Source organism: Parambassis ranga, chromosome 6 (assembly GCF_900634625.1).
Source record: "Parambassis ranga chromosome 6, fParRan2.1, whole genome shotgun sequence".
NCBI classification, from domain to species: Eukaryota; Metazoa; Chordata; class Actinopteri; family Ambassidae; genus Parambassis; species Parambassis ranga.
In genome coordinates this window covers 7,054,150-7,167,759 of record NC_041027.1, presented here as the reverse complement: position 1 = coordinate 7,167,759, position 113,610 = coordinate 7,054,150, and the positions used below count along the sequence as shown (strand labels likewise).

At 41.9% G+C, this 113,610-nt stretch overlaps 9 protein-coding genes and 1 non-coding gene across 14 annotated transcripts; 9 read left to right on the top strand and 1 right to left on the bottom strand.

Moving 5' to 3' along the window:
* The first annotated feature begins 1,923 nt into the window (after nucleotides 1-1,923).
* On the top strand, nucleotides 1,924-20,036 carry LOC114437652 (USP6 N-terminal-like protein). The gene is made up of 14 exons (XM_028408471.1): nucleotides 1,924-2,181; nucleotides 10,570-10,643; nucleotides 11,079-11,164; nucleotides 11,293-11,332; nucleotides 11,422-11,502; nucleotides 11,734-11,841; nucleotides 11,916-12,025; nucleotides 13,789-13,837; nucleotides 15,339-15,459; nucleotides 15,570-15,664; nucleotides 15,873-15,938; nucleotides 16,028-16,127; nucleotides 16,560-16,712; nucleotides 17,098-20,036. Exons 2-14 carry the CDS (start codon nucleotides 10,578-10,580, stop codon nucleotides 18,486-18,488), a joined length of 2,466 nt encoding a protein of 821 aa, XP_028264272.1. The 5' UTR covers nucleotides 1,924-2,181; nucleotides 10,570-10,577; the 3' UTR covers nucleotides 18,489-20,036.
* Nucleotides 20,037-25,901: 5,865 nt separating this feature from the next.
* On the top strand, nucleotides 25,902-33,426 carry slc17a8 (solute carrier family 17 member 8). Its single transcript, XM_028408040.1, has 12 exons — nucleotides 25,902-25,999; nucleotides 27,166-27,421; nucleotides 28,081-28,199; nucleotides 29,220-29,334; nucleotides 29,625-29,712; nucleotides 30,345-30,431; nucleotides 31,179-31,321; nucleotides 31,417-31,566; nucleotides 31,646-31,778; nucleotides 32,323-32,433; nucleotides 32,748-32,875; nucleotides 33,097-33,426. Exons 1-12 carry the CDS (start codon nucleotides 25,902-25,904, stop codon nucleotides 33,424-33,426), a joined length of 1,758 nt encoding a protein of 585 aa, XP_028263841.1.
* A 2,786-nt stretch (nucleotides 33,427-36,212) lies between these two features.
* nr1h4 (nuclear receptor subfamily 1, group H, member 4) lies at nucleotides 36,213-45,337 on the top strand. Of its 4 annotated transcripts, XM_028408635.1 has the most exons (11): nucleotides 36,213-36,381; nucleotides 36,799-36,845; nucleotides 36,994-37,168; nucleotides 38,869-39,246; nucleotides 41,101-41,241; nucleotides 41,912-42,054; nucleotides 42,136-42,234; nucleotides 42,367-42,466; nucleotides 42,599-42,745; nucleotides 44,242-44,355; nucleotides 44,437-45,337. In XM_028408635.1, exons 3-11 carry the CDS (start codon nucleotides 37,072-37,074, stop codon nucleotides 44,673-44,675), a joined length of 1,458 nt encoding a protein of 485 aa, XP_028264436.1. In that variant the 5' UTR covers nucleotides 36,213-36,381; nucleotides 36,799-36,845; nucleotides 36,994-37,071; the 3' UTR covers nucleotides 44,676-45,337. The 4 variants fall into 4 exon arrangements, with proteins under 4 accessions (XP_028264436.1, XP_028264437.1, XP_028264440.1 ...); XM_028408636.1 differs by lacking the exon at nucleotides 36,799-36,845; XM_028408639.1 differs by lacking the exons at nucleotides 36,799-36,845; nucleotides 36,994-37,168.
* Nucleotides 45,338-45,841: 504 nt separating this feature from the next.
* On the bottom strand, nucleotides 45,842-48,459 carry c1qtnf13 (C1q and TNF related 13). The gene is made up of 2 exons (XM_028408757.1): nucleotides 48,447-48,459; nucleotides 45,842-46,908 (listed from the first exon to the last, which is right to left on the bottom strand). Exons 1-2 carry the CDS (start codon nucleotides 48,457-48,459, stop codon nucleotides 45,842-45,844), a joined length of 1,080 nt encoding a protein of 359 aa, XP_028264558.1.
* A 445-nt stretch (nucleotides 48,460-48,904) lies between these two features.
* On the top strand, nucleotides 48,905-53,139 carry ube2na (ubiquitin-conjugating enzyme E2Na). The gene is made up of 4 exons (XM_028408519.1): nucleotides 48,905-49,032; nucleotides 51,065-51,311; nucleotides 51,445-51,585; nucleotides 51,970-53,139. Exons 1-4 carry the CDS (start codon nucleotides 49,003-49,005, stop codon nucleotides 52,014-52,016), a joined length of 465 nt encoding a protein of 154 aa, XP_028264320.1. The 5' UTR covers nucleotides 48,905-49,002; the 3' UTR covers nucleotides 52,017-53,139.
* A 2,812-nt stretch (nucleotides 53,140-55,951) lies between these two features.
* Nucleotides 55,952-65,757, top strand: nudt4a (nudix (nucleoside diphosphate linked moiety X)-type motif 4a). Its single transcript, XM_028408449.1, has 6 exons — nucleotides 55,952-56,248; nucleotides 56,358-56,464; nucleotides 61,195-61,305; nucleotides 62,767-62,811; nucleotides 63,079-63,166; nucleotides 64,618-65,757. Exons 2-6 carry the CDS (start codon nucleotides 56,366-56,368, stop codon nucleotides 64,818-64,820), a joined length of 546 nt encoding a protein of 181 aa, XP_028264250.1. The 5' UTR covers nucleotides 55,952-56,248; nucleotides 56,358-56,365; the 3' UTR covers nucleotides 64,821-65,757.
* A 373-nt stretch (nucleotides 65,758-66,130) lies between these two features.
* eea1 (early endosome antigen 1) lies at nucleotides 66,131-81,360 on the top strand. Of its 2 annotated transcripts, XM_028407865.1 has the most exons (30): nucleotides 66,131-66,273; nucleotides 67,959-68,036; nucleotides 68,132-68,244; nucleotides 68,363-68,417; nucleotides 68,497-68,562; nucleotides 68,696-68,726; nucleotides 68,805-68,909; nucleotides 70,066-70,187; nucleotides 70,338-70,493; nucleotides 71,203-71,217; nucleotides 71,482-71,598; nucleotides 72,824-73,162; nucleotides 73,293-73,442; nucleotides 73,594-73,713; nucleotides 73,867-74,070; nucleotides 74,379-74,579; nucleotides 74,693-74,806; nucleotides 74,947-75,102; nucleotides 75,183-75,322; nucleotides 75,434-75,764; nucleotides 75,855-75,956; nucleotides 76,032-76,226; nucleotides 76,318-76,500; nucleotides 76,591-76,776; nucleotides 76,864-76,995; nucleotides 77,257-77,442; nucleotides 77,525-77,763; nucleotides 78,532-78,652; nucleotides 78,731-78,829; nucleotides 78,929-81,360. In XM_028407865.1, the coding sequence occupies exons 1-30, from the start codon at nucleotides 66,250-66,252 to the stop codon at nucleotides 79,049-79,051; spliced, it is 4,203 nt and encodes a 1,400-aa protein (XP_028263666.1). In that variant the 5' UTR covers nucleotides 66,131-66,249; the 3' UTR covers nucleotides 79,052-81,360. The 2 variants fall into 2 exon arrangements, with proteins under 2 accessions (XP_028263666.1, XP_028263667.1); XM_028407866.1 differs by lacking the exon at nucleotides 71,203-71,217.
* An 11,781-nt stretch (nucleotides 81,361-93,141) lies between these two features.
* On the top strand, nucleotides 93,142-93,213 carry trnaq-cug (transfer RNA glutamine (anticodon CUG)). The gene has a single exon. It is a non-coding gene; the product is annotated as a tRNA-Gln (tRNA).
* Nucleotides 93,214-95,638: 2,425 nt separating this feature from the next.
* On the top strand, nucleotides 95,639-102,942 carry LOC114437591 (CD209 antigen-like protein E). The gene is made up of 6 exons (XM_028408385.1): nucleotides 95,639-95,763; nucleotides 99,434-99,580; nucleotides 101,408-101,533; nucleotides 101,919-102,061; nucleotides 102,502-102,611; nucleotides 102,705-102,942. The coding sequence occupies exons 2-6, from the start codon at nucleotides 99,556-99,558 to the stop codon at nucleotides 102,865-102,867; spliced, it is 567 nt and encodes a 188-aa protein (XP_028264186.1). The 5' UTR covers nucleotides 95,639-95,763; nucleotides 99,434-99,555; the 3' UTR covers nucleotides 102,868-102,942.
* Nucleotides 102,943-105,342: 2,400 nt separating this feature from the next.
* On the top strand, nucleotides 105,343-107,146 carry LOC114437590 (C-type lectin domain family 4 member E-like). Its single transcript, XM_028408384.1, has 6 exons — nucleotides 105,343-105,484; nucleotides 105,562-105,663; nucleotides 105,787-105,951; nucleotides 106,137-106,279; nucleotides 106,518-106,621; nucleotides 106,817-107,146. The coding sequence occupies exons 1-6, from the start codon at nucleotides 105,424-105,426 to the stop codon at nucleotides 106,959-106,961; spliced, it is 720 nt and encodes a 239-aa protein (XP_028264185.1). The 5' UTR covers nucleotides 105,343-105,423; the 3' UTR covers nucleotides 106,962-107,146.
* The last annotated feature ends 6,464 nt before the right edge of the window (nucleotides 107,147-113,610 follow it).

Here is a 113,610-nt window from a genome sequence, read left to right as displayed (position 1 = left end):
TTGTTGGGGGGTCTTGTTTTTGTGGCTTTGATGAGTGCCCACTTCGGTTAGAAGAGTTTAAGAACACAGAGACAAGAACAATTTAATATACAATTTAATAAGTGACCATTTAAATAACACAGAACATAAAAATCACTGCTGTTCACCATCCTCTGTATGAGCTGAGGTCTGTCCGTTCTTTCTCTCTCTCTCTCCCTCCCTCCCTCTCTCCCTCCCTCCCCCTCTCTCTCTCTCTCTCTCTCTCCCTCCCTCCCCTTCTCTCTCTCTCCCCCTCTCTCTCTCTCTCTCTCTCTCCAGCCTCACATCCTCCGTTATCAATTGTCAGGTTTCTTCTGTTTCCTTCTGCTCCTCCTACAACAAAATGCCAACAGGCAGAATGACCGTTTGATATAATAACGACAATATTGCTCCTAACGTGAACTATACTTTATACTATACTACAGTAAACAGTCAAGAAACAACATTCAATCAAAACGTTTAGTTTACAGCGCCTCGTATCAACAGGACGTCATGTTTGTAAATATAAAACTAATTTTTTTTAATGCCACTGTCACTACTAGCATTTTAAAACTCTCGAACTACTGCTCTTTACTTACATTTAAATGTAAATTCGGCACTCCTGCCGCTGCCGCTCGCTTGGTCCGTACTATTGGACAAAAAGTAGGCCCGCAAAGCATTGTGGGATATTTAAGGCCACGAAGGATGGTAGCGATGCGTCCTCCAAATTCAGGCAAAAGGAGGACGCATTTGGAGGACGCATTTGAAGGACCCTTCGACTTTTGGCGAATTGGGACAGCCTTCGCGCAGCTTTGTGACGTAAGCGGCCTTAAAATGCGCACTCCGAAGGATGCAGACCCTGAATTGAGACACAGCTAAGGTAACAAGACACAGGTGAAAGACATTAGGGCGGGGTTAACATTTACAAAAGGCGGGAACACAGGGGAAGTAAAACACACGGACAAGCACAAGAGAGACAAGACTTTCAAAGTAAAACAGGAAACAAGACAAAACCAAAGGAAACATAACACAGACAGCCAGAAACAGGACGACGCAGCAACAACCAAAAAATCCAGAAACTCAAAAAATACATCCTTGTCTGTTTACATTTCTACACTAATGCACAGGTGTTAATCAGAACTTAACGACAGCTCCTACTAATAAATACATTATTTACACCTGTGAAGTTCTCTCTGTGACATATGGCAAAATCAATTTTAAAAAAAAGTTTTTGCAGTTTTGCTCACTGTTGACGTTTATTGTGACACTTCACCTGAGCTATATCATATAAATATACTATAGCATTACAAATAACTCAAACTGGACAATGTGTCTTCTTCTCTGCAGCTGCTAACTGCACTGTACAGTCTATGTAAAAATAACAATGCAAGTAGGATTGTACTGCTGATAGAAGCTGACCTGAGGTCCCTGCAGTGATATATTAGGCCTTTATTTTTGGTTAACAACATGGAAATAAAGTTATTACTAACAATGTTGAAAGTGTTGAAGTGAAAATGTTTTGGGGCAAGTATTTTTTTAATAGTTCTCTTTTATAGTGTGTTATAAATGAAGTGAAAAAAGTGAACCTGTTTGTCTCCGGCAGAGGGCGCAAGATAACTTCCTTGTAGGAAGACATTAAATTGTCCCATAACTATTTCCTCTAAAGGCGTCGTGTTATGAAAGATTTAAAATCCCAAATGTGTGTAAATCAAGCTAATGTTGTTGCAATAAAGTTGGTTTGCTGTCCTTGGAGATGATCCGCACAGGTTAACGCAAACACGCAAAATAAGGAGCAAATAGACACGTTAGATGATTTCATGCCGTGTGTCTGACAGCCATGTTCAAAGTTTGGCTGCACAGATGCGCGCCTCCGCCTTCTGCCTGCGCTGCTCATGCGCGGGCACGCTGCTGTCAGTGTCTGGCAGACAGCTGCGGCTCGCTCGCTCGCTCACTCGCGGCATGTGGACCTGGGCTGTGGGGGGCTGAGTCCGTTTGACCAGCATCGGTTTCACCACAGCCAGCCGACACGACAGCCGAGGAACCAAGCCTTCATCACAGTGACAGCTCCCCTTGGCAGCGAGGGAGAGAATGAGAATAGTGGATTTAGTTTCTACTGGCAGGTTCAGCAAAGAAGAAGAAGAAGAAGAAGTAGAAGAAGAAGAAGAAGAGAAGTCACTCCAAAAGGTAAGCTGCTACAACGGTGTGCTACTCAGCGTTAGCCGTTACTGCTACAATACTGATGAGTCCTCTCCTGTCTTTGCGGTGATTAACGCTGGAAAAGCTGCGTGGGTGGCTTAAAAAGCTTCTATCTGCTTCTTTTGTGTGTTTACAGCGTGTCTAATCCAAATATAAACCAATAAAAGAAACACTTTCCTCTAACCAGCCAGGCGCACGTGTACAGCAGTGATCAGCGGTAAATAGTGCTGCTATTGATTAATAGAAATGATGATGGAAGTTATTCATCAGGGAACAGATGGTGTTCTCTATGAGAGAGGGTGCGTAGTATAACTACTCCTCTGTGGTGAGGACAGTGAATGAGCACTTCTCGGGGGGGAATTTCAGATTGACATCACTGTTGATGGGCTTTCCAGTTAACTGACATGTTACCTCCGGCGTAAAATGGGTCTGTGATAACACATAAGTTAGCTATTCAAACATAAACCATTTGTTTGTCTCCTTTTTTTTCCCAAGTGTGCGTTTCAGTGTTGATGACACCCTCGATTTCCGCGTTTATGTTAATCAGTGCATAGTAGGTAGACTACAAGACACATGTCAAAATCAGGAAGCGTACTTTTGGTCCAGCGTCTGTCCATAGATTTAATATCAAAGGGTGAGACAGCAGCAGTGTTCATAGCCCACTACACCAACAGACATCAGATCCTCCAGCATCCAGAAGTAGGACAGTATCTAGTCTGTCATATCATGCCATGCGTGGTCCTCTCTGAAAGGTTAACAGGGCGTCTGGCTGGTTCATCTGTGAAGTGGGGGGGAGGTTACAGACAGTCTGAGTGAAAGATCTCCTGCAGGATCTAGCTCCAGATGTCTGGTACTCTTTTGTTCTACTGTCACTGATCCCTTCATTGTGTTACCCTTGTCAGTGTAATGTAGCAGATGTGCATGTTTCTGGAAATTGGAGAGCACACTTTGCCTCTATTTTTTACCTACAGTGTAAATATAATCCTGTTGTTAACCTACTGCACACCATTCAAAAACTATGAGAAAAGCACACATACAAGACTTGATTTTTCTTTTTATGATTATTGTTGCTATTTTTAGCTTCCGGGGTGTCACACTTGGGAACCACATTGGAAAGATGTTTTCTTAATACTTTTGTATTAGAATTATTCCTGTCTCTTTAATTGTTTTTCTCATTGTAAACCAATTTGAGTTCTAATTTTTGTTCAAACCATGAGTCCCTGACTTTAAGTGTCTCTTCTGACTCAGACAAATCAATAAACTTTTTGTTGGAAGATGCATCCGATGCTTATTAAATCAGTGTCACAGGAGTAAAACTACTTATTGTAAAAACTTTGAGAATCCAGCTACTTGCCTGAAACAAGTGGGTGTGATCTGTAATATGACTGCTCTTTCTGAGCAGGATATCAGCCACGTGTGTGGCAGAGCATGTGAGCTCTTATTCTGTTTTTATTCCATGTGAAAGGGCTTCTGTCAGCAGTTTTAGCCCCACTTAGAAGTCTCAGAATTGGTGATGAGGTTTCTCTGTTCTAAATGCCCACTTCAGAAGGCACTAATGCCAGCTTTATCTTAACATTTCAGATAATAAAGGGGAGGTAATAGTTAATAACTTTATTTAGATAATAAATGTATACAGTATTACTGTTAGAGATCAACTATAATGTTTATTTCTAGTTCTCTTATAACTCTCCAGTCAGCAGCCTTCATTGTATTCTCTTGTAATAATATTATTTCAGCACAGAAGCAACAATAGCCTTTTTTGTCTGCCTGAATGGCGGCTTTATGATGGATGTCAAAGGGCTACAAACGTACCAGTGTCACAAAATGCACCAAATAGCTGACCACAAAAAAGACAGAAGAGCTTTAGCCTTGCTGTGTGACTCATGAAATGTCTTTTCAGATGTCTGTAGCCTAAAGTAATTTGTTGAGGGTGACTAGGTCCTGGGGCTTGTGTGTTTTTACATACTTCTAGGCACTAAGAAGGGCAGCCGGTCGGGCTTTTACAGGAATACACTAGAGAGACAGTCACACTCACACCTTCATGCTAGTTTCCCCATCACCTGACCTGCATGTGTGAATCTTTGCAGGCATTGGGAGGACAGACTCTGCACAGAAAAAGCCAACTCAGGACTATAGTCACATCCCATCTCTTGATATTTGTGCTGCCATGATGATGATTATTACCACTTTTTAAAAGATTATACAGAGGCAAAGCATACATGTTATTTAGAATGTGATGATGATGCCAAGCATTTAGAAGCATGTTGCATCTAGATTTACCTCAATGCATGATACAGTACAGAAAATGTTTTATTTTTATTTATTTGAGGTTAGGGATATTTTAGAGCAGTCATCTTAAAAAAAAATGTCATTTTCACTAAATTACCTGATAAAATGTACTAATTCATAATGACAAAAACCTTAGTTTCTGCTTGATTCCGCCCCACATATACTGCCTTAATGTATTACTTTGTCACATTCATGATGCTGTAGAGTGAACCCATCCCAGGATCTTCTGTGACATTTGCATGAGCTGGTTTGTCTATAAATTACCCAAATCTATTCCCCACACTCTGTCATTAGTGAGTGAGGTGACATTGAGGTCACGTCACTGTTGAGATGGTAGATTGTCACAGAAAACTGCTTCACCGCTGAGGACACATGAATAATGGCTCCATGGGATAATACCCAAATAGTTTGTTTTTTTGGCATTTGTGTAGAAGCTAAATTGGGCAATCTTGGAATTTCCCCTCCATGATTGTCTCAAGTATGTGTCGTTTTTAGATGGCACTTTGAATTTGTTTTTACTCTCAATACTTGCCCTCCCTCCGCTGTTGAACCATGGAGGAGTTAGAGTTTCCCTCCAGTGTAAGACGGCTCCTTTTCCGTGACTTCCATGTACCATAATCCTGTGTTTCTGTCCTTGTAAACACAATTTGAACATGAACACCATGACAACCAAATCACCAGTGGAGTGTGCATCAGTGAACCAAGGATGATTTACGTTTAGCTTTGACTCAAGACCAGCTGATTTTAGGTCTGGTTGGGCCTTCCTCATTGGTTATCATCCTCTGTATTCACTTTCTTTCATTATTTAATATGTTTAGTGTTGCTAAATCTAATGCTGGACTACACACAAAGAGTGGAAGCTGTATTTGAGTTTACTTTGTACTCGTGTAAACGGCGTATATCAGGAATTCCGATAAATATTTTTGTCAACAGATAGATGTAAGAAGGAAATTTAAAAATAACATGTAGTTTAGCATGATGTTGCAACTTCCGTAAACTGTGTTTCTCTTGTGCATTTCTTCACCATGTCTTGTATTATAGTTCAACTTCGTTGGTGAATATGAGTTGACAAACTCTTATATCGAGTTATTTAAACACTGCTTGTACTATGACTGCATCTTTGTCAGTAAGAGGATCCATTTATGAGAATGTGGCTTTCTCAGCAGGGTCTTGTGGCTTTGTGTTTATGAATACCGTTCCCTTGACATTCTTGTCCTCCTCATACCACCCCTCAAAAAAGTGCTGCCACTGGGAAACAAGGCCTGACTGGAAGCACTGCTACTCCAGCATTTAAATCTTAAGTGTGGTCATTGTTATAATTAGACCCCCACCTCTCCCCTCCTTCCCAGGCAGTAGCAATGTTAAGAGACTGTTTTCAGTATGGGTCAGATGTAGGGTGAGGTGACCCCTCTTCCTCAGACTCCATAATGTTATTTCCTTTGTCAAGATGGGAAAATGTGTAGGTAGTTCGGTGTCATGTGTCTTGATTGTAAATCTGTGTTCGGTGTCTCATAGCTTTGGAAAAAAATGATAAGGCAATACAAAGTGGGACAGGACAGAAAGGCTCCTTGGGGACAACAAGCTATTCTGAGCCTTGTGCTTTTCCACTGTACTTGTGCTCTGGATGTTTTGCCCCTGGGTCGCAGAGTCTATGTGTCACTATTTTCTATGCCTAAACATTGCAGCTGTACAAAATAAATGAGGAGACAAAGAAAAAATAAGCTCAGACAGAAAATCTAGTTTTGTGGAGATGCTGAAGTTGACCATCAAGGCCTCAAAGTCATTACCTCTTAATTGGCCAAGGCACATTTTTCTTCCCCATTATAACCTCCCCAGTTATGCAAGTCAGTAGCCTGTGTGAGAACAGAGGAAAAACAATTGTCCATTGTCCATGCACCACCACACCTGCAACATGTTTGGTAGCATGGAGCTAATAATGTCTGAAGAGTGCCGATTGTGTGACCTATTTACATATATTAGGTTACATGTAGTAACTGGTCATTAACCATGTGTGTGCTGCTTTGCTGTCTATCTAATTTTGATCTTGATCCATGTTTTTCCTTAAAGAAAGGGATTGTACTGGTTTTTCAAGGTTGCCGGTGGAGTGACTTAGTCAATTCTGGTCTTTTTTTGTAGCTCCCTTTCTAAACTGACAGAACAACTACTATATGTTGAATGAAATGAATGAGGGATCTATTGAAGATGCCCTTAAGTAGTCTGTGGCCAGAGTTTATGAATCTGGAACTGGATCTACTGCTGAAAATCTGTCATTCCTTCTTTGCTTTCATTTTCTTCTTTTGGACACTGGCACGCTTAGATGCACACACTGTGTGTCTGACACCCATTACAGAACTGGAGCTTAGTCTGAAGCCATCTGGGACTTAAGACTTCTTCATGTGGAAATTGAATCCATGTGGTCGCTTGTTAGCCTCCTTACTCAGAGCTGCAATGATATGCTTGTTCTCCACAGACTCCACAACGCTACAGCATGCTAATGTGATGAATGGGATGATAGCACATTGAACTGCAGCATTACAGGATGCTCTTTAAACTTATGATGTAAATTGTTAGTAGTGGTTACATTGATTAGTGCAGTGATGGCCATGGTCAGCAGAATAGTTGCACATGTAGGAAATGTGATTCGTGCAGTGATATCTTGACAAGGTCGACCATCAATGCGCTGCTCTCAGAGCCACACTGTCCTTTGGCTGATCTCAGTCAGTATTGACTTCTGCTAAGTCACACTATCAACTGTTAGAGGTTAGTGTTGTTTTGTTTGTTTGCCAACCCCAATAAAATAGTTAAAAATATGAACAAATATTAGTTATTGAGTACTCTGCCCCTTCTGTGTTAGGTGACCACCACACATTTAATAGGTGGAAGAGGATTGTGTCTTTGGGTCTTCTGTTTGAATTAACCTTCCACACACTGAGGTGCTTTCACATAAAGCTTCTAACTCAAGATATCAGCATACTAATACAAACACATAGTTTATCTATCCAGTGCATTGTTTATTCTCAGAGTTTCCAGTGTCCCACAGTTAGTTGAGTATGGCCAGACCTTTTTCTAATCCCAAGCTTTCATTCTTACTTTGCTCTTGTATAATCCTCTGCCTTTAATCGGATGCCACTCAGAGATTAAGATTGATTACAAGCCAAAAGAGAGATGATCATGGATCAAGGAAAAATAGAAATATACTTGTTACATGTTTTACCCCTCATTTACTCTTAAGAAAAGGCTGGTATTGACATTGCATTCTGTTTTCTTTGGCATAGTCAATAAAATTCAGTGTTAAATATTTGTTGTACACCATATACACAATGTTGTTATATGGTGTAAACAAGAGTTCCTTTAGGGTGCCCATGCTGGGACCAGCCATGTGTTAGGTGCATTAGGCCTAACACTGCATCAAGATGACAATGCATTCTATATTAAAAAGTGCTGCATCTTTGCTTACAACCATGTAATTAGCTGAATGTGATTCAGAATGCTTTGCAAGCTGTGTGCGGTTACAACAGTGCACTGAGAGCTTACATGCTCGATTTAGAGCTATATGTCATAACAGGAAATGATGTCACCTAAGACAGAGGCTCTTCTATCCTGTCAGGTTAGCAACATTCAGCCTTACAGGAAAGTGGCTTTTCATTATGTACACACAATTTTAAATTCTGCGTCAGTCTCTTCACGATGCTGTTTTTTTTTCTCTTAAATGTGAAATATGATGAATTATACCCTCCCACAGTGGCGATAGTTTGTCAGAGCTCTCCCACTCTGTGACCTTTTCAGCTGCTAACTCTGTTTTCCCTTCAGAGTCCTTCTGATTCACACCTGATAAAAATTAGAAGCACTTTAACTAGTGGTAAATTCCTTTGAACCAAGATGGGAGTGGCACTACAGCCTCAGCTGTTTTTTTTTTGTTACCAGTATTATGCTTGTGAGTCACAAGCCAAGAAACAGTAGTATTAATGTGAGCTGACCAACATGTGGGTTTACTCACATCTTTCTTGCTGACTACAAATGACAGGCCTAGATCATTTGAAGCTTTGTCACTAAAAGCCTTTTTTCCTTATTTGGACTTTGGAGGAACACTGTTGTTGTCATACTCCTTCTGTAGTTTTCATTGAACCTGTTGTTGAAGGAGTGGCAGCCACTGGTTTCCTTTTCTTCCTGACCCCAACACAATACTATCAGACGTCTGGAGACTCAACACAGGAAGAAAGCATCTGGAGGCTAAAGATGAAGCACAACACAGCTTTGATACCATTGCCTTGTAGACACAGAGCTCAATTACAGTTATTTACATATTAACACACAACATTTGTTTTTTGTTTTTTTTTATGAAGCTGGGCAGGTACACTACAATGTTACACACAAAGTGTTCTTTCTGTAGTCTGAAATCTACATTACCACAGCTTTCAGATGTAAACCATTGCTGTAGATGGAAGATAAGCCTTAGACGGCCGTAGAGAGGTTTTGCACAGGGCAACCTCTAGAAAGTTACCAAACTCTGCATTGCTTTGTTTTCTAATTCTGGCATTTTTCATCCTAGTCTTTTTATTACAGCCCTGGCAGGCTGTTTCTCCTTTTCAGATGACAGAGGCGAGGTTAGAGCCGCTTTCATGGCATCACCTCACACACAGCTTACTCAGCTGTTCGGGAAAATACGCCGATGTCTTGAAAACCCCTGAAATACACCCGACCTGACCTGGATGAGAAAAGGAAAATTGTAAAAAAGGAAAGCATTGAACAGCAGAGTCTGTTTGCTCAGTGGTCTGGTTTCACCGACCTTCACTGTCCACCTGTTAGAACAGACACAGCTGTTTTAACAGTGAATAGACACTAACTTTCTAATATGATGAATGTTTAAGGCTTCAGGCTAATTAAACCCTAAGCTGTATTTTAGCTGTGACAGTATGTCACTAGTGCTGAGAGTTTTTTGTGTGTAGATATCACACTAATACACTGTACTAATCCAGAGACAAACATTCAGTTTGATACTCTCTTAACTCACACAAAGCATGATGGTCTGCTGGGAAAATTTAAAGGGTGTTTGTGTGAAGTGACAGGTGCCCTCCCACCTGTTCTCTCTATGCATGCCAGACATTCATACCAAGGCCTCAGCTGGCTACAAATGCTGTTCAGCATCAGTAAAAGTGTTTCTCAGTGCTCAGCATTTGTTGCAGTGGGCTTGTCTGTAAACTATTCTTCATGTGTGATTTTTACAAAATGACTTAAAAGGAGTATATCTACTCTTCTTCTCTCTACACTGACACCTCTTTTTCTTTTTTATGTCTATGAAAAGTTCTCAGCTTCACATCAGTCTCATGACAGCATTCATGGCTGTAGCATTACAAAGGCCTAATTGTCTAACTTGTTGCCTAAAACAAACACCAGTAAGAAGTGGATGTTTTTAAACCTGATTCTTTATTGCCAACAGTAAAAGGCTAAGACAAGCCTAGGATTTGTATCTGCTTCTATTATCTTTTTTTTTTAATAACGCTGTGTCAGCAAAGCATAGCTGCTGAATTCTTTATATCCAGGCATCACTCTTCGATGCTGACAAAGCAAAAAAAAAGCAGCAAGGCTGTTTTTCTGTTGATGGTCATTCAGCCCTGACACCTGTTAAACAGCTGAGCCATGCTGCCATAACACATCAGGCTAGGAGAAAGCTACAGGGTCAGACCAGAGTCAGGCCAGGGATGTACTGTGAGGCGGCGTGCTGGCTTCTTCTTTCATCTTGTGCTCATGCCAGTTGGTCACTTTCCTTCCTCTAAGCTGTATGAGTCTGGGAAATGCTTGCTTGGAAACATTTCACAGCACAGATTATTCTGTATTGTGAGAGGTTTAGAAAATTCAGTCTAAACCGTTCTGATCCACTTGCAGTCTGACCTGAGCTGCACATGTTGGACAAATACAACACACAGCACATCACTAAAACTATGCAGCATTTAACTGTACCTTAAAACAAAGTAAAAATTGTCAAGGATCTGTGACCTTCATTGCCGATGGTCCTCTGGTTTGTTTGCTGACACATTTTTTTTTACTGAGAGCAATTTTTGATGACTTTTTTTATCTGTATCCATCTAGATTCTGACATGAAGAAGGATATAGAAACAATGGTAGCAGAGGAAAGGGCTGAAATCATCTCTAAATATGAGAAGGTAAGAAAAAAGCCATCACCTAACTGGTATAAAGCAGCTCTTGCCAAAGACCACATGCATGTGTTGAATTCACAAATTCTGTGAATCACTGATTCCTGTGTTTCCCATAAGCTTTCATGGTTCACTAGAAGGAAACTACTCAGGTGACAGCATCTAGCTTTGCTCTTATGCAGTAAAGTCGTGAGAGAGATTGTCAAAAAGGATCCAGAGCACGGGGTGGTGGCTGAGACTTCTTACTGTCATTGTGTGCAAAGGATTGTATTATTAATGATGGCAGTTGTGTTGTTTTCTTCACAGATAATTTTAACCCCAAAACTTTGAGAACTGTGCCTAAATTAATGTAGTCTGAAATTAAATCCGAGACAGTGCTTGTGCTGGGAAGAAGCAAACACCTGTCCAAATACTCACTATACACATTGTGTGCATGTCTCACAGGGACGGCAGGATGGTGTCAGCATTGACCCGTGGGAGGATGCTGACTACAACATCTATAAATTCACTGACCGATTTGGCTTCCTACAGTAAGTAAATTTAACACTCTGACAGCTTCCTTGTTGTGGTTTTACATATTTGGAAACTCTATCAGTCAATATATCTCATGTATAAATTTGATCTTGATACATGTTTTGTATTTCTGCCTCTGCTCTAGTGAGGAAGAGCTGCCAACACCCAGCGCACTTGAAGAGAAAGTATGTTTTCATATGTTGACCCTCCATGTAGGGTGTTTTTTCAAACGTGCATAGGACCACTTATGACAGTCTGTCTTGCCTCTCCTTAGCAAAAGCAGCAGGAGGTAGAACGAGTAGAGAAGTGGCTGAAGATGGTAAAGAAGTGGGACAAATACAGGAACAGTGAAAAGGTTGGTATGCACACTGACATGCAGAGTCTGTTTAGCTCTCTGCTTCCCTTATTTTTAAACTGTATATTTTTGTTCAGTCATTTTTTCCATCAGCATTTTAAATAGAGCCTTGGAATAGAGAATGAACAGCCTGCAACCCATAAAGCAGCATTCATACATGGCCTGCTGCCTCTGTTCTATGAGTGCTATGACCTATTCATATATGTTTATGTGCTCTGTCGTGTGTTTCAGTTGATCAAGCGTGTATATAAAGGTATTCCTCTGCAGCTGAGAGGCCAGGCCTGGGCTCTGCTTCTGGACATAGAAAAGGTTAAACAAGATAACATGGGAAAATATGAGGTATGAAGATAAAAAAAACGGACAAATGTGCACACTGTGAAAGGGTTCCTTTTGAAATTCAGTTCTGCTTTCAGAAAATGAAGAATCAGGCTCGTCACTTCTCCACAGAGATCAAGCAGATAGACTTGGACGTCAACAGAACATTCAGGAACCACATCATGTTCATGGACCGCTTTGGAGTCAAGTGAGTTCTTGTTATTTGCAAGAAATAGTGAAGATTTCTTCATTTCCTCATTGCCACTTGTGAAGGGTCATAGCAGAAACTTTGAGTAATATGCCCATTAAACCTTTAAGAAAGCAATCACATTGTTTATGTTCCTGTGAATGCTCTTCTGACCTAAAGCAGGTCAGATAAGTGAGGCAGCTTAGTTAGTTTTTATAACTAGTGTTCTTGTTATTGTTTTCTTTGTCACCTCACATGTTTGCCCTCACTGAGGCTTCTGCAGGGCGTGACCCCTGGCCTTGAAGCAGTCGCCCCCAACACACACACAGACCCAAGCACACCCAAGCACACCAACCCAAAGTGGTGGTTTCCTCCTCTCAGTGTTTTATTAGCCTTCCTGTCAGTACACAAAGCCCCACAGGAAATGGCATTCATACAAAAACGTGTATCGACATCAAGCGTACACATTCAGAATAACACTGCAGCAGCAGAAATACAATATAAGAAATATTAAAATGAATTTAACCCAATAAATGATGTTTATAAAACAAACATCACCTCATGCTTTCCTGTATATGCTATGGACAGTTATGGAAGCCACTAATATGTATCTTTCGTTTAACCGAATGTTCCCTTCTTGCTCTTTTTAACGTACTTCCCCTTCAATTCAAAGCCACTGAGTCCGAACAGAGCAAAACACTGCTCCATCCTGCTTGGCTGCCCACTCCTTCCTTGCGAATCAACAGCTGTCTCACTCACACCGAGACACTATTTAAAGCTCCTTTCCTGTCTCTGTCACTGTCCATAAGACATGTATTTACTAAAGAGGCCTGGAGGGGAAACATCCTCTCTCCATCTACAATATATCTGCAAATGCCCCTCCTCCGTTTACATGCACATTCACTCACATGCAGAATGGTTGCCTTGTGTTCACTGTCTGAAACTGTTGAAACTTCCAGATGTAATCAGCACACACCCTGCTGTCATAAAGACTGGATAGAAACTGTATGCTTTAGAAGAAAGCTATGAGAGTTTTGATATGTATTTACCACATCTGCTTACCTTATGTGAGATCACAGCAAACCAATTTAATGAACAGACATCATCAAAAGAAATAAATTCTGAGTGCCATCTTAGCATTAGAAAATCAACTACAAATTCTATAAAAAATATAAATCTATAAAAGTATTTTACAGTTAGCTGAGCTCACTTTGCACTAACCTGTCATTATAAGCAGCCTCTCTCTTAATTATGCATAACTTTAAGCCTTAATATAATTTAAAGTGTGTTATATAATATAACATTTATAGTTGTGAACAAGAACCAAAACTGTAAACCTATTTCTGCTGTATAGTTTGGCATTTTCATCATGGAGGTCTATGAGGAGTAACTTGTTTTTGGAGAGAGCTCCCAGTGGCCACTGGGGGAACTGCAGTTGCTTTGGCTTTATTTTTTTAGCCACAAAGGTCATATCAGCATATCTTTTTGAATATTTGTGAGAAACTGAAGCATTTTATAGCACTTTCGCTTAAGTAAACAATAGTAATTCTTTCACCAGCAGGATTTGTCAGCCCCCCACAAATACTTGCATGTTTTTTAGTCTGCCTGTGCTGATTGATGGAGGTAATTTAGGGATGAAGCAGTTGAGCAATCATTACTCATGCGGTCTTGGAATTTTATTTAATTGACTCCACTTGACTGTGACACATTGTTTCAGCTAATTTGATTGTTGCTAAGGAGTCGCATCCTCATTTTAACTTGTGGTTTCTCTGTTCCTTCTCCAGGCAGCAGGCGCTGTTTCATGTACTAGCAGCTTACTCTGTGTACAACACGGTAAGTCTGTGTAATAAGACTGTGTTACGTAATATGGAGGAGTCTGGTGTAACCTGGCAGAGCAGAAAAAACAGCACATTAGTGGCCATCAAGTTGGTTAGCTTGCATACAACAAAAACAGACTAAGCACTCTAGACCCATTCTTGTTTAGAGCCTTGGGTGAGATCTTTTATTTATGACACTCCTGCCTGAATGTACAGCACCACAGTGTAACAGTCAGACCACCATGTAAACCCACATCCATGCACAGTGCTCACATCCCTAGACCAAGGTCTCCTTTTTAACAACGCTGATAGGAGGAATTTTAGAGCTGAAACCAAATTTACATTGACATTTTGAACACCTCCAAAAACTGCTTTTTCAAAACACCCAAAACAGTGGGTGCAGGGCAATGTGGACACATTTACCTGAGAACTATTTTCTTCAGAGTTTCTTTCTAGCATGAAATTATCATCTGTATAGAAAAATGTTACATTCTTCCACTTCACGGCTGCTTACAGATCATTAGGATATCCTGGTCCACCATACATATGAATAGGAACATACTAATTAGTGTTACTGAAAAGCATAGTAATACAACTATTGAAACCCAGCCTCACCATTTTGGCTTAACTCCAGACAAGTCCTTAAATATGGATACATGTAAACCTTACTACTACTAAAATCATCTTGGTCACTCCTGTACTGTATGTTTAGCCCTTATTAATTTCTAACACAGAAAGCTGCCAGTTAGGCAAAGGTAGAAATATCCCTAAAGACGGCCTTCACATACAAACACATTCCATGTCAGTTTCTCTGATTCAGGTTCAGTCATCAATTCCTGTGAGGTGTTTGAGCCAGAGGAAATAGGCATGTGCCATTCCCTTTTTCCTATTTCCCCTCTTCTCACACACTGCTCATAAGAAACTGGGTCAGTAGGAGAGCCGAGGGAAAGAGGAAGGGAGAGATGGAGTCAGGGGGGATGTTTGTCCTTTTTGCCTATGTGATGGTAGAGAAGAATGTGGAGAATGTGTAGTTTAACCTCATTGTAACCCTGTAACTTATATTTACTGTATTTCCATCAAAGGATACTTTTGAGTGTTTTTAGCTGCACATATCTGTCTTAATATGGACAAATACCTAATGTGTGTCTGTGCTTGCCAAGGGGCTAGTTTAGTGTAAATCATTGAATCATTCTGGACTCAAATGGGCAGTTATTCAAGTTGAACATGACATTACTGAGAATGTATGTCCGCCTTCAGTAAATATTTGAACAACCTCTGCTTTACGTGTTTATAATAACATAGTTGATTTTGTGCTGTGCAGCCACATGATTCCACAGTCTGCTTTCAGACTACATCAGACATTCAGGTGCTCTCCTCCCCTTGTCTCTCGGCCTCTGTGTGTGTGTGTGTCTGTGTGTGTGTGTGTGTGTGCGCTGTGTTAAATTATGAATAGCTCCTCTCATTTGCCCATTCTGTTAAACTGTATGTCTTTCTTCTCCTCTCCTGTTTTTCCCCAGGAGGTGAGCTACTGCCAGGGGATGAGTCAGATTGCTGCCATCTTGCTCATGTACCTGAATGAGGAAGATGCCTTCTGGGCTCTGTCTCAGCTCCTCACTGACAGCAAGCATTCTATGCACGGTGAGACAGACAGAAGAATGTCTGGGTCATAATTGTTCTTACTAATGAGCATTATTTGGCATTACTAGCCCACATTTCATTTGTTTGTCTACCACTTTCCTCCATGTTAGGGTTCTTCATCCCAGGATTTCCCAAGCTGCACCGTTTCCAGGCCCACCATGAGCAGATCCTCTCCAAGTTGCTGCCTAAGCTGAAGAAACACATGGTGAGTTTGACTGCCATCTGTACACAGGAGACTACTTGATGGCTTAAAAGGTCACCGGCTGCAGCTGATTTAATCAGGTTTGATTATCTGATTAATTTATGCTGCACAGGACCATGTGTTAAGGATGTTACTGTTGCAATTAATGACTGAGTGATGAATGAGTATGTGGCTTCCCATACAGACCATGTGTCATTTCTGTGCTCCACAGGACAAGGAGCAGATGACAACAGGCATTTACACCACCAAATGGTTTCTGCAGTGTTTCATTGACAGGGTATGTTTTCCTTCTATCTCCAGATGTTTTCTATCTAGTCCCACTTTTTTTTAACCAGACTGACTCCTCTGCTGTGTCTTACACAATAGACCCCCTTCACCCTCACCCTGCGTCTATGGGACATCTACATATTGGAAGGGGACAAGATGCTAACTGCCATGGCTTACACAATACTCAAGTTACACAAAAGTGAGTAGGAGTCTGATAACACAATCTTCATGTGCTGTGCTGTGCTAAATAAGCCAAGCCAGCTTTATTCCCAGATACAACCATTACTGCTGTTGCTAGACCAGTGAGAGTTACTGTGTGGATTACATCGCACGCTCCCTCTCGGTTGGCTGCCTCTTAACTGGATGGCTTACATAACACAAGTGGCTGGTTGCTGTGGAGAAGAATCAAAAGCTGACTTTTCATTGGATGCATACACAAGCATTGTTTCAGCATATTGGTTGATTTCATGCAGCTCGGTTCTTGTTATCTTGAACGGGTTAAATAACAGTATCTTTTAATTGCTGACCTGGTTTATTATTATTTATCCTCATACACTAATCTGCCTCATTTTGATCTTGATTCGTTTTTGATTCTTGATTCTTATTGTGTTTGTACTGTGTGTATAACCAGAGTGCCTGCAGAAGCTTCAGTTAGAGGACCTGAGGGAGTTTCTTCAGGAGAAGCTGGCTGCCTCTTTCTTTATTCCAGATGATGTGGTAGTTGAACAGTTACAGGCCTCAATGTCAGAGCTACGCAGTAAAAAACTGGACCAAGCACCTGCAGGTACAGCGGTGTTCGTTTACTGTCTGTATTTTTCAGTATCAAGCCTCATTCGCCTCACTGTTTACTTTTTCTTTAGTTGAGATAAATTACTTTTGTGTTATTAGCAGTTACAAAATGACACAACTGACATGTCAGGAGGAGTATATCAATAAAATAACTGTTTGCACAGTTTGCTTTGACCCCATTTTCTTGGGGTCATGAAAGATCAAACTGGTTAGTATTTTGAGTCTAGAAAAAAAAATGTTGTATTCCTCTGCCTCATTTGAGGGAGCTGTTTAAATTGGGACGGACTTGTTCCACCACAGTGATGCAGTCTTTCTTCAACAGATGCAACCCCAAAATTAACACAGTTTATGTAATCCCTTTTTTCTATCCCCCATTTTAGCCAAGTCAGATGAGCTGCCAAAGAAGCCTCTGGGTCAAGAGAGACCAGTTCTTCTGCTGCCTTTGCAGACAGACTCTCATGTGGATGTCAAAATAAATCTGCAGCCTCATAGCCAGCCAACTACAGAGACTGAACAGACAAATGACATCACTTTACATCAGACTCCTTCTCCAGTGAGCCAGGACTCGAGAAGCCACTCCAGGGTGAACACACCTTCTTTGCCTTCACCAGATCCTGTTGTGGTCCACACACAAGGAGCACCTTCTCCTCTGAGGCATTGTAGAGCTCCTCCAGTTCCTCCAAACAAACCCTGTGTGGAGCTGGCTGGGATTGTGGAGAAGTCTGTCCCAGAGGGCAGCCAGGATGAGGGAATACAAAAAAATGAGCCCAAAGACCCGGAGACTGAAGAGGAGGCTGTGGAATGGCCTCCACCCTATGAAGCTCCTGTTTTGGATGCTTACTTGCAGAATGAAGAGGAAAACATGGACCTTCCAGAACTACCACCGCCACCACTTTTTTACCAAGAACAGAGTAACCACATGGTTCTGGACAGGGAATCACCACGCCTTAAGGCCAGAACTGGCCTAGATATGCAACGTCACTCTCCTTCGCCTGGTTCAGCCTCACCTCTGGCCACTCAAGCAACTCCAAAGCCATGCCTAAAACCCCCCACCTCTCTTGACCTCACACAGAAAAACCTTTCTCCCTCAAAAACCCCTTCTCACCGTGTCTTCACAGGTTCCTCCTCCTCCTCTCCCAGACCTCCACCAAAACCAACCAAATTCCCAGTTTCTCTCTACGTCCCTGCATGTGCCGGAGACAGGCGGCCATCCAACACATCCCAGTATGACAACCTTTCTGAGGCTGATGAAGATGACCGACTCCTGGAGCGACTGCTAGGCTCCAGTCCTGTGGAAAGTCATAACATTCCACCATACATCACTGACAGAGACTATGACCATACTCTATACCCTCTGTCTCCACCTCCTATCCTCATCCCTCCTTCACCTTCTCCTGTTCCTCCCTCACTGTGCACTCTCCCATTTTTGCCTCAGGAGCCAGAATGTGAGGGAGAACAAAGCTGGGTGGAGGAATCCATCATCCCCCCTCCTCCACCTAGTTTTGCTGACAGACTCTCTCCCTTCCAGGATACCACTGCCAGCTGCTCAGACACACACAGAGCTGTGTCACCAGGTTACTCTAAGCCTTTTTCCAGAGGCCCCAGAGACCATTCTGCCTTTCCAGCACCACTGTTGTACACTGGGTCTCCCCCAGGTCACTCTAGGTCTTCAGGACAGTCAGCAGTAGGAGTGCCCATAGTCCAGTCCAGCCCAGACTTTTGCAGGATGCCACCAGGTGGACAGCAGCTTCCCAAATCGGTGACCTTTTGAAGTCAAGTTTTCCCCATCTGGACAGTATCATATATTCTGCTTCTGCTGTTCTTAAAGCCAGTTAAAAGGCCAGTACAGTAGCTATTTGTGTGTGTGTGTGAGAACGAACTGTTGAAAAATATGTACAGACTTTTGTGATGTGCACCTTCTTTGTGGTCAGCAGTGTATTACTACTGTCTGCCATCTGCTGCACAAATATAAGTGTATTAACTTTGTTAGGACAACATGAGGTGATTTTATACCAGATGTACATTTCACCACAGCGTCAGTTTCACTTAGTTCTGATTTTGTTCTAACACAGTGTCTTAACCTCATCACAATGCACTGAGGGTAGCAACTCTAGCACAAGGGCTTTCAGTCTGTTCAGTCAGATCACTTTTAGAGCCAACCCTGTATGTTTTTATTAAAGTGTGAGCAGGCTCACACATGATAACCCTGTGTCAAACTGCAATGAGATAACATCTTCAGGTTAATACTTGATAACAAAGGACCACTTGCAATTGTGCGGTGCGATGCTCATGCACATTTTTCAAAGAGTTGTAACCACCAGCAGCAGTAGATGACATCGCAGTATGTTACTGGTGTAAATAGTAAACTCAGCCTGGTCAGGTCAGCTTTTTCCCAGGCAGATAGCAGATGATATTCTGTGGGTATTTTTTCTGTTTTTTTATTGTTTTGTAAAGATACTTTTGTTTCAAATGAACATTTTCAGTGATATATCTATTTGTCTGATACTTGATTTCACAGCAATAATGTACTGTGTATATGTACATGCATGTATGAAGGATTACTACAAAATTATAAAATTTAAGATTGGATGAATGCAACATAATGTCATAACACATACTTATGAGAGTAGCTCCATCTAGTGGTCAGAGGTATTACACATGTATGGTTACAAAGCCGTAACTCAGACCTGGGCAAAGTATAGCCCCTGTGCCAGACTCTGGTCAAACCTGCAAGGAAACAAGAACAACCAATTAGAATGAAATGGGATAAAAAAGCATAGTAGTAGACAGTTTCTGTCCTGTGGGACAAAATAATATGCCCACCCTTGCTCTTAAGTGGTCCAAGAAAGTGACAAGATGTTTTTTGGAGAAACCTCTTTCCATAAATGTCACGTATATCATTAGTGTGAAATCATATATCAGACTGTGCCAGACTCTTACATAGCAGAAAGGGAGACAAATGAATCAAAGCTATATTTAGATTCATTTAAACTCTTAAATCAGATCTAAAGAAATGGAAGTTGAGCCATAATGTACTGTATAAGGACCTACTAAAGAGTCATTTTTTGTCATCTTCTCATGTATCTGTATGTGGCTGTCAGAACGTTTAGCTAAATTCAATATTCTTCCCCTGTAAACATACCCCCTATAAAATGTGTTTGCTCCTTTGTACAGTTTTCCTGTGGCAGAGGTGGGTGTCATTTGCTCAATCATAATACATTCTATTGTTCCTTACTGTTTTGCGGGCAGCTAACCTTAGGTCCCATTTTCTTTTATTATTTGATGTCACCAGAATAAATGGAGACCCTCTCCAAGAGTTCACAGAACCTAAATGTTTTCCCCAAAAACACAATGCAGAAGCCCACACATACATTTGTTTCATACAACATTACTGTATATAATGTGTCAAAAAAAATGCTATACACTCACCTGTCTGATTTTAACAGGGTGTGCAAGTCTCACAAGGCCTAAACTCAATCCAGCTTGGTAGTCTAAGGTACACATTTCTGGTAGAAACACTGCACATACAAAGACTTTTGAGTTGCATTACAAGATGATGTTATGACCTGAGGTTTGAACATGTTGAGAGAGACACTTGATAATGGTAAATTAAAAAAGAGCAGGATACCAGAAAGGATACCTTTTATGTTCATATTTAGTAACAGTAGTTTCTTCACTAAGGTTGCCACAGCCCTTTGTGCTACAATATGAGTGGCGGCAGTATCAAAGACTCAACACAAGGTGGTAGTATTTCCAGCCACAACAATCAAAGTTAATACCTATGTTATTAAGCATTGTAAATTTGTAGAAACAAATGTAAACGTAATCTATATATAGCTTACAATGTTTGATGGAGCAGTCTGTACTTTAATAAGTCTAAAGTCTACGTGAAGAAATAGAAATGCTTCAGCCATAGATAGTAAACAAAAACATAATCGGAGGTTGTTCATCTTGTATGTAATATCTGACAAATGTAGGCATGCACGGTATTAAATTGGCTGCTGGAACTTCTTAGCTATAAAAAATCGCCTTACAGTAAGGACGCTAACTTTGTTAGCAGCGCGTCTGCGGGAGTTAGCTTGTAGCTCGGCCGGTGTAGATGGGCGTGTAAACGTTCCCCCGTAGGATGACTCAGATCCGCTCGTCGCTACTTCCAGCTCCGCAATCATTTCTGACTCCAAAATGACCCGTCTATGGTGATGTAACACGTGACTTCTGAAGATGACTGCAGGAAGCAGTGTCATGGTAACGAAACAATAAACACTGGTCTGATTAAAATGAATATGTTGCCTGGTTACTGGCTGCGAGTGGGCGGAGCCTAACATGGACATCAAAGGAATCTATGACTGCTGTACATAGATTTTAGAATTTAGAATTCAGACCTTTTTTGCAAGCTATTGGAAAAGGACAGATTCTCGAACCAGTTTAACTTGGAGACTTACCTGACATTTCAGCATTTCAAGATTACCCAAGGATCCCTCCAGACTCAACATGGAGGAGCTCAATCAAACAGATCTCCATACTACAATGGACCAATGTAGTATAAAGGGTGGAATTATACCACAGGAAGAATCAGTGTATGCAGCAGAGACAAGCAAAACAGGCCAACATATTCTGAAACTCCAGCAGCGAGTTCAAGAACTTCAGCAATGCCTAAATGAGGTAAAACCGAAAAAGGACCATTACATGAAACTATATTTAGGCAAAAGGAAAAAGATCCGTAAAATCTGCAGTAACTATCACATATATAGGTCTAAGTTGGAACCGCGTACACAGCAATTATTTAAGGAAGTATCAGCAAAAGAAGAGGTATTAGCAAAACTTACCTCTAAATGGCATCAAGTACATCATCTGACAGAAGAAAGACAAGGAGAGTGGGAAAGTTTGACAGCATCATTGCGTGATCTTGAAAGTCATGAGAAGGTCCAACTAACAGAGATGGCAATGGCGATGGAATCCAAGGACCACACAGTGGATAGTGCAGTTGAGCTGGATTCACCACAGCCTGGTATTCCTGCTGAGGAACTGCAGGGGTGTGAGGACACATCGAGAAGGTGTGTTGAAGAGATACAAGCTAGCCAATGTGATCCACTGAGACTTGAGAAGAAAATTTCCTATCTTGAGTATGAGTTGGTTGAAGAATTGAATTCTTTAAACAACTTTAAACAGGAATATTCAAACTCAAGGCATATGCTCAGGGAATTTAAGCAGAAATGGTTGAACTATATTATCAAGTTTAAAGAGAGACTACAGATTCTAGATAATGAAATGTCAGTTGCAGCTGAAGTGAATAAGAAACTCACTGCTGAACTGGACCGATTACAACAGGAAAAACAAAGAGACATAGAAAGTGTGAGGACAGGATTGACTGATCTTCAGTGTCAAGTAGAGAAGCATAACCAAACTGACAGTGTGCTGGAGGTTACACAAGACCAGACTGAGGTCAGTGCAGTTGAGTTTTTGGATGCCAACTTACAGATGGACATCTCTATGCAAAGTGAAGGCAGTTTAAGCAAAACTATTCCTGAGTTGAAGCAAGAGGACAATTTAATCGAAATGCCACCCGTGGACCAGAGAGAATACAAACACCTGCTGACCTCTGAAACTCAGACGGAAGTCAAACTCCTGGCGACTTCTGATACTCAGACGGAAGACAAACACCTGGTGTCTTCTGATACTCAGATGGAAGACAAACACCTGGTCTCTTCTGATACTCAGACGGAAGACAAACACCTGGCGACTTCAGATACTCAGACGGAAGACAAACACCTGGCGTCTTCTGATACTCAGATGGAAGACAAACACCTGGTGACCTCTGAAACTCAGACGGAAGACAAACACCTGGCGTCTTCTGATACTCAGGTGGCAAACAAACACCTGGTCTCTTCTGATACTCAGAGGGAAGACAAACACCTGGTCTCTTCTGATACTCAGACGGAAGTCAAACTCCTGGCGACTTCTGATACTCAGACGGAAGACAAACACCTGGTGTCTTCTGATACTCAGATGGAAGACAAACACCTGGTGACCTCTGAAACTCAGACGGAAGACAAACACCTGGCGTCTTCTGATACTCAGGTGGCAAACAAACACCTGGTCTCTTCTGATACTCAGAGGGAAGACAAACACCTGGTCTCTTCTGATACTCAGACGGAAGACAAACACCTGGCGACTTCTGATACTCAGACGGAAGACAAATACCTGGCGTCTTACGATACTCAGACGGAAGACAAAGACCTGGTCTCTTCTGATACTCAGACGGAAGACAAACACCTGGCGACTTCAGATACTCAGACGGAAGACAAACACCTGGTGACCTCTGAAACTCAGACGGAAGACAAACACCTGGCGTCTTCTGATACTCAGGTGGCAAACAAACACCTGGTCTCTTCTGATACTCAGAGGGAAGACAAACACCTGGTCTCTTCTGATACTCAGACGGAAGACAAACACCTGGCGACTTCTGATACTCAGACGGAAGACAAATACCTGGCGTCTTACGATACTCAGACGGAAGACAAAGACCTGGTCTCTCCTGATACTCAGACGGAAGACAAACACCTGGTGACCTCTGAAACTCAGACAGAAGACAAACACCTGGCGACTTCCGATACTCAGATGAAAGACAAACACCTGGTGTCTTCTGATACTCAGGTGGAAAACAAACACCTGGTCTCTTCTGATACTCAGACGGAAGACAAACACCTGGCATCTTACGATACTCAGACGGAAGACAAAGACCTGGTCTCTTCTGATACTCAGACGGAAGACAAACACCTGGCAACGTCTGATACTCAGATGGAAAACAAAGACCTGGTGTCTTCTGATACTCAGAGGGAAGACAAAGACCTGGTCTCTTCTGATACTCAGACGGAAGACAAAGACCTGGCGACATCTGATACTCAGACTGAAAAAAAAGAACTAGCGTCTTCTGATACTCAGACGGAAGACAAAGACCTGGCGTCTTCTGATACTCAGACGGAAGACAAAGACCTGCCGTCTTCTGATACTCAGACGGAAGACAAAGACCTGGCTACATCTGATACTCAGACGGAAAACGAAGACCTGGCGTCTTCTGATACTCAGACGGAAGACGAAGACCTGGCGTCTTCTGATACTCAGACGGAAGACAAAAACCTGGCGTCTTCTGATACTCAGACGGAAGATGAAGACCTGGCGTCTTCTGATACTCAGACGGAAGACGAAGACCTGGTGACTTCTGATACTCAGACAGAAGAAAACCAGGTAGCTTCTCAGGCATCAGGCAAGCCAGTTCAGACTAATAGGTCTTGGAGGCACAGTGCTAAAAGCATTTGCAAAATAGTTCTACCCTTGGGCATCGCGGTTGTGTCTGCTATGGTGCGCCACACTTTAGTGGACTATTTAATCTGGATAGGTGCCAGTTCCTGCGCAGAGTCCTACTACTAATCTCTTCTTAAAGCTTGTAAAGTAAACATGAGTATGAGTGAGAGCTCACATATAAGCACTCACACACACAACTCCATCCATCCATTCATCTTCAAACCCCTTATGCGGGGCCAGGTGTCTCTGCTTAGAGTGAATGCTGTAAAAAAAGTCTGTAAATAATGTTTATACTGTTAATTTGTGCCGTTAGAGGTAGCCTATATTTTATGTTATGTCTTTGCAGAACTGCATGATTCCTCATTTCTAACACTAGAGGGTAGACACAGCTTGTTTAAAAATTGCTTGGCTTTATTCTCAGATACTCTGATAATGCCAAGTTTGAAAAAAAATTATCTTTAGCTGAAAATTACATCTTAAATCTGTGTTTTTTTAAACAGAGATGACTTACAGCAAGGTACATTACAGGGCTCCTCTAAGTGTGGACATGTGTATATGTATATAAAACAACTATATAAAACAATAGTACATCAAAAATCTTGTACATGAATGCATGAGTACCAATAAATTAATTAATACTGATTAGTTGACAACTACACTATACCACTTCGTGATTCAGACAGCTGTAACTTACTATGAATGCTCTATAGAGACTAATAATGCAGAAGGTACCAAAAGTCAGAAGACAAGAAAAAGAGGGAAAAAACAGGCAGACAGAAAGACAGATAGAACTAGTACAGATGAGTAAACTTTCACCTGTCTGTCATTGTCTGACATAATAGAGCTGGGATATTTCTAAAAGAACTGTATTGAAAGACTGTCTAGTGGGGACAGAGCCCCATTTGCAGAGTGATTCAATAGCCTGAATACCGCACTGTGCTGTTATTCTGCTGGGCACTCAGGCGCACTCCAACCAGTGCTGTTTAAATTTTAAAAATTCAATTTCTGTGTTTTAAACAGCCGCATATTAACCGAGAAGAAAATGTACCTATACTGCTGACACGATCCTGTAAGTATTTCAGGGGAATGGGCAGCCTGTTGTTGTTGCCTTGGCTGTCATTGTTTACATCATCATTTTGTCATGAGTGCAGACTGTAGAGATGCTGGCAAACGAAAACGGGGCAATGAACCTGGAACTCGATGGCTCTTTCTTATGTTTCACCTGCTCCCATTTTACACCAGAGCAGTCCAGTTACTCCTGTCTCTCCTCAATGCAACTTGTCAAGCTCATGCATATTTCATAGTTTGTCCACTGGGCTGCTATCAGATGAACCTATCTAGCTTGAAGGGGTGGTGCTGGGGTGATGATGAAGATGATGATGTGCTATAGCGAGGGGCTGGGTTTTGAAAAAGCAGCTACACCTGCCCCTCCTCACCACTGAGTTATGAGATGGAGAGGAGATCTAAGCAGCTCCTTTAGTTCAGCTGCAAACAAAAAAACACACCACAATGCCTGGAGACTGAGAACTGGATTCCACACTTCCATTTACTCTCTTCCTCTTTTCATCCCTTCCGTCTTGGATGGATCTTTCAAAGAGAAGACAAGTTGCCAAGGCTCTGACTGAATGATACTTTGGACATTGAGGAATACTTCATCTCGCTCCCCTCCACCTTTTGACTAATAACTAAAAGCTGTTCTCTGAGTGATCCATTGGAACCAGAGAAAGGTGGAGCCAATCCCCAGTGCCACAAACCTCGGAGAGGATGAGGAACACTTTCTAGTGGATTGTTGTTTCCTGTCTCAGAACAAAGTGCGAACAAAGTGAGGCATCAAGACATTGTTTTGGGATAACGGGCTAAAAAATAAAAAAAACAAGAGAAAATGCCTTTTAGTTTAGCAGGTTTGAAAGAGCAGGTGCTCAAACCTGGGAAGGAGGAAGTCAAGAACACTGTGGGAGACTCTCTAGGAAAACTGCAAAGGTGAGAGGGTTTGTATGGAGACCAGTGCATGTGTGCATGTTTGATCCTTGCTCCACAGTGTGTAGATGTTATTTGATTGAACGCAATAAGTCGTTTCTTTTTCATAATCCACATTCAGCATTCATTAGGGTACCTGCTTTCAAAGGGACATACAGACCCTGTAAGCCTGCCGTGTTCTTCCTGATCCTGATGATAAATAAATATTTGATTTTTGCTTGCCGAGCAATGCCAGTGATGTAATCACAACTTTATTTTAGGACACTGGTACATATTTTATATCTGATACATATTTCACAGATGGATGTGGGTGTGTGTGTGTAGAGTCTCCATATGTAAGGATGATCAAAAGATACAGCACTAAGTAGGCAATTTCCTGGAAAATGAGTTTTGTGTGTGCATGTTAATGTGTCTTTTACATATCACTTAGAAGAGGACCAAGTCGGAAAGAAAATTAATTATTCCTCACTATGGTAGAATAAATCGTTCTTCTGTATCCTGTAAAAAAATACATTTTACTCTACTATCCAAAAGGGTGTATTTTTTTCTATAATATAATAAAGAAACACATTTCAGAGCCCATTTATGCAAGTTTGTCTTATTTAATAGGAATCCATCCATTTGTTGATTTTTTTTCTTTAAAGTACCTATTTTATTGTGTAGGTTTATTAAATTGTCCTATATTATTCTTAGCAGGACTTGATTCCACCACAGACATACTTCTAAATAAAAACCCAGCAACGCAGGATACTTAAACATAAAATATTCATAGAAAGCTGCACAAATTTTGATTAAAAACTCAAAATATTTGAACAAGGCAAGCAGCCCCGACCACAGTCATACTGCTATTCCAGTGCCAAAATACACAGAATAAAAAGACATCAGGTCTGTAAAAGAGTGTTTTGCTTTCTCTTCAGTTTCACTGTCAATAGCTGGTCCCAGTTTCTAATTAATGTGTTGATGGAGGAGAGCTTCAAATCTTCTGCAGAAGGAAACTGCAAGAGAGTGGGTGGAGAAGAAACAGGTGTGGATGGTGGAGCACCTGAAAGTAGCCTGATAACGGTTTTTTGATATTCTAGATTGTAGCTGAACAAAAAAATTCACAGGATAAAGATATGTGTATGACAGTTGATGAAAGTAAAGGCTGTGGGCTGCTGTTCGCTCCACAGAAAAATGGATGGCAGTAACATGGAAGGAGAAGACAACATTGAGCTGACAGAGGATGGACGTCCAGTGGCCACAACACCACGTTCTCCTCCTCTGCTGGACTGCAGTTGTGGCGGCCTGCCTAAACGCTACATCATTGCCATCCTAAGCGGCCTGGGCTTCTGCATCTCTTTTGGGATTCGATGCAATCTTGGCGTGGCCATTGTGGAGATGGTGAACAACAACACTGTCTATATTAATGGGACTCCAGTGCTTCAGGTAGCTGAAGCCATCTTCATCCATCCTCATTTCTGTTTAGGACTTTGCTTTTTTAGGAGTCCTTTTTTCCTACTGCTTGGAAAAACTAAATCCTATTTTGCCCATTTAAATTAGCTAGAGATGAATAAATGCGATTCAATAAACAATATTCACCATTCACCAACAAGTAGCCTGTATCATTTGAATGCTATACTGCTATTTATATGTTTGGTAAGCACAAGCTCAGGAGTGAATAAATACCCATGTCCTATATAAGGTGAATGATGGGATTATGGAGACTGTTAATAAAATGTCATCATGCTGAAAAGATCACAGAATAGTGAATAGTGAAAGTTCCCCAAGCAAATGGCGTTTATTTATGTAAGAGTTTTACTTTTTTATTGGCTTCTAAAGTCACAGAGGTTGGTGTTCCTTTGTGTAGATCATCTTTCTGAACAACAAGCTTTTATTTTTTTAAATAGATCTTTTTTTCTGCAAAAATCCAGAAACCAGTGGAAGAAATCCTGTTATGTTTTTATTCGCTATCTGTTACACATTTACACAGTTCTGTGTAATCAGCTTAACTCATGGTAGACCAAGCTAAGCACAAAAGAATCCTTTGTGTATTTGATGATTCTCCTACTTCTACTTATAAACAATTAGTCTCTTTTTTCCTTCAGAAAGCTCAGTTTAACTGGGACCCAGAGACAGTGGGGCTGATCCACGGCTCCTTCTTCTGGGGCTACATCGTCACTCAGATCCCTGGTGGTTTCATCTCCAACAAGCTGTCTGCCAACAGGTCACATGCTCTTCATGACTTTACATTCACTGTAAAATTTCAGTTTAGCCATATAGTTAGTCTTTGGGGTTTGGACCACTTTGAAAGAAACCTAACAATGCAGGGAGCTTCCTTGCACTCAGCCTGTAAGATCATTTATTAGACCACAGGATTAACCTGCAGTAGGTTTAATCACTATGGAGAACAACTGAAACTGTTGAATTACCAGTGGAGGATTCTTTTAGCCTTGAATAAGACAAAAATAAAGGTTTTTGGTGGAGCACCTTTATTGCCCATGTAGTTGAAGGGTTAAAATGGTACGGTGTAGTGAGCGCTGCAGATGGAGCAGATAGCAGTCCTGTAATAAAAGCTTCACAGGAAAAGAGGACACGCCACTGACAGAGTTAATAATGAAAGATCCTGCCTCTGATTTCTTTCTGAAACACCAGCCACTGGAATATTACAAGTGTCACTTACACACTGTTTTGGAAAAAGAGAAGGAAGGGGGGGGGGGTGAAAGAGAAAAGAGAGCGAAGCTAAGCAGCACCATGGTGTCGAAGCAGAAACTTGAATGGGATGTCTTTATCTTGGGTATATAAAAGGCAGAGGCGTGAGATCTGTCTTATTGTAAGTCTGACTAAGAGGCTTTGACTGTCAGCCAATATTAGACAACTTTCAGACAATAGGTAGCATGCATTCTTTACCTGTTACACACATTTAAGTGACCATGTTCCCAAAGCAGTGTTTAGCCTCTATAATAACAAGTTGCATACCCCAAGAGAAGACATTAAGACAAGTAGCAGTTTAAAGAATGTGTAATAGTTTTGGTAACCAACTTGACTTGGCTCAGCATCCATCAATTTCTTAGTTTATAGTTAAAAGAATAAAAGCAAGTGGAAACTAACTGTGACTGTAGCAGCCTGTCATTACAGGGAATGACAGGCCCGATTAAAACAACCAACATAATTAATCAAATCATTCATTCAGGTTAGCTCCTGTGCAGTATTATAAAAATTGACAAACTTTCTTGCCTTTCTACAGGGTGTTTGGAGCGGCCATTTTCCTGACATCAATGTTAAATATGTTCATCCCATCAGCTGCGAGGGTGCACTACGGCTGTGTCCTGTTTGTTCGCATCCTACAGGGCTTAGTGGAGGTGAGGGGAAAAAACTGTGGGAGAGAACACTAACTAGCCTGCTGACAGCAATGGATTGACAACTGGAAGTTACAAAATGCATAAACCTACCACCTTTAAGGATCAATAATAAAGTTAATTAATTTGGTTATACTTTTAAAAAATAAAAAAAAAGAATTTGTGAACTAGTTATCTATTGATCAGTAAAATACTAAACTGTATTTTACTCTAATGCTGCCAAAACCGCTGTTTTTAAGCACTTCTGCTTTGACAAAATCATCCTGACCTCTGTTGTCCTCCATGTCTGCTAGGGTGTCACTTACCCAGCATGCCATGGGATGTGGTCCAAATGGGCGCCCCCTCTTGAACGAAGTCGACTGGCCACCACTTCATTCTGTGGTAAGCGATGCCTTCTATTCTTCTTCTATTCGGCTTCTATTTCCCAAAATGAACAACCAGCATGGAGCTTTTGACTGATTCACATCAAGTTAAAGTTGGCTGGTCAATAAATGGATGTGAGGCACATTGTTTTGTTTTTCACATCCCTGTTTGTCTCCTACTGCCTATGCTAAAACTAAACTAACCGTGTTTCACTTTAAATGGACACCATGACAACCATGCATCAAAACCCTCTTGACATTGTCTGTGAATGAACACAGCTCACCTGCGTAATCTGAAGAAGCTTCTCCCTCTGTCTCTCTCTGAAGTGTCACATTGCTTACTGTCCAAAAGCACTCTCTCGCTCCAGCCTCTATTCAAAACAGCAGTCTTCATGAATCTGTCATATAATAGAAAACATCCTCTCTGTAAAGGCAGCACTAATGACTCATTTTGACAGCATCTATTCAATGAAATTAATGTGTTTCTTTGATGTCTTTCTTCTAATTAAGACACGTTTTCACTGTGGTTTTGTTGTATTAGGAGGAAGCCATTTTTTCTGTTGTTTGTAATTTTTGGAAAATAGAGGAATAAACATAGTACAACATGATGTTACTGCACTAGCACTGATTTCTGACACACCTTACTTCCAGGATCCTATGCAGGAGCTGTGATTGCCATGCCCCTAGCTGGAGTGCTCGTCCAGTACGTCGGCTGGTCTTCAGTCTTCTATATTTATGGTAAGGCCAGCATTACTAACAGAATGTGAAGAGACAGCACAACGTAGTTGTAGAGATGGTGTATCATTAGATGGGCTAATCGCCTTAGTCCTACAACAGAGGAACTAGTTTCAAGTTTACCAATGGCCACATAGAAGTCATCCATAACCAACCTGTGTAACCTAGGAAGCTCTTCTGTGATGTCACATTGCTGCACAGAGCTGTGGTTAGGTTGCACTAAAATTTTAGATTATAAGAGAGGCTTGACGTAACCTAAAAGTTCCTGTACATGTTTTGTATTTATCCTTATTTTCCTCATCTTTTCATAAAGATCCTCAAATGGAAATATAGAAACATTATGAATGTGTATTTACACTGAATGCTCATCAGGTTCAGAGACATTAACTACAGTTAAGTGTCATAAAGAGTGGGTTTATTAATCCTCGGCTGACACATTGCTCTCTGGCAGTTGTACTTTGTATGCTTTTATGGTATCTGAATTGCTTTTGAGTTCGATAAAAATGATTAACACAAAAAGTCATACTTTGGCAAACATGTTTTAATAAAAACCTACTCTGGTTCCCCTGAGATATAATCTGATGATTTATTGATGTAAATTAGCATTTTCCTGTCTGGGCTCTGTGACTCATTTTTAATAATGAAAATTCTGCTGGTCCAGAGAAGGTCTAAGTTTGGTTTAATTAATCTGTCTTGCACTTAAGCAAGCCTCATACCTTACAGAACCTTATGATGTTTTCTGATGAAAAGGTGTTTTTGGGATCATATGGTACATCCTGTGGCTCCTGCTGGCTTATGGAAGTCCTGCTGAACATCCCACGATCACAGACGAGGAAAGAACATACATCGAATTCACCATCGGTGAAACAATGCAGCAGCTGGATGTAACTGAGGTGTGTGTGTGTAATAAGTGTTCACAGCCTGTTAATTAAAATGTAGCACACACACATATAAACAACACAGACTGACTTCTGTCTTCCAAAAACAGAAATTCAAGACTCCATGGCGTCGTTTCTTCACCTCTATGCCTGTCTATGCGATCATCGTAGCCAACTTCTGCCGCAGCTGGACCTTTTACCTGCTTCTCATCAGCCAGCCGGCATATTTTGAGGAAGTGTTTGGCTTCCCCATCAGCAAGGTCAGCCTCAGATTTTCACTACAGATATTAAAATGACAGTAATAAATGCCCACATATTTCCTCCTGAACGTGTCAACAGGTGGGATTCCTGTCTGCTGTTCCCCACATGGTCATGACGATTGTAGTTCCGATTGGAGGACAGCTGGCTGACTACTTTCGCACTAACAAAATCATGTCTACCACAAATGTGAGGAAACTCATGAACTGTGGAGGTATGTCAATGTCAATGGGTCTTGTTAATCTATTCGCTTTGTGTATTGGACTGAATGTAAACTCTATTGTATCAAAGACAGGTAAGAAGGTCTGGAGTTTATTGGTTGCCATATAGGAAGATCAATCAATAACAACTAAATACCAGACCTATTTGTCACAAGCCAGACATTGTCTGACACTAAATATTGTGTTTTTCAGCCAAATTAATCAAGACACAATAAATGTTGGTGTAGACTTGTCTCAGTCTCAGCAAGTAGTGGTCTAATTATCTCATTGAAGAGAGGTAGGGAGGGATGAAATAAAACTACAGAAACAGAATGCAAATATACCCACATAAGATAATGCGTACGCTGAAGAAATGACATGGTATGTACTTCCTGTCTCCTGTCTATGTATGGAATGGATATTGAAGGGCTAGCTGACAAGTTGTTATTCCTGTAAAGAAAAGGGTTTTCAGTTACATTTTCCTATTCGATATGATTACAATAGTTAACAAATAGTTTTTCTTTCTAAAGCTACCTATCATGTGCTGTGTTATCACAGGATTCGGTATGGAGGCCACTCTGCTGCTGGTGGTGGGGTTTTCTCACACTCGAGGGGTGGCCATTTCCTTCCTCGTGCTGGCTGTAGGCTTCAGTGGCTTTGCTATTTCAGGTATGTTCACAAAAATGTTTGGTTTGCTTAAAGATTGACTACAGGAGAGGATTACACATATTTCAGTCCTGATGTTTTCAGGACTCAGTTTTGTGTATTTTCTGTATTTCCAAAGACTTTTCTAAAAGATGAAACACCCTTCATCTTTTCCTTCTGGTATGATGCAGCAGGGATTGGCCTGCTGAACCTTCACAGAGAGACATCTGCTGAATATTTTATAGATTGTTGGCAAGGCAACCCCAAATTAGAGTGTGCGTGTGGATCTGAAGATTTGTTTGCTTGAACAATAAGACTGTTCTTATGTTTCCTGTCAGGCTTTAATGTCAATCATCTGGACATCGCTCCTCGCTATGCCAGTATCCTGATGGGAATTTCTAATGGAGTAGGAACACTGTCTGGAATGGTGTGTCCCCTGATTGTTGGAGCTTTGACTAAACACAAGGTACGCTCATACTTTAATAACTTTATATATTTTGTTGTTTTCCTTTTATTGCATGTGTAGAAAATACATGGGATCGTTTATAAATGTATAAATTGTTAATTATTTAAAGCACTGTAAAGCTGTAGTGTTTCAGGCAGTGGATCTACAGCGTTGCCTCGCATCATTGTATGATCAGTCTGCATCTGACAGGAAATTCATTGAATCCATTCATCTCCCCACAGACTCGTCTGGAGTGGCAGCATGTCTTTGTTATTGCATCCATGGTGCATTACTCAGGGGTCATCTTCTATGCTATCTTTGCTTCGGGAGAGCAGCAGGACTGGGCCAACCCTGAGAGCACGAGCGAGGATAAATGTGGCATTCTTGGTGAGGACGAGCTGGCTGAAGAGTCAGAACTCAACAGCGAGAACACAGTGGGTTCCCAAAAGAGCTACGGAACCACAGACAATTCATTTGGCCGAAAACAGGGCTGGAAAAAAAAGAGAGGAGTGACCATGCAGGAGGAGGAGCAACATTATAGCAATGGGGACTACCAGGACCAGTACCAGTGAGAGAACTTCCAAAACGCTCCTGTGGAAATGTTAATAACGGAGAAGTTAGAGGAGAAGCAGTATCATGCCTCAATGTGGCCCTTTTTCATTTTTCATCAGTGAAGACATAAAAAAAAACAAAATGTGAAATGATCCCACCCACTGGAACAACCATAAACATAACCACAGACTGAACAACAAACTAAATCTATGCTGACATATACTGTAGACTAGTGTGTTACAGAAACAAGCATCAGAGCAGAGCTGTGCTGCAGCTTGTGTTGATTGTATCTGTGTAAATGAAGACTGAACTTTAGCTTACTTTGAGTCATGTGAACTGTGTATGAAATGTTTTTGGTGTCAGCTATGCAATGCAAAGACCAGGCAGACCAGTGGAATGGTAATAATGGGGGTGACCACAGTGTTAATGTAACAAGTCTTATAGTTTTTGTGTATGTATTTGATGTTGCTGAGTTATTGCACTCTGTCAGTGCTTTCCTCGCTCTCCCTCATAGAGCAGGCCTTAGTCAACCATCTGTTTGTGATGCACCTCCTCCAGCATTTTATCAGCTTCATTATTTATTGAGCTCTAAGCTCATACTGGGAAAAAAATGGATGGTGATTTCAGTGTTGAAGCGTCAATTTATTCTTCTGGTGTTTGGCTTTTTGTTGCATTTCTCAGTGTTTGATACATGGAGGCCTAGTTTGTTTCTTAAAATAATGTGCAGTAAACTTTGTTCACAAGAAAATATGGGAAATTAACGATGAATGTTTATCACTTGATGTAAAATACAAAATCAGTTTTGTACAGTAAATTATTATCTAATTTGTTTGAGAAAGCATTGACCTGATTTGCACATGGACATATGTTAATAAACTACATTTCTATTCAGTGAAATAGAGCCCTGAGTAAACTGTATGAGATTATTTAACGTTTCATGTTACTTGCAAACTGTTCAGTTGTGTGTCGATGAAGATTCTCAGTTAATGTGTAATGGACAATCGGAATTAGAGCACAGCAGCTTTTGCCAGTGGCAGCAGGATTAACATGTACTGATATTTAACAGGTACAATTTTGTTCAGCATGTTACCATGTAAAACCTAATTAACAGATAATCTAAACTACATCTCACGCACACACAAACCATGTGAATAAACCCCCAACCTCAAAGTGGCCATTTATGGAACTGCAGTTTGTGGCACCCTGGCTTGATTTTTAGCTGCCCAGTCTGCTCCCCTGGCAGAGCTAATGCAGAATGGAAGGCGGTGTCTTTCATTGTAAATTCATTAGAGTTGACCAATTAGAGCAGACTGGAGTGGAAATGCATGATTATGGGAACTTTGTGCTGGAGAAGATGATGCTAGATAAAACCCATCATGACACTTTACTCAAATATTTTCCAACACTGATGAATGCCAACATGCCTGTGACAGCAAACGCTATCATTAAACATGTCATCTGCACAAGATGTATTCTCATTATTTGACAGAATACTCTGTTCCTAATGGTACATGCTTATATCAGTAAACTCAAAATAGACATTTTTAAATATCCCAAAGTGGCCTGTTTCCCATCACACTGTAAACATCCTTTGTCTTATCTATATTTTTTCGGCTGCCAGATTTTCACCACTGAGGATAATTACTGGACAAGATATACTGTGTCGGTGTTAGTTGTCTCATACAAACTAATTCTGTATTAAAAAAACACTTTGACTGTAAAGACCACAGATATTCCCATTCACATAGTGATAAGAAATTTCAAGGTTATGGACTTTGTGCTGTGAAGTTCTACTGGACATGTGGCCAATTATGTCACTTTCCAGGGTGTGTTTCTGTTGTTTCATCAGTGTGTCACTCACTGTCTGAAATTAAGTGACAAAACACCAACGAGAAAGCAAAGACACACACACACCTCATATCTTAAGAAAATTCAGACTTATAATTGTTTTAATGAACCTCATGCCTGACTCCTACATGTGACATATATGATCAGTGGAGCTGTGTCTTTCTCTTTATGAAGGCCAGTGCTGCCAGCGCAATACCACAGAGCTGATAGTCCACAAACAGACAGCAGCCAATGGCAAAGGTTCTGTTTATTTCAGAGAGACTGTCTGTTGACTCAGTAGGACATCTTTGAATGGAGCAACAACTCGTCAATGATTAAACTGTAGTGTTTTGGGGGAAATTAAGGATTCAAATGACTTAAAGAACTGAATGTTCATCTTAAAGTAAACATCGACAATGAGGCAGGTTTGAGAGTGTCAAAATAAGCAAGTCTGTACACTGGTACTGCAGAGACAAGATCAAATGCTTCTGATCAGTTCAAGGACAGATGGCAGTGATTGCATCACAACCTGCTTTCCAAGCTTTGTTTTTTTATTGATAACCTGATTTTTTTACTTATGAAACTGTTATAAAATACAATGAAAGGAAGCATTCAGGTCTTAGGTCCAGATGTCTCTGGATGTAATACATTGTTTTCAGACACATCACTCTTTTTATTCCTATTTTAACTAATCACAGTGATATGTTTGGACGAGATTGAGCAAGCTGATTATGTTAACATCAAGAATAAATCACTTTGTCACAATCGTTTCATGAAAATAGGTAAAAAAAATGTATTCCAACTTTATTGGGACGAGTGTATATACTATGTGAGTGATGTTTATGTGTGGGGCTGGGAACTCATGAGACAGCCTGCTGTAAAGAGGGAGGAGTGTGTGTGTGTGTGTGTGGGGGGGGGGGGGGGGGGGTTGTGTACATGGACAGGAATGGACCGCTTAATTAATAACTACCATCCTTTTCTCCCTGACCTCAAATCGTCACACATGCTCTCACTAGAGTCCAGACACAAGCAGCTTAACATTCATCAGCAAATATTGATGGATCTGTAACTCACGGCGTGGATATCAGAAAACAAAAAACTAGGAGAAGCAAACCCTTGGCAGGCAGGAATTCAACATCCAGAGTGAGGTAAGAACTGTGAGATCGAGCATGAACATATATCACAGGTGACTTCTTACGAGCCCACAGTGTGCGGCGGGTTCTGACAGTGGCGAGAGGTATGTTATGTGGGCTGGGGCTCTCAAGATCCTTGTGGGTTGCTTTTTTATCTCAGGGGAAATTACTGCTGAGCTAATTTAAAAAAGAAAAAAAAGAAAAAGTGGCAGGTGAGGTCTTTTAAAAAGTAATGTCTCATATGTGACCATGTGGCCTCAACAGTAGGAAGGCCTTCAATTTTACCTACAGTTCCGGTTTTAACTATGTCATTGCATTGGTTTGATGAGAGACAAGATCATCTTATTATACATCTTGTCAGTGTGACAGCAGAAAAAAAGAGACCCAACTGTGGCCTCATAGTCACCTGACCTTCATCCCTCCTCCCTGCAGGCTGCTACTGAACATCTCATCCCTGCGTGGGAGAGCAGATCTGTCAGGTGTGTTGATGTGGAGACTCCCAGGATGATGTTTAATTACACCATGGTGCAGGTGTCAGAGGAACATGCAGGCATTTATATGCATGTGTGTTAAAATACATTGAATTATCATTTAAATTGTTAATAAATCACATTTTATACTTGATAGGTCAACAAAGGCTTAACGCTTCTCTGCTGCCCAGTCCAAACCTTTGCTTTCTCAGTTGGAACCAGACAAGGATCCTGAATGAATGAGTGGGTGGGCCCCGACATCACTGTGGTGGGACCTCTGCAAATTCCACCCAGTGATGAATTCTCCATCTCAGATAACTCCTACCTATTTGGTAAGTCTGCTTTGCAGAAATTACTCTAGAACCACAAAGTTGTGCCTTGAGCTAAATGCTAATGCCAGCATGCTCACTGTGACATTAGCCTGAAGATTTTTTGACACTAGTGCTTTTATACCAGACAAACGTGATGATTGATAACAATACTTGTTGGTTGAAGCGTTCAATACATCACATCAAAAACAGTTTCATTAAACATTAGCAGGCATCCAGTTCTGTTGCAGCCAGTCACTAACCCAAGCACACTGTTCAGTAGCACTCCTCTTGTACCAGTGCCCAAATCTGCCAATGACTTCATGCATTAGCCAGCTACTTGTAATGATGTAGACAAATGTGACTGGTTAATGAGTAGCTTTGGCAACCTTTGCTCTGCTTGGGATTTCTCAAGTAAGTGCCAAGCAGTCAGTTGCTGTTTCACATCTTCAGAAGAAAGGTTTTCTAATCTAAGGAGACAAATGGAAGATGGGTGTTTTGGTTAGATACAAAGGACTACAAAACCTACCCCGAACTGTGCAGTCCACCATGGTGTAAAGTCTGTGTTTGGTCACACGGAAATGGCCATGGTGCAGACCAAGTCTTCAAGAGGTCAGTGTTACATTACGAGTTACAGGTGTTGTGTTAGTATTGAGTATTGAACTCCTGCTTATATTTAATCCAACTGTAGGACCTTGTATTTGTAGAGGTCCTGTATTTGTTTCTAAAGAATTAACCTATAATTATGCCATTCTTGAATAATGATGATCATTATTCTTCAATAATGATCAACATAGTGATCCTCTAAAGGTCCTTATGTTAAACTTAGTGTCGGCTTGTTCGGCGTGGTGTTACATGCCATTCTAAAAGACACCGTGTGCTCTGTGCAAAGCAGGTTGTTAATCATTTATAGGTTTATAGTATATGTTGTGTGACTCGCTGATTTTTGCTGAACTGTTTCATCACAAGCTACTGGAGCAAAATAAGAGTTGGCTGATAAAAATGTTTTTTTTTGTTTTTTTTAACCGTACTGACTTTTGTCATCAACAGTGAAAGTGAAGAAATTATGAAAAAAAGTCAGCATGTTAACCAGGACTGCAACCTTGTGCAATACAATAGTTATAAATAATACTAATGCAATAGTTGGTGGTGGGTGAATGCGGTCGTTTTGCTTTTTTCTTCATGCTTCATGGACAATACACTGAGTTACAGTCGATTCCAGTAGACTACGTGGAGTTCATGGGGAAAGGAACTTCTTTGATAAACAGTCTGTACACTATGTGCCCCAACAGATAAAGTTAGCGATTAGCTATGATTAGAGCAGCCCATTGTCAGAAAATGTAAAATCAATATTTCCAGGCAAAGACAATGACTGCACGTATCTGCAGCCCTTTTTTGTTATAGCTACATAATACAGGTCATATGGATTGTGACCCTGTTTTTTAATGCCCAACCTCAACCAGTTGTTTTTAATACAAATACAAGTGAAAGTAATGTAACAAACAGAAAAAGCCGAAGCATCCTATGCAATGTGGCAAATTAATTTTCAACCAGATTTTGTTTATTTGCGAGGACATGTTCGATTGGAGATAGAGACATCCCTCAGGGGACATTGGACACTGGACAAATGCTTTACAAAAAAAACAACTTGTTTAAAAAAAAAAACATGTTCACCTTTCCGTACATCCATCTTTAAAATATTTTACTTGTCATTCTTCTTTCAGACATTCTGGCAGATCAAGGCAGTCCTCTACTGCAGGATCCAGACATCTTACCATTTACCAGCTACCCTAGCATGCAGTACCCATCTATGGAGCCCAACATGTCTTCCACTCCATACTACTCTACTCAGAACTACTACCCTCAGTACAACGGAGACGAATGGTACTCCCACACAGGAATATATGAACTGAGGAGGGGACCCCTGGAGAGCAGCTATGAGACAGAGATGGAGGAAGGTTCTGCTGTTGTACCTGCTGTGTGCAAGAGGACACGGCACATGTCACAAGCAGGAAGGGTCAAAGGGGAGGAACTGTGCGTGGTGTGTGGAGATAAGGCATCTGGATACCACTATAACGCTCTCACCTGTGAGGGGTGTAAAGGTGAGAAGACACTTTGATGTTAACAACAGCTGAGATTTTCAGTATCAGCCTTTCAATACAGATATGATCAAAATCAGCAAATATTCAAAGTGACAAGCATCAACCAGAGATTTGTTTGGTTTGTTTATCAAAGAAACTGCTAATATTAATTTTGTGATATTATGTATAACAAACTAAGATGTCCTAAAATCTCCAAAACAAATTCTAAAAGTTATTGTTTATATTTGGGGCCTTTTACAAAAAGGATGTTTACAGCTGGTCCAAACAGCTGGTGAAGATAATATGTGAAAATGTAGCCCTAGGACACACACAGCATTCGTGCACATTAGTTCTCGCTTTTTTTCCATTTTTCCTCTTTCCTTTTCTAAAACTGCTGCTTATTCTTTGCCCGAGTGCTGTTGGTTGAAACCTTTTCAAGATTGTCACACATTGCAACTGCAGCTGCTGTACACTAAGTTAATTACCTGCAGGGGACAGGCAGTAAATCCAAGCAACCACACAGCCCACAGTATGACTTCTTAATCTGGAGAGAAGTGAGACTCATATGAAGAGAACAAAAATGATGAAATATGGTGAGCACTTTACAACCTATTCTCTACACACCAATGATTAACTTGGCAACAGTGAAGTCTTGGCCTTCAGCAGTGTTTTTTGATGACACAGTGAATTTGCCGTCAAGGTAAATGGATATGACTGTAATTCCACACTGCCGGGTTTGTCAATGCCAGGAGTGTGGCAGCTGACCTGTCCTGCCATTTGACTGAGAAAAGGCTCAGCTCTACCTGGTACTGCTGCCAGATTGGGTTCCCCTCTCAGTTTTCTGCAGTACAATGCATAGGCAACCTGAGCTCAGTTACGCTAATGCATGTCATTGTGCTTAATGATGTCAGAATGTCTAGTAACTGTTCCAGAGTTATTCTGTGTGTGTGTGTGTGTGTGTGTGTGTGTGTGTCTGTATGTATGATCCTCTGTTGCTGCCTGGACCAGAGCCAGCGGGGTTCACCGGTATCTCTGCAACATGAACAGAACAGTGTGTAACCTATAAATTAACCTTATTATAACTGTTCAATTAGTGTTAAAAATTAAAGCAAAAGATCCCACTGTTAGGTTTTTTTAGAGAAGTCTCATACCAGAAACTGGGGCTCAGTGTATGCCTTTGTCCTATTTGTCCTATTTAAACAAGCTGGCCATATATGGAATGCCAGTGGGGCTCAGAGGGAGAGAGGAGTTAAGAGTTTTTCTCTGCCACATGTCATTTTACTTCTAAGGTCAGGGTCAGGCTCTGGGATGCAAGTTTGTTTTTGTGCCTCCTGTTTCTTTTCTTCTTTTTCTTTTTTACACTGTCTCTGCATATCATCCTCATCTTCTTCTTCTTTCTGTTGACTAACTCCTTTTCACATGAACTCAGTCTCCAGAATGGAGGCAGCCACAGAACTTCTACTTTGTGCCACACAAAACATGTATCACATTTCACATGTTTCTTTTTGACTTAGCTAATGGTTCTGATCAGTTTTTTGTAGATACATGTCATATCAGTTGGATTATATTATACCACAAACTGTGATTCAGTGTTTGTATTCTGACACATTTCTGCCAGAATCAGCAGCTTGCCAAAATCACATCATATTTAAGGGCAAAATGTTCAAGCATTGCGTAATACATCCCACCCACTGACAGGTCCGATGACACCCAGATAATAGTCACTTCACCTGTCATAATGCTGCTTCTTGTGTGACAGCCAAAAAAGTGCAGCGCAGAAAGTTTGGATCGAGGAAAACTTACCAAAAGTGCTGAAAAGGTACAACACATATTTTTTTTGTGTGCCTGATAAGACCATGTTTTTAACATGTTTAGGTTTCTTCAGACGGAGCATAACAAAAAATGCTGTGTACAAATGCAAGAGCGGTGGAAACTGTGAGATGGACATGTACATGCGCAGGAAATGCCAGGAGTGCCGCCTGAGGAAGTGCAAGGAGATGGGCATGCTGGCAGAATGTGAGTATCACTGCTCCCTGTTCTCGATGGGAACCTTCAGTCTTTTTAAGGGTGTCAAAGTAAAGCCCTCATCTCTCATTCTGACACAGTCTGTTGATTTTACCAGGGGATTGTATGTCACTGTATATCACACAATACAAAAGGCCCTGATTTTGTTACTGTTGCAGGAATAGAAGCATTTGAAAGGAACTCTTCTGCTTTGTGTAGAATAAATAAACACCTTCAGAGTGGCAGTCTCTTACCTATTTTTTCAAAAACCTGTACAGTAAATACTGTCTGTCCCCTCTGGAGTCAGTGCAGGATGATTGCTTAGAGGTCTATTAAAAGCTGTCAGGAGGACAGACTGGACTCCTGTTGCTCATAAATAGTGCAGAGAAGTTGTGATGAATTTTGCAAGGTGGCTATGACTCCACCTGCCACTGTGGCTGCAAGGGCTCAATACATTTGACTTTTGTGGTGATAATCAGAAAAAGACGAAGGTGATTTGATGGAAAGGGTAATTATTGTTTACTTTCTCTCATGTAAGTGATGGTGAAAATGTGTTTTTATAAGGAATGATTGAAACAGTAATGTACAGTATATTCATCATCATATGGAAAAAATGAATGTGCTGAATAAATGCCTGTGAGGTATTCAATACTTTAAATGAAGCTTTGGCCAATGCTGACAGGCCTGCTGACAGAGATCCAGTGTAAATCCAAAAGGCTGCGGAAGAACACCAAGGCCTCCCCGGGACAGTCGACTGGAGACGAGACGGAGGGGGCAGACAGCGCAGACCACAAACAGGTCACCTCAACCACCAAACTGTCAAAGGTAGACACAACCTCTGTATTGTCTCACTCAGTGAGTCTGTCACGTTATGTGTGAGACTTACCGTTTTCTTTTTGGTTCCAGGAAAAAGTTGAAATCAGTAAAGAGCAGCAGGCGCTCATAAAACTCATTGTGGATGCTTACAAGAGACATCAGATTCCTCAAGACATTACCAAGAAACTGGTACATTACACTTTTATTTAAACTATTAGAATTGTTGGTGATTGTGTATTTTGATCAAACATTATATCAGAATAATAAAGAATTGCTGGAGAGTTACAGAGTCATCAGTTTTGTAATGTTGTTTCTCTGCAGCTACAAGAACAGTACAGTGCAGAGGAAAACTTTCTCCTATTGACCGAAATGGCAACGAGTCAAGTGCAAGTTCTGGTGGAGTTTACAAAAAATATTCCAGGTATGTTTGCTGGATTTGTAGATTCTGTAGACCACAGTCTAAAGTGTCACAGACAACACTGCAGTGTGTAAAAAAATACAAGTTGCCTCATTGTTTCTTGGTCTTTAATAAGCTGTGTTTTGCCTCTGGCAGGCTTCCTGTCTCTAGATCATGAAGACCAGATCGCGCTGCTGAAGGGTTCAGCCGTGGAAGCAATGTTTCTGCGCTCAGCTCAGGTTTTCAGCAGAAAGATGCCTAGTGGACATACTGAAGTGTTGGAGGAGAGAGTACGCAAGAGTGGTGAGTGCACTGATACACTTCCACTAAAAATTTAGAAGGTGTAACTAATTAAATTGTTGCACTTTTTTTATCTAAGCAGTAATAAATAATAATAAATGCCCTTCAGGATTGTCGATCCTTTGCTCAAACAGCAGAGTCTGGTCGGAACCTCCTTTAATATTTGATCTGACTGATCTGTGGTATGCGGCAGGGAGCTGTGTGCTGACCTGCTGATCTCTAGATGGGTGTAGGTTACACATGGACACACTCACTGGGTACAGTTTCACACTGAGTGTGTGTATGTGTGCATGATTGCACACAAAGCAGCGCAAACACAGCCAGCGATTAATTTATGGGGTTTAATTTATTATTTCCGTTTTCCTAAATTGTAAAGTATTTGCTGCGACCTTTTTGGTGGCTTACTGCTTGATGCTTGAGAAATAGTTTACATGTAGCCTATATGAGGTGTCATCATGGCTGTCACCAGGCTGGACAGTTAGACAGACAGCAGTAGTGATGGCAAGAGTGTGTGTGTGTGTGTGTGTGCGTCACTGGGTCCCTCGGTGCTGCTCTGGTGTGAATGGTGGGGATAAGAGATATTCACACTAAAGGCCAGTCTGGGAGAATAAGGGAGCAAAGCTGTCTGAAGAGACCATTGTTTCTTATCAAAACATCAAGAGTGCTTTTGTCCTCCTCTCTCCCTCTGAGCCCCACTGGCATTTCTGAATGCTTGATGATGTGTCCGAGCAGACACATCATCTCACCCTCCCAAAAGTACAAACTGTTGCCAACCCTGAGAGGAAAACATTTAGATTATATAAAACACAAGCATCCAACTTCATTTATTATCAGACCTTTACCTAAATAAGAAAAGCAAGATATGTTCTTTATGTGCTGAACTCTTATTGCAGTGGACGACAAGAAAGTATCCGACCATCCTATGGAATCTGTAAAGGCTTCTTGTTACAAGAGTTTTCCTGTTGTGTTGACGTTTTCCTCTCACATTTCTTCCTCCTTCTCTTCTTCTTCTCCAGTTTATCACTACATCTCACCACAGAACAACGGCCACAGTCAATATAGTGTAAAAACGAAAAGTGACCTTGTTTGTAATCAGCATGGCTGACTTATTGTTGAGTTATTGATTTGCATTAAAGGGACAGTCTGTAACATTACTCCATGTTTAACAGAATAAATCAATGTTCTGCTGTGTTAGATGTGTCATCTCACCTGATGCGGAAGCAGCAGGTCTGTGCTGGGCTGGAATCAAAGGTTTGCTTTTCCGCTGTCCCATTCACCATGCTCTCTAGCGTTTGATCATTGGACAATAAATTTAACTACACCTGCTTCAAGCCAGAGTTTAGAGACCACAGTGGAACATAACACACTTTGACATCAGTTTTAAACATAGCTGTTCAAACCCTTTAGCACGTTAGGTTTCTTTTTTGTGCTGGACTGGGATTCAGTGTGAATATTTTATGTTTCCTAAAAATAAAATACGTGGCTGCCTTTTTCGGCAGGTATTTCAGAAGAATTTATCACACCGATGTTCAACTTCTACAAAAGCATTGGTGAACTCCACATGATCCAGGAGGAACAGGCTCTCCTCTCCGCCATAACAATCCTGAGCCCAGGTAAGCCTCTGTGTAACAGTTTGTTTTGTAAATGTGTTTCCTAAATATCTATAAAGCAACCCACTTACATCCCTCTTCCAGACCGTCCTTATGTGAAGGATCAGCAGGCTGTGGAGAGACTTCAGGAGCCCATGCTGGATGTGCTGAGGAAGCTGTGCGCCCTGCAGCATCCACTGGAGCCACAGTACTTCGCTCGTCTCCTGGGCCGCCTGACGGAGCTGAGAACGCTTAACCACTACCACACAGAGATGCTGGCATCCTGGAGAGTCAACGACCACAAATTCACCCCGCTGCTCTGTGAAATCTGGGACGTGCAGTGAAGAAAGTGATAAAACAGAGAGGATAAGACAGCATCATGACCCAGCCACATTGCAGATTCACATCAGCTACTGGAAGTCAAACCCTGCAAGGCTCGTTTGCTTCGGGGTGCCTGACCTTGATGATGGCAAAGCCCTGTGCTGACTATGTTAACACTTTATTATACTCATGGATGGTTGCATGGCTCGCACCATTGATATAATTAATTATAGGACAAACCAAAAAACTGTTGAAGAACTTTTATTTTATACTGTGTTATGTAAAACATATTGATTAGTCAGACAAGTACAAACACTGGAACTTATTCTAAGCCAAGATCGTGCTTGTAGAGAAGATTTAGATTACACACAATTTGACATTTTAAGCTACTAGTAAATCTTTGTGTATGTACTGTACACACAAGTGGTAAATTCTGTTTCAATAAGCATAGCTGCTAATGGGCACAGGTGACAAAGAACATGGATAAAACATCTGATTCATATAAAAAGGCAAATCTTTAGATTTTTATTTTCTGAAAAAGACTTAGAAATACTGACAAAATATTACAATGTGATTTGACTGGATGCAACATATCATCTTCCATATCATGTTTCAAAAACGTTTATGCCTTATTTATACTTCAACTTACCCTTTAAAAAAAACAAATTAAATTGAATTAATTGAAGGACCATGACGGAGTTTTTCTAGTCAAGAATTGATTGATTGAATGATTTTTTAAAGGAACACAAGGCATTAGAAGCTCTGTCTGAAACATACAATATTCATACATGACTGGGATGTGTCTCCAATGTCATTATCAGTTTTTTACACTGTTTACAAACTTTATCTTGCTTAATTTTGCAAAGTTTATTTTTTACATTGATATAAAAATTCTAATACAAAGATGTGGTAAAATAAATGGACCAAACCTTAAGATGCTGAATTGAAAACACAATATATATAAAAACCAGTTTACTCCTGTGATGTCTTGCAGCTAATTGCACATGAGGGACAAGATTAACACTGTAATTGTGTCATAGCACCATCTGGTGGAGTAAGTTAGGCAACAATAACATTATTTACTGAGAAAACAAAGCAATAAAAGCACTTACTCTGCACTGACCACAGTCCTTTGATGCACATACAAACACAGATTAACTATAAAAACAGCTCAGAATGGTTTAGACGTTTATTGTTGAGTTCTGTTGTGGTTGATAGAAGGGGATTCCGCATCAGGATAAACCAGGAAGCCAGAAAAGGTGGTGTACCTCCCCTGGTTGCTGTAAACAGCATAACGCTCATCTTGCTGACTGTACAGCCACACACTGTCGCCCCTGTGGAGAGACAACAACAAACTCTGACTCTGCATCTCCCGCCTCTTTGAAGTGTCCTCATCGAACACCATCGCCTGCACCTGGCCTTTCCCAGTCATCAGCTTCACAGAGATGGCTTTACGTGGGTGTTTCCCCACAGTGAAGGCGAAGAAATACGCTCCTGGGAAGTGGCAGGTGAACAGGCCTGAGCTTTTGTTGAAATGGCCTCCAATGTTGACATATTCCACATCGAAGGTCAGAGGCGCCTTGTTCTGCTGCCTGCTGCTCTGACCCAGGAGTGTGGATGTTCGCGCCACTGAGAAGGCAGACCGTGGCTGCTCCATCGTCTGACCTTTAGCCCAGGGATCAGCCTGAGGGGGACAGTTGGGATAGGACAGCGCTGGTGAGGACAGGTGGTTGCTGATGTAGCTGGTTGGGTGGACATCAGGATAGACAAGGTAACCTGTGAAGGTGATGTACGGGCCAGCATTGCTGTACAAAGCATACTGAGGGCTCTGCTGCAAAAGCAGCCACACAGTGTCCATTTCCTTCAGTGTGATCATTACACTCTGGCTTTGAACCTTCCTGCCCTTCTTGCGGTAGTCATCATAAGCTATAGCCTGCACTTCCTCCCCATTCTTCACCAAGATCACAGAGAGCATCTTTTTGGGAAACTTCCCCATAGAAAAGGAGAAATAGTAAGCCCCAGGGATGCGGCAGCGGAAGCGACCGCTGTCTGAGTTGAAGTCCCCTCCGATGTTTACCATGAGTCTGTTGAATGTCACCGCCTTCTCCTTGCCTCCCACCACACTGTTGGTCCGTGTGGCAGAGAAAGCAGAGCGGAGGCCAGAAGTCACCGGAGGGGGGTGGAGGGCTGAAACTGGCCCATGGAAGGTGATCATGATGAAGAAACATACCAGGTAGCAGTGTGTGCTCCAGTGAGCTAAAACAGACCACAGGATGGTTCAGGATTAGAAAAGCTCATGGTTCGTATAAACCATTTCTCAACATTAAACACAAGTTACAAGGCTAACTTATAGTGTGACAAACTTCTCCAACATTTTATTTACCATTTAGACAGCAGATTAGATGTGCACTCACATGTCCACAGGAGGGCACATAGCTGCATACCACTGGTTTCTATAGTCTTAAAAATTTACCACAACCATCGCATCCTGGTGAAGATGAGCTGATATGTGTGCTAAATTGCTGTCTTACCTCAAGAATACATAGATAATAGAAAAATACCTGGATAAAAACTGATAGTTTCAAATGGCCTACACTTGACTTGACTTTTAAATCACTGTTTAGTTGTGTTTTGTCACAGACTTAGTGAAACATGACTTATGGCCACTGTAAATAACAATGCTTCTGTTAGCATGAGATTCGTTTCCTCCATATAAAACACATGTTGATAGGGAAGTCTGGCTCTACTCTGTTGACATAAATGGTCCCACTGAAATCACTCAGTGTGGGCAGCAGCCCCTGTAATGTGGCTGATCTGTGTCTGTTCTCCCTGTGCACTGAGAGAAGGGACTGCATTAGGTGCTGGTTCATCTGTTCCTCTGTGTACTGAACAATGGAAATATTTCAGAGGGTTGGTGAGGTGGGGCAGGAGAGAATGCTTTAAACAATACAACTGCAGAATTTAAAGAAATTACAACTTTAAAGTGTAAATACATTTCCACAAATCAGTTCTATATTTTCATGAGAGTGTTTGCTTTTGGATATTTTACAGACTCTTTGGATATTTGCACAGAAAATTCTAACATCATTTTACAAAAACCGTCAAAGATAGTTCATAATGTTTGCAAAAACAGAGCAATACAAGATGTCACACAGTCAAATCTGTCTGAGGAGCCTCCAGGATCTCAACTAATTGAGCAGAAACTTTTCATCTGTAAGGGCAACGGACATGAGTAATTGTATGGCCATGTTCTACACCTGCTCATCTTCCCTGTTGCCTGTAATATGCATATTTTACAGAAGACTAATGGCAGATGTTTGGCCTTGAGTTACACTGGAAAAAGCCAAGGCCAGGAGTGGAATATGCATGTTCCTTAAAAGAAAACATTTATAGCAGCCATGCCCCCTAATAGTCAGATTGAAAGAAACTTTTCCATTTTTTTGTAACAATGTGAGATATTGAGAGACAAAATGAGAATATGAGACAAAAGCTGATTAACAGTAACGTAAAATAAAACAATAACAGATCATAAATAATAAAATCTTAGACCTACCTGTTGAGCCACGTTGTGGCAGAAGCAGCATGCTGAACGTATTTTTAGTCAGACTTACAAATAAAGTTCCACTGAGGTTAGCTGTGCTGTTATGTCAACGTAACAGGTCAGACACCCAAAGGGACAAAGCTTTTGTCCATACAGATATGTGAGGAGGAGGAGCTCCAAAATCCCTCCAATCTATAGCTCGGCTCCAGTCTGCAGTGCAAAAAAAAAAAAAAAAGTGAAAATGCAGCTGTACCGTGCAGCCTCATTGGTGTTCAGAGGTGTTAAATCATGTGTTGTTTTGTCTGAAAGTGATAGAGAAGGTGGAGAGAAGAGACACAATAACCAGGAAAACACAAATTAAGCAGATTTCAATGCCAATAAAATATCCTGCTGCAGCTCTTCAATGACAATAACTCTTAAGATGTGATCTGTTGCAAGAGTAAATAGAAAGCTAAGACACTGCAATCATCATATATGTAAACCATTCAAAATAACTAATAAACCAATAAGAACTCATTTCTTTAAACTGTTTTATTTATAGTGAATGAGTAAATGTCTCTGCATGTGTGACAGTCTTTAGAATTCTAGAGAGAAAGTTGCATGTATATAAATTAGTGCACCTCGTATTCATTTCATTGACACATGTTTGCATGATTTCTCAGCATCACCTGTACACTCAGCCGCGCTCGTGCCTCTCCATCCATGACGCAAAGAACCCGGAAGACGTGTGTTTGCTGTCAATGCCATCGACAGGGAGAGAGAGAGAGAGAGAGAAGCACTGAGAGCTACAAGCCCGCATCTAAGACAAGATGGCAGGACTGCCCCGCAGGATCATTAAGGTAATGATTCCACAGTTAAAAACAGCTGCATGACTTTTCTACAATGGAGGGACCCTCTGGAGTCGCAGTTGAAACTCACAGCGCTCTGCCTGCTACGCCCGGTTAATAGTTTTGTGTGCTAACATTAGCATCCAGCTGGCTAACGTTAGTTTGGTAAAGAAACTTCCGCTTCATTCTTGTGCCTAGATACACATAGACAGGGTGGGTTAAAATACACAAATGCGCTGTAAAGATGGCAGGTAGATGTACGCTGTTTCAGTCATATCTTTGCTGAATATACTTTTCAAGCTTAGTAGTCTTCTCAAGTTGCTTGTGGTGCTGACAGAATGGCTAGCTTACAGGCTAACTCTGCTAAACCCGGCTAGTTTGTTAGCTCTGTTTTTGTTAAGTGATTAAAAGCAGGGACGCTAAAAATGCTAAGACTGGTGTTCAGTGCCCATACTTCCAGTTCTATAACTGTAGGCATTTATTTATTTAAAATAAAATTTCTCTCTTGACGTTTATTTGCATACATAAGAGAGCAGGACGGATGTTCTGATGGACACTTCCGGAGCAGACTTTGGCAGCATCACAAGGGGATGTTAGCTGTCTGACCAGAGAGTTCTGTTTAGCATCCCTGGGATGTTGTCCAAAAAATGTACAAACCCTAACTTGTAGGACCTGGTAAAATTTAGTCACAGATGTTGTGATGTTTGTGAAACACCTGTTTTTTGTCTTTTATCCTGTGCACCACCAAAAAGGAAACCCCTTACTTAACACATTACATTACTGTGTTATCCTAACTTTAGTATAAGTGCAAATCAGTGTTCTTTAGTAATGACCAAAACAGCCTTTATTTGACTTTTATTTCAGTGATTAGTTTTTTAGGCAATTAGACACATTGATTGTCTGTGGATGTGAAATTAATAACACGTTTAAAAGATCCGTAAAATGTCCATTTCAGTCACAGAGTACTCTAATTTACAGTCATATAAAATACAGAATAGCTTTGTAAAATAAAGATATTTGGGTAATATGACATTTTTGTTTTCTTAATCAAGCTCATTAGTGGCTAATACTATAATATAATAATACTATATATATATAATTTAGATACTATTATCAGCAAATTTATTTATTTAGATTTCAATAGGTTATAAATAGGGAAAAAATGTTTCACAGGTGTGTGCAGAAGCAGACCACATCCTCGCTTGGTGGAAAAAGGTGGGAGGGCTGGGAACAGTACTGAGTGGGCCGAGCCCTTGAGCCCTCAGAGCGTGTGACTGGGACTGGGAGCCCCTCTCTTGTCTGTGTTTTCACTGCATGTTTTTGTCTGTGGGTTATCTGAAACATTTCAGGAATCTCACTCCAGTTACACGAGAGAGGGGGGGGGTGTTGGTTAACTTTTTTTAACAGTGCATTTCAAACAATAAGTTTGAAATGCAATTTCATTTTTGTCAAATGTAGCTTTCAGTTGGTAGATTTTTAGATTTTCAAGGAACAGTGTGAATTGTACTGTCAGTTGTACTGATGAAGAAGAACAAAACTTAATATGATTGTTTATATAACTGTATGAATACAGTTTTCTTTTTTAAAGGCATGCATTTAAGTGTGTCACATCTGCTACCTTATGCATACTACAGACATATCAAATATCTGCAGATGTGATTTTTTTTCACGTTGCCTGGCTGTCACTATGAGCAGAGAGTAGTTTTGCTGCAGGGCTGGCCTCCTGTGGTATGGTGGCTGAGTCAGTGTTACCTCTAAAAGGCAGTTACATACAACGCTGAGTCAGATTCACACAATTGAGCCACCTTGCAGCCAACAGCCCCCTTCCCTCTGTGTTAAAGGATTAAATCTGAGCAAGTCTTTTGTCTCTGTTAATAATAATGATGCACAACTATTTGCAGTTCTTACATGTACGGTTAAATAAGGAATTGCCAAACATCTATGGCAAAATGTTTCATAATCACTAAAGTACAATATGCAGATAACTGCTGTGCATGGAACAGATTCTTTGAGGTAAGTCCTTTCTTCCTTTTTTCTTTTTTAGGAAACTCAGCGCTTGCTTGCTGAGCCTGTCCCAGGCATTAAGGCAGAGCCAGATGAAGGCAATGCTCGCTACTTTCATGTGGTTATCGCTGGACCTCAGGACTCACCTTTTGAGGGAGGCACGTTTAAACTTGAACTGTTTTTACCAGAGGAATATCCCATGGCAGCTCCTAAAGTTCGTTTCATGACCAAAATATATCACCCCAATGTCGACAAGTTGGGAAGAATATGTCTAGACATTTTGAAAGGTAAGCACCAGCGTTCTCTGATGCCATTATCTATAAAGAGGCACACTTTAATGTGGGTTTTACTGTGTGTAAGAAATGTGTGTGCTTGTGCAGGTTTTTTTTTCACATTAGTCTCTGTTGAACACTTTTTCAGATAAATGGTCACCAGCTCTGCAGATTCGCACAGTGCTGCTGTCAATCCAGGCTTTACTAAGTGCACCCAACCCTGATGATCCCCTAGCAAATGACGTTGCAGAGAAGTGGAAGTCCAGTGAAGCTGAAGCCATAGAAACAGGTAAGAGCTGTGATCTGTCCTAGTTCAGCTGAGGGTTTATACAGTTTTTTTGTAGTAATGTAATTACGACTACATTCTGTTTCTGCCATCATCAGTGTGAATATCAGTATGTGTAATATAGTTTGATGAAATGAAAGCTGCTGTCACACTACCATATTATATGAGTACTTATACAAAACTGAATGTGTTTGGGGAAGGTGACCCAGACCGATTTAAAACCTTCTGTTATAGCGCCACCATCAGGGAAATTGTTTCCACTGTCTTAAGTTATTTTGAGTAAGACTAAATATGACTGCTTTATGCATTCCCCTCATACAGCCACTTCAGCTTTTGTTTATATACAGCCACATGTATTACAATAAATTCTTCTTTCTTCATTTTCAGCCAAGTCATGGACCAGGCTTTATGCTGGAAACAAAAATGAAGTGTAAAGCAGCCTAACACAAGTGGAGACACAAGTGGAAGTCAAGTGTGAACACAACTTATGTGCTGCCAAGGCCTGCTTCTGCTTCATTTGCATTTAAAGGACACAGTCTTTTATTAATTATATATATAATTAATAATAATTATATATATAATTTTATATATACACAACTGCTGACATTTGGTGATTTAAATGCACACACTAGTAATGATATATAATAATGACTTGTCTTTGTCCTAACTTACTAGTATTCAAATGCATGGGCAGAGATTTTAGATCTACTCGCCTGGCTTTCTTTGTCCAATGTGGGGGTGGGGGGGGTGTCTTATGTCCCACCTGTTGGGGGGTAATGTGGGTTTAGGCGGAGGTGAAGCATCGGAGTGTGGATGGGAGGCTGGCTGTATGTGGTCGATATGATATACTTTTAATGTTTCTGTTAACATTGTTTTCTTACGTTGCTGTTTGTCTGTTAAAAGCAGCTAACTACTACTAGCCCACTGTATGTAGACACTCACTTTCTTGTTTGTTAGTCCCACCTGGCTACAAAACAATACAACTAAAAACCAAACTGAGCCTTTCCAGCCACTCTGCATGTAGACTTGGATATACTGTAGGTGTATGGATGTTAGTGTTGAGGGTACAGTGGGCATTGTGGACCTATTCTTTGTTTTAGCACATTTGTGTTATATGTGAATATTTCTTGCTCTTGCCGTACTAACTACTCCTGCTTTCCCCTCCTTATGTCATCACAGTATAATTCTACAAGATTCAGTGATTGATCACCTCCCGTTGGCATTTATCTCACACAGCAGTGGTTACATTGGCGCTGGCAGGTGTTTGATGATGTCAGTGGAGATGGTGGTGTTGGGACACAGGTTCGAAGGTCTGATTTTGGTGAGAAGAGATGCTGGATTGTCAAGGGATCAAACCCCAGAAGATCAGTTGTCTGCTGTGATGCTGGTCTGGCTGAAAAGTCTGTATTCAATTCACTTTGTGTAAGTTTATTCTTTGTTATTCTATCTGAAGAAGAAATGTTTCCCTGCTTTCAGAATACTATGAAACAAACAGTCCACCTGCGTACTTTTGTGTTCTGTAAATAAATTCTGTTGATTAATAAACGGTTACCTGGATGTTCTTGAAAGTACATGATGTATCATGTGTGGAAGGCATGTGAATATCTGTCATTCATAGGAGTAGCTACCATCATATCAGAGGGGGGACAAAGAGAACCGTCAGTGTTGGTCGAAGCTGGAGGAGGTAACGTCAGTATCATCCCACAAAGTTCAACTCATGCTAAAGCCTTACTGTTTTGTCACATGGCCCTAGGTGACGTTACGTTGACGTTAAATCAACTCAGAAAAGTTGGGAGGAAGCTACTGTTTACTTTCAGTTACAGTAGACGGTATTTGTAGAGAAGATTGAAGCAAGGCGTCTGGACTTGTAGAGTTTTTTTTTAAAGACGTTCCGCTGCTCGTCCGAGCAGCTTCATCAGTTCTGTTTGGTGGGGAAACATGGTTTATATGTGGTTAGAGACCTCAGTGGGTGGGTCTGGGTAAAACTTACAAACAATAGCACTAAATGTTTCCATAATTACCTGTGATGATCTGGCTGACTGGGCCAGGTGTGTCTAAGACTGGCTAACGACCATGAGACTGCTGGAGGGGGACTAGTTGACAGCCCTTTGTTCTTGCTGTGAGTATGTGCAAACTTCCTGGGAATGGATGGAATCACTGCATTGTATGTGGTAGAAAGATGATGCCTGAGGCCACCACCTCTGTTAAGGGAAGGTTTTTCCAGCTTAACATAGATGGCTTCCTTGACTCCTCTTTCAAACCACCTTTCCTCCCTGTCTAAAATGTGAAGATTTTTGTCCTCAAAGGAGTGCCCTGTGTCTAGGCTCCTGTCCTCCTCAATATGTACTGTGCAGTCCAAGAAGGCCAGATTGTTGTCCCTGGTGTCCTCCAGAATGAAATTGATGTTGTTGTCCACTGCGTTGATGTGTTCTGTGAACCATTCCACTTCCTTGGTCTTGATTTTGACCCAGGTGTCATCCACATATCTAAACCAGTGGGTGGGGTGGTTCCAGGAAAGGAACTCAGGGTTCTTCTCTCCACTTCTTCCATGTAGAGGTTGGCCACAATAGGAGACACGGGTGATCCCATCGCATAGCCGTGCTTCTGTCTGTAAAAGCTCCCATTGTACTGGAAATAAGTGGTGGACAGGCAGAGGTCCAGCAGGTCACAGATGTGGTCTGGCGTGAGGTTGATTCTTTCCTTGAGTGTGCTGTCTTGTGTGAGGCATCTCCTTACCATCTCTGTGGCTTCTGATTTAGGGATGCAGGTGAACAGGGAGGTGACATCAAATGAGGTCATGGTGTCGTCTGGGTCCATTCGGATCTTCTCCACCTTGTTCACAAAGTCCTGAGAGTTGTGGATGTGATGTGGTGTGTTACCTACCAGTGGTGTCAGAAGTTCAGCCAAGTGCTTAGCCACATTGACTGACTAAACCATGTTTCCCCACCAAACAGTTAGAACTAATAAAGCTGCTTGGATGAGCAGCGAAATGTTTTCAAGAAAACTCTACAAGTCCAGATGATGACCTGGATGACTGAGAATCTTCATCAACAAGTAGATGGTATTATTTGTCCGACAACATGTTTGCCTTTTCTGCTGCCTCCCCACAAACAATGAACATGAGGAGATTCATAACAAAAACACGGATAGTTAGAGTTGTTTTCGGCATTAACCCAAAGTTTCAGTATTATCTGCATTAAGCAGAGTTTTTTGGCCCCAAAACTTTTTGAAACTCAGATAATGATAAGACCACTGTGTTAAATCAACATATGCTGATGTTATTTCATTGATGATATATATATATTAAAGCTCACTTATATTGGTTGTTAATTGAAAAGTAAAGCACAATCTATCTCCATCTCTACTCCATATTTGAGGGTCTGTACTGAGAGTGAGTCAGAGGCAGGGCCATCATGTAGGGCCAGTGGAGGAATTTCTATTGCTGCGGTGAGTGATGGCGGTAAAACTCAATCAGGTGGGCATAAGGGAGATTTGCCAGTTTTTGTCTCTGTAAATGAGAGAAGGCGGCAGATATGGAGGCTTTGTATAATCTGTTAGTGTAGTAGCACCAGTATGGTTGACAAAACAGTTGTTTCACTTGGAATTGGTTTCTGTATGTCCGTGTTTTAAAATCAATGAGTTTTTGTTGAATCTGTCTCTGAAATAGTCATTGAGTGTTTACCCCCTACATTTTTAATGCTTCCTACCACTGCTGTCATTACATCTGTTTAGTTACCCCCTATCTGTCAGCATGTACAGCAAGATGTTCCGATGATTTTAACCATTCATTGTATCAACTCTGCAACATTTTGTATGGACCTGATGAAGTTAACCCTTCTGACTCTGCATTTGGCAGCTTACCATGTTACTTTTACAAAACGTTCTAAATTATTGCACTTTGCATGTGGATCAGGTTTTATGTAATGTAGTTGCTGCCAGATATCAGTAGCAGGCCAGTGAGACACCAACTGCAGAGAAAAACGGTATGAAAATGCACGTCTAGCTTTTATTTTTCTTCTTAACAGCTTTGAATACCATCTTTGTTTCAAAAGTTGTCGTCGACCACTAGAGGGAAGCCCTGAGCTTTGTATGTTTTGTACCCAGCAGCGTATCATACAGACCTGTTGTTCACGGCAGCTGAAGTTGTGCTGGTGGGTTGATCCATTATACTGAAAGTGGTTTCAAGCTTCATATTTTTCAGTCCAGATAAGGTCATTGTGAGTGTATTTGCAAAAATATTTTACAGGAAATAAAAAGGATCGAAAGGTAATAATATTTCATATGAAAAAAATGACAAAAAATAACTTATTAAAATGTTTTTAATTTAAAGGGGTCAGTAGCGGCACTTAAAAGCACTACGCACGCACGCCACGTTTTTAACACCGCGTGCAGCTGGCTGCCCGCGCGGACGGTGCGTTGGCGTGTGTTTTGTTAATGAAGAGGACGGAGCTCGGTGTGACGGGGAGCCCACGGGCAGCTTGTTGCGCAGCTCTTAGGTCAGCTGGTCACACCGACCACAGATGTGAGCGAGTTTGTTGAATCATGCGTGTTGACAGCGGCACTAAACCAGCTTGGTGGGTACAATACTCGGACAGATGCAGCCTGACTTTGTCTCCTGGCGCAGGAATGAATGAACCGACGTTGTAACCGAGACTGTCTGAAGAACGTAAGTTTGGACGCTGTGTTGCTCCATCTCTCTCACGGACGGAACTTTCTCCTGGTTAAGTCCAGATTTTTTTTTCTTTTCTCCTTTTCTCCTGGCACTCGACGATCAGACCTACTTATGATGAAGTTTAAGCCCAACCAGACCAGGACTTACGACGGAGAAGGGTTCAAGAGAAGAGCGGCGTGTTTGTGTTTCAGGAACGAAACGGAGGACGAGGTAGGCTTAAAACTGCCCGCAGCAAGAGAGAGGGCATTTACTAACATGCACTATTTTTGACACAGTCCCAGTTTAACAGCTGCCTGACTGCACACTAGGCTGCTTCATCGGTGCACAGAGCTGTCAAACATATTACAGTTTAACGTGCCAGTGTGTCCTGATGCCTGTAATTGAGGCTTTGGCCAAAACTTGGCTGAAGGGCCACATATTTGACCTAATAGTCAGCAGGCAGGCAGCGTGGAAGCAGCCAGCACCCAGCAGGAGACCATCACTTTCATTTCCTGTCCAGGCAGAAATCCAGATAACTTATCATTCATAAAGGCAGGGCAGAGCGCACTGTGCCGCCTGAACTACTGTCAGGGACTCTCAAGAATTTATGTGACTGCAGGTCTAACACTGCATGTGATTTTAAAAAGCCAGTGCCACCTACTGCTTATAAATGCCTCCTGTCATTATAAAAGTATTGCATTAGGCACTGGCCTCAGCTGATGTGGAGCATGTTTTGCAGACACATGACTACTTATGAATGTTTTGTTCCATTATGCAAAATCTCATATAGCCTAAATGCCTATCTCGGTACCAAAATAAACATTTAAGTGTAAAGCATATCATGGAACTGCAGTTCCGCAAGTAGCCACTTGAGGTTGGCTCCAAATATGCACAAACACACTGTGCTTCAGTAACATGTCAGGTGGGAATTGATGTTGTGCTGAAGACGCAACAAAAACACGCAGCTTATGTTACGCGGCCGGTGTAAATCCGGGGTAAGTTGGTCATTCCCCATGGAACACTGTTATAAAACGTCTGTGATGTGTTTTTATCTGCTAACACCAATTTAATTTAATTTTTTTTGATTGTTGATGAAAAGCTCTGTGGCAGACAATTGACATTTACACGGTCACCACTTATATAACTTTTTCGAGCCTAATTGAAATTGCCAGGAGTGAGAAGCAAATGTTAAACAGTGACCCAAGTACAGCACAGCAGTCACATGACTTGTGATGTCACCACCAAGTTTACTGCTATTCCCTTTGACACAGTATGAATGCCTCAATGACATTTGTACTCCCATTTAACTTCTTGTCATCAATCATGTAGAACATGAAACACTCAACAGTCAGGCCCTCACTAGTGCAGTTGGAGAATATAATGTGAAATTCTTGTGGTCTCCGGTTAACCGTGGACATTATTTCAGGCATCTTAACCAAAAACTCATAAAAAATGGACTTTGGGATAAGAAATGCTAACGCTGGGTTTAAGAACTCACTCCTGTGGCACACCATTGGAATCAGCTGGGAGTTAGGTGGACTCAGGTGTTGCGAAGACCTGGTCCTCCATGCTGAGCTTTTGACCCACTCAGAAAACTGTGTGATGTCACACAGGCTTAAGAAGGGAAATCAGCAACAATCAACCTACACGATGATCTGTTGCATAACATGATCTATGCTTGCTGCAAGGACCATCAGTCCTAGGCACCACCTGATGCTTGTGACTGGGGAAGGGGACCCTGCCAGCAGTGTATGGGGAAGTCAAACTGTGGTTTTGTGCTGGCCTGTCTCAAACACTCTGCTCTTCTTTGGATGCCCATAACTACAGCCATGGTTTTATTGACTGACCTGTCTGAATACTGTTCGGTCAGCAAAGGGTGTCTTAGATGTCAGCGTGTCTGCTTTATGACGGCAGCCCAGCTCAGGACCACATGTGATAGGCTGAGTAAGGGTGAGTGGCTGTTACACAGTGTGCTAAACACCAAGTGACCTATCAGCTGCAATTTATAGAAACAAGGTGCATGCACTCGCTGTCCCCTGACAGATATGCTGTCCTGCTCCTTGTGCTTGTGCCCTCCACACTTTCTCTCGCTGCTGCTTTTCATCATGGCTCTCCCTGCTGGCTGTCTGTGACACTGTGCTGACACCAGCTAAACGTTACTTTGATTGTTGGTGACGGTGCTGGAGGATAATAAAATGAGCTCATGTCATATACCATACTGAAGTTGTCCTTCACTCTGACTGCTTCTCTTTTCATGTGTCACACTTGGTGTAGTAAACTATCCATCCAGGCTGCATGCCTGGTTTACAGTCACTTCCTCATACATGTCAGCTGGGGTCCAGGATAACAAGAACAGCTCTGCATTCACATACAATGACAGATGACTGTACATTGTGTATGTGTTAAGGACAATGTGGTTTCACATGGTAGGTTTGTTTTTGTGAATTGTCAACAGTCTTTTGGCTGGGGATGTGATCAAACGGTTTAGGATGTGCCACCTCAAAGCTCTTCCTCTCTCTGACCTCTCATTGAGGTGTGTGTGTATGTTTGTGTGTGTCAGGGTCATTAACCTCCTCTGCTAATCTCTTTTCTTTTCATACAGAGAGGCGACTGCTGATCCAGTGGTTTTTGAAAAGCCATTTGGCTGTGTGCGAGTAGCTGTGTATGTGCAAGTGGCTGCGTGTTTCACATGGCGTTGTGTGAAAGTGCGCATTCATGTGTGTGTGTTGTATGCATTCGTGTCAGTGAGACAACTGGCAGTGTTTCTACAGTCCCAGAGCCCCTGGGCAGGGATTCATAGTAGACTCACCACTGCTCTCATCCTCTCCAGCTATTTATTTTCCACCTCATTATCCGTCATCATGCAGCAAACAGTGTCCACCATACTAGTATATCACTGTGATTGAAAAAAAAAGCTTTTGTCCACAGGCCTGTGCTGTATTGACATAGAGAACAGCCACCATCGCCTACACTTAGGGATTTTACCACAAAACCATCAAATTAATAAATTGAAGTACATTGAAGTCTAACCTTTATATATGTGCAAAACCTACCTTGTAATATTGTATGTTGGGCCAGAGACAGGCGCATAGCTGACATGACAGTGGCTTATGTTAGACATATGTGTACTGGCACTGTAGTGGCCGTTTTACCACACCCAGCCACGTAGTTAGTGTAGGTGAGACTTTCTGATGCGTGTCCTGCTGAAGTGACAACAAAGCCCTAGTAGGTCCGAGAACAACATTTATTTTGACCCAATAATCCAGAGCATAAACTCGATCCACTACCGAGCACAAAAGAAGGGGGCTTATCCATCTTAATGTTCATAAACATATTCCTTATATTAGCTTCCAAACAGGGCTTCACAAAGTGGTTATATACATAGTCAAAAACCTATAGCGTACCACACTAGACTTTCTGCTGCGCAGTTACACTTCACACTGCTCTATATATTGTGACTACTTGTCATATCAATGCTCTAATAAAATGTATTAAATAAAAATACGTGTACAGATAAAATAAACCCAGAAGCCATATAAACTCAAACATTAGATAAATAAAACATCATCCAAACATACAATTTCTATACTCAAACCAAATGTATTAATTGGCTCTTACAGGCACTTTATTGGCTAAAAGGCATGCATTATGTTAAATCAACCTCGGAAGATGCAACATTGGTTTTTTGCATGTTTTGTAGTTGATATTTGATGGTTTCATGACATGAAAGATGTCCCTGTGAAGCCTCGTGAGAAGTTGTTATTCTCCAGGTTCTGTGAGTGAGGACTGCAGATTTAGGTCACTGAATGAGATATCACATGATGGTGAAATCACTTGTACTTTCCAACTCAGGCTGTTATCCACACATAAATATTGACAGAGTCAGCAGTGTTAAAAATAAGTCATGTGGTCTTCACAGTGTTTGGAAATGAAGGAATATTCATTTACGCACTTACATTATTGATCCTATGATTGTCACCAGGATGAGTCTGAAGTTGTGGTAATGTTATAGTGTGATAACGCTGATGACTAAAAACAGGTAGCGGCCAGACTGTCAAATAATGCGTGAAGAAATGTCTTTCCCATTCCTGACATTTGTTGTTGTGGGTTTTAACTTACTGGGTTTGACCCGCTTACAGAATGAGCAGAGGGTCACACAGCATCAAGTTTCACTCATCGCAGTAATTTCTGTGCAGCTGAGACCAGCTTTGATGGCAGTTAATACATAGCTGTTAATGTTCTTCACAAATTTGCCTCCACTATCAGGTCTCAGCTGGAATGCAGAGGCATCATGACACTGGGGACCCTTTGCAGGGATGGTGGAGTTTTAGCTGCTGATTTTTTTTTTTTTTATCTGCCTTTGCGGTCAGGGGACCCATGTGAGGGTTATCGCTTGCTGGAGAAGTTGAGTTGTCTGCACGTGTTTGGTTAGCTCAAGGCAGGATTCAGACACACGTGAATTTAATGTGGGTCACTGGGATGCCAGATAAGGTTTAAGGTCAGAGGGGCACCATGCTCAAAAAACCACCACCAAACTCCGTGTGTGACATGACAGTAAATTATAGTGCCGGGCTTTTGGATAATTTGTCTGTTAAGATATAAGTTTTCCCTCAAGCTGTTATTGCTTCATCTTTGAGATGTCTGCCTATAAGAGGAATGGTGGCAGACATGGTGGGTTTCATGGGCCTTTTATTTTAAGACATTCAGTAAAGTTTCTGTAAAAACACTCTATTCTTACTCAATTTAATTATGTGGTAAGGACTGTTGAGCAGTCCAGTCCACACTCATGTTGCAGGTAGTAAAAAAGTGAATGAGAATGACTAGCAATGATATATGAGATGTTCAGAACCTCACTTGGCAGCTTTAGTGGTGATGGACTGTGAGCTCAGACGTTGCTGGTGTGTGTGTGTGCACCTCAAAGAGGACTGTAGAGACCTGATGGAGGCCTCTCTCCTTGGTAGGTGCTGTTGGTGAGCAGCAGTCGACATCCAGACCAATGGATCGTGCCAGGAGGAGGTATGGAGCCCAATGAGGAGCCCTGTGGAGCCGCTGCCAGGGAGGTGTATGAAGAGGTTAGTCCATCTCACACAAATATCTAACTTACTGTTCTTGTTCAGCATTTTACAGTCAAGACTTTTCACTTGCTTCACTTGAACAGCTCCATCAGCTGGTAATCTACTGAGTTAAACAGGTTTAGTTGCGTACATTTTGTGCCACAGCTGCGGCTATACTTTCACTAAAGCATGCCTCACTGTAAAGGTTCATGTCAGTATAATATGAAAAGCAGCCTTCAGAGGCCTTGGAACTAGCTCAAGATTATTTTTTGTAATCAGAGTTTTGTGTACATGTAATATTGCTGCAGTGATTTATAATGCAGTCTAATTGCAAATTGATCCTTTAACCTTACATGACACCATCAGAAATCGCACTGCCACACCAATTAAGTGCTTAGCATTACACATTCTGATAATCATTTATCATTTTGTTTGTCGCAAGGCAGTTAATTGTTATAGGTTTTGTAAGTATTATTGCAATTCATAGTTCGTGATGTTACTGCTGTTTTAAGCCAAATCCAATCAGTGAATTGTCCCGTGGTAAAGGGGGCGTTGCTGATGGTGAGCCAGAATGTTTACAGTGGAGTGAGCTGTGAACCTTTGCCATGGATAGTAGTGTGCTGACAACTTTGAAGTACGACAGTGACATTTGGGAACGGTCTCCAGTTACCAGCAACTAGATGTGTACCTGGATATAGACCAGTGCAAACATACTACTGTGGAAGACTAACAATTCAAATTGTAATGTTTAATTCCCAGCTGTCACATTGACCGTCAGGAACCTCATGTGTTAAATTGTGCACGCATGAGATTATTTTGTTATGGGTAATGTAGTAAATTGTTTGAATATGCAGTGTTTATTCAAATGTCAAACGTAAAAGTTTGTTTTGGTTTACAAATTAAAATAAAGTACATTTTGTAGTTAAATCATTTTTATTTTTTCTTTAATAGATAAAAACTGTAAACAACTAGAATAAGATAAGATAAGATAAGATAAGATAAGATAAGATAAGATAAGATAAGATAAGATAAGATAAGATAAGATAAAACGAATGTAGGCCTGTGATACTACAAAACAGAATTTGAGAGGTAAATAAAACATTCAGTTTGAAAATGATACACCTTAATTTGCAAGGTTGGTGTCAACCTCATCAGCTCATCACAACAGGGATGCCATTGTAACAGGTTAGCCAGGATAGTATGTGTAACATGTACCATGCCTGTGACAATATTATCATACTGGGCTGAAATCAGCTGTCAATAATCACCTTGAGTGATAAATCAATCATAAATAAAAATATGATTTGAATAGCGTATCCAAATCCAGTGCTGGTATAATACATGACAAACAGCTGCTGAGGTTAAAACACCTTATGTGTTCTGAAGGGGAAAATGTAGTATTGTCTAAATAGTAGTATTGTGCAACAATAATCCTAAAGATTGTGACTGTTTTAAAAAGCTTGTTTTCTTCATGTGCAGGCTGGTGTGAAGGGAAAGCTTGGCAGACTGCTTGGGATTTTTGAGGTAAGTTTATGAAACTGTCATGGAAAGATGTAATAAATTCTCACATGCTGATATGTAACACTGTGTAAAATCCTGTCTGGACTGTACTATCATCCTGCAGATTTCTGTCAGTCATCAGTGCATTAAGTTGTTCTGTTGATGTGGTGTCTATAAAAGTAACAGAACAGTTGATCACAGTTAACATTTCTTTATTGGAAAGCATTGCGTGCATTTGCTGACAGTTCATATCAGTGATATGAAGACATCTCTTCATTTATTCCTTTGCAGCACAATCAAGACAGAAAGCACAGGACTTATGTTTATACACTCATAGTGACGGAGATGCTGGAGGACTGGGAGGACTCTGTTAACATTGGTATGTCCCCTTATATTTATCCTTGTTGCAACACTTATTTAGCAAAACAGCAGTTCTACAAAAATAAAGAGATGTAAAAAAATAAGTACATTTAATAAGCAGACTACGCCTTGACCAAGCTACAACCTTTTGGGCGCAGAAATGAAGGACAACATGCTCCCTTTTTACATTCTATAGATAACCAAACATGGACTATTCATTACAGCAGAGTTTAAGAGCCAACACTGAACATCCTAAAGTTAAAGTGACTATAAATAAAGAGAAACCACTGAGAAAGACCTCCAGTCATGACTTTGTAAACTGAGAAACTGTGACACATAGTGTACATACAACAAGTCGGTGCACTTGACCTACAGTCACACACTCCAAAAATACCGACTGAAAAACGTAGCATTTTACCTTCTCTCTGGTGTCTCACTGGATATTACACTCATGAATACTTCAGAAATTATTATTATTGTTGTTAGCTCTCACTATAAACTGTCTTATAACTCCTGTGGTGTTTATGATGCCTGAATGTGTTTAAATCTAATACTTCTCCTGAGGTGGAGTACCTCGTAACATAAACTGCGGTTGTGATCATTTACTCCCTTCACCCACAGAAATAGAGTCCAGCCTGGGCATAGGGGGGAGGAATGTTTGCTGTGCCCAGTTGTTTTCCAGTTATCATCACTCACCACAGCCCCCTCCCTCCATGTCCTCTGTTGCCCTGCACAGGGGCTGTGACAGAGTGGAAATGATTTCAGCAAGCTAGTTTAATTTCACCCATTCTGCTGAAAAGCTGCTGCAGGCTGTTATATTTCAAAATTCAGTTGAATAAAATATAAATAACTTCTTTTTTTTAGAAGATGCTTTTTTAGGAGGGGGTTAATGACATGGGTGGAATGGTCACCACTATCATCTCACAGCTAGAAGACTCACATGACTGGTTCACATGTTCTCCCCGTGCTCGCGTGGGATTTGTGAGCCATCCACAGTAATGCGGGTTCTGTTAGGCAAGGCTCTTGGATTACAGGTCAATCCCCTTCACCTAGGACCATGACCTCTTGGTAGTGACCAAAACAATGAGCTCATAGATGCAACTCTACCTTTAAGACAGGACAAGGAGATAGGACTGTCGTTTAGCATAGAGTGGATGTTTCTCCTCCTGAGAAGAGACAGGTGAGGTGGTTCAGACCTCTGATTAGGATCCCCCCTGGTGAATGTCCAACTGGGAGGAGACCCCCAGGGCAGACCCAGGACACGGTTGGAGGGAATACACTAGTCTGTCAGGCAACAATGAATGATTGGTATCAGTTTTTTGTTATTGAATAACTTCAGGCAGTGGTCTTTGGCCTCAGAGGCTAAGAAACAGACAAGCCAATGTTTCCTAAAAGACCTGAATAAAGACTTCTTTCTGGGCTGCCTGTCAACTGTGAACTTCTTTTGTCCTTTCTTAAATGTTTTGACAGGAAGGAAGAGGAAGTGGTTCAAGGTTGATGAAGCCATCAGGGTGCTCCAGAACCACAAGCCGGTCCATGCGGAGTACCTGCGCAGACTCTCAGACACCTGCAGCCCAACCAACGGCAATGCTCCGAGCTCCCAAGTAATGGGCAACAACGCTCCTCACTATGTTGTCTGCTCCACAAAGGGCTCGGACCTCATCAACAGATAGGAACCAGCACCAGCAGCAAGCAGCTCTTGTGAGAGGACACTGATAAAGAGTTATTGATTACAATACTAACACTGCCTCTTCTACTTTGGACAGTATGAACTTCTCTGCGTTGATGTGAAACCCATTTAATTTGGGCCCGACAGGAGCTAAAGTGTTTTCCAAATGTATTTAAAACTTTTTATGTACGTTTTTAACAACTGTCACCAGCTAATAGAGCAACCGTCTCTGTGAAGCATTCAGCTGTAGATGGAGTTTCTCAGTCTGCTGCTTTATGCAACGTAAAGATCCTTTTCTCAGTCTTACATGACGAGTATTTCACTGGCAGTGTGCACAGTGTGTTGGTGGTTTCCTGGAGGCCAGTACTGGGAAGGGTTGGCTCTTCGAGGAAGCCGTATTCCCACAGTGACTCAGAGCCAAATAATGTCTTCGTGCAAGATGTTTGGAAACTTGTGAACTGACAATTACATTTCAGTATTTGGAGGGGTAAACTCTGAACAAAGAAGTCCACTGTGATGCAACAAAAGTGTAATTAGCACCTTTTTTAAGTACACACAGTATAACCGTTAATTGCTTATATCACTAAATACTGTAATAAAGATTTAGAGAATATTTGCACACCTCCCACCGAGCTGAGAAGAAGCCTTATATAGTCCTGTGTCGATTTCATATAATGTCATGTAATGACAGATTTTATTCAGTTTCATATAAACTGGATCAGAAACAAACCAAAGACAACAAAACATACGGAATCATACATGAAATAAGCATTCAGTAAGGAGGCCTTAGTTTTATTTTGCTGTATCCTGTTAAGTGCCTTATTTGCAACTGTAAATTGTGTTATGTGTACAAACACTTTTAAACAACCTTGCACCTCCCATAAGACAAGCCTCAGCTTGCTTAGATTGGATTAAAAGGAAACATGGCTTAGTTGCTACAACTGAATGTACTTTTTATTAATTTACTTCATTTAATTTACTTCATTTGCTTTTATCCCATATATGGGATATGATAAAAAGAATAGATAAAATGAAGTAAATGAATGAAAAATCACTAAGAGGGCCAGCCTACAGAAAGAGTTTATTTTAAAAACTTTATTGACTGCTACTTTAGGAGTCAGGTTTTTTTGTGCATGTGTGACTGGAATATTCTGCTGTGCACCATCATGCTGTATATAAAACATTAAAATAAGGAAGCATTTGCCACCGTTTTATCCGTGTACAGTCTGTACAGTGGAGGATGACAGCACTGTTTGTATGATCTTCGCCATGCTGTATGTCCTCCTCCTCCTCAGCCATCCTCCCTCTCCATGACCCGCCCATCCACCGCTGCTGCCTGAGACTGGTCAGGTGTTCGTTGTTCTGATACGTAAACTTTGCATTTGGATAACGGATAGGATTGTTTTTGTATCGGGACAAACACAATCGAGGCCATGCTCAGACGGATACTTCAGATGGTAAGTCAATGGGGCATCAAAGTCATCAGAATCGCTTATGTTTGATAAAAGAGAGTCGTTTTTCTTAGGAGACACAGGCCTATCCATGACTGGTTTTATGATGAGGGCGTATGTTTTAAAACACAGCGTGTCGCCGATGGGCGGGTTTTTAGGTTTCGTTATCTAGAAACATACGGTTGGAAAGGTCCCGCTGCCCTAGTGAACTTATCGAGCGCTCCTAGTGTTTGGTTTGACACGGCTAGCTACTGACTGCTAACTTGGTTCAATTGATTTATGATACTCTGGACAGCAGTGAAGCTAGCGCTTGTTTACAATACAGTTAACGTGTAAACCTTTACAGACATAGCCGAGTAAGGAACGGCTCTGCTAGTCAACCTAACTCATCACTGAGCCAGTTTATTTGTATAGATTTCGTTGCTAGCCATGTTACATCTGCTAGGTTGATTCATCGGCTTCTCATCACATGCTAACGCTGACATTAGCCACATATTGAGGGTAGGGAAGTCCTGTGTCAGCAGGCTGATAGCAACATGGAGTGAAACGCGGTTTACAGAATGAGTCTATCTAATCAAAACATCGTGTTACTGCTAATGAGTCTGCAAAAACCGCCGGTTTATCATTACAGAATAATGGGAGAAATGGATATATGTTAGCAACTAAGCTAGCTTTTTCCTATGACTACAGTTACCACAATGCATTGCGAATGGCTTCATTGTGTACACTTTGAAGGAAAAAATATTTATTTTAACTATGTTTAAGTCATACAACATAATAATAATAAAGCAGCCAACCTTTTGTCGGAGTTTTTCAATGACACGCACTAAAGACACTGACATTTGGTTTTAGGCCTTAAAGGAGAATAACATCCCACATAAAATGTAACCACTGAGATACTGTGTCCTGAATGCGGAGTCATTTTATGGGTACAAACACACCTCATTGTATGTATTTTATTATTACTTCATATCTCTGTCACCTTTGTCCGTTATTTGCAGTTCTGTTCTAGGAGGAATAAATCTATTTTGGTATAATAAATCTCATTTAAACCTGGTACCGTCCCAAATTAAGGTACCAGTAATTGAATAGATTCTTTTAGTGTGATTATATTTATTTTGTTATGTTGTGTGAGGGGTCAAAGTGTGCTACCTCATTGTTGTATATAAGACATTAAAATAAGGAAGCATTTGATAATTGGTGCACACTTTGACCAGGGTCAAAGTTCTCTCCATGATGCAAACATTCACAAAGTTTTATTTGTAATCCCTCCAACAAGGTGAGAGGCACCCATGCACTTGCTTTGACCTTATGCATTTAGCCACACTATGATCAGCCCAGAAAAACAGCCCCAGCTTTGTGAATGGACCATGCGTAATGCATCCACCTGATGTGTTTGTGCTTCACTCCAGTGAACTGACTCCTGATAAGCATCTCCTTATCCAGGTTGGGTAGAGTGATGTTGATTTTTCTTCATATCACCTCCCTCCCCATTTCAATGATCTAAATTGCAGGTGGGGTGGGTTATTATGAACAGGTCGATTACCTGTCACATGACCACATATTTGTAGGCATGCTGACCTAAAACTTTCAGGCACACAGCTGGTTGTACAACAGCTACTGAGAAGGAAAGCAGCCTAAGGTACTTGATATATCTATCTACAAATGGAGCCTTATTTTCTACTCTGCAGACTCCTGGGAAGGGAGGATCCCAGAATGCCGAGGCAGAGCAGCCCAGCACAGACATTAACCATGATCAAACATCTGAGGTAACTTTTTTTTCTATTTGTTATCTAAACTGCCTAACAGAAAGGTGTTTGATAATTTATTCTGCTGTTTTCTGATGATGTCTTCCTATGTGCAGGGCTTCATCTGTCCTCAGTGCATGAAGTCTCACAACTCTGCAGAGGAACTGTTTAAGCACTATGAGCTGTTCCACGACACGGGAGACCTCCCCGCTCACGTGGCCCCCACTCGGTGAGACTGATATTAATATTTTGTTATATATAGGTTTGTATATAGCTAACAGTTTTTGGGGGTATGGATTCTGTGTATTTGACAGAATTGTATTTTGTTTTGTAAACACACCTTGTAGGGAAGACCTCACAATGCTCCGACAAGAGGTTCAGGACCTGCACGCCTCTCTCAAGGTAAAGTTTGTGAACTGTGGCTGTTGCAGAGGTAAATTTTTATATGACTCATAAGATCTTTGTGTTTTCTTGTGAACAGGAGGAAAGGTGGTTTTCTGGAGAGCTCAAGAAGGAATTAGACAAAGTTCAAGGACATCTGAAGCAAGTAAATCCTTCAAGATATTGAACTTGTATCACAGTGAAAACTGAAAGTTATTCAGATGGCACAACAGTTTACTGAAAGATGATGCTGACGCTCACTTACTGTACATGTTTCTTGCTTTCTCTCTCTTCCACAGAATGATGGTCAGGTGACCTCCGAGGATTCAGGTAGAGACATTACATTTGAAATACATGTCAGAATGCAATGCAGGCCCTCTGTTTCTAATATGTGATACTTTATTTCAGCTCTTGAGAGAAGGTTGAATGAAGCTGAGACAGAAAAGTTCAACATCAAACAGATGAAAGACTTGTTTGAGCAGAAAGCTGCCCAGCTGGCCACAGAGATAGTAGGTCAGTGTGTGAAGCCACTTACATTTACACTAGACCACTGTTATTAGTTTGATTGCTGCAAATTTTCTAATTCCGAATCGTTTCCGCACGCCAGATTCGCAAAGGTGGAGTAGTTTTTGAGGTCTCTGAGTTTAACATTAGTGTGTATTGCACGGAATGTTGGGAGCCAGAGTGGATGATGTCATCACTCCGAGTGGAGAGAGGCTGAGGACATGCCTAAAAAAATCTCTCTAACCTGCTCTCAGGCCTGCACCGTCCATCTAACTGGGATAATTTTTATATCGGTTCAAAGGAACACTCGTTAGCTTTCTCATGGTGTGACTCTTAAAACTGAACACCAAACTGTTTTGCCTGTACAGCCAGCTGTTCGGGGAGAGTGCCGGTCATTCTTCCATTAAGACATAATGTAAAATCAAAAACAGAGAAGCAGAGCAGCCGTTTTCCAACTCGCCGCCATCTACACATCTTTGACATCATAGACATAAAAATTGCACCGCTTTGTAGAGCAACATCTTGCAATTCTGACGGTGTCCATATTTTTTGTCTGAAGGCTGCGGTTTGGACAAAAAACATTCAGGTTGCAATGGATACAGGAAAACATTCACAGGCACCTACAGAGGACTAATACTCTGCTTATTGATCAGACTGTAAACAATACATCTGTCATATTGATGATCATTAAGCTGTCTTTTACTTTTCCACATTCAAATCACACAGCCTGTCCTCCTTATAAGCTTATGGTATTATTCCAGCCTCAGACCTTTCATATGGTATATTCATAGGCTATTCTTTAAGGTCCGTGACTTCATACTGTTCTTGTCTTCAGCTGTTTTTCTTTCATATCTTCCTAATGTTCAAAGATTTTCTACTTTTCAAAATAAGAGCTTAATCTTTTCAAATTCGTAACCATGTTGAAATTAAATTCAGATTGCAGATTCTCCAGCAATTCAGAGCAATCCTTCACATCACCATTCAAAGCAAGGCTTCAGCTTGCATTTTCTTCAGGAAATGCTTTTCTAGTTGTTCTGATTTTACACAGTCCATTGTTGTTCCTTTTTCTCATATCACTTTTGCTAAATTAGTTATGTTAACTAGTGGGATATTTATGTTTTCATTTGAACATTATGAAATGTTTTTGAATTGTTGAATCTGACAGACTTGAAGTCACGGTACGATGAGGAGAAAAGCTTACGGGAGGCTGCTGACCAGAGGCTAGCCAAAGTGAATGAACAGCTGCAGACTGAGAAGCAGGAAAACGAGAGACTCCAAACTGAACTGGTACTGGTATAACACACACAGAGCACTTTCAGATTAAGTCCAGGCCAGGGCCTTCACACAACAGCCCTTGTACACAACATGGGAAATGTTTTTCAGAACTTATTACCACCCTGTCCCCACTTAAACAAGTGCCTCCGCTTTGCCCCATAGCTGCAGCGCCCAGGAGTTGAAGATGTGGAGGTTCTGAAGAAGGAGCTGGTGCAGGTGCAGACGCTGATGGACCGTATGACCCGTGAGAGAGAGGAAGAGTCTGAATGCCTCAAAAACCACTATGAACAGCTGCAGGCTAATTATACTACCTCAGAGGTTAGGAGGCCAGAGCGCCTAACGTGTTGACACTCTTTCACCCTTTACCTGTTCCTGTCACAAGCACATAAACATTCACACTGATTTCCACTGTCTACATAATCCTCTGTGAAACCATTGTTGTCAAAGCGTTTTCCATTCCACCTGTTTCTCACTGCACAAAATTCATCTTTCTTATGTCAAAGCGGCACTGAAATACTGTTGATATATTATGTCCTACCAGATGGTTTTGTGCCTAATTTAGCCATTAATTAATGCCTGGTGAATAATTCAGCCCTGAAATTATGATTACAGAAGGAGAGGAGTATTTATAAGGCTCCATCTAGCAGCTGCAGGCCCCAAACCTGTCTTTCTGCAAATTGTTTTTAAAATGTTATTTAAATATGTAAGCCCTCTGTTATAGTTAACTTAACATTAAGGTCTTAACCTGACCAGCGAAATGCTGATATTGCAGTGAAAAAACTAGTCACCTTTATACTGAGCCTCATGCATTGTCAACAACATCATTCAGGATATTCTGCTTCATGCTGCTCTGTCAGGATGTTGTTGTTTCTGTATATCATTTATTCTCTGAGTCCAGCTGATTTCCTGCAGCCTATTGTCTGCCTGCTGTTGTTTCATGACTTACCTTTGTCTCTGTGTCTGTTTCCCTTCTTTCTCCTCTTCTCCTCACAAACGGTATCCCTCTGCAACACACACAATAATCAAGATTCGTAAACTGGAGGTAAAACATGTCGTTTCCGCTTGGTCCCAAATTAGGCTCCATTTTTTGTTTGTTTTTCACTTTTTTTTGACAGTGTGCAGAATTCTTTCTACTTTTGTTTAAATACTTTTGTGTGAATGTGCAAGTGAAGCCTAGTTGTTACTAATTAATGTTCCTTTTTCCTTTTTTTCTGTCCTTCACGGTACTGCTTCAGTTTTCTAAAGTGTTTGTTTTCTCAAGTGTTTTTCCAGAAAGCGTCTAACATATGTGCTCGATGTGTTGCAGATGACCATATCCCAACTAAAAGCAGAGCTGGAGAAGGGTCCGCAGGAAGCAGCTGTCTACACGCAACAGATCCACCAGCTGCAGAGTGATCTGAATAGTTTGCAGCAGCAAAGCCAGGTAATGCAGAAGTTGTTGTAATGGTGTAACGGTTTTGTGATATTGACCAAATTGCTGAAGGCACTAACATATCAGTTATGACATCTGTTGCCCCATAAGAATGTGTAGGATTTACTTACAATATAGTAATGTTAACTGGCTTCACCAGCTGCCACTCTACTGCAGAGCATGTCATCTCAGTTTGTGTAAACCTTCCTCTGTTGCTCAGCATCAGGTCGTCACAATGCTCTGCTGTCACTGACCGTCTCTAGCAACTGAGACATGTTGACAAAAATGACCCGCAGCACTATAATTAAACCAGCAGGGGGGATCGGTGCACTGCCAGCTCTACCACTGGGGGTGAAATACAATCACAGGTAATGTGACTGCTGCAATGGGACCTGTGGAGCGTAGCTCAGGCTTTCTGCCAGAGCTTTAAGCCTCCCGCATCAGATGCGCCAATCATCTCCAAGCCAAGTAGGTTTGCGGGTAAGAGGGAGGATTACAGTAGTAGATCTCCAGTAGCGCCTCTTCTTGCAACAGGATACCAGAAGACCTGATACAGACCACTCATCTTATGAGAATAGGAATGAAAATACTGGAGCAGGTAGGAGGCACAGAGGATTAGGACAGACAGGTGATCAACCAACAGAGGTTTTCATTGGGCTATAACTCCAGGATGGCACATAGAGCTAACAGAAAAGCACAGCAGGCAACAAGGCTGCAGGATGAACAAATGAAGAGAGGCAAACCAGAGAGTCTCCAGAGAGGGTTGTTAGTGTGTCAGCTGCTGTATTGACCTACAGACAATTTACTGGATGTCTGTGAAGTCCAGGTGTCTCCTCACACTTCCTAGCAGCACAGTACACTATTAACAACATTTCGTTCTTTGTCACTCTGTGACTCTGAGTTTACTGCCAGAGTGTATAGTGGGCCAAGTGCTACACAGTCCTGTGCTGTAACCCCTCAATAAGAAACGCCACACTCTATTTTTGAGTCTTTACAGGCGACCGCCTGTTTTCCATTGCCCATATTACATGTGTTGCGGCTCTCATCACCCTTACTGTTTGAATAAGACAATTGGTTCGTGTTTTAGCATGGCCTAAATAATTACCCGTGAATAACCTTTCAGACATTTTCAGTCCTTATCCTACTTACTTACTGTCTATTAGTGTTTGTAGTGCTTTTTAAATGTCTGGACAACCAGTGCACATCTGCCTCATGTTTCCTTCTGCTCTTCTCACAGAGTCTATCTGAAAAACTTGCACGTAAGGAGAAGGAGTATCAAAAGCTGGAGGAGAATTTGGGAGCTGAGATATCTGCTAAGAAAGCAGTCCAAGACAGTCTAAGAGAAAATGATTTGGAAGTACAGGAGCTCCAGGCTCGGGCCACGGGGGCCGAAGCCTCCCTGCAGAAAGCTCAGACGGAGCTTACGGAGAGGGCTGAGGAGATGATGAAACTGAAGAGTGAGATGGCAGAGCTGGAGGTGAAGCACGCTGAGATGAAGGTCGAGAGGAAGCAGTTGGAGCAGCAGAAGGAAGAAAAAGAAAGTCAAGGTGCTCAGCAGCAGACTGAGATCAGTCAAGTGAGTGGGGTGACTATGTGACCAGATGCTATCAAAGAAGTCTCCTGATATCCCTCTTCAAGAGTATGTATGTGTCTAATTTTTATATTTCGTCTTACTCTTTTTCTGCTGTGACTATGTGATCTTCTAGCTACACAGCAAACTGCTGGAGGCAGAGAGGCAGTTGGGTGAGGTGCAAGGTCGACTGAAAGAACAGAGGCAGCTGTCTGGGGAGAAACTGAAGGACCGTGAGCAGCAAGCTGCTGACCTGCAGCTCAAACTCTCCCGTGCAGAAGAACAGGTGAGCAAAAAAATTAAGATTAAGAATATCTTTATTAATCCCTATGGGGAAATAATGTAAAAGATGTCTGAACAGCACCTGAATGTATCTGATGGTGGTGAAAAAAGGTATTAAGATAAATAAGGTATAAGACCTCTGTGTTTTGCCTCAGCTGAAGGAGAGCAGCAGTAAGAACACAGACCTGCAGCACCAGCTGGAGAAAGCCAAGCAGCAGCACCAGGAACTGCAGGCACTGCAGCAAAACACCAACGGCAAACTCAGAGAGGCGCAGGTGCTACTGCTCAACGCTAAACCCTCATATCTGTGCCATTCATAATAAAAATAGAGAACAAACATGCATTCTTATAGTTCCCTTAATTGGTTAAAAGTAATGACATGCAGCATAATCCCACTATATGTTATCTGATCTGTTCTCGTGCTGTAGAATGACCTGGAGCAGGTGTTGCGTCAGATTGGCGATAAGGACCAGAAGATCCAGAACCTGGAAGCTCTGCTCCAGAAAAGTAAAGACATTGTGAGCCAGTTGGAGGCTGAGAGGGAGGATCTGTGTGCTAAGATCCAAGCAGGGGAGGGAGAGACGGCCGTCCTCAATCAGCTGAAGGAAAAAAACCATGCACTACAGGAACAGGTTAATACACACACACACACACAAGTGGGTTTATGTCACAAGCTTAAAACAAGTGTGGTGTGTTGTCATTTTCTGGCCCCTATGCATCATGAAATAAATGTAATATGAGCTGTGCAAAATAAATGTCAACAGGATGAATACCATAAAGTGGAAGCTACAGCTAACATTATTTATTGGGTTCTCATTTCTGTGTAAAAAGGCTGCACACCTGGTGTAAAAAGCATAAGTAGAAAACTGGCCTTTTTATATGCGCATATATATATATATATATATACACAATTGCTTTTTCCTTTGTGTGGGTCTTAAAGGTGACACAGTTGACAGACAAGGTGAAGAACCAATCAGAGAGCAACAAGCAAGCCCAGGATAACCTCCACAAGCAGGTCCAAGAGCAAAAGACCCTGCTGCGTTCAGCCCAGGACCGAGCTCACACCCTGGAGACGTCTGTCAGTGAACTCACAGCCCATCTCACAGACAGCAAAGAAAAGGTAGCCACGCTGGATGCACAGGTAAGCTCCTTAAAAAGTATGCACTACCTGTAGGACTGATGCAGTCGTATGATTTTCTCCAGATCTCTGATCAAATATTTCGACCTGGTGTTTGTTGGTTTGTTACATTTCAGCTGAAAGCAAAGACCGAGTTGTTGCTATCTGCAGAGGCAGCCAAAGCTGCACAGAAGGCCAACCTTGAAAACAACCTGGAGACTGCTCAACATGCACTGCAAGACAAGCAGCACGTAAGCTTCCTCGATGGTGTAACTTAAACAGCCTGCCGTTTCCCCTCTTCCAAGTCTCTCCCTGACCACTAATTGTTGTTTCCTGTTTGCCTCCTCACCTTTATGCTGTAACATTGCACCCTGCCTACACTGTTGACTAGGAGCTGAATAAAGTCCTTAAGAAAGTGGAGGAGAAGACCCAAAGGCTCAAAGAGAGGCAGGAGCAGTGCACGCAGCTGGAAACCAGTCTAAAGGAATGCAAAGACAAACTGCTGGCATCAGAGCAACGCATAGAGCAGCTGGAGGGGCTCAATAAGGTTTGTATTGCAGTGACTTTAATGCTTTGAATGTACATTATTTGGTTTTGCTAAATGAACACGATGCTATAATCTAATAGAAACTGGAGTCCCATGTAGGGGAGGTGCAGGCCACACGGGACCAGGCACAGCAGGAAGTGCAGAAGTTGCAGAAGGAGAGTTCAGAGGTTAAAAAGAAAGCCAAGGAGCTGCAGCACTCACTGGAAACTGAGAAAGCAGGGTGAGACAAACTCAGATCTGTTTTTAGTTCTGATAAATACTGTATGGTTAACAAGGCAAGTAAATCTTTCAGTCTCTTGTTTAATACAGATGTAATGAATGTATTTTCTAGGGCTACAAGTCTGCAAGAGGAATTAGAGAAAAAAACACTCACTTTGAGTGGCATCCAGCAGCAGCTGGAGAACAGACAGCAGGAGATGGCTGCTTTGAAGGTGAACCTGGGCAAGGTGACCCAGGAGGGGAAGACTCAGTGTGCAGAGCTGGGAAAGAAAGCTCAGAGTCTGGCAGCAGACCTACAAAAAGCCCAACAGGAAAAAGAGTCTCAAAGCAAGGAGCTTGCTGCTTGTCAGGAGAGCCTGGGAAAGGCTAATAAGGCCCTGAAAGAGAGTCAGAGTCAGCTGGACACTGAGAGGAAGAACCATAAATCAGCTGTGGAGGAGAAGGTATTGTTAGTAGCCTGTAATCAGTGTCCAATACATTATACTGTATTGACTATAGTACTGCTTCTTACTTGTATCTGTCATAATCCACAGGAAAAATCCAATGAAAAGACGAGGCAGGAGCTTCTTAGAAATAACGAGTCCATCACAAAGGCAATGAAAGAATCTAAAGAGCAGCTTGAGCAGATGAAAGAGGTAAGCAGCTGAAAGATCAAATGTTGTTGTTTTACATCTAGATCTAAATATCTGTTGTGTGTCTGAAAATGTAAGGCAGAGAAAACGTTGAAAGTGCAGCTGAGCTCATTAGAGCAGCAGCACTCAAAAACTCAGGAGACACTGAAAGAAAAGGAGAAGCAACTGGAGAAGCTGCAGCAACAACTTAAAACGACCCAGGGGTCCTTGGAAGAAGAGATTAAGAAACTGAGGAGCCAAGTGACAGAACTGCAGGAAGTCAGTAACAAGAAAGTAAGAAGCATTTTTCAAACACAATCTAATCATGATGAGCTTCAAACCTTCTGTGCATACATGAATGTGTATATTTGACTCACTTCTTCAGGCAGAAGAGGAGAGTAAGCTAAGGGCGCAGGTGTCGGAGCTTGGCCAGGGGCTGGCTACTGAGAAGAGCCAGACAGCTGAGCTGCAAAAAGCCTTGCAGCAAAGCCAGGAGAACATCAGCAAGCTCCAGTCTGACTTCTACGGAAAGGAGTCTGAGGTTTCTTCCCTAAGACAAGACCTTAAGGTACATGCTGTTATATCATATGTGTTATTAACATTATAGGATTGTGGAGAAGGTCAGGCTAATACATATTTGCACATTTGAACACTGTAGACATCAGAGAATAAACTGAACATGGCCCAGGAGGAGCTGGCTGCTAATCAAACCCATCAGACTGGTTTAGAGGCTCAGATCCAGGAACTGAAATCCAAACATGGCTCGTTGGAGCAGGAGCTCTCCAAACGGGACCAGAAGCTCCAAAAGCAGGAACAAACTCTGAAGGAGCTGCAGAAGCAACAGGTTAGACAAATTGTAAACTCACATGACACTTCACAATCATGTCAGGTGGTGTCATTGTATCAGTATAATGTCAATTGTGCCATTCAGGGTCAAGTTAAGGAGGCACTGGAGAAGGAGCGGAGAAATGTGGAGGAGCTGAAAAACACCAAGAGTGTCCTGGAGAAGAACAACAGCAAACTGACCTCTGAGTTAAAAACACTAACAGAGAAGAGTGAGAAGGTCAGTCACAAATGTCGGTCTTTAGATTCAAAAGGGCAGAGAGAGGCTGGATAATTATGCTGATGTTGACATTGATCATTGATGCTTTCCATGCTTAACTCTTCAAAGTTGTAGTGAAGCATGTTTGAGTTGGCACTTTAACTTGAGTGTCAATGTTTATGTGAAGCTGTGGGAGCAATAACTGCTCCAAAGTCTTGAAGTCTTAACTCCTTGTTTTTTTCAGAGAGACTAGATCTGATGAAAGTTGGTTTGTTTTTCCAGGAGCTGGGTGAGTTGCAGGAAGCCAAACAGCTATTGATCCAGCAGAAGCTGGAGCTGCAGGGCCAGGTGGAGGCGGCGCAGGGGGCCCTGATGCAAGAGCAGAAAGAGCACCAGGCCACCCGGGACAGCAGGAGCCAGAAAGAGGAGCACCTCCTCACCCAAATCAAGAACTTTCAGGAACAGCTGGTATGACTGCCTGTCAAATTCCAACAATTCTGGGAGGCTAAAATGTCGATCTCACTTTTTTCCGACATGCCGCTTCCCACAGGTGGCAGAGAAGCGAGCCAAAGAGGAGCAGGTGAAGCTCAGGGAGGAGACAGAAGCTAAGCTGGGTGTACAGGTGACAGCACTGAACGAGAATGTGGCCACTCTGAAGAGGGAGTGGCAGGGCAGCCAGCGGAGAGTGACTGAGCTGGAGAAACAGACTGATGAGCTGAGAGGGGAAATCGCCGTACTGGAAGCCACCGTGCAGAACAACCAGGATGAGCGACGGGCCCTTTTGGAAAGGTCAGTTGATCCTGTGTTAACATGTTTATTACCTCTGCAGATAATTACTTTTTCTCTAAGACTTTTGGATGTGCTTGAAACACACCACATTGCACACAGATTGTTGACGTCATGTGCATTGAAGAGGGATGAGATCTACAAGGTTTGTCAAGTTCTGTATGTCTAAGGCCTCTGCTTCAAACAAGGTCAGGAGTTCAATAAAAAAAGTGCTGAACAGGCACAATTACTTTATCCTGTATGAGAAATGATAATTGAATGTGATATTTATGACATTTAATATGACTTGTTGCATGTGCCACTGCAGAGATACTGTAGAACATAGAAGGCTGCCTCAACAGATGAACATTTGTCCTTTTTTTAGACAGGGTTCCCGGTCGTTACATAACTGACACAACTGTCATAGTAAAAGAAGAAAGGCATTCAGGTCATACCAGCAATATCGTTAACACATTCCACCTCAAGTACAGTAACATTTTCCTTCAGGGCACCTTTACAGGTTTTCTGAGAAGGGGGGTGGGGATTCCAAGGTAATGGTATTTTCCTGCTCAAGTGTAAATACCTGAACATTTGTGTGGAAAATATATGATTAGAACAGTTCACTAACTAAACATACTGTACATTACAACTTGTTTACATGCTGCAGTTGTTTGAGTGAGGACTAAGTGTTGTTCTTTTTTGTGCTGAGGTCCTATAGTGGTGGTTGGAAAAATGTCCTGATAAATAAATTACAAACACACTTTCATCCTCAGAGCTCTTTTTGTGTCTTAGGTGTGTGAAGGGTGAAGGTGAGATAGAGAAACTGCAGGCCAAAGTTGTGGAGCTCAGGAGGAAGCTGGACGACACAACCGCAGCAATGCAGGAGCTCGGCAGAGAAAACCAATCACTTCAGGTCAGCCATCTGTAAAATGACTTATGAACCTAATTAGTTGAAAGTTCCCTAATTAACTCCTGCTTTTGCTTCTCTTAGATCAAGCAGTCACAAAGTCTGACTAGAAAATGGGCTGAGGATCATGAAGTGCAGAACTGCATGGCTTGTGGGAAAGTCTTTACTGTCACTGTCAGGAAGGTGAGTGATGCTTTCATGAAGGATTTGGTTCTTGCAGGCAAGATGTGTATTGTTGAAACCATGCACCTCTCTCCTCTCTCTCCTTTTCTGAACATCCAGCACCATTGCAGACACTGTGGAAACATTTTCTGTGCTGAGTGTTCAGCAAAGAATGCCCTCACGCCGTCTTCTAAAAAGCCAGTAAGGGTGTGTGAGACCTGCTTCGAAGAACTCCAGGGCTGATTTTCCAGTCATCCCTTCACCCGCCTTCCCGTTAAATTCCAACAAGCAGAAGGCACGTCTTTGTTGTTTTTAATGTGCACTATAAAGGACAGACCCAGTGCAAAGACTCCCACCTGCAAACATGACTTTAAAAAGTGTTTTTAGAAGAGAGTCATGTGATGATGGGATGAGTTGGGATGATTGGGATTGTCTGTATCTGTTTTTGTGCCTTTGCTACTCCTGTGGACTGCCAGAGAGTGGAAACAGTGATTAAGAAAAACCATCCATCTCCTTTACATCATTACATCTCCATTACTAGCAGATGGTTACTTTGTACATTGTGAAATGGAGGCATTAGAGCCAATGTGACACTGCAAGAGTGAGTATTGTAACAGTGATGTTGGACAAAAACTTCTGCCATACAAAGGTAAAAGCAGCTAACTGTTTTCATATCGTCTATATACAGATCTTCAGCGATCTGATCACAAACTAAGATTTTTCATGGAAGTGATATTTGGGAATATGATCGTTCGATATAAAAGAAAACAATTTGTGTACCAGCTCTATTCTGCAAATTAGATCAGTTGCTGCATGCTTCCTTTGTGCCGAGGAGCATTTGTAAATCTGTTAAAATTCAGCCTATTTCATGACCAAAGAATGTCCGCAGCAGGAATACAGCCGAGGTCAGAGTTCATACTTAAGTATTTTTCTAAGTGTCATCTTGAGAGCTTTTAAATTTTAAATCACAGGGTTTGACATTTTTATCTTGAAAACAGCCTGTATATGGCACTCAGAGAGGCTTTTTATGTCCTTTTGATTTGCCACATTGCTCTTTTTGTGTATTCTTCAAATTGTGGTGCTTTTCTGCAGCCTCATTAAGGGTGCCTGCATGTTTTAAGAGACAGTTTACTGCAAAATCTAAAATTCATATTTTGTTTGTGACCTACAGTGGTTTTTATAGAATAGAATAGGGTTTTATTGTTGTTGTGTAACATGCTACATGTACAATGAAATTTAAAATACATTTTCATTGTACATGTGGCATGTTACAATGACAGTAATGGCCTGTTCTATTTATCCATCAGGTTGTCTTGGTGTGACTTGTCATCAGGCTTTCTGTCTTCTCTCTAATAGTACTGGATGATATGTGACACCAAAAACAAGGTCTCTTCTCAGAAATCTTGACATGGTTACTTTCTACCAAACTGCAGCTGTGCAGAACGATGTGAATTTGGAGGACATCTTACATAAATACATCCAATAATTCTGTTACAAGTTGACTTTATTGGCTTGTTCCTTCTGAGCGCTATAACAGTTTTTGGGTAGAAAATAACACTAAATAAATGAATAAGCAATGGAATGAGACTTTGCTTTTTTGGGGTTGTAAGTTGTATTTTTAGGCACTACAAACAGTGCTGTTAGATCCAGTTTATTAGAAAGGAGGAAAAAAACCTTTACAGAAACCTCACTTAAAGACCATGCAGGCCACGAGAAAGATGTGTTTTTATGATGAACTGTCCCTTTCGTTTATTGTATTTCCTGCTCCTTGTCTCCATTCAACAGTACTGACTACTGCTGGAGCTATGTGTGTGCTCTGCTTTGAAGCAATAACTGTGGCTGTGTGTGAAGTAGCTGTAGTGGTGTATGTATGTGTGTGTGTGTGTGTGTTTAGCATTAAGGCCTGCTGTGTATGCTGAGATGCACTGTATGAACCTCAGTATCTGTCTGTACAGTGGTACTGTCGGTTCTCTGTCCAACCCTTCCTGCAGCTGAGAACACTGTAAAAGCTAATTTATAATTGTTGACAGTAAGATCTGTAGAGTGGAGGAGGTGATCACTCTGTAAACCAGGTGTCAGTACACAAGTTAGCTCGTGATAATCGTGTGCTTGCTACTGAAGAATGTCTATCTCAGTTGCAGTCTCTTATTAACACCTGTCTCCATTTTTGTGTTGCATTGGTTTTGTTACGTCTACCTCAGATTGGCACAGGAAAAGCACTATTTCTAAACAGTAGATATCACAAATGTTGCATCTTTTGCTTGCATTTGATCAGTGATCTGTGACGGATCTATCATGTTGTACAGTCCCTGAAATCCAGAGAGATGATTTGCACCTTATTTTACTCTGGGCTCATCAGTATTGTATGAGAACCCAGCCACAAACATAGGACCACTGACTTTATACAGGCTTCAACATTTCTAGCCATGATGTATGTAACTGCTCTATAATACTAAGGCTGTCATAATTATCTTTGTAAATGTTTGAAATGAAAGAGAAAAAATGAAATAACATTTGTGGATGTAGAAACAATGACAACAGTTAAAACTGTGTGTGGATTCATCAGTGTCTTACTCATTACAAAATGGCACCACAGACCTATACACACTGAATCGTGGCTTGTTTTGTGTCGCTGTCAGTTATCATGCATGATGACTTAACTGACCTGTGGCTCATGTTTCCTCCATGCTTAGTCATCATATTTGGTGGTCGTGAAGGTGTGCCTTAGTCCTGCACCTCACTGTTGGAAGTGACCGTCACCAGAGTTGCCGTGGATTCAGTTCATCTGAAGGGATTTTTGTTCACATGCATCAGTTGATTTTCTAATTCACTGTCATGACAAACCTTAATAAAACTTAAGAGTATGTTTGTATGTTCTCGTCATTTGTTGTTGTTTATACCAAACAGCAAAAAATGAGGCCAATGTGGAAGTGACTGGAAGTGCAATATTTTCACTGGCCAGTCTGTGTTGTGGTGAGAGGGGCTGCTGATCAAGCTACATCAGATGGGAATGGAATGGAACTGTGTTCGGCCTCTGTAATATGTACCTGTCAACTCCGAAGGAGTAATATTATAAAACACAAGTAACGTGGCTGCATGTGCAAGTTCTAAGTGCTTTAGGTATAATTTCAACAAACAAAAACAAAATAGCCAAAATATCTCCACACTCCAGATGTTTTGTGACCTTTCTTCTCCACGATGTCAGTGCCCTTCTCAATGCTCTGGGTCGCTGTCGCAGCATTTTCTTCATTACTTCTCTGTCCATTTTTCTCTTACCACTCCTCCAAGTCTCAGCTCCTCACAGTGACGGTACAGCTCCACATGTAGCATGATGACTCCACCTGTTTCGTGCTTTGAATGGTTAGTCATGAAACACATCAAGACAGCCCTCCCTCCATCCCTGGACCCATTCCAGTTTGCATATCGGCCCAACCGGTCAACCGATGATGCAGTTTCCACAGCTCTCACCAACCTGGAAAATAAGGACTCATATGTTCGAATGCTGTTCATAGACTTCAGCTCAGCATTCAACACCATCATCCCACAGCAGCTCATCAACAAACTGGACCAGCTAGGGCTGAACACCTTGCTATGCAACTGGCTGCTGGACTTCCTCACCGGGAGACCTCAGACAGTGCGGGTCGGCAGAAACACATCCAGCACCATCACAATGAACTTCGGGGCTCCCCGAGGATGTGTGCTGAGCCCACTCCTCTTCACTCTGAGATGGTTGTGGACTTCAGGAGAGCACGCAGTCAGCACACCCCTCTGACCATCGATGGTGCTGCTGTGGAGCAGGTGAGCAGTGGTACGGAGCCTGCACCACCACCTGCAGGAAGACACTTCATTGCATAGTGAGAGCAGCTGAGAGGATCACCGGCGTCCCTCTCCCCTCCCTCCAAGACCTCTACGACAGCCGTCTCACCCGAAAGGCCCTCCGCATCATATGAGACCCCACCCACCCTTCACACTGCTTCTTCAGTCTGCTGCCATCAGGAAAGAGACTGTGCAGCCTCCGGGCCAGGACCAGCACACTGAGGGACAGCTTCATCCACCAGGCTATCAGGAAGCTGAACTCTCTCCCTCCTGTGCCCCACTCTCCCCCTCTTCCCCCTACAAAAGAACCCTTGAGTTCTTAGCTGTATGTTATATGTTGCGGAGTTGAGAGTAACGCAATTTCGATTCTCTGTATGTCCAGCACATATAGCAGATTTGACAATAAATCTGACTTTGACTTTGACCTAAAGGTCGCATAGGGTACTATAGCTGGTATCCATCACGAATGCTCCTCTTTTTCAGGAGTCAGGTTTGAGCCAGGGCTTTTATTTTGGTATTTTGCTATGTTATCCCGATTCTTGCTTTATTTCCTGTTTCTGTATTTTACTTCCTGTTTTATTTTGAAATCACTGCCCTTCCTCTCGTTTCAGGTGTCTTGACTTCCCCTTCTTCGTGCGCTCCCTCCTCGTCCCGGGGATTACCTGCTCCTCCCTAATGTGTGCCACCAGTGTCTCATGAGCTGTATCTCATTTCAGGGTCTGCATCCTTCGGAGGACGCAGCCTACGCGGTCTCAGGAGGCCGCGTCCTCCTGAGGATCCTCCGGAGGATCCTCAACCGTTGGTAAATGGGACGGTCTGGCCTTCAAAGCACTTCCTGATTGTGGCGCGACGTCATAAATTTTGCCCCGGGAAAAACAAAAGCAGCGACAGCGACACAACACGGACTACACAACAAACGGGACAACAGTGTGGATTTAGAAATTTGGAATTTTTTAATATATTTATTTGTTGTTGGAGGAAGAGGAGAGGCGGCTCCAGCGGCAGCAAAACCGGTGACGGCTCATTTTCTTCAGGCTGGGAGAGCGCAGTGGGGAGGTGACGGTAAGCTGCTGTTTATATTATTGATCATTATTAATATACCAGTTACTGAGCAAACACTAGCCATATAACCAGTAGATAGACAAATATGATTAAATGTAATTTATATTTTATTTAATTGTAAGACTTGATACAGGGTCTGTTTGTAATTTTAATACTTTAAATTAAATAGCTAAATGTGTAAGAACCCTGCAAATAACCCTGAAAGCACTGCTTTAATGTGTCATTAAGCATCAGGTCTGTCACTACACCAGAGAATTACTGCTGGGTGGAGGAGAGTGGGGCTCCCTGGCAGGACCAGCTGTCTGTCCTGGAGGAGGTGTACTGGCCATCATCACCTTTGGAGGGTGAGGATACATATTTTATAGCTTTTCATATTTTAAGCTGTTTTGGAAGCCGCTCTGTTGAAGTTATTATTTTTATTTTTGCCCTTTTTAAAAACATCTTTAGTAACATGGCAGCCGCCGATCGTCAGCTCTGCAAACCCTGATGGACGATGTGGTGGACAGAGGAGACAGGCACCCCCCTCCACCAGATGATGTCCCACTCACAGCCAGAGGACTCCAAGGTCTTCACCGTGGCATCATCCAGTCCAGCAGCACCAAGGACTCCTGCTCAGCCAAACATTTATGTTCTTTGTAAATGACAACAGTAAAGTTCAAAAGTTTACTTCAATTATAAATAAGTAATGAAACACATATTGTAACAAGGTTAGAAGAGTTTAAGAACACAAAGACAAGAACGATTTAATATACAATTTAATAAGTGACCATTTAAATAACACAGAACATAAAAATCACTGCTGTCCACCATCCTCTCAATGAGCTGAGGTCTGTCCGTTCTTTCTCTCCTCTCTCTCTCTCCTCTCCCTCCCTCCCCGTCTCTCCCCCTCCCTCTCCCTCTCCCTCCCTCTCTCTCTCTCTCTCCTCTCCCTCTCTCTCCCCCTCCCTCTCTCTCTCTCTCCCTCCCTCTCTCCCTCCCTCTCTCTCTCCCTCTCTCTCCCTCCCTCTCCAGCCTCATCTCCTCCGTTATCAATTGTCAGGTTTCTTCTGTTTCCCTCTGCTCCTCCTACAACAAAATGACAACAGGCAGAATGACCGTTTGATATAATAACGATAATATTGCTCCTCACGTGAACTATACTTTATACTATACTACAGTAAACAGTCAAGAAACAACATTCAATCAAAACGTTTAGTTTACAGCGCCTCTATCAACAGGACGTCATGTTTGTAAATATAAAACTCATTTTTTTAATGCCGCTGTCACTACTAGCATTTAAAACTCTCGAACTACTGCTCTTTACTTACATTTAAATGTGAATTCGGCACTCCTGCCGCTCGCTTGGTCCGTCATTGTACTATTGGACAAAAAGTAGGCCCGCAAAGCATTGTGGGATATTTAAGGCCACGAAGGATGGTAGCGATGCATCCTCCAAATTCAGGCAAAAGGAGGACGCATTTGAAGGACCCTTCGACTTTTGGCGAATTGGGACAGCCTTCGCGCAGCTTTGTGACGTAAGCGGCCTTAAAATGCGCACTCCGAAGGATGCAGACCCTGAATTGAGACGCAGCTATTGTCTTCCCTGCTCCTCTGTATATCTTGTCTGTCTTCCCCTCACTCTGTGTCAGTTTGTTCTGTGTACCCGTGGGCTTGTGTCTTCTCTCTGTGCCTTGCCAGCCTTCACGAATTTATGACTTCAAGCTATGGTAAAACCTTGTTATCTTGAACTGTTTTTGAAACCCACGCTATGAAGAATCTTTTTGTAATTTTGAACTGACTCCTACTTGGGAGTTCACCTTGCTTTGGGAATAAAATACTTTGTTAACTCTGAATTGCTCCTGTCTCGCACTTGTGTCATCTCCTCGAGATCGAACCCTGACGGTTTTTTTTCAATTTCTTTATTCTACTTCTTTATTTTTTATTATTATTATCATTTCTTCCGTACACTTTTTGGCTCAGAGTATCTTGGGCATACTTTATGCTATTGAAGCCAATCAAATGTCAAAACCAGTGCCAGTGTGGGCCCATAGGCAAGGTTCTTAACGCTACTACTTTTTTTTCTTAAAAAATTATAATTTTCCAAATATTAAGCAATTTCTGCGTCATTTTTAACGTGGGAGTATAAGAAGGAGCCTTCAAAACCACAACCACCATTTCTGATAGGAAAAGTTTTTATTTATTTATTTTTGCAGGGACAACAATCTCAGCCAACTGATACACAAACCAACCTGATCTCACAGAAATACGTGACATACACACGGATTGTTAACACTGAATTACGTGGCACCGACAAGAAGTGGTGAAATTACGTGCAGGCACCACGGAAAAATGTCTCCGTAGAAAGTCAATGCGGGGCATTTTCGTAGGGACACCACGGATTTTTAATACGTGTGGACACCACGGACATGAGCGCCAATAGAAATGAATGAGGGACGTATTATTATTACACGAACTAGCTGCTGCCTGAAGGCCGCTTCCTCAGCCGGACTATATGGAAAACATTATTCTTTTCGATCCCATATGCAGTTAGCTAAAGAGTGCACGTTCTCTGTTGTTAATGACGATCTAAATGAAAGGACTGCACAGTTAATCAAAGGTGCCGATTCGATACAGTCATGTCACTCTGACAATTCACGCATTTCTCTAAGCGATTTGGCCCTTAATAAACGTTTTCTAGGAAACGATCACTATTATATTAGTATTTAACACAAACGAACCGGCCCAACACGACCATCTATGTCGACATACACGTTTATTTGATCGATAAAAGGTGTTTTCTAATGCAACCGTGCTTGATATGATTGTGTGCGACAGCATTTCCTTATGAAATGACGCGTTGTCGCAGGCAATTTACGTAACCACGAGCGGGCCCGCAAGTTGCATTACCATGGCAACGTGACGACGCTTCCGTCCAGAGCAACTGCTAACCGACGTTAGCTTTCACCGTCTTTCAATCCAGTCGTTCTCAAAAATGAAATAACCACATGCTCACTTCAACAAATATCTGCACGTTACTTCTACATGCCCCATTTGGCGCTCATGTCCGCGGTGTCCACACGTATTAAAAATCCCTGGTGTCCCTACGAAAATGCCTCACATTGACTTTCTATGGAGAGTTTTCCGTGGTGCCTGCACGTAATTTCACTACTTTTCGAGTCGGTGCCACGTGTGTATGTCACGTATTTCTGTTAGATCAAGTTGCACAAACACAACCCAGCACAGACTGTGCAGCCCCATGCTAGATGAAAATCACTCTTTTTTTGATAGTGCTGAATAGGGCTGGGCGATAAAAACGATAACTAATTATTGCGATATAACTTTTTTCATTAAAAATATGACAAAAGTTCGATAATGCTTAATGTTGCGTGACTGCATGCCAGCAGTGTTGGGGAGTAACGAATTACATGTAGCGACATTACGTATTTAGAATACAAAATATGAGTAACTGTATTCCGTGTTGTGTGTAATCAGAAGGTCCAAACGCAGACTCAAAATTCATCAATTTATTTGAATACAAAATCACTCCGAAGGGAGGAAAAAAGGGTGTGAAAAATACCACAAGGGCGAACAAGCCAAGAAGGGCTGAGAACTCAAAACTACCACAAGGGCAAAAACCAAAAAGGGCTGGAGAACAAAAGGCGAACACAAGGGCGAGATCCAAAACAGGTGTTCGGCTGAGAGCAAGCTAAGGCTAGACGGGACCAGGCTGAGCGGCGTCTACAAAAAGGGAACGAGGATTAGTAAAAGGCAGAAGATTCTCACTGAGGTGAGTATGAGGTCTAGTTACCACGATGTGAGCAGGAGAACTGACGGCGAGATGAGGTGAGTGGGGATCTTAAATAGGTGGAGATGATTGAGGAAGTGGAAGCAGGTGTGCCTGATCAGCCCAGTGCTCCGCCCAGCCAGCCCATCGCCTAGACCAAACACCTGAGGAGGGAGAAAAAAGAGAGGGAAAACCAGCCAAACCAGATTTTTTTTCAGTTTTTTGTTTATTTTTTGTTTGTTTTTTTATTTTTTTTAGGTAGACAGCAGATAAAATCACAGTGTGTGCGAGTTGTGTGCATCTACTAGGTGCTCGAGGTTGCTGAGGAAGACAGGCCCGAAAACATCTAAAACGGCTTGCAAATAGCTTTGCAAACTGTTGAGAACTGTTGGAATTTTGCTTCAGGGTGAAGCATTCTTCACCCTGAAGAATTCCTGCATCATCTTTTGCATGTAGTGGATCATCATATCAAGCCAATTTCTGTGAGGAACATACCCTCTCCTCACATCAGGATCCAAACAATCCCTGCCATTAATAATGATAGCATTAACCATGTCTGTCACCTCGCTGGCAATTTCAAAGGAAAAGCTGTCTGTCGTTGAACTGCGGACTTCTTCACAAATGTCCAGAGCATTGGCAAACATCTGAGGAAGCGTGTGGACCAGTGTGGGAAACACTTCCAGACAAGAAACTGTTCGCTTCTTATAAAGTGACACCAGAACACATTGAGTGATCCTGAGTACAACTTCAATAAGTAGCTCTGTAAGCCTCTTCACCATTTCATTGTCAGGCATTCCTGAAACAAATCCTGCCCACTGTTCTTGACTTGTCCCATTATACAATGCCTTGATAATGGGATAAAGTTCCTCTTTGGTAACTCCAGCGAATTTATCTGCACACAGTTTTATCCTGAAGATTTCCTGCATCATCTTTTGCATGTAGTGGATCATCATATCAAGCCAAATTCTGTGAGGAACATATCCTCTCCTCACATCAGGATCCACACTATCCTTGCCATCAATGACGACACTATTAACCATGTCTGTCACCTCGCTGGCAATTTCAAATGAAAAGCTGTCTGTGGTTGAACTGCGGACTTCTTCACAAATGTCCTGAGCATTGGCAAACATCTGAGGAAGTGTGTGGGCCAGTGTTTGAAACACTTCCAGACAAGAAACTGTTTGCTTCTTAGGAATTGACACCAGAACAAATTGAGTTATCCGGAGTACGATTTCCTTAAGGAGCTCTATAAGCCTGTTCACCATTTCATTGTCAGGCTTTCCTGAAACAAATCCTGCCCACTGTTTTTGACTTGTCCCATTATACAATGCCTTGATAATGGGATAAAGTCCCTCCTTAGTAACTCCAGTGAATGTATCTGCACACAGATTTTTGTGCATTGTGTTGCCTGCATCCTTTGCTTCCACAGACCGATGAGGAACACTTGATTCTTTAAGAGTCTTTGTGTCTTCAGAGGTTGTCGACTCCTGCTCTGGCACAGAAGCCTCCACTTGAGTGACTTCAGGTGACTCCTGCTCTTTCACAGAAGCCTCCACTGGAGTGACTTCAGGTGACTCTTGCTCTTTCACAGAAGCCTCCACTGGAGTGACTTCAGGTGACTCCTGCTCTGGCACAAAGATCTCCTTCAACCTCTGAAGTATTCCCTTTCTAGGTGGCTTAGTTGTAAAAACTTCTGAAGTCTCTGCGTACATCAAGACATTATCAGACTCTGAAGGCAGCATTTCTCTGTCACTCTGCATACACGTGTTATGCTTCACCCTGAAGAATTCCTGCATCATCTTTTCCATGTAGTTGATCATCATACAGAGCCGAGTTCTGTGAGGAACATATCCTCTCCTCAGATCAGGATCCACACAATCCTTGCCATTAATGATGATAGCATTAACCATGTCTGTCACCTCTTTGGCGATTTCAAATGAAAAGCTGTCTGTGGTTATACTGCGGACTTCTTCACAAATGTCCAGAGCGTTGGCAAATGTCTGAGGAAGCGTGTGGGCTAGTGTGTGAAACACTTCCAGACAAGAAACTGTTCGCTTCTTAGGGAGTGACACCAGAACAAATTGAGTGATCCTGAGTACGACTTCCTTAAGTAGCTCTGTAAGTCTGTTCACCATTTCATTGTCAGGCTTTCCTGAAAACAATCCTGCCCACTGTTCTTGACTTGTCCCATTATACAATGCCTTGATAATGGGATAAAGTCCCTCCTTGGTAACTCCAGTGAATGTATCTGCACACAGATCTTTGTTCATTGTGTCGTTTGCATCCTTTGCTTCCACGGACTGATGAGGAACACTTGACTCTTCAAGAGTCTTTGTGTCTTCAAAGGTTGTCGACTCCTGCTTTGGCACAGAAGCCTCCACTGGAGTGACTTCAGGTGACTCCTGCTCTTTCACAGAAGCCTCCACTGGAGTGACTACAGGTGACTCCTGCTTTTTCACAGAAGCCTCCACTGCAGTGACTTCAGGTGACTCCTGCTCTTTCACAGAAGCCTCCACTGGAGTGACTACAGGTGGCTCCAGCTCTTTCACAGAAGCCTCCACTGGAGTGACTACAGGTGACACCTGCTCTTTCACAGAAGCCTCCGCTGGAGTGACTACAGGTGACACCTGCTCTTTCACAGAAGCCTCCGCTGGAGTGACTTCAGGTGACACCTGCTCTTTCACAGAAGCCTCCGCTGGAGTGACTACAGGTGACACCTGCTCTGGCACAGAAGCCTCCACTGGAGTGACTTCAGGTGACTCCTGCTCTGGCACAAAGATCTCCTTCAACCTCTGAAGTATTCCCTTTCTGGATGGCTTAGTTGTAAAAACTTCTGAAGTCTCTCTGTCACTCTGTATACATGTGTTGTGCTTCACCCTGAAGAATTCCTGCATCATCTTTTCCATGTAGTTGATCATCATACCGAGCCGAGTTCTGTGAGGAACATATCCTCTGCTCACATCAGGCTCCAAACAATCATTGCCATTAAAGATGATAGCATTAACCATGTCTGTCACCTCTTTGGCAATTTCAAATGAAAAGCTGTCTGTGGTTGAACTGCGGACTTCTTCACAAATGTCCAGAGCATTGGCAAACGTCTGAGGAAGCGTGTGGGCTAGTGTGTGAAACACTTCCAGACAAGAAACTGTTCGCTTCTTAGGGAGTGACACCAGAACAAATTGAGTGATCCTGAGTACGACGTCTTTAAGCAGCTCTGTAAGTCTGTTCACCATTTCATTGTCAGGCTTTCCTGAAAACAATCCTGCCCACTGTTCTTGACTTGTCCCATTATACAATGCCTTGATAATGGGATAAAGTTCCTCCATGGTAACTCTAGGGATTTGATCTTCACACAGATTTTTGTTAATTCCGTCTTCTGCGTCCTTTAGTCGTGTTGTATCCATGTGTAAAATGTTTTAAAGGGAAAACAACACAGTGCTCTCTGCAATATATAGTAAGTTCTATATGACATAATAAATTCTATATGACATCATAAACCAGTTTCCTTTGACGAGTCATGTTGCTACGCCCCACTTTGTTTGTATTTGAAGGCCACACAGTTTCCATGGCAACAGGGCAACATAGAATGTGGTGAAGTGTGATGCATGGACTTGATCCTGGCATTTGGCACACACATACAAATACAGAATTTAAATATGTACCAAAAAAAATCTATGAAACTATAACAATATTAGGAATATATCAAGTGTCTGGATCTAAGTGATAAAGCAGCTGTACAGCTCATTTAAAGAATTAGAGAGTGTAAATTGCAATATTCACAATTTCCAATTTCCAAAAAGTCCAAGTAGTAAGTATTAATATAACACATATATTCCAAACAACCTGTCCAGGGTGTACCCCGCCTCTCACCCAAAAGCTAGCTGGGATAGGCTCCAGGGCCCTGTGACCCTGCACTGCAGGACAAAGCGGGTTAATACAAAATGGATGGATATATTCCAGACTTTAAGCCATAATTGGAGTCTTTGTTTTTTATCTCACAATTTAGAGAACATAAGAGTGTGCCAGTGCTAAACACAGCTGGTTCATGAAAGGTGAAAAATAATCAAATTACACATCAAACTGCAGCCTGATGAAGTGTTCTTACTCTGGGTCTGATTAACCCTGGCTTTGTAGTGCCACATTAAGAACTAATATTCATGATATAAACGTACTGTAACTGTTGGTGTGATGATGTGTTTGCTCAGAGGCCTTTTGCTGAATGACAAGGGCTCCACTCCCACACTTGTTTACTGGATGAGATGTTGTGGCAGTTATTATAACAAATCATCATCAGCTGTGGGAGGTTTGTGCATTATCGTCATTCATTCTTTCAGGCATTCTGTCTTTTTTTTTCTCTTGTCATCACACACACAACCAGCAGCAGAGTAGTCTCCCAGTTTGCTGTGTAAGACCTGAGTGAAAACATAATTACTTGAGGCATGTGTACCCAGCACACTGCAAAGTGTGTTGGAGTGTCACTGTTGTCATGTAAACATGGGAGTGAAACAGTTATAAAAGTCTGAGTAAGAGTCAGGAGACTTTTTCACAGATTCTCCCACAGTGTGGGAAACATGCCATGTGAGGGGCTTCCCCTATTTACTATTAAATATACCCCCTAAATACTGCTTATATTTCAAAACCGACTCAAAGCTGTCACTCCCTCATTTATTTATACCTTAAGTCTTAATATTAAAGTTAAAATGTGCGAGGCAGATAAAAAAAATTGCAACAGCAATCCAAACACTTGTTGTACCAGGCTGTAAATGTGTGTTTCTGCTGTGAAGTTGGATATTTTACCATGAAAGCCAAACATAAAGCGTACTAAAAACTTAACAAACTGAGAGAGTCGATGTGTGCTGTCTGACAGAACACACTGTACAATGTGTATGTGTATGTTTTTGTACTGTAACGTGTGGGCTGGTTGCTCACTGTCATGACACGAAGCTCATTTCAAATCTGCCAGTTTTTTTCTAATTGTACTAACATAGAATGAATATAGAATAGATATAGAATATAGAATGAAATTCTTACTTTGCGAGTTCCCGTCACATGACTTTGTACAGAACTAAAATAAGATAAAAGACAGTAGACGTATTTTAGACATAAGAATAAATAAAATGGAATTTACAGCAGAAGGTAAGAAGTTTTGTAAGAATTTGTTTTTTAAACAAAACCACAGTTAATTTTCTCTATTTCTCTTTAATATAGTTAATAAAGTGGTTTAATGTTTGGTTACCTGTTCAAATTTTCAAAAGGTGACTGATATAGTAGGTAAATCTTCAATTAAGATCTGAACCAATAAACATGTATTGTCACTTACTGTTTTTTTCAGGTTGCATCCTACTTTTGTTGAGTAACACATTTTTACCCATCTCAATAAAAATGTACTGATCTGAATGTTTTTTTTCACTACTTAGTTGTCCTTGAGGCTGTGTGGTGTGTACTGAGCTGAAACAAGACGTCCAGACGCTGCCATACGTCCAGCTGACCGCCAGGGGGCAGTCACGCGTCAGTCAGGTCCACGTGTGAGAAGAAATAATTAAATCTAGACGAAACTATGCACAACTGTGTCTGTAAAGCTAACACGAACCATAATCATAATGTATTGACTATCCTTACAATCATTATAAAAACTAAGAGACATGCGAACTGCTCTTTCTGCCTGGATGACTGACAGGTTGCATATCCACGTGGTTCCATGGTGTAATGGTTAGCACTCTGGACTCTGAATCCAGCGATCCGAGTTCAAATCTCGGTGGGACCTTTTTTTCTCTTTTTGTGACCCCATTGTCTCAGAATCAGCTTTATCGGCCACGTATGTATACATACAAGAAATTTCCTCTGGCAGTTTTTGACACTCTGACAAAGATTACAGCCATATGATGTTTGGCTTGAAGCTGTGTGTATGTCATGATGCGTCCCTTTCCAGGTATGTGTCTCTCTATGCAGTAAATGAAACGTGATAGTAACGGTAAACAGTAATCGCTGATAATAATCTTTGTGTATCTGCTTAGATCGCAACCTCACGATGAAGGAGCGAATCTACAATTACCGCCACTGCCGTGCCCGGCGAGTTATTGAAAACGCATTTGGCATCCTGGCAGCAAGATGGAAAATTCTTGGCCGGCCGATGGAGGTCCAGCCTGATAAGGCCGGGGATATTGTCAAGGCCAGTGTTGCCCTCCACAACTACCTTGCCTGCACAGACGCAGCAAATGCTCCAGCAGTGAGATACCTCCCGGCAAACTTTACCGACTCAACTTCTGCTAATTCGGAGATGCTGCGGGGAGAGTGGAGGAGACAGGTGGAAGCAGACTGCAATCTCCAGGACACAGGGAGACTGTCAGGAGCCAGAGCATCCCGGGCAGCCCAAAATATAAGCAAAGACTTTACTGAGTTTTATAACACACCACAAGGACTTGTGCTATGACAAGAGGGCATTATACAGAGAGGGTGCCTGCAACAGCGTGAGATGTCCAGTGATGTGTTGTGAAAATGTACCTATATACTTACAATGTATGTAAGTAACAACAGCAATGATTCACTGTTTGTGCCTGCAATAGTTCTACATGTCCGGTGATGAGTTGTGAAAATGCACCATCAAAAGTAACAACGCAAAGATTCACTGTTTGTGCTAATCTTTATGACCACATTTGCACATCTAGTGTGTTCCAATGTTCCCAATCATGCAAATTGTGTAGCCTACAGACGTTGTTAACGAGCCTATTATTCCCGGGTATGTAGGAGTATAAAGTGCCCATATAGAATGATAGACAGTCACCATCTGGTATGTGTGAATGGCTGTCTGGAGTTATTGGTGACAAATCACCCTGACTAGCCTTTCTTTAATTGCTCATCATGCAAAACCAGTATGGTCTTATAAAATGCAAAGATGCACTTTGGTACTGAAAACACACGTTTATTGATAAAAAGGGGGCATACAGGGACTACCAGCACACATGAATGATAACATTCTAAATTGCAGCATTGTCTTGTTCAACCTCTAGCTCAGTTTCATACATGAGGTTCTGCAACTGCCTCTTGAATTTCCTGAGCGCATGTGGCGGCAGTGTCCTCATAAAATCTGCAACATGAAGCATATATCTGCCACAGGGGTCCGTCAACTGCAACTCCCTCATCTGTCTCGCCTGCAGCATCACTTCTTCCCGTTCTGCCCTTCTTTTATCCAGGATTGCAAGAGCACCTTCAAAATCCAGACACGACTGGTTGACTCGCTTCCTCCTTCTTGGCCATGGAGATGGTGGAGTTGCGGGCAGAGAAATTGTGTGGTCATGCAGTGGAGTGGTTGCCACAGGCGGCACAGCATCCGGTACTGTGTACTCCAACTCTGATATGCTGCTTGCGTCTGTGGTAGAGATGCATGATCCCCCCTCTTCCGGGTCCGCTACGAATTCCTGAGAAGCAAATAAAACCGGTGTTACAAACCAAGACACACAACTGATATTATGCGCAGAAGAGAGTGTGTGTCGCAAAAGGTGGCGCTACCTGCGCGACAAATATCCTCAGCGATGTATTGTACAGATGTTCGTAACTCCTCACTGCCTCAGCCATCTGCTCCTCAGAAATATCCATGGTTGAATGAAGTCTGTTGAATCAGTGCTGTTTATACACCTACCTATATATCTGGAGAAGCTCTTGGCTTCTCCACATTCATCACGCCCACAATAAATTCCGACCAATCACAGCATGGTTGACGCACAGCCTTGAGAGAAAAAGTTATGCCCGGGCCATGTGTACGAGAGCGCTGCAAAAAAAATGACGTCCTTTTGTGGCCGTAACGTCTGCAGGGGGAAGGGAGTTCTCTGTTCTCGCGGAGTATGGATCCAGCTTAATAAGTCTACGTCCGTATTATTTGCCCAGAGCGTTCTCTCACGCCATTGTACTCGTTGTTTACATTGCTCCCTCGGCTGAGGCGTCGCGGGCTACTGACGTCATCAGCTCTGTAACCGCGAGGCTTCAGACTCTGCACCCTAATGCCTTCATAGCGATCTCTGGTGATTTTAACTATGTTAATCTAAACCCACTTTCAAGCAGTTTGTGGACTGTAAAACAAGAGAAAATAAAACTCTAGATTTAGTGTATGCTAATGTTAAAGAGGCATACAGCTCCATAGCTCTCCCTCCCTTGGGCAGATGAGACCATAGCCTAGTCCACCTCAAACCCCAGTATATACCAGCAGTACAGCGGCAGCCGGTGACCACCAAAACTGTACGGAGGTGGACACCGGAAGTTCTGGAGACCCTGCAGGGATGTTTTGAGGTAGCTGACTGGAATGTGTTCTGTGACGCTCACGGTGAGGATGTAGACAAACTCACAGACTGTATCACAGAATATGTTAATTTTTCTACAGATTCTCTAATCCCCCCCAGGTCAATATGCTGCTTTCCAAACAATAAACCGTGGGTGACAAAGGACATCAAGGCATCACTCAACAGAAAGAAGACAGCCTTCAGGAGTGGAGACAGAGAGGAGATGAAGAGGGCCCAGGCAGAGGTGAAGGAGAAGATCAGAGAGGGCAAGGAGAGCTACAGGAGGAAGCTGGAGAGCCAACTTGCCCGGAACAACTTGAGGGAGGTATGGAGTGGCATGAGAACCATCACCGGCCACAATAGGATCTCTGACCAGCTGATGGATGGAGAGCTGCAGGAGGCCAACCAGCTGAACCTGTTTTTCAACAGGTTTGATAGTCCACTCCCTGACCACCCTCCCCCTCACCCCTCCTGTGATGCACCATTAACACCTGTCTATAACAATGTACCTCCTCCTCCCCCTCCCCATTACCATTCTCACCTCCCCATCACTAACATCACCCTGCCCCCCTTACCCCACCTTCCATTAACAACCCCCAGCCTCCCTGCCCCCCTCCCCCATAAGATTCTGTGTCCACAGAAGATGTGAGGAGGGAGTTCAGTTGCCTACGACCGGGAAAAGCTGCAGGACCGGATGGCCTCAGCCCCAGAGTACTCAAGGACTGCGCCACACAGCTGTGTGGGGTTTTCCAGCACATCTTCTCCCTGAGTCTGAGCCTGATTACCGTCCCTGCCCTGTGGAAGACAACATGCCTTGTTCCTGTGCCCAAGACCAAACATCCAAGCACACACAGCGACTAAAGACCAGTTGCTCTGACTTCACATGTGATGAAGTCTCTGGAGAGGCTGGTCCTGAAACACCTGCGTGCTGTTGTTGAACCATCGCTGGACCCCCTGCAGTTTGCTTACCAGCCCCGTATTGGAGTGGAGGACGCCATCATCTACCCGCTGCACAGAGCACACACCTACTTGAAGGAGGCAGGCAACACTGTTAGAATCATGTTCTTTTGATTTTTCCAGTGCGTTTAACACCGTGCAGCCTTCCTCCTAAGACACCTTAAAACCAGCAGTAGTTTCAAGGTACGTGTGCTGCCTAGCTGCATCCTTAGAAGCAATGGAACACATTTACATGAATGCCGCATCTGCAACCCCAAATCGCTTCTCAAACTGCACAGGTAAGAATAACTTTATAGTAAGGTCAAAGACATGTGTGTCATTGTTTGTCATTATTGTAGTGATCATTAAACCGTTCCCTCTTCAGGCCCAAGAAAATTCCTTTTAGGTGTTATTCTCTGTTTGGGGTTGGTGAGTGTCTTCCTGCTGGCTAGGATGGCCAATCTTGGTTTCTACTGTAAGTCTGGTTTTTATGAGGTGAAAATGTGAATGCATAAAGCCTCACTTACTGAACATTTTAAAGACATTAAGACCACACACGGTAGCTCACAGCAAAATGACAGTGATATGTGACTTCACCTGCAGATGTCTCTGCCACCAAAGATAACCTGACAGAGTGTGTCCTGGCCAATGAAGAGAGAGACCGGCTGAATGCCTGCTTTACACTACTGAGTAAAGAGTTGGAAAGGCTTCAACGTGTGTCCAACCTGAGTGAGTCTTTCCACATGTTAAGATTCACTAATTACTATCCTACAAAGAACATTTTGCTGGTGATGACTATTCCTGGGTGGACTTTTTTTGTCCAAATATTTTGTTTATATATTACATGTTTACCCCAACTTGGCCTTTTTTGAGCTTTAATGTTTTCTTAAAATGTATTTTGCAGAGAAAACTTGTCCGGCAGGATGGCAGATCTTCAGATCGGACTGCTATCTCTTCTCTGCTGGCTCTGCTTCCTGGGAAATAGCCAGTCAGGACTGCAGAAAAAAGAAGCAGACTTGGTGGTCATAGACAGCTATGAAGAACAGGTATGTTAACATGTACCATTGTTTTAGTATGTTGCATGGTTAAATTCAGGTGACGGCACTGAAAAGCACACAAGAGGGCAGCCACCCAGGAATGTGGACTTGAACTCATCCATTACTATTAACCTGAAATGGCACTATCAGACTCCTGCCTCTTTCCCAGGATGAAAAAGGAACTCTGTCATTTTAAGATAGTCCATGATAACTAGACTGAAGGTGTAAGTGTAGGAGGGGCGTGAAGATTGACGTAACAGAGTTCCTGAAATAAACACTTTGGGTCATGAACTTCTTAGTCATCCCTTTCATTAAGTTCACACACATTTGACATTCATTTTGGTGTTTATTGTGGCACAGTTATGAAATGAAAACGCAGACAGGATCATACATACCTGCTCTATTTCTGTATGTATATGAGGTGACCATGGAACATTATGTGTCATAATGACTGGGTTATAATCTATAATGTCTGATCTTGGGCTAACACCATTTTAAAGCGATTGCCTTTAAATTGATCTCTGTTAATTGCACATTTTTCTTCATCCTGAACAGGTGTTTCTCACTGCAGCCATCATCCAGTCATCATAGATTGGTTTGAATGACAGAGAACATGAGGGATGGACAGAGAACATTTCCAGGATGGGACCTGGAAATGGATGGATGGGACTGGGAGCAGGACCTAAAGATCTTGATGTAATTTCCTGTCTTTCTTTATTGCTATATCGTTATGGGGATACAGCTGTGTGCAAAAGTTTGGGACGATATGTCGATACGATAAAGTCTACATTTTGTTGATTCTTGAAGTGAAGAGCATTACATATACAACCCCAGAATGTTTTCATCTCCATGTCTCATTTACCCTAATTTATCTTAACATGTTTGCTGCTGATGTATGTCAATATTTTTCAATTTCGATGTCATGTGACCAATGACTCCAACCTTAAGAGGATTTGTATTTAACCACTGATACGGCAAACAAATAACAGTATTTCTATTTTCTTGCTTGCTGCTAATACAAACCATATAGTAACCAACTCAAATCTAAAAATAGCATTTGTACATCTATTATTATCGTCATAGGGCTGTGACCTGAAAGAGAAGTTCTGTGGAAAATTATTCTGCAGGCATATTCATCGCTTGCGACATGTAACTTGCTGAAAGGTCAAAACTATCAGCACTTTTAGATGAGACCTATGAGTGCTGTGCAGCTGTTTGTTAATGTAATCTGCACTCTTACAAGTGATGAAGGACATGTATGTTAACATGGAGGAGGCTAAAGGTCTGAGCCTTCTCCATGTTTCACAGTAGGGACAGTGTTCTTTCATTTTTACATCTGTAAACATAGGGCTGATGTGTCTTGCCAAAAAGCTCTAGTTTTGTTTCATCCAACCAAAGGACATGCTCCCAGAAGTCACTTTACATTTTGGCAAATTCCAGTCTCACTTTTTTATGATGTGCTTTCAGCAGTGGTGTCCTCCTTGGTCGTCTCCCATGAAGTCCACTTTGACTCAAACAGTGATGGATGGTGCGATCTGACACTGATGTACCCTGACCTTGGATTTTGCTGTTATTGTCTTTGGAAATTGTCCTCAGCTCTTTAGTCATCATTACAGTTTCATTGATCTTTACTATGTTCAGGATGTGTGGAGCTCCCGTCGACATTTCTATTCAGCTGTCATTCCTGCAAATGTGCCTCACAATTCAATTTATACCATTTCTGTGGTTTCATTTGTGTCAGATCAACGTGTGGGTGATCTCACCGCCATCGAAGACAACCTGAATGAACGTCTCCAGACCATTGCTGACAAACTTTCCTCCATAACTGAGGAGAGAGACCGACTGACTGCCAACCTCACAGCCATGAATATAAAGCTGACTGCACAGAGTGAGTGGGGTTCTCTATATCTGTCTATATGAAGATTCAGAATATGGCTTTACATATTGTTACAGCAACAAGTCTTAGTCTATAAAGTAAGAATCAAATTAAATATACTTTACTTAGTTATTCATGTCAGAAATCTAAATAAATTAACTGATGCAGATCAAACACCTTCAATCTGAATATGACTGAGGTTTGGCAGTCAGGCAGTCTGGCAGTTTGGCAGTCTGACTGATTTTATTAGAAATAAAATCAGTTTTATTAGAAATAAAATCAGTCACCAATCAGGGTGAAGGTTGTTCGGATGTGGCTGTTATTTCTTCTCTGCTGACTCTGCTTCCTGGGAAAGTAGCAGACAGGACTGCAGAGAAAAGGGAGCAGATCTGGTGGCCATAGACAGCTATGAAGAGCAGGTAGGTTATCAGTTTATCACTGATGGTGCAACATGTGTATTCATACTTTAAACTATAACCTGTGACTGAGGTTTTTAGTGTCACTATGGCAGAAGAGGAACTTAGACCTCTGACCCGTTTATCTCAGCTTTCAGCTCTGCGCTCTAGTTCCAAATAATTTCTGGCTCCAAAATGTCAAGATGGCGACCAGTCTGCGCATTGCATGACTGTACATATATGCTAATTGCAGAGACCATCGGATGGACACTACTTTTCATGATGCATTGTGGTATACATTGAGAGCCCTAATTCTTACAGCTCTACACAATGGCGGAGGCACTATATAGGGCCATATGTAGTGATCAGGGAGTGACACAGCCCGAGGCTCCATAAAGTGCTGATCTCTTCATCATGTTTTTAACGTTTGTCAATTGCATTATGGGCAAATTGCGGCATTTTTTGAGTGTTCAACCCCCTCAACTTGCCTTCAGATGTTGGCATGCATGTCCAATATCTTGTGTTGAGATAAAATTCTGTGGCGCAAGTATAGAACATCAGATAATTGCCTGTTGCTTGCCATCATGTTGCACAACATTCTTTCTTACACTGTAAGTTTCTCTTGCACCCGTGCATCAAATGTCTTTAACACTGCCTGATCAATTAATTTGAAGCATCAAAGCTTCTGGATAATCTGATCTTTGAGCCAGTCATACATTTTCTAATAACAGTTCCTATTTGTGTGGATTTTTTTTTCTTGTTGCTTTATCAATCCCTATATTAACTTCCTTTCTCAGCTGTTCCGATCAGGAGTGGTATCGCCATATTTACACCATTTACTCCTGTTTAAAGGTGATTTGATGTCACCAGTCAAACATAAGGCTCTGTTATTATCACATCAAGTGATCAGTTTTAAGACTGTGATATGAAAGATGTCGGGAGGGTTCTGTTGCTGATTATCTATATTCCATCACTTCGTGTAATCAAACCCAGTCAAAACCAGCAGCAGTGTCAGATAAGACCTGTTTCAAAATAAATATACAGCAGTCTGAGCTGTGCAGCTGTTTGTTGAAGTAATCTGCTCTCTTACATGATGGAGGACTTTGATGTTAACATGCAGGAGGCAAAATGTTTCTCCTCAAACTGCACAGGTAGGAGTTAACAGAAGAGGAGAGTAGATGTTATTGTTATCATTACAGTTTCATTGATCTTTACTCTGTTCAGGTGTGAGGAGCTCACATCGACGTTTCTATTCAGCTGTTATTCTGTGTTTGGGGCTGCTGAGTGTTTTCCTGCTGCTCAGGTTCATTATACTCAGTGTATACTGTGAGTCTGCTTTATATTAATAAGCAGTGTAAACACACTCAGACCTGATTGTGTGGAAATCCTGCCAATGTGCCTCACAATTCAATTTATACCCTTTCTGTGGTTTCATTTGTGTCAGATCAACGTGTGGACAACCTGACTGAACGTCTCCAGACCATTGCTGACAAACTTTCCTCCATGACTGAGGAGAGAGACCGACTGACTGCCAACCTCACAGCCATGAATATAAAGCTGACTGCACAGAGTGAGTGAGGTTCTGTATCTGTCTATATGAAGATTCAGAATATGGTATTACATACTGTTACAGCAACAAGTCTTAGTCTATAAAGTAAGAATCAAATTAAATATACTTTACTTAGTTATTCATGTCAGAAATCTAAATAGATTAACTGATGCAGATCAAACACCTTCAATCTGAATATGACTGAAGTTTGGCCCACATGTCTTTACATTTTGCACTGAGTATTAATAATAACACAGTGATTTTTAACATTTTTTTCTGTTATTAGAAATAAAATCAGTCAGACTGTGAGGAATCATCAGAAGATGAAAATATTTTATGTTAAAAATCTGTCACTTGCTTCAATCCTTTGGGTTTGAGCTTTAATGTTTTTATTTATATTTTATAGACACACATTGTCCTGCAGGGTGGAGGTTGTTCAGATGTGGCTGTTATTTCTTCTCTGCTGACTCTGCTTCCTGGGAAAGAAGCAGACAGGACTGCAGAGAAAAGGGAGCAGATCTGGTGGCCATAGACAGCTATGAAGAGCAGGTAGGTTATCAGTTTATCACTTCATTCTTCTCACTGATGGTGTCCATCGCTCTGAAACAAGACTAAGCTGGAGTCTAGTTTTTATCCTCCAAAGCAAACAGAAGCTTTTTTTTATTAACTTCAGTCATAAGTTTGTTTTTCCTGTGGTTGCAACTCCTGTTGAGTTCTCTTCACAGCGTGCATGAGGAACTGATTACAAAAGTACAACTGTGTACAGCTGTTGTGTTTTATTTTTTATCTGGGTCTTGGATGTTAATGTTGTATGTCAGAAACGTTTGAGGGAGCTGTGATATATGATGCTATGTATGTTGTAAGATGTCTGCTACTACTATCAACATCTACTGCCTAGAAACACAAACTGATGTGTGAGAAAGATTATCCTTAGGGCACAATAAAGATGATCTCTCTATGTAAATTGTGTTTTTCTTCATCCTGAACAGGTGTTCCTCACTGCAACCATCAACCAGTCATCATGGATCGGTTTGAATAACAGAGACCATGAGGGCACCTGGAAATGGTCTGATGGGACTCCACTGGACTCCACTCCAGGGTACGATTATTATGTGATTCAACATTCAAAAACGACAAATTTAAAAACTTAAAAACAAAATTAATTGGTTGGAATTGTTCATAAACCTCACAGGTACTGGAGGGAAAATCAGCCTGATAATGGTGGTGGAAACCCACTGTGGGGTGAGGAGAACTGTGTACACTTGACAGCTCGTCAAGAGGCTAAAAAAAACTGGAATGACCAGGGATGTGATGCCAGTAACCGCTGGATTTGTGAGAAGATGGTGTTGAAATAGTTTTAAAGCAACCTGTGTAATAATACTTTGACTGAGGTTTATAGTGTCACTATAGCAGGAGAGGACCTCAGACTTCTGACCAGTTTATCTCAGCTTTCAGTAGGCAGTTTTCAAATACAAATGTGCTTTTAACTTTTAGAGAAAGTAAAATGATTCATTATTTTATTCGTTACTAAAGTTTTTTTCTGTCTTCACCATGTCAGTTTCATCTGTAGTTTGTATTGCACAAGTTAGAAGAACTGATGAGATGTCTCTAAACATTTTCACTAAATAATCTTTTTGATTGCATAATTGATTTGGAGAAGTCCGAGTTCTCACTTCTCATTAAACATTTTCTATTTTTAGTATTGCTGGTTCTCTGAATTGAAACTTTAGAATTTTTTAATATCTTAGGGAAAACGTCATCTTTTTTGTTCTGAATATAATGAATGTGAGGAGAAGAAGGTTCTGGTCTAAGTAGGAGAAATGATTGATTATTCTTTATGCCACTAGATGGTGGTATTGAAACATGTATGTTCTAAAATGTAAGAGAACTTCATTATAAAATGTATGCATAAAATTCAGCATACTGGTTTTAGGTCTTCAATTTGTGTTTGTCTTATGTTTCACTTTTTTGTTACATTTGCTTGTGCTGTTTTCTTGTGTTTGTACATTAACTATTCTCATGTTTTGTTTTGTGTTTGGTTCTTTGTGTGTGTCCATATGTGTTGTACATATAGGGGTGCTGTGTGGCCCTTGTGGACCCTTGACATGATTAGGCCTAACCTGTTTCTGAGTATGCATGGAGCACCTGATTTCTGATTCTGATTAGGCCTGTCCACAGCTGACTCAAACCACAGACATCACTGGTATCCACTCTTGAAATGTCTGTGTCTACCTGACTCTAATTTGAAAATAGGTGAAGGGGTAAAGTGTTTGTAGAGTTTAGGTAGACATGTGACACCCAGAGAGACAGCTAACAGCAAAAGATGGCATCCACCTGTCACTCAGGTCAAAGAATAAACTAACATCTACATTTGAAGCTTTTGTTGGATGGCAACATTTATTATAACCAAAATTACAGTAAAGTGTAAGTAGGCATCTGGATCTGCAGTAATAACTACAGGAACAATAATACTTGATATAACCATTTTAAAAAAGCATTATCAGGTTGCTCATCTTGTATGTAATTTCAGAGAAATGTAGACATGAACAGTATTAAATTGGCTGCTAAAAAGTTTACCTCGTATTAAGCAAGTCCACAACAGTTAGCTTGGAGACCGCCCGGCCGTGTTGGTGGCCGCCTGGCTGGGTGTAGCCGGCTGTATCCGCCGCTTGCTGCATCACAGCTCTGCCCTCCAGTTCCAAATTACTTCTGGCTCCAAAATGTCAAGATGGCGACCGTTCTGCGCATTGCATGACTGTACATATATGCTAATTGTAGTGACCATCGGATGGACACTACTTTTTATGATGCATTGTACATTGAGGGCCCTATATGGGGTTTACAACTTGTCACTACGAATTTGTACAGCTCAACAAAATGGTGGAGGCACTATAAAGGGCCATATTAGGTAGTGACACGACCCGATGCTCCATAACGTGCTGATCTCTGGCGTCAACACATTTTTAACATTTGTCAATTACATTATGGGCAAATCGCGGGATTTGTGAGTGTTTCAACCCCCTTGACTTGCCTTCAGATTTTGGGCTTCTCATTATTTCTGCAACGCAATTAGTGATTCAACTCAACATATTGAGGATTTATTTTTTAACCTGTTGTTGGAGCAGCGGAGAGACAGAGACCGAGATTTATTTTCTTCTTTCTATCAAGTCAAGCCAGACTTATGTTTGTAGCATAAGGTTAAAGCTAGGTGAAGCTAGCTCAAAGAGAGAATGCAGATGGTATACTGCAGTCTGATGTATTAGTATTTTTTATTTGATACGGGAATTAGTGTGGCTGTATTTTGACGATTTGTGTGTTTGGTGCAGACAAATATTACACACTTATGATTCAGATTTATCTTATTTAAGGTCAATGTTTGCAAAATAATTTTCAAGTTAAATTGGAAAATGCATATGTGGCATGCATGTCCAATATTTTGTGTTGAGATAAAATTCTGTGGCGCAAGTATAGAACATCAGATAATTGCCTGTTGCTTGCCATCATGTTGCACAACATTCTTTCTTACACTGTAAGTTTCTCTCACACCCATGCATCAAATGTCTTTAACACTGACTGATCAATTAATTTGAAGCATCAAAGCTTCTGGATAATCAGATCTTTGAGCCAGTTTATATTTGTGTGGATTTTTTTTTTCTTTTCTCTTTAAAGGTAATTTGATGTCACCAGTCAAACATAAGGCTCTGTTATTATCACATCAAGTGATCAGTTTTAAGACTGTGATATGAAAGATGTTGGGAGGGTTCTGTTGCTGATTATTCTATCTATATTCTATCACTTCTGTAATCAAACCCAGTCAAAACCAGCAGCAGTGTCAGATAAGACCTGTTTCAAAATAAATATACAGCAGTCTGAGCTGTGCAGCTGTTTGTTGAAGTAATCTGCTCTCTTACATGATGGAGGACTTTCATGTTAACATGCAGGAGGCAAAATGTTTCTCCTCAAACTGCACAGGTAGGAGTTAACAGAAGAGGTGAGTAGATGTTATTCTTTGTTATCATTTCAGTTTCATTGATCTTTACTCTGTTCAGGTGTGAGGAGCTCCCATCAACGTTTCTATTCAGCTGTTATTCTGTGTTTGGGGCTGCTGAGTGTTTTCCTGCTGCTCAGGTTCATCACACTCGGTGTCCACTGTGAGTCTGCTTTATATTAATAAGCAAGTGTAAACACACTCAGACCTGATATTGTGGAAATCCTGCCAATGTGCCTTACAATTCAAATTATTTCTACCCTTTCTGTGGTTTCATTTGTGTCAGATCAACGTGTGGGTGATCTCACCGCCATCAAAGACAACCTGACTGAACATCTTCAGACCATTGCTGACAAACTTTCCTTCTTGACTGAGGAGAGAGACCGATTGACTGCCAACCTCACAGCAAAGATAAAAGAGCTGGACAGGCTTCAGAGTTTACTCAAACAGAGTGAGCCTTCTGCATTTATAAAAATTTCCTTTTTAACTAAAGTTCAGTCTCTTCTAAGTCTGGGTCCTTATTTCTTGCTATTCTTTAGACACAGGGTGGGCTTTGGTTTTCAAGGCGGTTACAAATCTTCATGGACTCACTTCAAAAAGACTTATTTGTATTTTCTTTAATTTGATGTCTTCTAGCGAAAACGTGTCCTTCAGAATGGACCATTTTGGGTTGTAGCTGTTATCTCGTCTCTTCTAAGTCTGGTTCCTGGGATGAAGGCAGAGCGGACTGCAGAGAAAGAGGAGCTGATCTGGTGGTGATCGACAGCATTCAAGAACAGGTCTAAATGTTGTGAACATTAGTCTTTCTCCTGTGGTGGGGAGTATCAGTGGGAGTGACCTTAGAAACTTTTATTAACCTTTCGAGAAATAGTTTGTGAGCTAGCCTCCCTGCTTTGTGCACAGATACAGATTTATGTTAGGCGTCTTATCTGTTTGATTTCATGCTGTAGTGCAGCAGTGAACAAAATTATTTTTACGGTGTCTTTTCATCTTGTTTGCACTCCTGATGTTGAACAGACATTTCTCTCTACATTCATCACTCATCGAAGTTGGATTGGTTTGACAGACAGAGATGAGGAAGGCACCTGGAAATGGATAGATGGGACTCCTCTGACTCTGACGTAAGTCTTTATTTTACTGATAATTATATTTTCATATGACTACTTTTTGTTGACAGATTTGGGGCATTCTCAAAGTACCTTGTTTGGCTGGTGTTTATTTGGCTGAAAGCAGCTGGAGAATGGTGCTGGTGTAAAAAGTACGGGTGAAAAATGGGTAAAAAAAAAAATAACTGTGTAATCCCTCTGACTCTGCAGGGAATGGGATTGGAAGCAGCCTGATAATGGCAATAAAGACCCAATGTATGGTGAAGAGGACTGTGCTCAAATTATAGCAAAAGAGAACTCTCGTTGGAATGATGTGTCATGTGCAGCTCAGCTAAAATGGATTTGTGAGCTGTGACTTTGTTTGAAGGTCATACATATGTAAGGGTTTCACAGTTAGAAATCTATTTTTTTTTAGTCTGAACATGATTCATTTTTCAAAGGGAAATTGAGAAGAACCAGTTCTGATGTGTTTAGAAGTAGCTCTCATTGGTTTATATTTATACCAACAGATTGAGCCATTGATATGTGATGATGTCAAATGAGGCCACGCAATGCAAAGAAGAGATCAGCTTCACATCAAGGTTGATCTTTACTTTTGTGGAACTTTAATTAGGGTTTTGAGGTGTTAGTGTGCATTTTTTTTATACGCTTGTGTTCAGGGATGCTTAAAGTCAGTCAGAGAGGAAGACCGATATAATGACATCATGTTACAAATAATTCACACTTATAATTTCATTATAATTGCATTTCATATCCATGAGCGATCAATATCTTGTGTTCAAGATATGTTTCCATTGCACAAGTATTATACATGCAGATCATAAGTTTATTAAGCTGCCCGCAGTTGTTTGCAATTATATTTCACAATATTCTTTATTATACTGTATGTTACGTTTCTTCAATAATTAACATGTTTGCATCAAACCTTTTGGACTTTTTGGAGACTGTCTGATCAATTAATTCATAATAAAGTTTTTTGGTGATCAGCTGGATTTCTGACATGTCATAAATTTGATCAGTGCAGTTCCTCATTTGTCCACATGAGTGTTTATTAAGATCTGCAGTTAACAAGTGTGCTTAACTAGCTGACCATTGCTGGTACCTATCATATAGTGACCAAGCTTCAACAAACAATTTTAGTAAAAGTGGATTTGTGGTATCACCGTGTTTACACCATTTACTTTTGTTTAAATGTGCTTTGATGCCACCAATCCGAACAATGTCTATAAAATTATCTCAACAATCAATCCATTTCTGAAATCTTCCTAAAATCATCTGTTCAGTTCTGTAAAGTTCTCACAGTACTGTGATCTTAAAGAGCGGTTAGAGGGTTCTGTGGCTGATTATTCTGCCATCTATATTCATCACATTTGAAATGTGTAACTTCCTGACTGAAGTCAAAACCTAGCAGCAGTTTAGGTTAAGACTTTTGAGTCCGGACAAATATACAGCAGTCTGAGCTGCACAGCTGTTTTAGATCTAATCTGCACTCCTACATGATGGAGGACATCATGCTTCACAGAGACCCAGAGCCTGAACCCCCTTAAGAGCCACGGTGTCAAGAAAAATTCCCTTTTAACAGGAAGAAACCTTGTGCAGGATCCGGCTCATAAGGAGAACCTTACTGCTGCCAGTTGGCTGGTAGAGGAGGAGAGGAAGAGGGAGACAGGACAGAGAGGATGAAGGAGAGAGAGAGAGGAACAAACATGCACAAACATTACAGAAAACAAATATGACAGGTTGCAAAATGGATAATATGATGATAAATGGTATAAAAAATAAATTCCCCATTGTCTATTTTTTTTTAAATTAAACTAACATAAGGCATGTAAACTAGAGCACTACAATTGTACTGATTCAAACATATGTCCTTGCTTATTCAGAAAAAACAAAAATATTTCATTTTATACATAAATAATAATTCTTTGTTAGTAATGATAGTGCTTTCAGATTTCAGTAAGCAGCATAAAAGGTTGTAATTGTGTACACACTTTGGGCAACTAGTGATTTTGATACCTGTGTGATGGTCCAGGCTGTGGGCATCAAGTGAAGAGAGGCTGAATGGATGATAAATATGGATGAAAAATAATCACTTTTTACCCTGTATTTAACTCATAAACCAGCTGACAGTCAGCAGTATTCTTACTTTAGTTTACCGTTAATCAGCCTGATGGACGGACTTATTTATGGACTTAACTTGTTCGCTAACCGATGAGCCAGAGCAGCGCATCATGGATGAACATTATAAAACACAGCGCGCAGCATCAAACCCTCAGTCCAGCATCAGACTCTCAGTCCAGCATCAGACTCTCAGTCCAGCATCAGACTCTCAGTCCAGCATCAAACCCTCAGTCCAGCATCAGACTCTCAGTCCAGCATCAAACCCTCAGTCCAACATCAGACTTTCAGTCCAGCATCGGGCTACAGTCCTCTGTCTCTGCCTGCAGCTCTGCTGTCTGTCCGTTTCGGCCCCAAAACGTCCGTGTTGTTTAATGATCTTAACGGTAAGATGTCTCACTCCTTCGGTCATTCATGCTGCTATACACAAACACGCAGTGACGCACGCTATCAGGACAGAGTGAGACCTCCCTCCTTCACTCCCTGTCTGTTCCGTTTGGAGACCCAGAGGTGAGCAGTCCCTGTACGCAGCTTCTCAGCAAGCAGGGGCGCCTACAGCAGCAGGGGGCGCTAATTTGCCAATTCTCCACACAGTGATCTATAATATACATAAAAAACCGCCGCGCAGATGATATTTTTTCCAACTGCTCGTGTCCCCTGTGTGATGCCGCCCCGAGCGACCGCCCGGTCTGCCCGTGCCCAAAACCGCCACTGGTGTGGGTGATCTCACCGCAATCAAAGACAACCTGACTGAACGTCTCCAGACCAGTGCTGACAAACTCTTCTCCATGACTGAGGAGAGAGACCGACTGACTGCCAACCTCACAGCAAAGATAAGAGAGCTGGACAGGCTTCAGAGTTTACTCAAACAGAGTGAGCCTTCTGCATTTATAAAGATTTACTTGTTGACTAAAGTTCAGTCTCATCTCTTCTAAGTCTGGGTCCTTAATTTGTGATTCTTTAGCCACAGGGTGGGCTTTGGTTTTCAAGGCGGTTACAAATCTACATGGACTCACTTCAGAAAGACTTGTTTATTTGTATTGTCTCTAATTTGATGTCTTCTAGGGAAAACTTGTCCCTCAGAATGGACCATTTCTGGTCGTAGCTGTTATCTCGTCTCTTCTAAGTCTGGTTTCTGGGATGAAGGCAGAGCGGACTGCAGAGGAAGAGGAGCTGATCTGGTGGTGATCGACAGCATTCAAGAACAGGTACAGTGAGTAAATGTGTGCTGTTGTATTTGTACATGAATAATGACCTTCATACATTTCAAATGTTGTGGACATTTCTTTCTCCTGTGGTGGGGAGTATCAGGATACATTAAACAATTTAATGCCAGTCCATGCAGTATAGGTCAGTTATTTTGTCAACAGGCAGCTGTTAATTCCTGCGCAGCATTTCTGCTTGACATACCTTCGCCGGTGCCAGAGTACCAGCTGCAGGGTCTTCAGCTGGGAGCCATCCCTCACTGATATTTTGCCCCTTTAATCTCCAGAACAGACAGGGTTGCTCTCTGCCGCTCCCTGCAGCTGGATTTTGGTGGTCAGGTTAACACTGGAGTCCCTCTTGCCTCCCCAACTCTTGTCATTTCTTCTCAGCCAGAGCCAGAAGGTTTCCTTCTCTGCTTCTTCTAAGAGATCCTTTATGACCCTCTTGGCCTTGGCTGATGTGAATCCAATGTCCTTCTGGAAGCATGTAGAACAATGAGTGTTGTGATTTGTAGTTTCTTATCTTAATACCTCTGATGTGAACATGCAGGGTGAGAGCGACCGGGTAGAAGGTAGAAATGGGATTGACCCTAGAAACATCGCAGGTTAGGTCTCTTATCTTTTTGATTTCATGCTGTAGTGCAGCAGTGAAAGACAGTGAAAGAAAACAAAATGATTTTTTTACAGCGTCTTTTCATCTTGTTTGCACTCCCGATGTTGAACAGACATTCCTCTCTACATTCACCACTCAACGAAGTTGGATTGGTTTGACAGACAGAGAGGAGGAAGGCACCTGGAAATGGATAGATGGGACTCCTCTGACGCTGATGTAAGTCATATGACTACTGTAAAACTTCAAATAATAGCCCGGGCCTTTATTTATATATTATTTATATATAATATTTATCGCAAAATTGTCCCTACTTATACTTGGGGCAGGCCTTTAATTATTCTGGCGAACAAGCCATCCAGAACTAGCTGAAAAGTTCTCCACATCCCTTCCATCATTAATGTCATCGTACATTTCTTTAGCCTTGTTTATGTTGTTGTTGTTGTTGTTTTTTATGTCATATTTATAGTTATATATTTGCTCCTTACCTTATGAGAAAATCAGACCCGGCTTATAATTGAGGCCGAAAATGTCGAAAAAATGTCGAAATCCATAATCGGACCAGGCCTGTAAGCGGGACCGGCGTCAGTTCTTTTTGTGGACAGATTTGGGGCATTCACAAAGAACCTTGTTTGGCTGGGGTTTATTTGGCTAAAAACAGCTGGTGAATGGTGCTGGTGTAAAAAGTAGGAATGGAAAATATAAAAATGTCCCAAAGAGCTGAAAGTTTGATTTGAATTTTTTATCACCCCAGATTTTATTATTACAGACAAAGATTTTCATCTTACTTCTAGTATATAGTTTTCTATATTTCAAGTCTGATTTCTGGGTAAAAATTTAACACTGTAATGCTTCTCTCTTCGACTCTGCAGGGACTGGAATCAAAGGCAGCCTGATAATGGCAATAGAGACCCACAGTGGGGTGAAGAGGACTGTGCTCAAATTAGAACTGACGAGAACTCTCGTTGGAATGATTTCAGCTCAGCTGAAATGGGTCTGTGAGTTGTGACTTTGTTTGAAGGTCATACATATGTAAGTGTTTCACAGTTAGACTCTTACTATTTTAAGATTGATTATTATGCTTTACTGCCTACTCAAATCAAGCATTTGTGCCTGAAGGCAGATTCATGACTTTAAATTCAGAAATCTTCAGAGACACCCAGACTTCCCTCTCACCAGACACTTCCTCCAGCTCCTCTGGGGGAATCCCGAGGCGTTCCCAGGCCAGCTGAGAGACATAGTCTCTCCACCGCGTCCTGGGTCTTCCCCGGGGCCTCCTCCCAGTGGGACATGCCCGGAACACCTCCCCAGGGAGGCGTCCAGGAGGCATCCGAACCAGATGCCCGAGCCACCTCAGCTGGCTCCTCTCGATGTGGAGGAGCAGCGGCTCTACTCCGAGCTCCTCTCGGGTGACTGAGCTTCTCACCCTATCTCTAAGGGAGCGCCCAGCCACCCTTCGAAGGAAACTCATTTCGGCCGCCTGTATTCGCGATCTCATTCTTTAGGTCACTACCCAAAGCTCATGACCATAGGTGAGGGTAGGGACGTAGATTGACCGGTAAATCGAAAGCTTCGCCTTCCGGCTCAGCTCCTTCTTCACCACAACAGGCCGGTACAGCGACCGCATTACTGCGGAGGCTGCACCGATCCGTCTGTCAATCTCCCGCTCCATTTTTCCCTCACTCGTGAACGAGACCCCGAGATACACAAACTCCTCCACTTGGGGCAGGAGCTCTCCTCCCACCCAGAGAGGACAAACTACCTTTTTCCGGTCGAGAACCATGGCCTCAGACTTGGAAGTGCTGATTCTCATCCCAGCCGCTTCACACTCTGCAAACCGCCCCAGTGCACACTGAAGGTCCCGGCTCGATGAAGCCAACAGGACAACATCATCTGCAAAAAGCAGAGATGAAATCCTATGGTTCCCGAACCAGATTCCCTCCGGTCCTTCGCTGCGCCTAGAAATTCTGTCCATAAAAATTATGAAAGGAACCGGTGACAAAGGGCAGCCCTGCCGGAGTCCAACATGCACTCGGAACAGGTCTGACTTACTGCCGGCAATGCGAACCAAACTCCTGCTCCGGTCATACAGGGACCTAACAGCCCTCAGCAGAGGGCCACGGACCCCATACTCCCAGAGCACCTCCCACAAGATGCCGCGAGGGACACGGTCGAACACCTTCTCCAAGTCCACAAAACACATGTGGACTGGTTGGGCGAACTCCCATGAACCCTCCAGCACCCTGCGGAGGGTATAGAGCTGGTCCAGCGTTCCGCGGCCAGGACGAAAACCACATTGCTCCTCCTGAATCCGAGGTTCGACTATAGGCCTAATTCTCCTCTCCAGTACCCTGGCATAGACTTTCCCAGGGAGGCTGAGGAGTGTGATCCCCCTGTAGTTGGAGCACACCCTCTGGTCCCCCTTTTTAAAAAGAGGGACCACCACCCCGGTCTGCCAGTCCAGCGGCACTGCCCCCGATTGCCACGCGATGTTGCAGAGGCGTGTCAGCCAAGACAGCCCCACAACATCCAGAGACTTAAGGTACCCAGGGCGAATCTCATCCACCCCCGGTTCCTTGCCGCCGGGGAGCTTTTTGACTACCTCGGCAACTTCAGCACAGGTGATGAACGAGTCCACCACTAGGTCATCAGCCTCCGCTTCCATAACGGAAGGCGTGTTGGTGGGATTGAGGAGACCCTCACCGTCCAACCACCCCCTCAGACGAGGTCAACAGCTCCCCACCTCCACTGAATACAGTGTTGGCAGAGTACTGCTTCCCCCTCCTGAGGCGCCGGACAGTTTGCCAGAATCTCTTTGAGGCTGACCGATAGTCCTCCTCCATGGCCTCCCCGAACTCCTTGCAGGCCCGAGTTTTTGCCTCTACAACTGCCCTCGCTGCAGCACGCTTGGCCTGCCGATACCTATCAGCTGCTTCAGAAGTCCCACAAGCCAGCCAGGCCCAATAGGACTCCTTCTTCAGCTTGACGGCATCCCTGACCTCCGGTGTCCACCACCGGGTCCGGGGATTGCCGCCACGACAGGCACCAGAGGCTTTGCAGCCGCAGCTTCG

Bases quoted from the DNA above. Each gene is read 5' to 3' on its own strand.
- slc17a8 (XM_028408040.1), top strand. From the start codon at position 25,902: ATGCCTTTTAGTTTAGCAGGTTTGAAAGAGCAGGTGCTCAAACCTGGG. The intron at 26,000-27,165 runs GTGAGAGGGTTT...TTCGCTCCACAG, and splicing joins TCTCTAGGAAAACTGCAAAG to AAAAATGGATGGCAGTAACA. The intron at 27,422-28,080 runs GTAGCTGAAGCC...TTTTTCCTTCAG, and splicing joins ATGGGACTCCAGTGCTTCAG to AAAGCTCAGTTTAACTGGGA.
- ube2na (XM_028408519.1), top strand. From the start codon at position 49,003: ATGGCAGGACTGCCCCGCAGGATCATTAAG. The intron at 49,033-51,064 runs GTAATGATTCCA...TTTCTTTTTTAG, and splicing joins TGCCCCGCAGGATCATTAAG to GAAACTCAGCGCTTGCTTGC. The intron at 51,312-51,444 runs GTAAGCACCAGC...ACACTTTTTCAG, and splicing joins ATGTCTAGACATTTTGAAAG to ATAAATGGTCACCAGCTCTG.
- LOC114437591 (XM_028408385.1), top strand. From the start codon at position 99,556: ATGAATATAAAGCTGACTGCACAGA. The intron at 101,534-101,918 runs GTGAGTGAGGTT...TATATTTTATAG, and splicing joins TATAAAGCTGACTGCACAGA to ACACACATTGTCCTGCAGGG. The intron at 102,612-102,704 runs GTACGATTATTA...TAAACCTCACAG, and splicing joins CCACTGGACTCCACTCCAGG to GTACTGGAGGGAAAATCAGC.
- nr1h4 (XM_028408636.1), top strand. From the start codon at position 37,072: ATGAATGAGTGGGTGGGCCCCGACATCACTGTGGTGGGACCTCTGCAA. The intron at 37,169-38,868 runs GTAAGTCTGCTT...TTCTTCTTTCAG, and splicing joins AGATAACTCCTACCTATTTG to ACATTCTGGCAGATCAAGGC. The intron at 42,746-44,241 runs GTGAGTGCACTG...CTTTTTCGGCAG, and splicing joins GGAGAGAGTACGCAAGAGTG to GTATTTCAGAAGAATTTATC.
- nudt4a (XM_028408449.1), top strand. From the start codon at position 56,366: ATGATGAAGTTTAAGCCCAACCAGACCAGGACTTACGACGGAGAAGGG. The intron at 61,306-62,766 runs GTTAGTCCATCT...CTTCATGTGCAG, and splicing joins CCAGGGAGGTGTATGAAGAG to GCTGGTGTGAAGGGAAAGCT. The intron at 63,167-64,617 runs GTATGTCCCCTT...ATGTTTTGACAG, and splicing joins GGAGGACTCTGTTAACATTG to GAAGGAAGAGGAAGTGGTTC.
- eea1 (XM_028407865.1), top strand. From the start codon at position 66,250: ATGCTCAGACGGATACTTCAGATG. The intron at 75,765-75,854 runs GTATTGTTAGTA...CATAATCCACAG, and splicing joins AATCAGCTGTGGAGGAGAAG to GAAAAATCCAATGAAAAGAC. The intron at 77,443-77,524 runs GTATGACTGCCT...CGCTTCCCACAG, and splicing joins AGAACTTTCAGGAACAGCTG to GTGGCAGAGAAGCGAGCCAA.
- LOC114437652 (XM_028408471.1), top strand. From the start codon at position 10,578: ATGAAGAAGGATATAGAAACAATGGTAGCAGAGGAAAGGGCTGAAATC. The intron at 15,665-15,872 runs GTGAGTTTGACT...TGTGCTCCACAG, and splicing joins CTAAGCTGAAGAAACACATG to GACAAGGAGCAGATGACAAC. The intron at 15,939-16,027 runs GTATGTTTTCCT...CTTACACAATAG, and splicing joins TGCAGTGTTTCATTGACAGG to ACCCCCTTCACCCTCACCCT.
- LOC114437590 (XM_028408384.1), top strand. From the start codon at position 105,424: ATGATGGAGGACTTTCATGTTAACATGCAGGAGGCAAAATGTTTCTCC. The intron at 105,485-105,561 runs GTAGGAGTTAAC...TACTCTGTTCAG, and splicing joins TTTCTCCTCAAACTGCACAG to GTGTGAGGAGCTCCCATCAA. The intron at 105,664-105,786 runs GTGAGTCTGCTT...CATTTGTGTCAG, and splicing joins CATCACACTCGGTGTCCACT to ATCAACGTGTGGGTGATCTC.